This window comes from Doryrhamphus excisus, chromosome 2 (genome assembly GCF_030265055.1).
Source record: "Doryrhamphus excisus isolate RoL2022-K1 chromosome 2, RoL_Dexc_1.0, whole genome shotgun sequence".
In the NCBI taxonomy this organism is placed as follows: domain Eukaryota; kingdom Metazoa; phylum Chordata; class Actinopteri; order Syngnathiformes; family Syngnathidae; genus Doryrhamphus; species Doryrhamphus excisus.
The window spans coordinates 13,959,931-14,104,109 of record NC_080467.1 but is presented as its reverse complement, the minus strand read 5'-3'; the positions used below and the strand labels follow the sequence as shown (position 1 = coordinate 14,104,109).

Sequence of the window (144,179 nt, the reverse complement as noted above, 5' to 3'; positions counted from 1 at the left end):
TGTATTGTACAGGGGAACGGAAAGGCTATCTAAGGAAAGGCCAATACAGCCAAATGTGTGAACTCTGAACTCCGGTCCATCACGTTTTAGACGTCCGTGTCAAACCCAAACAACAATAACAATTCCTATTGTGAGAAAAAGATAAGATAAGATATGCCTGTACTGTGTAAGCTGTGTACAAGAAGTGTCTTTAATGTCTCTTCTCAGCTCTAGTTGCACTGTGTGATGAAGCAATAAAAAAGATGGCTACTCACAGATGGAAACTCACGCAAGTTCTGCAGTCTTTAATACACATTATTTTACAACACCAAAAAAAAAAACAAAAAAAAAACACCACAATCTACGACACCGCAGCTGTGCAGGAAAATATGGCTATTGTTTACAAGAACTTCCTGTATACAAGGCTAGTTATCGTGTGAACATCTGCTCTTGCGAGCGCAGTGCCTACCCCAGCCAGGAGGAGTGGCACTTTGTGGTAAGATGGATTGGATAAGGACCGCTGCCGCGATGGATCCAATGTGATCCCGGGGTAAGTCACCCACACAGAACAATACATGAATGAACTGAACCAAGAAAAACTCCTTGCTTCTAGCTCTGTGGTTGGCTTGCACACAGAAAGGGGTGTTGCAAAGGAGAGAGAGACAGGCTGATTGGGAGGAATTTTCACTACACTACTCAATTATCAATTTCATAGGAGCAGATCCTTTCTCATTCAAAGACACCATCTTTATCGCTGATGATGGTTGCAATGTTTTGTGGTTTGGACCAGGCGTGCAGTCAGTGTTGGTCAGCATTTCTCCCCTTTCCAAGCATTTTTTGATGTTTAATTTCACACCAGCTTAGTCTTTCACTTTGTGACGCATTTGACGCAATGAGAAGAGTCTGCCTCACAGTTAATGATGTAACGATAAAGCGACTTTGTCCTTCCTCAGTGTAGTGCCGCTCAACTACGTATTATTCTGCCTATACAGTAAAGTCTTGTTATATCGATATCGGTTATAACGAATTACTGCTTATTACGATACTATTTTCATTTCCCGGCAAATTTCTAGTCTTTTATGATATAATTAGTTCCGTTAGTACGATACCCGGTTATTATGATAATCCGGTTACTACGATGCCCTTTTCATCTCCCGCCAGCCAATTTGGTCTGCTTATATCGATACAAAAGCAGCTTAAATCAATCTTTGCTTAAGGATTTCAATACCAAAAAAGAACACGGCGAACGGCTTCTTCCAGTCAACTTTATTTTTCACACTTCCACCACCAGAGCGCAGCACACACACCGATTCCCGCACTTCCTGGTTCACAGGTCATGCTCAACCCGCCCCACATAGCTGGCCAAACACATGCCTGCAACAGAAGAACCAACTATCATAGCATACATACCTATTCCAACGAAGACACAAGCGTACAAATACATGTATTTAATTGTGTTGTATTCAGATATCTTTTTATCGCTTGCAATAATCACTGTTTTTCATATGTACATGCTGGCGTTCGTGGTTTCTCTCGTGTGTATAGATTCTATACACACACGAGAGAAACTGTTGCAGGCTGCATTATTGCCCACTTTTAATGCAGTTCGGCGCAGGATCGGATATATCGACAGTCCGGTTATATCGATATTTTTTCTGTCTCCCGACAATATCGATATAACGAGACTTTACTGTATATTCTTCCACCATGTGTGCATAACCAGTTATCTTTTTGTTTTAATACACAATTAATAATTTATGAGAATGCTAACGTAACACAAAACTTTGTACCATGAGAACTGCCTTTTCTGTCATAAAAAAAAAATGTTTGAAAGAGTGAGACATATGTACATGCACATGAAGCATGGTTGAAAGTGGGGAGGCAGCTGTAATATATAATAAGGCCCGGCTATATAAATCTACTTTTACGCAGTCTAGAAGACTCACTGACATGCCATGTCCACTTCTGCTCTATTAGATTTACTCTGTTAATTTGGGGAAATGCAGGAACAGTAAATTTACAATCCAATGATGCAACCTCCATTCAAGAAATGAGGCTTTGGTAGCCTTTTTCTCAGTTTTATTGTGTATTTCACAAATGCACAGCAGAGTAATAGGCTTTTTGCCCAGGCTGCGGCATCTTCTTTATTACTGCAGCGGAAATCTGATGCAGTATGAAAGGAGAGAGATGAAATAGCTTTTGTCGTTGTGTTTCTGGTGTTTCAACTATTTAATATGAATCATGACTCTTGATTGCCGAAGCTGAACAAAAAAGTAAAAGTTGCATCCCATAAGTTCACCAGTGAGTTTAAGTTTGTTTTAGGTTACGTGAAGAATCAATTTTAATTATAATGGTTTTGCTAAAAATACTTTCAGGTAGAAACAGAACAGCTCAGAACTCTCTATTAGGCCCAATTTTCCCAGTTATTTATTGATATTCATGTCGTTCCAGTCCTATGAATACCTTGAAATGATACAAAGAGGGAAGTGGTGAAGTGCCAGATATTTAAAAACAAGGTAAGGTTACCCAAAACTGAAAAGTAATGTGTATTTCAGGATTATACAAAAAGACTTGTTTCAGAATTGATCAAGCTTTGGCAGTTGGTAAAACTAATTCCTACCCGAAGTCCTGGAGTACTTCAACATCAGTTGGAGCATTAGCAGCATTAACACTGTGCTGGAGAAAGCAGTTTGCTACAAAATAGCAAGAAAAAATGAAACAATGGAGGAGAGACCAACCATCTTAAAAATGTAGGTTTTTCAGAGAAATTGGAGTGTTCTAAAACTTTTGATCGGTAGTGTATGTTAATCTTTTACTCCATAGTAATTAAAATACTTATCAAAGTCATCAGTTTTGCATACGAAAGGTCACTTTATTCACTTGGGTCATTTTTTTTCCCTACCGCTTTATACTTTTGCTATATACTATCAGACTATCTGTCAAATTTTGCCTCGGTTTGGGTACAATCACACATAGTGTGAGTCCAACGGTGTTGTGAATGTATTTCTTATCACCAAACAGCAAAGCAGCTGACTTATGACATTTGCAAAATAACCCTCGATGGCGCAAAAGGAAGTTCCATATTTGATACAGAAGCTGTGAATCACTATTGAGTTCAAGAATGGCGTCTTCCTTTTCCCTTTTCTTTTGTCATTTATTTGCATTTACATGCATTGTAAAGTGTTTTCTCCATGTAAAACAATAAAAAACAATCTTTTAACATTTTTGGCTTTCTGGAATTGTATTATTTATTATTTTATTATATTAACTGATTGGATTTATACTATTTTCTTGCATGGGAAAATTTGATTTAGTTAATGTCGGACCTTCTGGAGCAGATTAATGACACCTACCAAAGTTCCCGATGTACAGTACATGTAAACTATTTATACTACTGTTTGCTTGCTCACAAACGAAATTGTTTCTCATGTTTGCTGACTTGAAAGCCAAAGGATGTTATGTCTTAATTTAAAAAAATACCTAGACCCAGTATGTAGCTTTGCTGATATTGCATACTGTATGCAATAAATACAATGTTGACTTCAATTCATACTACAGTCATATTCACATTAGAGGCTGAACACATGGTCCATTGCAGCTGCATTTAACAGATAAGGCACTTAAGGAACAAACCTGATGGCAGCATTGAGACCAAAGACCAGTAAAATAGATTGACTGTATAAATCCCATGTGGAGCTTTCCATATCTTAATAGACCAGGCAGAGGGCAATGATTTACTGCACAACCATCCATGTGTATGCGTGTGTTTGGCAAGCTCAGAATGTTCTTGCACAGGACATAATTTTACATGTCCTGAATTAGGAAAACAGCTACCGCACAGCACTTCTGCGTAGAGCTGTGCAAGGTGAGAATCCAAATACTTAGTAGGCTATAGTTAATAAATGTCATCTCCACAGACAAAAACAATACGCTGGTGATGCTGGTTGACTTCCAAGTTGTTCCAATTGAAAAGTATTTTGTGGACAAGTCTGCAGTGTGCTCTGTCTCACTCTCTGAAGCGGAATTTGAAAAAATAAATGAATGAATGAAATCTTGAACACCACAGGTAATGCTTTAGGTAATATTTGTTCTTGGCTGTCAAGCAAACCAAGAGAAGTCAATGTATAGTAAAAATTAAATAAAAGTCAAATAAAGTAAAACCTTTTGACGATGCCTGACAGACATGTACTCGTGCAAAGTGTATATTAAGCAATCGTCAAACATACGCATAGTTACAGCATTTTCAATGTATGTGTTATACTGTCCACCCATTTGGCTTCACAACAGGAAGATTTAGATATAGGTTTATTTGTTTAGTCGATACTCGAGTAAATGGATTTCTATCGAAAGACTATATTTTCTTGACAGAAAGCGTTGAAACTAATATATACCAGGATATCATGCGTTAACCCATGAGAGGCAAGATAAAAATATGACATTTTATATTATTCAAGTGGCCGTTGCCCAGCACCATGCCCTTCCTTCTGAGACCTTTTGATATAGGATTACACAGGGACTGCTGGGGAGAGAATGTTTACCCTGTGAGAGTTTGTGGTGGTGCACTCTGCACAGAAAAAGGTCAAATTAAAGAGTAGAAAAAAATTGCTGAAATAAAGAATTTCAGTTGTTGGTATTTAAAATGCTTCACATCAATTATATATAATGTCATTTATGATTAGCAGTTGTAATTATTCCATGAAGTCACCATAAAACAGGCGTGCTGCCTACGCTATAAGAATTTTGTTAACTTTCAGTTAACAGTACACAGACATTGGCAACGGTAACTTGCATTGAATGGCCACAACATTAGGTATACTTGCACAGTAGCACAAGAGCAGCATCAATCATCCTGCATGTATGGCTGGCATAAGTGTGCTAAAATATTATACCCCTCTCAATACGTTGCAGTATGAGCCTTGCAATCTTGAATGTGTTTTGTAAAGTACATTGTGCATTTCACAAGAAAGCGGGCACGATCATGCATCAGTCACTGACAGTGTTTTTTTTTGGGGGGTGATATAAAGTCAGTTGGAAAACTGCTTGTAGTACTAAACGTGGAACTTTTGAGAAAACAAAGTTGACAGATTATTTGCTATGTTAGGGTTAGGGTTAGGGAATCAGCCACTTCACACAGATCATTAAAAATAAAGATTAAAGTCTCAGTTATCACACACACATACACACACAGCTGAATAATAACCAATACATATAGCAACTTCTGATAAATCATGCCAATTTCAGACTAAAATAATGTGCAGATTTAAAGACCGCCCATTTTTGGTTTGTGTCCCGCCCACTCTGAGTACGGATACAGATAATTTAGATGGGTGAATAGATACAGAGAGTGGTGTACTCATTCATCCTTATCTATTATAATGAATAATATATTGTGTATATGTAATATATTGTGTTGTGTGAAGATGACTATAGTGATCTTATTTCAGGTCTCTAGTAATCCAATAATAAAACAAAAGTATATTTAGAAGAAGACATTTGCTATGCATAAAGTACAGACATTTTCTATTCATAGATAAAGAGCCTACCTCGCGGAAATTCACTTATCACAGTCGGGTGTGGAACCAATTAACTGTGATAAATAAGGGATTACTGGATTCTCAAAACGTAGCCACTTTTTGATCCAGTACTTCTCAAATAGTGGGGCAGGTCTCATTGGGAGCGCATTATAGGCGGGGGGGTATACTCTGAAAATGTCCTGAAGGTTGGCATGTCCGTGAGTGTCTTTATTCATTCTTGATCGATGCTCGTGCCGGCAACAGTCGTTTGTACAGATGAATAATTAATTTTACAGGTTCTCATTAGTAGTTCAAATTGGGGGGTGAAAAAAATGTCTGTGCCCTATGGGGGATGACAGAAAATAGAGAACCACTGTATAAGGAAAATGGAGCAAGTTAGTGGCACAGTTTAATCTATTTTCAAAATAGCATGTATGTGCAGCATGTTCCAGCAGGACCTATAGTGTTTGTGCATTCACACAAGGGTTTTTTAAATCTGTATTGTAGAGTCAAAATAACCCACATAAAACACCACTTGACGCTAATACAGTAATTGTCCTCTAGCTTTAACTGTGGCCTGACAGCCCACTCCACCAAATAAGTTACCACTTCCCCCAAACAGTACTCGTGACACTTCGCTTGCCTCGGGTCTGGACTCAGATGTGTGACGCCTGCTGGGATCACCTTATGTCACCACATTAAATACCCTCCGTGACATAGATGTCTTCTAAAGCTTCTCCTATTTCTTTTCAATTAGCTTAAAATGAACTTAGAGTTCATGTGGCTTTGGCTAAGTGTTCCTTTCCTCTTCCTTTTCTCTATTTCCTCATCAAAAAGCTTTGAATCAATTTCATGCCCTACAAATGCTGTTTACCCTCTTGGGTGTGAAACAGCTGCTGCTTGCCTCTGACTGGCTTCTTGAGTGTTCCTTGCTCTCTCTCTCTTTCTCTCTCTCGCTGGCATTTTTGTATAAAAAAAGAAAGAAATTCATAAAGCCTAGTTACACTTCAGCTCCAGCGTTGAAATGCGCCGTTGCCCATAAAAGACATTCAGTGGGCAGATGCAGTGTTCCCGTTCATGACCATAACTTTCAAAGACAACCTAATGTCACTAAAATGTTCATCAGAAGAGATCAAGCTGGACAAGTTTAAAATGCATCACATTAAAACGTGAACCTCCAGTTATTATCACTAGAATGGCTATGACAAGTCTTTCATTTTTCTCTTGATAAATCTTCTGGCGCAAGCGGCTGTCGGATTTGTAGTGATTTTAAACAGCCCATAATAGCTGATACGCCCTATCGTTTCAATGTAATACCACACGTCTGACTCGGAAGCAAATGCTCGGACTGGAGTTTAATCTGAGGCACTGGATTTTCTCATCTATAAGGGCTGGTTTTAATGTCCCGTAATCTTCACTGAAATAGGCTTGTACAATTGTGTCAAAAATGTTATTTTTTAATGGAAAAAAAACAATCCAAATCTGAACTGTATCTGCCCTGCATGTTGTCAATCAGACAAAGCATAGCGTAGCATTGGTATGTTCATCGAAAGTTGAACTCATTGGAACAAGTCAGTGACACAAAGACTTCCATCAATGCCAAATATGAATTGCAGATAGTGGCAGATATATATACTGTAGGTGGTTGATATCTGCTTATCCTACTGACCCGTAACATCTCCTTGCACTGTGCAGATGCAAAACAAGTGGGTGTGGAAACTATATGAGGAATGCCCACTGGTAGACTACACCTGGAGTTGAACTATACACTTGAGATGTTGAAAATACTTTCCAGTACTGTGACTGAAATGCCATCCTCCTTTCACTCTGACCTTTTCTGAGTTATTTTCTTTATCACAGCTGGACATGCCAAAGGCTTCAAAATGTTTGATCAAATACTGAAAGCAACAACTCAGTCTGGTATTAGAGTTATTGGTATTGGTTCAGTGTTTTAGAGGTGAGAACTTTGTGTTCCATTATGTTCTTCTACATCTATGCAACAAATGTGACCTAGGATGCAGATTCAGATTTTTTTTGCAGTACGTTGAATTGTTTAATTCACGTTTTTTTGTTTAGTTGTACTTTGTTTCGTTCTGCTTGGGCATCTCTGTGTACATGCGTGGGTTTTCTCCAGGTACTCCGGTTTCCTTCTTCTTCTTCTTTCTCTTTCGGCCTATCCCTTCAGGGGTCGGCACAGCAAATCAATCGCTTCCATCCAACCCTGTCATCTGCATCTGTCTCTCTCACACCAACTACCCTCATGTCCTCCTTCACTGCATCCATAAACCTCCTCTTTGGTCTTCTCTACTACGCCTCCTACCTGGCAGCTCTAAACTCAGCATCCTTCTACCAATATATTCACTATCTCGTCTCTCTGACTTTATCTCCAAGGCCTCTAACATGTAATGTCCCTCTGATGTACTCATTCCTGATCCTATCCATCCTGGTCACTCCCAACGAGAACCTCAGCATTCTCATCTCTGCTACCTCCAGTTCTGTTTCTTGTCTTTTCCTCAGTGTCACTGTCTCTAGACCAAACAACATCGCTGGTCCCACCATAGGTACTCCGGTTTCCTGCCACATTCCAAAAACATGCATGTTAGGTTAAATGGGTAGACTCTAAATGGGTCATGGGAATGAATGTGAGTGATTGTTTGTATATACGTGCCCTGCAATTGGCTGGTGACCAGTCCAAGGTGTACCTTGCCTCTCACCTGAAGTCAGCTGGGATAGGCTCTATATATCTATGATTCTTCTCTACAAAATGTATTTTCTATATTTTGTCTGGAAACGATACTTGCATTATTTCCTGTGAGTAAAAATGCTTTGGTTTTCGGCTGTTTCATTTTTTTATCTGACTTTTGGAACAGATGAATAACAAAAATCGAGGTACCACTGTACTATAAAAGTGCTTTAGCTGTGGTGGCTCGTTGAGTCATTTTAAAACTGCCAGTTGTCTGTGTGCTGCACGCGAGGAGAGGCTAGGACAGCACAAAAAGTAAATATTGAGTCACTATTGGACAGACCGGCACCCACCACCGATGACCTGCTTCAATGAGTCCCTTGATGGCTGACTCAGAAGAATCCTTGGTTTTTATCTTGCAAGCATTTTTAATAGCTTAAAAAATTATATCCTCACCTACCACCCGCAGAATGGATTCAAAATCATTCACAAGTACCTAATTTCAGGATTGTGTTGGTCAATGCTTCCCAAACACAACCTGAAGCTATGTACACCCAACTCCTGCACATTTAAAAACACATTTTTTTTGTTAATGAACTTGAAATATTGAACATAATTCAGTTGAGAATTTGCATTTTGCATGGTTACGTTTTGATAATTCCAGCACACCTGAGCTGGATTGGAGGTGTCCTACTTATACTGACGGGCTGCAGCTGGGAGATGCTGGTTTATTCCCATTTGCTCAACCACGCAGACGTTTGCCTGCTTGCCAGCACCTTTAGTTTGGAGTTGAGTCCAGTTGCCTTCCCAGTCTTCCAGCTCGGCCTATTCCTGTGTTGCTCCACGCACCACAACCTTTTGTTACCTGAACAAACTATAAAAACTCATTGTCTCAGCATGTGGGGGTCCAGTCCTTTTACAAAACATCACAATTACTTGAGCAACTTGGCTATTTCACATTAGCACTGTTAACACACACACACACATCCTACAGCCAAACCCTCCAAAATTATGTACAAATTATTCTGCAAAACACTCAGTGTACGAGTTAATACGTACATGATCACAGAATGGATATCAAACAATGCAACGTTGTTCGAGGTTTTATAAAGTGCAGTTCCCCTTTAAGAGCTCTGCTGAATGCTGGGGTTCACAGTCTGACCTTGTCGCTCAATGGTCTAAGTGCTTGTCTTCCAGACCAAAGATTTTGTTCAAGTCCCAGTGTGTGTACTGTGACGCAGACAGCTTAGATGAGTGCACTTGTTACGTACTTTAAAGTATAGTTTTGCAAACTTTAAAAGTATACTTCGGTTGTTTTATAAACTTACAGAAAATAAGTTTGAAGGAAGTTGTTTTACTCGCATAAGTAGCAGTTAGTGTCATGTTCCACATGACAGGTTAAATTTTAGTTTAGTTTTTCATGTTGTGCTCTTATTTTGGCTTTCTGTTTCCTTTTTGGCACAAAGTGTCGCTGTTTTGGAGTCTCTAGAAAGTGCATTACGTAGCAATCACGTTCTTAGTCAGCCATATTGACCTAGCAGGCTTTATTTTCTCTGTGCAGAACGTCATGACCGATATCACTACAGGCAAAAAAAAACTAAACCGTTTGATCCAATGTGTCATAATTTATGCCAATAAATTCAGACATTGGAATGTTATACATTCCATTTATGCAGCCATTATTTTGACACTCTAATTTTGATAGGCTGATTGATGCAAAAGAAGAGGCCCGTTGCATTGTGTGTCACAAGTGTTGTGCTGTTACATCTAAGGTGGGCTGTTTCTGTTAACCCTTACCTGTGCCATAAACGGGTCACCACACAGGGGAGGTGATTATTCTCTAGCCTGGTTAATGGTCCTTACTGACAGCACTTAATGAAAATTAATGACCAGCTTTAAGATGGCGTACTTGCAAATAGGGCAGCGAGTGTATTTCCCCTGCATTAAGAACCCACATGAAGGAACCAACCACAGTTAGGTCTTTTGCCCTGACACATTGTGTCTTGCTTCAAAAATAAATGAAATCCCCCAAAATGTACTTGTTGAAATAAAATCTGGGATGCATTTCTGCCTAATAATAACAGAGTCACTTAATTCTAAGCCAAGCCTTTTAAGAGCTGCCTTGGGAGTATTCTTCCTTCATAATCGACACATTGGCCAGCCCAGCTGACTGCCAAGAGTAAGCAACACTAACTAGAAGAGCTCAGCCTCTGCCTTAAGCCTGTCAGAATCCAATTAATAAGAATTAATGGGTGACTTGCAAACTTGTGATCCCCACAACATGGATTGGCTCTGCATCCTCTTAACCCTACTTAGTCTCAAAGACTAGGTCTTCTTGAATGTCCAGGGAGTTTACATTTTGTGTGAAACCTTTTTGAACTGACATTTCAGAAACCAAAAAGTAGAAAGCTAAGTAGACCAGGTAAATAATTACTGACTGATAGCAAATAAATAAAAATGAAATAAAAATAATATAATACATATTTGCAAGATGTTAATTTGTGTATTGCATGCCCATACTATAATCAACATTTTGTACTTCTACGTGTGCAACATCATTCATTCATTTATTTATTCACTTTCTACCGCTTATCTCCTCAGGAGGGTCACGGGTGTGCTGGGGCCTATCCCAGCTGTCTTCGGTCGATAGGCGGGGTACACCCTGGACCGGTCGCCAGCCAATCACAGGGCACATATAGACAAACAACCATTCACACTCACATTCATACCTATGGACAATTTGGAGTCTCCAATTAACCTAGCATGTTTTTGGAATGTGGGAGGAAACCGGAGTACCCGGAGAAAACCCACGCATGCACGGGGAGAACATGTAAAGTCCACACAGAGATCGGGGTCGGGGTGGAATCGAACTCGGGTCTCCTAGCTGTGTGGCCTGCGCGCTAACCACTCGTAAACCGTACAGCCTTAGTAAAAATTTAAACAGAAAAAAAAACACACTCAACAACATTGTTTATCTTGTTGAAGGTGCTGCTAAGGCGCAAGTGCATTTTGTTTGCATGAACACTCACTGAATTGTACATATGGATTGAAAAATTAGCATACATGTGTGTATTGAAATGTATTTATGTAGATGTGTGTGCTGTGTATACACACACATGTCTTACTGTGGAATTACAATGTCGTTCCGAGTTAACAGATTGTTCTCCGGCTGCTTTATGAGAGCCCGGCCAATATATTAGCAGTCAATACTTGCGCCAGGCTTCTGAAACCATTGTAATTTATAGGCCTTGTTTCTGCTGATGCAGCCTGGCTGTCAAAATCATCAGCATGTGCACACAAACACTGGTCTTTCTGGGAGGCACAGAATCGCATACAGAGCAGACACACTGCACTAGAAAGGGGAACGCAGAATTGAATCTTTCTCAGTCAGACAATTCCTTTCTCGCTTTCGCATTTTCACCGACTGTTTATTCTTTCCTTTTTCTCACCTACCATTCAGTACCCCATGCCATTCCCTCTTTCTCACCTGCCATTCAATACCCTATACCATTCAGTGATTATCTTGTTGTCCTTTTTTCCTCAATTTTACTTGAGACAAACCTAACAAGCTCGGATTTATGCAGGAAGCTGTTGATCAGAACCTCTACTCCACCTTTTTGTTTTAACTCATCAATCATTGTTGCCTCTATCTGTCAGCAGTGAGTGTTGTGTCCACATTATAAAGTTTAATTGCTTTTGTGTTGCATAATTAAGGATTTGTGTACTGTACATACAGTACCCAGTTTTCTCCCAGATATCGACAAACCGTGACATCACACACTGATAAGTCAAAGTGATAAAGTCCATCGTGGCCTCCAATCTACCATACCTGTTTGTATCAAGCTACACTGTCAATAAAATGCAGAGATGTGATCTTTGCCCCTGGGTGCTGTGATAATTACACTGTGAGAGCATCAATGGGGATTTACTGGTCTTTGCTGCACACTGCACAAAAGAGCCTGCTTTTAATCTTTTCTGTGGAGTAAGAGCCTTCGACTTGTTGGAAACCTGTGAAAACCCCATCGTCTTTTTATCCTTGACTAACCATCAGTGGAAATTAGCATGAATACAGATGGTGTGAGTGTTAGATAGTATAAAAGAGAACACTGCTTGAAAGGTAGATGGCCCATCCAAAACAAAATGTGTTGCACATAACTTGCAGAGTCCAAGGACAAGGCAGTCAACTGGGTTTCCTATTGACTAATGCAAACTCATTAGCTTTACCTAATTAGCTGGATATTTGAAATGTGTGCTCTACATTACAGTTAATTACATTCAGATGTTTGGGAACACATTTGTTTGGATTAGACACTGGACTGAAAACTCAAAAGTGTAACTTGCTCTGTCTCACGTTGACTTTTCCTGACCTTTTTTTATTTTTGCAGCCTCATTGTAAATGCATCATTTTGTATTGATCTGTGGATGGGAGAACTGGGCAGCATTCTACATGATTCTTCACCCCAATGTTTGGGGTGAAAATGGAACTGAATTCAGACCAGAAAAACAAAGCAAACATTATTCGATATGTGATTGGCATATACACAGTGAGTGTTTGGTGTTCTCATGTGTGAAAAACATACATTTGGCATCAATTAATAATAATGTGTACATAGAGTATCATTCAACGATTGATGTAACTTGAGAGTGTATTTGTGTGAACCTTCAAATCGGGGTAGCCACAGCATAGCGCACTTGGCTGTAGCTTTTAGACTCCGAGTTCTTTAGAAGGTGACTCTCACACTGTGTAATTAAACAGCAAACTGCCTCACTAAACATGGACATGGCCCTACTGAGCACCTCGTTGCTCTAGCATCTGTGCTCGACGCCAAAACAGCTTCTGTGTCACATTTTTCAGATTCCATGCAGTCATGGAAGTAAAGTTAAGTAAATCCAGCCACAGGAAAAAGACGATGCACCATCAGCCCGACAGGTTATAATTCAAGTATTTCAGGAAAAGTTGTGAAAAAAAAGTCAGTTTCACCTGAAGTAACACATCACCAAGTACCTCATTATGCCGTATCTCCTGGAACACTGTGATGCCTGTTTGACTGATGGGAAGACTGCACTTTGAAGATGAATTTTCTTTAGGAATAAAAAGTCAAAAAAGACCTCAAAAGTCAAAGAAAGCATTTGGAAGTGGAATGGTATTCACTCAAGAATTTTGGCTCTTTTATCCCAAAGCAGCTAAACTAATATATAGTTTAAGTCAAGAAAAGAAGGAAAGGAAACAAAAAAGAAAGAGTTTTGCCACACACAAGGACTGTTGTTTTGTATTAATATACTGTATATTGTCCTCTGCAGTAACAGGATTATTATATTATTGCAGTTAACTTGTTCCAGACCTGACTAGTAAGTGAATTTCCGCAAAGCAGGACTCAATAGTAATAAATGAATTGCAGTATTTTCATAGTTGGTGCATACAAAAATGTGTTCATGACTTCCTATTTACAATCCTTACCATTGTTGGAACCCTGTAGACATGAAGTAACACCACTATAGTCATTTACCCACTCCTATCATTCTGTGTTGATATTGCTCAGCTGTAATACATAGCCTAGGAGATCACGCAAGATAACTAATTAGCCTCCATTGAATTTACTGTATTCTAAAGGTAAGAAAAAGACCACTTCCACACTATCATGTCAGACATGCCATGGCTGACAACAAGCAGTGTGAAGTTAACTTAATCTGTTAACTTAATGTTGTCATAATTTCTATTTATGGCTTTTTTGTAGAGAACTGATTGTTTGATGTTCTACAAAAAAAAATTTCTAAGCCTTTGAGGCTCTTTTGTGATTAGGGGATATATAAATTTACTTGATTGAAGAAAGGTGAGAGGCTAAACTTTCTTTTCTATATATACCCAAGAACATAATATACTGTGTGCCTTGGAAATCAGTCAAAATCATCAAAAATGGCCGGGATTGAACTACTTAAAAAAAACAGTCCGCCTGGAAATAATATTTAAGTGACATGGGCCAGCATCCTGAAGGCTCTGGGCAGATTACATTGACATGGCAACACACAGAGCTATAAATCTGATTGGACAAAATAGTATAACACACACATACACTCCTGGAAGCTTGTAGCCAAGAGACATGCTAAGAAATGAAAATTGACTGTTGGGAATAAATTAATAGAATTTCATGAAAGCAAGCATATATGTTGTAAATGTAGGGCAATGCTTGTGATAGTATTTAGGCCAGCAGAGAAGGCCTTGCTGTCCCTGACTGCACACCACTGGTTGTGCTTTGGCAGCTTATTTTTCTGTAAAGCAATATATTTTGGGGGCATTTAGGAAAAAGAAGGTAATATCCCAAACTGATCACAAGTTAATTAATCTGAAGTCAGAGGTGCTGCATGTGTCACATAGTAGAAGCATGGCCATTTGAATACGACAGCAAAAAAAAAAGAAATGCCCTCTGCATGAGGTACAAGTAATGCAATCCTATATTTGTGTGGCTTTCCAATGATTCTGTGCATTGGTGTTTAGCCACGGTCACCCGTATGAAATAGCCTGCGACCATCTGCGATTTATGATTCGCTCCCAGCCTCTGGCAAGCCAGGCTGAATAATTTACATTGTGCTGAGGCCTACGTGCCCAGAATGTGGGATTCCAAAAATAGAGGAACGAAAGAGTCACATCGGAAGGGACATCGTCAACAGAGCAACTGTTACAGTTGAAAAGTGGTGGCATCAAGAGAGAGTGAGAGAGTAACATGCTGAGTAATTGGCTGAACAAGCTGAGTCACATGAGAGGTTGCCTCAAGAGTCTTGCTAATCTTGGTGTCTCTGGTGGGTCACCATTACACTAAAAAGATATGTGCTGGAGCTTCAGTACACTCAGTTGTCATGAAAATGTTTGTTTCCAATTATTACTCTATATAGTGCGGGACTGGCTTATCTCGGATTGCCTGACTTAAGTCGGTTGTCAACCTAGCCAAAAAAAAAACTAACCATTGCTTGCACATTTACTTGCGACTTTTGCCAGAGACAGAAAGAGAAAGGATTTTATTTCAGTTGTGTATACATGGATTCTTATGGTTGTATGTGATACTATAGCAATGGGAGGTATTCACACTGTCACAATCTCTTGATGGCAAAAGCAAAAAAGCTTTGGACGCGTTTGCGCCATTGCTGCTGAGGCTGGACGCAGTAAGACAGTCATTTTAAACCTCTTCAAAGACACTGGGGTTTATGGAACAAAAACTTAAAGTGGACCCAAAATAATTTCACCAGCCCTGGGCCGGAGGAACCCATTGGCCGTCCATCAAGACAAAGGGTGGTTCTTGGCCAAAATGAAGGGTTGTTTCTCGTGCCGAGTGCAATCCCATAACCATCAGACGGCATCTGCGAGAGGAGGGTTTTAAGAACATAAAATGTCTTCAAAGGCCGCGTCTCCTTCAGCGCCACAAAATTGCCCATTTGGAATTTGCACAAGAGCACCAAACATTGGACATTGAAAGCTGGAAGAAAGTTTTATTCTCTGATGAGAAAATATGTAACCTTGACAGTGCTGATGGCTTCCAACGTAATTTGCATGATGAGATCCCACTTGAGATGTTTTCCACATGGCACAGTGGAGTGTGCGCCAACGTGATCTGGGGTAGAATAGCGCTTCAGGTTGTGCAGGGGCGTCCAACGGCAGCTGGCTATGTTGAGGTGTTGCAGGGGACATCCCCCATCACTAAAGGCTGTGACTGAGTTTTTCAACAGGACAATGTTGTAGTTCACAACCTCACTGTTTTGGACCATCTTGCTAGTTGTTCTGATCTAAATACAGTTGAGAACATTTGGGGATGCCACAGCAGCCATGAACCTTACCGCACGTCACTGAAGCAAATGGTGAATAAAGTAACTGAAATTAACAGTCAATGAGTCGATGTCATTGCACATATATCTAGTACATTTATTAATTTGATTATCATGGTTTCACTGGAGCCTGTGGAATAGCACTGTCTCATAGTGGAACAAGCACAAAAGCAACCAACAATGGAAGACAACACGGAAGAGGTAATTACAAAAGCAATACATAACGGTCTACGATAATTAGTATGTATGAAATTTTCACATCATAAGAGTACTTCAGCAATGCACAGTCACTTGTGCATCTCAGTAGGGTTGCTTAGCTTGTACGACAGGTAGTAATGATGGTGACCTTTTGGCTTTTGAATGACACCTCCAGTTTATAAGTGAGCCATAATACCATTGACTACGAGGCAATTATGGATTATGGACATTAAGACATCTCCTAGATGGCAACAATTTAAATGCTATTTTGTCTTGTCAAACATTGTAGTGTGAAAAAATGCACAGGCATAAGAATAACCAGTGGAATTATTTACAAAAAGGGGGGAAGTATATGTGTTTATTGTGTGTCACAGGGTTTGCATATGTAACATTTTAGCGAAACTTGCTGCACAAGTATTGTATGATTTATCATGATTTTACACACATTAATACATTGTGTGCGTGTATATATGTATGTAAATTCCCATTTGGGTATAGGGTTGAGGTCAGGGTTAGGGTAGTTGCGATTATGAGTGTAATAAATCCAGGGTTAGTGGATAAATCAATATATAGTCCAAAAAGTGACATGACTGTGTGTGTGTGTGTGTGTGTGTGCATGTCGTCTTCCCTTACGCCTCCTGGCTACAACCTTGGATGCCTCTTACTCTTTCACAGGTGAATGCTCTTTAAAAAAGCTACAAGCCTCCAGCTACCACTCGTCCCAAAGGCCCTCCACTAATGCAAGAGGGATGCAACAAAAAAAAGTACTATGTTTTTACCGATATACACTCATTCATTGTAGAAAGGTCAGAAGAGCAGGAGCCATTAACATTAAGGAAAATAACGAGATAAGAGAGACAAAGGGTGGCAGCAAAACGATACCGCAGTCCCTGAAACACTGTGAAGTACTCTCGATGCGAAATGTCCTTGAGGATGCTTTTCTTGTCTATTTGAACACAAAGCAAGCAGGCAACCAGTGATTGCATTCGGTGATAATCTACAACCCGTATCAATCAGCCATCCGAATCACATTTGAGATTTAATAAAATTGGAAGACCACAGGCAGCACAAAGTTAGAGTGAAGCAGATAAGAAACTCCAGCGGCCTGTAATGTGACCTCATTGATCTGATGCTTTTATAGAGCCTTATCATATCACATTATGTAAATGTCTCTCAAAGAGCTGCAGCCCGAGAGACTTTGCTTGTGTCTTCACATTTCACTCATGTTTTTTTTTTTTTTCAAGGTTCTCTGTTTCAATAAAATTGCTGCAATGCAACAGAAAATGTAGGACTTATTTTTGTAGCACCAACCTGATCACAGCATCTTCGTCTTTGATCAATATTGTTGATGAAATCTTACGTCGACCTCAGGTACTTGAGTGAGAAACGACTTGATGGTTTTAGAGCCTTTTATGTCTGTTCTGTCCTGTGTTCTATTGGTTCAGCCTTTTTATTTTTACGCTGAATCAGATGAAAGACAGAAGTAATTTGTGTTAAATATTCTCTGACCTAAACTAGAGACTATGCCTCCCCATGTTCTACCCATGTGAGCTTATGTCAATGGAGGCCCCATGGGCAGTTGACAGATGGCAAGGCACTGCCATACACAGATGCCCATCTCTTATCTTTCAGGTCTTTGCCAGGACACAACGCATCAAGCAGACATTTCAAGCAATCGTAGAAACAGAATCTAGTTGAAAAGAAGCATGTAAGCTGTATGCTAGAAATGTTAATAAGTAAATGTTACTTAAAATGCCTTACAGCTTCATTTCAAAGAAGAAATTGTAGTCATCAAAAAAAAAAAAAAAAAAAAAAAAACAACAAAACTGAGCACTGGGAATTCATCCAGAAATGGGTTAAAGATTTTGTTCTGCGCTAAGCATAAGTAAACTGTCACAGACAACAGTCTGATGTGCTTGGAAATAAGCAAATGAGTATAATTGAGAAAATGATGTTAGGACTATCCACCCTCGGCCATCTCTGTGTGGAGTTTGCATGTTCTCCCTGTGCGTGGGTGGGTTTTCTCTGGGTACTCCGGTTTCCTCCCACATTCCAAAAAAACATGCTAGGTTAATTGGCCACTCCAAATTGTCCATAGGTATGAATGTGAGTGTGAATGGTTGTTTGTCTATATGTGCCCTGTGATTGGCTGGCGACCAGTCCAGGGTGTACCCCGCCTTACGCCCGAAGACAGCTGGGATAGGCTCCAGCACCCCCCGCGACCCTCGTGAGGAAAAAGCGGTAGAAAATGAATGAATGAATGAATGTTAGGACTATCCACCCTCGGCCATCTCTGTGTGGAGTTTGCATGTTCTCCCTGTGCGTGGGTGGGTTTTCTCTGGGTACTCCGGTTTCCTCCCACATTCCAAAAACATGCTAGGTTAATTAGCGACTCCAAATTGTCCATAGGTATGAATGTGAGTATGAATGGTTGTTTGTCTATATGTGCCCTGTGATTGGCTGGCCACCAGTCCAGGGTGTACCCCGCCTCTCGCCTGAATACAGCCTATCCTCATTCTTCACCCCCGACATACCCCTCTCATTCAACTCAGCTTTGCATTATCTGCCATGTCCCCCTCAAGTTTAGGGATTACATCATGAATTTCACAGATTTCAAGCAAGACCCCTTCTTCTTGTACACAGTTGTAGCTCGGTTTTCGTTTGATTTGATTGATTTGTTCCGAAAGGTCAGATGGAAACTGAATCATGTTAAAAATGAAGCAATATGCTCCCATAAGAAATCATTTAAATCAAATTAATCAGTTTCAATTTGTGTTTTCTGTTTCGCAACATTAGCTTTCTTGATTTCTTCTTTCTTTGCCAGGATGCAGCTGATTTGCTCTACTTTTCGTACATCAGGTGAGATGGCTCACTAGGATGCCGTCTGAGTTATTTCTTGAATTCAATGGTGTTTCTCACTTAATTTATAGATACACTTGCAGCATTCATAGGCCCTGTAGTCATTGTCAGCAATGCGTGGGATGCTCTGTTTGTCCAACTGATTCTGCACAATAATGTATAGCGCAAAGTGACTATGTCATGGACAATGTTGTACAATAACCGAGAAAGTTAGAAAACCAGAACAAAACTTGATTTAGCGAAAACAATATCACATGAAAACTGGGGCATTTGAAAAGTGAGGTTTTTACTGTGTTTTTTTTTTTTTTTTTGGCAATTGGATGTTGAAGATAATATGCTGCTATTATGTATGGCATTGACCTCATTTGTGTGTGCATTACACTCACAGGGTGTTCATAGTTTTGATATTGTTCTGTCTAGACTTCCAATTATATTAAGTTGACAGTAAGAATTTCAGGTTTTGTTGATGTCCTTGTAGCCACCATTGTGACTGCTTATTTGTGCTCAGAATTGTTTTGTGTAGGAGAGGCTTGTGTTTCCCAGCAACTGCTCACAGCTACATGTGCAAGGGGCTTGGTCCTTAGCAGGACTAACCGTGCCAGGCATGTCAGAAACCTTATCGCAATCCTTCTGGAAGATTAGACATGGTTTTTTTTTTTTTGTATTTATATTCATCGATACTGATTTACCTCAGCAGGTATATCCATGGTCCATCCATCAATCCATCTTCTATGCCGCTTGTCTTCACTGGGGTTGTGGTGGTAAATGATAAAAACACCTTTGAGGCTCTGTTCTACTAACAATTGCTTGCTTACTGACACAGCTACACATTTTTTTTGTCTTGCTTGGGTTCCATTTCAGTTGTTTACATCGTCTACCAACAGTTTTTCCAGTTCTTTGAGGCCATTAGGCCCATAATGAAACCTACAATGGCAATAGCACATCTCTGCCCCGTCTGTGGAAGCACTAAATGTCATTATTGCATGAGCGAACATTGCCAGCCAATGTTAGACAACATACAGAGCTGGGATACCAAGAAACAGCAGTTCATCTGTTGACACTGCTGGTCTAAAATCTCTCTTCATTGCAGTAATACGGCATCAACCAGTCGAGAGCGCGCTGCTTCTGGCCTCAGCAACAGTTTGGCGGATATTTCACGTTATTCTTCTTCTTCATGTTCACAAAAACAGTGCCGTGTGAAATATTGTTGCCAGGTGAAAGTATTTTTGCTGTGAATCACCAACTGTAATACATTCTGCCTGAGCTTGTTTCGTAAACAGCAAAGCAGAGCTTGGGGTAGCACGGGGCAATCAGAGCATGAGGAAGCCCGCTCCTCTGTGACATCACAAAGGAACAGTTTTGCAACGCCCTCTGAAATCAAGTGCTTTGAGCTATCCCAAACTTCTGTCATGGCTCACTTCCGAATGAGCAAACGTCATCATCTTAAGGTTTTGTCATCAATAATACAAGAATACAACATTCGAATAACATTTATTGGCTAGAAAAGTGAAAAAACATAATAGGTCCCCTTTAAGAATTAATGGTAATAACTACTTTTATAATGGACTAATGGACTCGCCAGCTGTGCTGATGAACATGTTTCAGACGCAATCGCGCTTGTCAGTAAAGTACCCAGAGTACTTTTTTTTTAAAAACAAACTTGTAAAATGACACATTCATTAATAAAAAGTAGTATTTTCATCTTATCCGTCTGTTTAAAGAGTAATTACAATGTAGAAGAGCAAGTGGAATGTGTGGCTTTGTGCTGTTTCAAAGCTAAAATGTGTGAGCTGGATGGAATATTAGATGAACAAAATGTTCCTCAAGATAATAACAGAGCCTTCATCCTGCTGTGAGCAGGTGTGGATGCCATAAGATGCACACGCACTTGGCACTAGAACTGCAGTGTGCTACTGGATTGTCATTACCACACAGGCTGCACTCATTCATCTGTCCCTCCCTCGTGGCACACAACAAATCACTAAGATTTCCAACGAGCACGGCAGGAGAACAGCCTCAGTGCAAGTTCATGGTGCATCTGTAGCAAGACGACTTTTGGTAGCCATGCCAAAGTAAGGAAGGACTTGACATGATCACTGAAATGGGACAAGATGAAAAGAGTACAAATAAACTGACTTGACAGCAGTTTTAGGCTCCTTTATGTTCATATGATGTTTCCGAAAGTGTGCAATAATTATTTAAACACGAGTCGGCAGGTGCCTAAATTTGGGCACCCCAACAGAAAAATGACATCAATATTTAGTAGATCCTCTTTTTGCAGAAATAAACGCTTCCTAAACCCCAACTCTTATTTATTTTCCCATAATGTGTTGCATCTGAGCAAAACATTCACTGATGCCTGTTGGACGCTGCAATGGTGTCAGCCTCCCTCTGGGCTCCTCTGGTTCTCTCTGGTGGACAGAGGTAGCATTGCAGAACCATGAAATGTTTTGCTCACACGTAATTCATGATGAAAAAACTTTTTTTTGTATTTTTTCTCGTTTTTTTTTTCATTCATTTATTCATTTTCAACCGCTCACAAGGGTCGCAGGCATGCTATAGCCTACCCCATCTGTCTTCGGGCGAGAGGCGAGGTACACCCTGGACTGGTCGCCAGCCAATCACAGGACACATATAGACAAACAACCATTCACACTCACATTCATACCTATGGACAATTTGGAGTCACCAATTAACCTAGAATGTTTTTGGAATGTGGGAGGAAACCGGAGTACTCAACCTCTATTTTATTTTCATTTTTAATTCTTATTGGTGCATGTTTGTACATTTCTTAGGTGTACCTTTTGTTAAGTGTTAAGTTGCTGTGTGATTAGGTTAGTGTTGTGTAGTTTAGTTACTTTGTAAGATGATACCGTGAGTCAGACTGTTGTATTCCTGCGACATATAGTCTGGTGTGGCTGAAGAATTTATGGTACTATATATCACATCTGTCCATCAATTTCCGATGCCACTTTTCTTCTTTATTTCACATTTGCCTGCAATTTTTTGGATACATAATTCTACAAATGTAACAGATGTTGATCATCAGGATAATTCTGTGAAGTGTACTTCATTTTATGATCAAGGTATTCACACAGAACTCTCCTTGAAATAATCCTGTGTGTGTGTGGCTAATTGTCCTTGTCTTGCAGGCATATACAGGCATATACTGTACATTATAACAAAGGAAATTATGTGGGCGAAGCAGCTCAGTCAAACATGGTATCTTTATCATCACAGTTAGAGGTCCGGTCTTGTCCAAAAATGTCATCGCTGATGGGACCGCCAGAGTAGTATTGGAGAGTGAATTCAAAGCCCAAAATGGCGCCTTTGCTCATCAATGTAAAGCAAACGTAAGGGTATCTTACTCTTAAATATGTGAAAAGGCCTATCGGTGTGTTTAAAACCAGCTATGTTATGTTCATTATTGCAAAATGGAAATGACCATGCGTAATTATGTCATCTGATGGCAACAAGCCAAAAATCTGTTTTCCCCATCCATAATCATACACTGAGGCTGGAGTTTTAAGGGCATAAACCTTCGTTTATATGTGGATGAAAGGCCAAAAGGCATGGGAAAATATGGCTTTTCAAATAATGTATGTTTGTGTGAACATAGTGGACGTTTACCCTTACTTAATATAATTAAATGAGTTATGTACTGATTGGATTACAGTTTGTAATGCAATTATCTCTTATTTTTTTATCAGCTGAGCTGTCGCAAACACCTTTTGTCAATAAACCTCTTTTTTTAATTAATAGGAATTGTTTTGCTGCATGCACATATATGCTGCAACTTCTGTTGGCAATATGGACTTAACTACTATATATTCCAAATTTATAACGAGCCCAGTGAAAAAAACCTTAAATGTATTGACATATGAGCATTCTTTGTAGCAAATACTGCATATGTTTTATGGGGGGGAAAGCTGATCTGGGCAAAAGTTGTGTTTTCAGCCCACAAGTGGTCCCTTAATATTTTGCGCAATGATTCACATTCATAGGTGAACTTGAAAAGCTCAGTGTCAGGAAATTGCCCGAGAATGAAAATAGCCTCAAGGCAGGTTAAGATTATACTGCCAGGCTTAAAGATGAGAGGAAATGAAAAAGGAAAAGAACACAATATTGAACAAGTCCTAGTCTAAAGGAAACACAGAAAGGACATAACGGAGCTGTCACTCACACTAAAGAGTCTGAAAATGTCTTCCTAAGGGCTGGGTGTTTTTTGAGAGTTAGGTTACTATGCCATTCACATCCATATCAACCACATGTACGTATATATATATATATTTTTTTCCAGTCTGATTTATAAAAGTATAGAAATTATTGCCTCAACTGGTATCTGGCTCGCACAATGGGTGATCACAGCTTATATTGGTCCTTGTCCTTGTCCTCCCATAGGTGTTTGATGGGTGTGAAGTCAGGGATCTCACGTTCCAAAACAAACTCATCCAACCATGCTGGAACAAAACATGGCCTCCGTCAAACTGTCATCGCAAACTAATAAGTCTAAGTAAACTGAATATTAAATAGGAAGAAGGTAGGGGAGTAATGGTACATGTGTTTGTATTCTGATTTTTTATGGTATGAAGCCTCTGGTTTGGTACAGAGTCATAACAAAAATGTTGGACTTTCCAAGTGACATAATTTAATCATGAGTTTCTAAAGTGCAGCCTAAGAGACCGTAAAATAAAATGAGCAACAATGAATTAATAAAGCAAAAAGGCAACATGCAACATGAAGAACTGAAATGTTGACACTAATGATAATAATTAGTAAAAATCTGACTACTGGGGCATGGAACATCACTCTGGAGGGGATGAAGGAGCCGAAGCTTGTGTGAGAGGTTGCAAAGGTCAAACTACCCAGCCTTCTTGTAGTGTATCAGAGGGCTACTTGAGAACACCCTTGCTGGTGACTCCATAGTTCTTGTATGCAATGGCAATGTGACCTATCAGAGGGTTCCAACTGCATGGTGATGACTGTTATGTTGTGTAAGTTGTGTTTGTTTGGACCATTGTGGTTGCTGGTTTCTGTTCATTCATTGTTTTTTTCTTTATGCCCAGACCACCTGAGTGCTGAATAGGGGCGTGGCAAGGAGACACTTTTTTTTGCTTTTTGGAGTCTTCCATGTCTCCTTTGGCCTATTGCAATTTTTTTATGCTAGTATCCTGTTATGTATTTCAAGCCTTTTGCTTTGCCCTTAGTTTAGCCATACTTTTTTTTACTAACTACGCCTATCTTACAGTCGATCTGTCAATGTCAATCACTGACACTGCCAGTCACACAAACTAGCTGTTGTTGCTGTTTTCTTGTGTCTTGTGTCATGAGCATTTTAAATTAAACCCTGAATTTTGATATAGCATTTTTTTAAAATTATTCTCAAATTGTATTTAATGGTTAAGTAGTTACCATATAGTATGTATAGATTTTTTTTACCATTAGTGTACCAAAAATGAACTGAACTGTGACCTCAAAATTAAGGTATGTGCCGCACTGTGACGATGCTGTGCTGTTAAACCCCATAGAAGAAGGGGTGAGAGTAGAAAACTCTCGGGTCAAGCCTCATATGTCCCATGTTACTCAATGTCACATACTCAGAAAGAGAGAAACCCAAGGCTGTTCTTCAGGGGGAGTGAAGAAAGGATGGTGAAAGATACAGTTATCATTTTTAGAAAAAAAAAAAAAAAAGATGTTGCCTGTGGTCTGGCACTGGCTGTATCACCATGACTTCACAGGATATTAATTGTTTCAGTGCTGTCAGCAGATTGGCCTCTGCTTGTTGAACCGTATCCAGAAGTACAGTCATCAGCCAAATTGCATGAGCAGATTCTGAGGCTGAGCGACACTGCAAGATGTTTAGTTTTACAAGAGCAATGACGACGATGGTGGTGTTTGGTTCCGTTTTATAAGGTTCTCTGAGCACCAGACACCCAGCACCCAGAGTTGATTAGTGGGTGGCACATGACATTAAATGCTTATTTATTTGGATGGGATGACAAGAAAGCTGATGGAATAACCAAATAAGCAGCAAACACTGAGTTTATGTTAAAGATGAGTGCTGATTGGTGTAAAGCATGAAATTATTTAAACATTATCACAAGCAGAAACACAGCATAAAGCATGTTGTTCTATTCTGAATAAATTAATACATACAATTATAGTTTAGTCAACTAAACCAGACCTGGAATCCTGCCCGTTTTGTGTGCATACTGTATATTCTGACCTGATAAGCAAATACGTAAGTGCTGAGCACAAATAAATATCAATCTTTTTCCCCCTCATCCCTGCGGCAACCACAAGAGAATTCCGCCCTGGGCAATTGTGGCCCAAAGCAAGAAATGCCACTGATCCTGTTACCACACAGAAATCCTCCCTTTATGAATAAATGGTTCTGAAACCGTGAGTGACCTTGATGTTGTCATGACAACACAGAAAGAGAAGCTTCTCAAGTTTGAGTCCATCTGTATGAACTTGGGCGGCACGGCGGTCTAGTGGTTAGCGCACAGACCTCACAGCTAGGAGACCAGGGTTCAATTCCACCCTCGGCCATCTCTGTGTGGAGTTTGCATGTTCTCCCTGTGCATGCGTGGGTTTTCTCCGGGTACTCCGGTTTCCTCCCACTTTCCAAAAACATGCTAGGTTAATTGGCGACTCCAAATTGTCCATAGGTATGAATGTGAGTGTGAATGGTTGCTTGTCTATATGTGCCCTGTGATTGGCTGGCGACCAGTCCAGGGTGTACCCAGCCTCTTGCCCGAAGACAGCTGGGATAGGCTCCAGCACCCCCGCGACCCTTGTGAGGAAAAAGCGGTAGAAAATGAATGAATGTATGAACTTGACGAGGAAGCAGATTCTTTTTTTTTTTTTATTGATTATCTTAATTCTATGCCACATAAGGCAGCTGAACTTTATCAGTGATTCTCAACTGGTGGGTCATGACCCAAAAACCTTGAGAGATTCCGTTTCCGATTCCTTTTTGATTCCGGTTCCGAATGATTCTTGATTCAGATTATTTTCAGGCGAACAGTTAAAATGTTTGCATCATTTAAATGAGCGCACTAACCAAAGTTGTTGGATGAAATGTCTGTCTCTGTGATTTTATATGAATATTTACTTAATTACTGTATTGTGAATTTCTCACAGATCTATGTTGCATGATTCAAACCGTTGAACTTGAACATACATGTTTTCAAGACGCTATTCACAGGAGTACATGTTCAGAAATGGTTTTATTTTTGAAAACCTCATGGAAAAAACATGTCCTGTTGTTTATGTTGTAGAGTGTCTTATGATTAGACAAAGTGTAACTTTGTCAAATCTGCACAGTGGACGAGTGGTTAGTGCAGGTTTATTAGCGACTCCAAATTGTCCATAGGTATGAATGTGAGTGTGAATGGTTGTTTGTCTATATGTGCCCTGTGATTGGCTGGCAACCAGTCCAGGGTGTCCTCTCGCCCGAAGACAGCTGGGATAAGCTCCAGCATGCCCGTGGCCCACGTGAGGATAAGCAGTATAGAAAATGGATGGATGGATGGAAATTGGATATTTGAGTTGGCCACGCCATAGGATCAACATAATGAAATGTTTTACTTTAATTGACTGGTTGGAGAAGTCTGGTGTTCCACATTAAAAAAAAGGCACTCTGCACACCGTGAATCTGTAGGTGTTTAATCATCTTAGTGGTGCACCCTCCTTTGTATGATATGATGCCGTTACAAATGTTGCACTGTGGCATTTGTAAATTTTTCAGCCGAACTTTCTATCGCTGTCGCACACTGTCCATGGTTGAAAATTGATGAACACAAATGATTCCTGAAGCTTCTTCTTTGTTGGTGTTATGCAGCCATTTGTTTCCGGTCAGCGGAATGGTCGATCATAGAAAGTAGGAATCAACATTTAAAAAATGTAACAATCCCAGGAGAATCGCAATGTTAGTCCCGGTTCCCATTGCTGTAGTAGTGACCTTATGGCCATGAATGCACCTCATGTTGTCCTGTGCTAGTCACTTGCTACACTGCCACGAGGTATGTGCCTAGACAGTCACGTCACCATTGAAAACAGTTTGCTGCAAATCTGATCTACATAGTATGTGGGTATACACTACCTGGCCAAAAAAAGAGGGCGAGTCGCCTTTGGCTTTGATTATGGTGTGCATTTCTTGTGGCCACAATGTCATAATATTTATTTCTGTCCTGAGTTGCATTCATTTTTCACCAAGCTCTTTGGACAGTTTCAATTTTAAGCAGTTTCAACAGTCTCGGGAGATGTTTTCTCATGCCTAATGCATGCCAAATAATTTGACCTTAGGGTTTAATAACTTGTTGCAAGCCGAAACAGTCACCCATGCAGTAATTATCCAATGGGAGTCTCTTCCCCATTTCCTTAGCTAAATTCAGATGGTGACCTTTTTGATGCAAAAATGAAGCAAACAGAGAAAAGAACACCATACCTGCTGTGAGAAGACTAAGTTACGAAGCTTGCTTTACTGCATCCAACACAGAGTGTCTGTGAGTAACTGAACATGCATAGAAATGTCAATATTTGACACATGCATTTGCGAGCTTGATGTTCTTCTCAGATCAACATTTCGTCAATATGCCTCAAGTTTAAGTATAACGTGTATAGGTACCCACCACTAATGAATAATAGTACAAGATGATGGATTAACTTGGAATTGTAGTTATGTTGCAGAAGTTACATATAAATTTAACTTTTACATTGTAGAGCTACAGTATTATGGTGCTTTCAAGGACGGCCCAGCAAAGTGTGAAACCTCAATGCTTGACGATAAATCATTACAGTACAGCATAAAGACAAAATCATATAATATAATAAACAGTTGTACATGTATGGTGTTCATTTTAATGTACGTATATGTACTATAATGTATTATTATTGACTGAGGGTGAATGAGATGTTGCAGATGCAGAAAAGGGGCCTATTTTCAGAAAAAAATCCAAATATATATTTTGATCAGAAATCTGCTGATTTGCAAGGCCGTAAATGCTAAATAGCGGGGATTGTGGGGATCCTCTGTATTCTAAATTGGTCTACTACGAGCCTTGGTTTAAATCCAATTGAACATCTGTGGAAAGAGCTGAAACATGCAATCTGGAGAAGGCACTCATCAAACATGAAAGTTGGTGCAGTTTGCTCATGAGGAGTGGACAGATATACCTGTGGACACGGGCAGGAGTCTCACTGAGAGATACAGGAAGCGCTTAGCAGTACAGACATCCCACGCCACTTTGCAGTTCCAATCTTTGCTGCTTCATTCTATCAAAATAAATAAATTACTGTTGTTTCATGGTTGACTACAGCCTATTACTAGTCAATAAATAAGCATATACATTTTATGTACCGGTATCCTATTTTTGAGCATCTTCAAGCAAAGTAGAAACAATTAAAATACAAATACAAGGCATTCAAAAGACTAATTTAGGGCATGATATGGGGTATTTTACACTAGTCACTAAGTGTCAATAATGTTACAGTGGTGAGACAATAACCGACGCAAGTGCACTGACAAGGGCAATAAAAAAAACAACAACAAGGAACTCTCCAAATGCCAATTTTCTGGTATTACGTCTACTATTCTGGGAAATACGAGTGTAAAGGTAACTATATGGGTGTGGCTCTAATTATGTTAAAACCCATAAATATAATGTTCTTAACATGTTTTCTATGCTCAAACTACAGTAATATTTGCTTACCACAGTCTGGAATCAATAAACTGCAAAGAATTACTGTAATTGCTCCAAAAGGTTGTGCAACAAAATATTGGGTTCATTCATTTTCTACCGTTTATCCTCACGAGGGTTTCAGGGGGTGCTAGAGTCTATCCCAGTTTTCTTTGGGCGAGAGGCGGGGTACAACCTGGACTGGTCGCCAGCCAATCACAGGACACATTTTGACAAACAACCATTCACACTCACATTCATACCTATGGACAATTTGGAGTCACCAATTGCCCTAGCGGGTTTTTGGAATGTGGGAGGAAACCGGAGTCCCCGAAGAAAACCCACATGCAAACTCCACACAGAGATGGCAGAGGTGGAATCAAACTCGGGTCTCCTAGCTGTGTGGCCTGCATGCTAAAATCATGCATATGTTGTGAAATTGACTTCCATAATGGCATAATTATTATTCCATAATTGCCTGCTTTTGCCTGTATTTTGTGTGGGTTTAGCCCATGTGGGATTAAGGGTTCAACAATGAACAGGTAGAAGAGGGTCCATGAGTTTTGGCAGCAAGCTGCAGCATTAATAGTTAGCTTAATGCTAAATATAAAGCAAAAGTAGATGAGATATTATCACAGAACACGCCTGATACTGAACTGCCTAAATGAGCACAGACTGAGCGATGCGCACACGCGTCGCGTGAAAAAGGAAGCAACCATGTGTTTAATCGGTTTGCAATGCCCTGGTGTTGCATTCTGATCTGAATGCCACTGCATGAATTCGCCGTGCATTCATGTCTTGATCATCTTTCCCGTTTCAAGCCACTTTCCACGGACGTGCTCGCGGGTCGCGGAGCCGCCAGAAGAGGGCATTCGGATTCTGCGTGGTTAAAGTTGCTCTGGCATGCAGACGCACTCATTAATAACAGCGTCACGCGGATTGAAACTGCGTGGATGAGGGCGCCAAATATACGAGAAAAGGTGGATATTTGGATATTGGACTATTTTCTGAGTTTTGATGTTGACTTGTGAAGAAAGCAGCGTTACTTTGCTCTGTGCGCCATGCGCGGTCCAGACTGAGCATCCTCTTCTTGACGACAGCGGGCTTGTAGCTGCTTGGGGGAGGAATCTAGGGCTCCTTTCTGTGTGGAAAATCGCATCACATCACGGTAACGGTGAAGTTCTTTGACGGGCTTTGTGTTGGATCTTTATATGCATTTAGAGACTGCCATGGTCCACTTGGATGGGACTGCGCTTGCTGCAGCGGGCATTTCTTTTTGGCTCCAACTTGGACACGGTGGCTCTTTTTGCGGCAAAAACATGGACGGGGAGTTTTAAAATTGCTGTAGAAAACACCAATCTATTCACCGTAAAGTGGAGCTACGTGTGCTGTGGTGCTCGGTTAAACGTGCACATTTAAACCGGACTACACACCCAGGTCCAGGAGAGGAAAGCGGAGCAGGTGCGCTCAGCCTGGGTTTGTGGATTAGGACAGTACCTGTTAGTGGAAATGCCTACCAGAATCCATTAAAACCTGTCGTTGGACTGTACAGATACGCGGATATGGGTAAGTTTTAAAAATGTTTTTATTTTGAACATATTTTTATCATCTAGCCAGATGCATGGCAGTTTCCCTACTAAATCACATTTATTCTCAGGAGAAAACTGTCTTGAATTTTGCACCAATACATTGTCATATTGTGGAAATGTGTCTTTTAGTAGCAGAGGAATGAGTCTGCTGAAGCTTTAATATCCAGTAACAGTGGTGCAATCTGTTTTCGCTCCTCTACATGTCTTGGCTGTAAGGTTTAGTAGAGATTTCATTTGTGATTTCCCAGCTTGTGCACTCAATGATGTTAGGTGTGCAGTGCAAATTAGAGAGGATCCTTTTTTTCCTCTTGACCAATTTGAGTGGCTGGCACACTGGTATGGACAGGAATGCTAATCACATCAACGTTGGAAGCCAGTCAATGTTCTAAAAGCGTACCCCCCCTCTGCATAATCTATTGGGTGTCCTTAATCTGAATGGAGCAAAATCCAACCACCCAGTTGGAGCACATTCATGAGGTAAAACTTTAGTGATTTGTAGGCACTGTTCTGAATTCAAACACTTATGCAAATGCTATCAAGGGACTCTCTCTATAAAGTGTTTCATCAATTGAAAAAAGTATGTGTGTAGTCATAGTGCATCCATAAATGTATAATTTTGTGTTTTTTTAATTTAATAGTGACAAAACAGATTTATTGAATTAATTGTATTGGTTTCCTTGTGTGCAAACAAATCCCACTTTTTCAGCACTCCCTTCCTTTGCTTCCTCTGTACATTCTGTTAACACACACACACACACACACAGCACTATTTCAATATATAGAACTATATTTTCTTATCAGTCTTCGGCCTACTGTGGTAGCCCCATCGCCCAAACCATTGGAAGCTGGTCGCCTGTACAGATGATCAAGTTCACTGGTATTGCTATACCATTAATTGTAAGGCAGCATGATATATTGACCCACAGCGGGTTTCTGCACCACATCAATATAAGCAAGAGCAGTGCATGAAGCTGCACCATACAACTGTAGGTGCTCGGTTGCAATTTATGTGCAAAGAAAAGCAACCCTGTCGGGTGAATCATGGAAGCCTGGCTTTTTGTTTCCCAGTTTAATAGCATGTCAGTACGCTCTCGGTGGTGCAGTGAAGTTTACAACAGCTTATGCAGGTAGTTTACACTCGCAGCTAAGAACATAGTGGCGTCCAGGTGCATTAACCCACCAAGAATCCTCCCCCGCAAAAAATTCAATCTCACGTGGGTTTTATGAGGTTTCCCACAATTATTTGATAATTACATGGTGCAGTTATTCTCCGGTGTAGCTGACTGTGATGTTCTTCATTAACAGCATGCAACGCACTTATGTTTCATGGACCATGTCATCAGAGATCTGCTTTGCCAGAAGAGAGGTGGCACTGAAGGCATTGTGGAAAAAAGTACAGAGTGACCTAAATCACATCCCACACATATTTCACCTGATTAAAATTCTTATCTTACTTATGTAAAAATACATAAAAGAAACTTGTTGAAAATGTTAAATGCTTACCAAACCTTCGCCGTGTCTTACAAGCAAGGTCACATTAGTCCAACTGTAGACAATAGTTGACCTTCTGCTCGCCCCCCAGCATCCAAAAAGACAGCATTCTTGAAATGTCAGATGAAACAGGAAGGGTGGCATTGGCTTCCTTGAGACTATGCATCCATGTTCCACTTCATACCGTTTGCCCTCATTACGATGGTGGGTAACCTAGAGCCTATGCTAGGAGTGGGATACCCAGAGCTGGTCACCAGCCAATCGCAGGGCCCATAGACAAACGTAGACTCACGTTCACAACTATGGGCAATTTAGAGTTTCCAGAAACCTAATATGCATGTTTTTGGGATGTGGGAGAAAAGCTGGAATGCCCACGCAGAGTCCACACAGAGATGGCCAACATATTAAACCCTCGACAGCAATGCAGTAGTATTGGAATTTAATATTACTATATTTTATCATTCCTGTGGATATTGTCATTCATTCAGGTCATTGTATTCTCAAAGCTTTCAATCGATTTCAACTGGACTGTTTATTTTTGGGCTGCACGGTGGAGAGTGGTGAGCGCACAGGCCACACAGCTAGGAGAACCAGGTTCGATTCCCTGCTCTGGAATCTCTGCATGTTCTACCCGTGCATGCGTGGGTTTTCTCCAGTTTCCTCCCACATTCCAAAAACATGCTAGGTTAATTGGTGACTCCAAAAATGTCTATATGTGTCCTGTGATTGGCTGGCCAATCATGGACAGCTGGGATAGGCTCCAGCATGCCCGCGACCCTTGTGAGGACAAGCGGTATAGAAAATGAATGACCAGCATTATTGACAGCAAAAGCAAAGGAATATGTCCTTTCAGAATTAAACTTTCTTATGACGTTTTTATTTTTAGGGATGGACTCATTGTTATTGATAGCTTACTGTGTGGGTAGTAAACTCACCCAGATGTGTTTTGAGTGTCTCACTGCCCACACTGGCTCCGCTTCTTCCCCGTCTTCCTGCTGCTCATCCTATCAGCAGTGAGATGCATTTACGGACTTGCAGTGAGTTGCATACTTCAAACGGTTCGGTGTTTAAAAAAAAAAAATCACATTGCTCAGCATGGGAGCCGCAGCAAGGAGGCTGAAGAGCCGCATGCAGCTCTGGAGCCACGGTTAGCTGACCCCTGCTCTAGGTACTTCCTCCCACATACCAAACCCATGCATGTTAGGCTAGTTGGGGATTCTAAGTTGACTATAGGTGTAAATGTGACTGGCGACCAGTCGATGGTGTACCCTGCCTCTTGCCTGCAGCTTGGTGGGGGAGGCTGCAGCTCACCTGTGACCGTATTGAGAACAAGCGGTATGAATGAATTAATGAATAAAACCTGTCTGGGTACCTAGATTAAAGATTCTGTCTAGCCATTAGAGCAAATTACTCACTTCTCCTTCAACAACTAATATAGATCATCCTCCACCGTCTATCCAAGTGACACAAAATACTGTAGCCTGCCGGATTCACTACAAGGATCAAGAGGCATGGGAAGCCTCAACCTGGTGCCTGCCTCTATATACTGGCTGCCTCTCAAATATAGAATTGATTTTCATCATTATTACAATAACCTTTAAAGCTTTTAACAGATGCTCTTAGACAAAAACTGCATATTAGATCTTATCATATGTCTTGTCCTGCCTGCTGTGGTCTAGGTTTGAGGTAGTCTGGTCAATTCCAAGTCACACTCTAAGAAAAGTGTGAGTGTAAGTATGGGCATGGACTTCCGTATTGTTTATTGATTGTTTTCAACCCGAATGCTTGATTCCAAAAACAGGTGGCAGAAGAGCATCTGTGAAAAAGCATGGGTGGGTGGGGGGGTGCCACGTACGTAAATGTAGGTATGTCATGTAAAACAAACATTTTTTTGTTTGTCTTCTCTAGTTGTTCAGATAGTTTGGCTAAATATTCATTCATTCATTCATTCATTCATTTTCTACTGCTTATCCTCACGAGGGTCGGGGGCGTGTTGGAGCCTATCCCAGCTGTCTTCGGCGAGGGGTGTGGTCGCCAGCCAATCACAGGGCATATATAGCAACCATTCACACTCATATTTATATCTAAGGACAATTTGGAATCTCTAATTAACCTAGTATGCTAGCATGTTTTTGGAATGTGGGAGGAAGCGGGAGTACCCAGAGAAAACCCACACATGCAAAGGCATCCCGGGTCTCCTAGCTGTGTGGCCTGCACGCACACTCTGACGCAAATTTGGTATGACTGACTATTTTAGCATTTTTGAACCTTGACATACCTTGAAACTGGCAAGCTGCCCATGCCTAATCCCGTGCAAGCTGAACTGGGTTTTCTAATAAATTGTTTTGGATTAAATCATCATCATTAAATGTTTTGCATCTCTTAATACTACAGAACGAGTAGCTTAATGAGAGACATGGCAGTGACATGACGCTTCATGTCAGGCCAACTCAGTGTAGTTGAGTTAAATAGAATAGGTTTGACATCAAAAGTACTATAATCATCAAACATCAACTTTAAGCCATCCTCACATCAATGACATTTGCTTGGAACCAGTTGTTTTGACATGAATGTCAAACATAATAACCTCCAGACAGGTAATGGCCATGAAGAATGCTTTGTCCTTTGTGGTCCCATTTCTTTACGCCAACTTCTTCTTGACAAGCTCAAAATAGGCTCAAAAGTACGTGTGATTGACAACCCATCATGGTGTTTACCAGCATGCAGAATGGCTGTGTGCATGTAATCAGGGAAAGCTCAAACAGTGGTGTTTTCAAATAAATTAGGAAAATGCCATTGGGACAGTACAATATAATTTACAGAATCAGTGATGGTTTTCAATGTAGTGAGACCCTGGGATCCAGATGTTTACAGTTACATTTGGCAGACAATCAACAAAGGAAAAAAAATATATGTTTAATGTACAGAATATTATATAATATTATCTATTATAATATACAGAAATGTTAATTTTGAAAAATGAAATATGACTTGAATGTTGTCTTTGTGACATGAATACAAATATAATATGGCCAGGGTTCCACTGCATACCTCTTCTTCTTCTGTCCAATTTAGTATAGTTCAACTGTAACTTACTCGGAGAGAATGTAGTATTCATTCATTCATTCATTTTCTACCGCTTTTTCCTCACGAGGGTCGCGGGGGGTGCTGGAGCCTATCCCAGCTGTCTTCGGGCGAGAGGCGGGGTACACCCTGGACTGGTCGCCAGCCAATCACAGGGCACATATAGACAAACAACCATTCACACTCGCATTCATCCCTATGGACAATTTGGAGTGGCCAATTAACCTAGCATGTTTTTGGAATGTGGGAGGAAACCGGAGTACCCGGAGAAAACCCACGCATGCACGGGGAGAACATGCAAACTCCACACAGAGATGGCCGAGGGCGGGGACCGCCGTGCCGCCTGAATGTAGTATTCGTTTCTTCCTAATCTTTATGAAGCTGACATTTATATCAGGACTGGTGCATTATCATTCCATTGATTTATCAAGGTATGTTAAATAGACTGACTTGAATATAGATATTATTATTAACCTCGACAACTAGCACACACAGTTACACAAAACCTGATAAGAGTTGTGTGAAAACAGTCCTGACTCTCAGAATTTTGCAGGATAGTGAAAAGCGTGAGCTGGTTATTATTGTTATTCTATATTACTTCACTTGCATGGAGCTGTTACTATCAAGGGAAATCAGACAGCATAGAAAAACAAAACACACAATGAGGATAGTCTTGCAGAACTTTTGTAGTATTAGAACAAGTGGCACATATTCAAGGACATGGCAGGGTGTTGTTTTGGAGCAACTGTTGAAATGCCTGAAACTTGGCAGAACTTGACATCATCGCAAAGATAATTGGAGACTAATAGGCTCAGGCTGGTGCAGGGTTTCTCTCCTTTATGGGTTTTACTATTTCTCATAGTTTTCTCATTGGCAGCGATGAGCTGGTTGCTTGTCCACATAGTCAGTTGCTAACTTGATAACCAAATTAATTTTAGTTAAAGTCAACAGGAAAGTGCACTCAGGTCTTCGACTGAGAGGCTGAAGTCGTCGTGTCATGTGGAGAACATTTATTGGTATGCCTTTAAACACATCAAGGTTTAAAACTTTGACTGTATTCGATTGTTTTAGCACATTTGTATATCAAGTAACAATAAAAACACAACAAGGTAGTAGAAGTGGATTTGACCTCATTTGTAAAAGTAGGGCGGGTCAAGGACACGTTGCATGAATTCAGTAAGATTATAGAATGAAACAAAGATAGATGAAGGAGGAGAACAGAAGCAATGGCAAGAGGTACATTATGTAAAAGGTAATAGAGACAAACTGCATGAGTGACATCTAAGAGGATGACTTGTGCCCCTTTGTGAATACCATTAGAGGAGGCATTAGTGCATGGAGCGCTCATTAAACCACATAGGGTTTCAGTTAGGCGGGGAGAGGTGTCTTGTGAGGCAGCTTCAGACTGAATGAGAAGGCAGTCACATCTAATAAAACAGACCTATTATACGCGGGAGGAATAAAAGCAACAGAGGGCCGTCTGTGTCCTCCACACATTGTGCCTCAGTCCAGCTTGTGTATCGCTAATATGTTACACCCATTCCCACCAGACTATTGTATTCTTCAATTTCTTCAAAAGCAAATAACGTGATTGATGAGGTATCAGCAAGTCGGTACAAATCATTTGCATACTTTCACAGTGCCCTCCATTTGTAAAGCATGATGAAAGACTTTTCTTTCAAAAAAACAAAAAACAAAGATGTTTCACTCTATCGCTCTTTGACACACACACAAACACACATCCAATACACATATGGGATCCGCAGATGCTTGGCAAGAAGGGAAATGGCTATGTTAGAAAGCATATGTTCGATCATGCCTCTCAGCTATTCTATTTCAGGGAATTATCACTAACAAATCCTGCAGAGATTACACTGAAACTTAAACCACAAAGCCCACTAAAACTACACTGCAAGTATCTGTAAAGATCACAGCATCAAGTAAGTTCACACAACCCAATCATTTAAGTAAGTTGCCATGTCCAGCATGGTGCCTGCCTTCATGTAGTCTGTGAACTAATTAAAAGCATGTAGAACTTATATCCAGGCATGCAGTATCTCACCTTGATAATGGTATTAACGGCTGTACTTGATGCTGCCGTGAGGAGCACACATAAGTAATGAATACCCCCCCCCCCCCCCACCACCTTCTCAAGGGGAAATCAATATATTTTAATGACAGATCATTAGTGACTCTGTAAAGAGGAACGATTTTAATGGAAATGACTCTGTCCCCTTTTTTAACACAACGCAACCACTGACCAATTTTCTGCACTTTTATTTAGCTATTGTAAAGCAAGTGTGTACACTCCAAAATGTGTCTGTTTTTTACCTAAAACTGTAAAATACGAACTGCCTTCTGTTATTTGAATAGAATTGAGTGAAATTAGGGTAATTCTGGCACACTGTGTCTTATATACACCCATCAAGGGTAAAAAAAAAAAAGTTTTTCTGCTGAGCCATTAGGCTCATGTTGGAAGGTATGACTGCTTGTGCTTGCCCTGTCGGTCGAAATATCGATAAGATTGATCCCTATGTAGGCTTTGTTTATTTAAGAAGAGAAAACAGAAACATGTGCAATGTTCTGAAGTGATTTTGTGTTGTTTCTGAATAAAAACATTTATTGTGCAAATAATGTATTTGATATTTACCTGTAAACTCTGCTCAAAATATTTCCTGAATTTTAACTGATTAATAATCTACAAGGCAAATCACAAAAAGGGTCATGAAAATTCATTCAAATTAAGATTTATTCAAATTGATGATGCCATCAATATCGGTGATACTGGGGTTGTAAATATAGTGGTATCACACGCCACTTATGTACAGTGGTGTGAAAAAGTGTTTGCCTGCTTCCTGATTTATTTATTTATTTATTTTTGCATGTTTGTCACACTTAAATGTTTCATATCACATATACATTTAAATATGAGTCTAATATTTTCATCAGCTACAAAGATGTGGACTTGCTGGTGTGTTTTGGATCGTTGTCCTGCTGAAGAACCCAAGCTTAAGGTTACAAAGATTTGGCCAGACATTCTGCTTTAGGATTTTTTGGTAGACAGTCATGGTTCTATTTATCACACTACCACCACCATGTTTTTCTGTTAGTATGATGTCCTTTTTTCTAAAATCGAGCATGACTTTTACGTCAGATGTAATGGGACACACACCTTCCAAATAGTTTTGTCTTGTCAGACCACAGAGTATTTTCCCAAAGGCATTTGGAATCATCGGTATGATTTCTGTTGATTTCAAGATGGAAGAACCGGACATGATGTACCAAAGAAAGCCGACCAATCACAGCTATATCATCTGCATTGCCGTTGACGCGAGGTACATTTTTTGGGGAGGTGCACGTCAAGCTCCGCCGGAGGGTTTGAAAGGTGCCAGCTGGCGCCTCTTGCACTGGAGCATAATCTGCCTTAATATTAGCTTAACCAGTTGTTGTGCTTCATCTTGATGTTGCAGGATTAAACTCCACAGTCTCAACTTTTTTGCAATGGTCCATTTTCTTTCTGCTTTTGGGTTCTACTTGGAAAAAACAGCCACAAGCCAGTAAATACATAAGGCCCCAGTTCTCCTTCAGTGTTGTTTGTTACCATTCCTCATTCTGAGTGATGAGTTCAAATGCAGTGGGTAAAGTCGGTGAGTAGAATCGACTCAATCCGTAACTATGTTGTGTAACAGCGACATAACTCTTGCAAAAGACCTCTGTGTACTACAATACCCACTGTCTTTCCTAAAGAGAAAACATTGCTCCTGAGTTTGAGGCTATAAGGGTTAGTTCAGCAGAAAAAAAAAAGAAAGAAAAGATAACTTGTCCATATATAGGAAACCAGGTCAAACCATGTGATTCCCCATTGGGATCTATAGGTAGTGGTAAATTGTGGGATTAGGATTGAGAGAGTAGTGCTACAGAAAATGCGATAAAGTAATCAAAACAGAGTGGATTAACTGAAGGAAGGATTTCCCACAAGCAGTCAATGCCAGCCACACTGACATGTTCACAGGTAGCTGACTCAGGCCGAGAGGTGGTAAGGGCCAGAGGATTTATTGCAGCCTATAATTTGAATTGTGGCGATGATGTGTGCTTGACATTTGTTCTGTAAACCAAAGCTACTGCAGTGGAGGCCTAATGTGGTAATGTTAGATGTCTAAAGACATAAAGGAGAAATAAATTAGGTGTGTCCCTGTTATTGCGGATATCAGCCCAAAAAATATTATAGCTGCATGCATCTAAAATCTCTGATACAAACAGTCCACTCCAGACTCTGCTCTAGCACTTTTATCACAACAAGAGTGTGTTCGTCAAGGAGCAGGAGTGATGTCGGCTGTGTGACAGTTTTCCTTGTTAGTCCATTGTACATCAGCCATTTAACAAAAAAAAAAACAACATAACTACTCGAGGAGGCCTGGATGTGATCTGCATATGTACTTTGCAATGGACATTGCATATTATATGCTCTCTGTTATGTTTCATGTTGTATCTGACCTGCTTAACATTTTTTTCTCACTCTCTTCTTCTTCCATGCAGGCTGTGCTCTGCAACGTCGTTGGCTAGTCGTCCAACTCCTGATGCAGGTGTGGCTTGCAGCAAGCCCTGCTCTAACAGAGCGCCCATGCCCAAAGAGCTGTCGCTGTGATGGAAAAATTGTGTACTGTGAGTCAAGTGCATTTCGTGATGTACCCAAGAACCTCTCAGGAGGATGTGAAGGACTGTCGTTAAGGTACAACAGCCTCATGAACCTTCGGGCAGGTCAGTTTGTTGGCCTTAACCACCTCATCTGGCTTTATTTGGACCACAATTACATCACATCTGTAGATGCGATGGCCTTCCAGGGAGTTCGCAGACTCAAAGAACTCATCTTGAGCTCCAACAAGATCACATCTCTTCATAACACCACATTCCATCCTGTACCCAACCTACGTAATCTGGACTTGTCATACAACAAACTGGAAGCTTTACAATCAGGGCAGTTTCAAGGCCTACGGAAGCTTCTCAGCCTCCACATACGCTCCAATTCACTAAAAATCCTGCCATTACGTCTTTTCCAAGATTGCAGAAATCTCGAGTTCCTGGATCTGGGTTACAACCGTTTGCGCAGTATTACTCGGAATGCACTTTCAGGTTTAGTTAAACTCACAGAGCTGCATCTGGAACACAACCAGTTCTCAAAGATAAATTTTTCCCATTTTCCTCGCCTCTACAATCTTCGGGCACTCTACCTTCAGTGGAATCGCATTCGCTCAATGAGTCAAGGCCTAACCTGGATTTGGGGATCCATCCAAAAGCTTGATTTGTCTGGGAATGATCTGTCTGAGCTAGATGCTGTGGTTTACCAGTATTTGCCCAACCTGCAAACCCTCAATTTGGACTCCAACAAGTTGACCAATGTGTCCCAGGAGGTGGTTGATGCCTGGATCTCTGTAACTACAATTAGTTTGGCGGGAAATGTGTGGGACTGTGGCCCAGCCATTTGTCCTCTTGTCTCTTGGCTGAGGAAATTCAGGGGTGCAAAGGAGACTACCATGATTTGTGCCTCTCCAAAGAGAGCCCAAGGTGAAAAAGTGATGGATGCTGTTGAAGCTTTTGGTGTTTGTCAATCAAACCCAGTGACGATGCTCACCGCAAACATTCCCCCAACTCCGTATAGTGTCTCTGAGCAGCCTGGACATCACCCAGCTATTTTGCTATCACCCACTGGTTCTGGAAAGAGAGCAGACGGCTCTATAAGGAGCCCAACTTCATCAGCTGTTACCCAAACAGTGGCACTTCCCCCAGATCAAGACATGGAACCCGTGTCCTTCCACAAGATAGTTGCTGGAAGTGTTGCCCTTTTTCTCTCTGTTGCAATGATCCTGTTAGTAATCTACGTGTCATGGAAGCGCTATCCTAGTAGTGTCAAGCAACTGCAGGAGAATTCATCGGCGGCCCGCAAGCGGCGCAAGAAGTCAAGGGAAACGGAACGCACCTTGAGCTCTCCCTTGCAGGAGTACTATGTGGACTATAAACCCAACAATTCCGAGGCCATGGATGTGCTTGTCAACGGAACCGGAACCTGCACTTACACCATCTCAGGCTCCCGAGAATGTGAGGTATGACCGCCGCCTCTTCTCCTAAACAAAACTCAGTCCACAGCAAGAACAAATGAGGTAATTATTTACTCTGCTTCGGTAGAAGTATTTACTTCAAAAAGTCAGTCACAGGTCAGAGTTGTATTATAATTACCCTGAATTTTTTTGGAATCAAGGGTGTTGATCACTTATTTCTAAGATAATTTGTTGATAACAGGGCCATTCGTAGGTGTAAACAGTTGGTTGTGAAACCTTATCTCTGCAGAGATCCATTTTTTTTGCTTCATCACATTAAATTAGACTCATTTCATGTTTACTTTACCACTTGATATCCCCCGCAAAAACAGTTGGGTTCGGGATTTGGATTTTGGCTTTCTGTGTGCAGTTGATATGCTAGTCGTGTAACCGTGTGGATGCTTCCTTTCACTGTCCGAAGACCTGTGTGTTAATTGAATACTCCAAATTTGTAAATATGAATGGCTGTCAGACCTGTGAGTGAGCCTCTCAACATATGTTAACTAGGAATCACACCACTGAACATGGACAAAGAGGACGTTAATGAATGATATACATTAGCTCTTTGTAGTGTTCTGCTGATGTTTCGATTTTATAGTATTAAATGTGAAAGTGTGAATACTTGGACGCTGGGTGTGAATACTTGGCATGGTATCTCTTGCTTAAATCACATTTTCCTGCAGACGGCGACTTTAAAGAGACGGAACTTAAAATCAAGATAGCAGTAAAAATGGCTGACAGTTCATCATTTGTTTTAGTTTTACGACTTTGCTCCGCGGACAGTTGCTCTTACGCATTTTGGCAAACACACAGTCTTAGAAATTGATGTCCAAGCAGAAACTGGAGTAATTTTATGTGATCAAAGTTACTTGCGATTTGTCATATGAAAACACAATTGAGCATTTGACTTCTAACAAAATGTCAACAAATTCACTACTTCCTGGCACACCACTCTTAACATAAATGCATGTGAAATAGACGGCGTAATTGAGACTGCACCTTATAATCCAGTGCGCCCTATGATGCGGAAAATATGGTAATTGGAATATTTTTTAAGAAACATGATAGAGTGAAGCTGTAAAATTCGAAGTGTGAAGTGGTGAGGACCATTTGTATTAATATTCCTATCCCTGATTCAGCTCGTATCTTATTTCTGGGTGTTTAGCCTTATTGGTCCCTCTGAATCATCGGCATGTAGTAGAATGCAGACAGCAACGATCAGTCAGCAGTCCACAAAGTCCAGAGTTCATCCCAGAATGTGCTGTGATCTACAATGTGTTTCTACATTTAGTTGCTCCTGCACAGAAATAAATCACACTGCAGCATGCGGCTTTATCTGCTGCTGCGTTCACTCACCTTGCAGCCTCAGTGATTCTGCACAGTTATGTGGTAGTCGAGGCTCAGATCTGTTCATCTTAACTGAGTGGATATCGCTTATTTGGGCTGTCTTCAGTCCATTCTCTCACTTGGATTTGGTGCCTGTGCTAATACCTAATGCATCCTCAGTTTCCTCTTGAAATAATTTGGCTATATCAGAAGTTGAGTCAAAACGATGATATGACTTATATCTTTTGGTACCTTTTGAACTTCTTGTCTAGTCTTTCTCGTAGCACTTCCCTTTCTGTAAAATGTTCTCCTTATTGACACTTTCCTGCTAACCTGCAGTTCTTTAATCACAAATGTTCCTCCTGATTGTTCCAGTAACAAATATCCGTGTTTGTAATCCTCTATTATTAATGTAATGAACTGCAGTATGTAGATACACAATGTTTTTTTTTTATATTTGCTGCATAAATTATTCCAACATCATGCAATGCTGCGTAACATTGATGTAACAACAATGGTATTGATTTTCAAGGAAAACTTTCAAAAAATGCAAATGTATTGTTGGTCAAAGGCTTTGTACATATTATATCAACACTGTACTGCAGCCACTTTCCGAGGCATCAATGTCTCTCACTCTTTCGCAAGTCCAAGGTCATAGTGTCGATTGTTAATTGCTGAGAAAAAAAGAGTCAACACAAACAGTGGGAGGCTAGCCAAGGGCAAGAAAGCTATCTATAGTTCCTCGGGGAGGATGCACTTCTCAATGTTGGAATTGTCAGTCGACAATTAGCCATGTGGGAGACTTCAAACATGCTCTGTGCTTGAGAGAACATCTCTCTCATCCGCTAATCCTGTAGGTTTCACACTCTGGTTCCATGCCACTGCTTCTTGCACCTCACTTTGATCCATGCTTAATGAGGATGTTAGATCTCCAATATAGCAATTAAACTACCTGGAAAAAGATGGTCGTTTTTTTTTCTTTTCCTTGAGTTTCCTACAATGAAAACGAAAACCGAGTGCATCACTGCTCCTGAAGTTGCAAATGCACTAAATTTGTTCTCTTCCTTCTTCTTGATGCAACCTGATGGGATAAATCCGCATGTCTATGGATGTCTGTTACTAGATGTGCCTCAGTTATTTCACATATGTCTCTTGTCGAGTCTACTGACTCCAACACGCTTCACTTCTTGCTGTTCTTCACATCTTGTTAAAACTCCTTCTTGGACAAATTGCAATGGTTATATGGACATTGGGATGTCGAAGACAAGCTGGAAGGATAGTCTAGAAAATGTAAAAAGTCTATGTTGTTATTTAAAATAGTTGTTACCTTTGCTCAGCATGGATCTGCCACCTCAAAATCTTTGTAATTCTTAAAATTAGTAGTTCAACCAAGCAAAGAACTAATAGGGGACATGTTTTAAGTGGCATTTTTAAGTGCCTGGGCAAAAATGTCATATCAAAATAACTAACAATAATTTTCTCTGTCAATGAATCTGAAGCTTGCTGATTAAACAGTTAGTGGTTAGGTCTGGAGCATATCAGAAAAGATCAAAGCTGATGTGTATGAATATTTTTTTTACCTAATAATTGGCCTAGGTTCATGGATGACTGATTTATTGTGACTGTCATTTATTTTTCTGTTAATAAGATATAAAACAAATGGTGATTAATCATGATTAATTAATTTGAAAACTGAGATCAATTTGATTAATCACTTCACGTTCTGTACTGTTACCAGGATGTGATGATAGTTAAGATCATATGTTGTGTGTGTATTTTTGCATCATTATGTATAAACAGATGGAAAGTAAATAAAAAAGGGTAAAAAAAATGTTGAATACTCAAAATAACCACCCAAAATAAAATTAGAAGTCATTCATCCTCAAAATTAACATGAGCTAAAGAATGGAAACAATGCAATAAATGGTGAATAAAACACGTTTAATGTCTTCTGCTCAGTTTGGTGTTAGTTTGCAAAAAACATATTAACAGAAAAATGAGAGGCAAAATTGAGTTTGGTGGGAAAAAACCTGACTGCCCGAACCATAACCCCGAAAAACACATTTTTAGGATGAACGAGAACAGATATTGTGAGACATCTTTTGGGTTGGTGATATATGACCTCACAAATGTTCTAGACGGAGGAAGCCCTTTTAGCAAAAAGGGAGAAGACTTTTTATTATGTTTCTCCTTAGATACTGCTTTTCCCATTTTAAAACCAAAGAAAATAAACAAAATACTAGCTTAGTGTTACTGACAGCATTGAGAATCAGTTAGCTGCTCAGTGAATTTAACAGGCAGAGAAGACATGCGGTCACACAAGGTTAAAGTGTGACAGGTAGGCAAGTGATTGTGGCCCAGACGAGAGTGGGAAGCCCTTTCAGTGGGATAGAGCAGTCGACAGGCGGACAAGAGGGGCCGACAGGAAGGCAGAGAAATGAAGCGGCCAGCCAGACTTGACAGCCAGACTGGCAGGCGTCAGTTCACAGGCCACTACCCATTGACAGCTGTTCATACTCTGATCAGCAAAAGAGCAATGCTTTTATTTTATTTTCTCTAAGGATGATGAGTTAGAAACTACGATATCTCTCGCTGGGGTCAAACAATAAACCTAACTGTGGAAAATTAATGGCTTTCTGCAATGTTACAACGCTAGATTATGCTCTCAACCTTAATGGCAAACTCTCAGTAGTAAATTGTCTTTTTCAATCAAACAGTGTTTGATTATGATTGCGTAATTACAGCATATAATAAATGTGAATTAGTGCAAATTATATAGTAGAGTCCTTACTGAAAATGGCAAAACATTTAAATGCAAATACTAATCTTGGCAAAAGACAAACATATACTGAAAAAATATTTACAAACTTCTGAGTAATCATACAGAACATAACAGGGGTCTCAAACACAGTTTACGTGGAAAGTACAATATGGGCAAATATCAAATACTACAAAAAAAGGGTTTGTAGTATTCAAAAATATATATAAAACAGAGGTATAAAAATATAATACATTGTGGGGTGCTTCTGGCTTCTCAGCATTCTTTATGACACTTGTTTTATGACGAGTTGCCTTATTGTTGTTAACGTACTTGTTTGTTGTTACCTGAAAAATTGTCAGTTTCCTGAAGTTAATATATTGTTGTTAAATAGTCAAAAAACACATACTTTGTATTAGATTGATTGAAAAAAAAAGATGGTATAAAATCAAATAAGATACTGCATTGCAGAGGTTTCTTGAATGGCATATGCATGGTGTTTGAAAAAGGCCATGTTAGCAAGTAAATCTGGATTAACACTTTAACCTGTGGAGGATAGCAAAAGTAATGAAGGTTGAACTAGATGTGTAAAATAATCACTCAGTTTAAAGAGTGGGTGGGGATTTAATCTGTTGGGATTATAATGTATTTAAAAGTGTCAAATTCACACACACGGATTTTGCATCTCTCAGGTTTAGAATCCGTTCACAAACAAAATGCAGCAGCAGCAGCAGCAGCAATCAAACATCAAATTGCCAGAAGTGCTGAAATGTGCTGCCAGGCTTTTATACTGCACACATAAAGAAGTCACATGAAGGGTTGTCGGTGAGGGAAAAATATTGATGTTGTAAATCTAATGAAATTTCCAGTGCCTTTTAAGTTTGATCTTCCTCTGGCGTGTAGGTGTTGGGTCAGGCTGGCTGCATGTGCAACATCCACTCATGGCGGTATCCAAAGTAACCTTCATCTCCCATGTTTGGCTATTCTCAGAGGCATCATTTTAATGCCTCTTTTTGAAGCTCACTGCAGTGTCAAGATAATGTTATTTTTTACTGTCAACATTCAGTGTGGTACTATGCCATCTTATCGATAGACTGTTTACGCACTCACTTTAGTAATCATATGTTCAATCTGGTTGAAATACCTGTACAACAAGGCGACATATTTTTAATTTCTTTCCTCAGAAAAAGGCTACTATTTCCAAAGAAATCGCATACCATTTATTCAACAGGTAACACAGGTAAAAATATAGCAATTTTTACATGTTTATCTTAGCAGGTGTTAAGATTCCGCAATTGGTTTGTTGATCCTTAAACTCACCATCACCAAAAAGAAAATATACATGAGCATTCATTAGTGGTGAGTATCTGTACATTTTATCATTTTAAATTATTAATATTAAATTATTTGGATATGTGTGAAGCTGTACGGTAGCTGCACGGAGTGGTTTGTTGCTCGCAGGCTTCACAGCTACGTGCGTCAGTCTGGTTTCTTTTTGCATTCCAAAAACATGTTAGTTGGTTAATTGGTGACTCAAGTGAGTGACAGTCAGTCTAAAAGCAGACAAATATGCAAGTCATTGAAGCAGAAAGTATATGTATTAAAAAAAAAAAAACAGCCCCCGTTTGTCAGTCTGTGTCGGTGATATGCAAAGAAGTCTCAGACCTGCTCGATTCCCGCAGTTACGGTGCTCACTGGGTCCCCCACTCCCTGGCCGTGATCACTTGTTTTTTAAATACTTGGTCTCTGTAAACGGGCAAAGATGAGTGGATAAGATGAACGCAGTGTTCTGCCATTGTTGAGTAGAAATGAGAACGGTGTTTCACGGTGCTTAAATATGAAATAATCATCACCCTTCTCACGGCTTATTCGAAAAATGAGTTTTTTAAAGAACTTGATAATGAAATATATTAGATATTAGCTACGTGTGTGTGTTTTTCCCTCTCGTTTGTCGAGTGGGGACACACCTGTAAGATGCAACCCAGGTGTGGGTGATTAGCAATCAAGTGGACCTGGCATAAAAGAGACAAACAGCAAGCAGTTTACTCTCTGACCTGTTCTCGCAACCATTGCTGTGTGTGTGTGTGTGTGTGTGTGTGTGTGTGTGTGTGTGTGTGTGTGTGTGTGTGTGTGTGTGTGTGTGTGTGTGTGTGTGTGTGTGTGTGTGTGTGTGTGTGTGCGCGCGCGCGCGCGTGCGTGTGTGGCTGAAGGAAGTGCGCGCTGTTGTTTATGCTGTTTGGTGTGTGCTCAGCGCTCAGCCATTTTGTGTATAAATGTGTGTTGATTGCTTAGTGTGGCCTGTTTAGTTCCATAGAGAGGTGTACTCACACTGGGATTTTATTTTTCAGCTTCACTAGTTGATTTATGTCTTCATTTTGGAGGATTGTTCTCTTCCCCCTTTGAAAATAAATAGTGATATTTAAATAGAATAGTATTATTACTTCATGCCAATCAAAAATCACACAGTCATGCAGTAGACAGTTATACACAGTGAAAGGCTTCATAACCAATCAGGATTGCTGCTAAAATTACATATATGGCTGTCCAATTATTTCATGAGCAATGGACAATCACAGTACAATCACACAGTTGTGTAAAGCAGGACCTAAACAATTGTAGAGTACCAACAGGCATACATGCACACATGAATATTCACTTTGTACACATGCAACACGTGTTCCTTGAATGCCATTCTAAGATCCATGAGGAAAGGGCAAGTTTATGTTCCTACTTTCTAGCCAATACACTTCAGTGATTGTGCAACATGCTCCACACATCATTGCATATATTTGGAGGCTTTTCTTTTTTTTTTTTTTTTACTGTATAATCCTTATTGATTGAATGAGCATCATAATGAAAGTTTTTATTACACACCAGACAATGCATATGTGGGGGATTGATTATACCAGAGTACCCTTTTTGAAGCAACTTCGAGACCCTTCTCTGTATTCATTAACTGTCTCCCGAAACCTGAAAAATATCACACATAATCAGCCCTATAAAATGACAGAATGGGGAGCAAAAGCCACTTGAGCCTGCAATAAAGCATGATATCTATTGCCGAACGTTTCAAAATCCTGAAATGGAAATATAATCTTATAAATATATTATGAATCAGAAATCCATTTTTTTCCCCTCCTATGGAATAACTCCAGACTATTTGATGGGACCTACAGAATGTCATACTTGGTGCTGTGGCAGCACATTTCTACAATTGTTGCAATTATGTTAAAAAGGACCAAGGTGTCAATTTAGACAACATGCTCTGTCGCAAGAATAATGCATCAATCAACATTAGGCTAACAAGCTTTGGGCTAGTGAATTGACGTTTGGGACCTATGACCATTACAGTTGATGAAGGCGGAATAATCTCCTCAATACATGTATGCTTGAGTGCTATTAAATTGGTGGGTGTTAATCTGGTTCTCTTTTCGACTGTGAATTAATTCACCTTGGAGGACATTATATAATACATTGGAATAGATAAGGGCAGGGAAATGTGCAAGTGGACCTGGAGTGAAGTCACAACCAAACGTGGAAAGGAATTTATGTTTTGAAGGAAGAGCACATACTGTACTATCTGACCGGAGAGGCTCAGTGTGTTTGATTTATTGCCTATCATTTTTTTCTTTAAATGTCTGTGCAGCACATAATTTATTTGGATTATGTTAAACTTGTTCTGTGAGAAGAGAACTTGTGGCTCTCTCTCAAAATGAATTACTTGCTGGAGGCTGGACCGTCCATCAGGCCACAAATGGTGAAACCATCCTTCTCCGCTTTGCCTCTTTTTGCCTCCAACCTTTCTATTCAGTTCATCAAAGTCACGACCGAGAATAAATAATTTATTCATTATTTTCTACACCAGACAGGGCCAAGGATTTAGGTGAAGGACAGTTACAGGGAAGTTGAAAATGTATTCTTCATCGGAAGGACCGAGTGTGACATGAACAGCATATTATTGCATGTCAAGTAAAACAAGATGATGCAATTAGATTTATTATATTTAGTGTTATAAGGAGTGAGATTGAGTATTATTTGGCCAATCAATCACCGTGATTTGATCATTTAAGCAGCGGAAAAAGCAAAGCTGACACAAAGAATTGTTAGATGGCCAGCCACTTTCTTTGACTTTTGTAATGTAATATAATTGTACAACTTTGGGCTCTCCACTGTGTAATAGCTTACTGTCGTTATTGTATTCCAATAATCCATCCATCCATTTTCTATACCACTTATCCTCACGAGGGTTTGCTGGAGCCTATCCCAGCTGTCTTCGGGCGAGAGGCGGGGGCCAGCCAATCACAGGGCACATATAGACAAACAACCATTCACACTCACATTCATACCTATGGACAATTTGGAGTCGCCAATTAACCTAGCATGTTTTTGGAATGTGGGAGGAAATCTGAGTACCTGGAGAAAACCCATGCAAACTCCACACAGAGATACCTGAGAGGGGAATCAAACCCGGCTCTCCCAGCTGTGTGGCCTGCGTGCTAACCACTTGACTACCGTGCAGCCCATATTCCAATATGTTATCTAATTACTCTTAAACTTACTTAAATGTTACACCGCTGTTAATGATATGAAATGTGGTGCTTTACTATATCTATATCATTGTTCACTACTATTAAACAGGAAGCTAAATAGCTAGTCAACATTTGTACTTGGTCGCTCTCAGGGAAACACTGCCTCTGAGGGCCTTGGTAGACAATTGCAAGTCAGGCTCAATGGTATTTTCAATAATAAGCCTGTATGTCACTCCTTGCAACCACCGAGATGTGTTCTTTGTCAAGTGTGCGTGACTTCGGATTTAATTGAGGTGTAATTTAGGGAGAAGATCCCATTTACACCAACAACTTACATCATTGGAACGGAACTCATGTGTAACCGAGAATCACCTGGAATTACTTTTTCAAAGTAATTTGCGCAACACTCCTCATTACATTATAGTGTTTCCCTTTGCATTACAGTGTTGGTTGTCTGTTAATTGTTAAAATAAATTAAAAGGAAGTAAACCGCTTCTTTGTGTTAGTTGGAGTTATTCCATTAAAACTGTATTTAACAATGATATATATTATTGCATGCCACATCATGAACTGAAGACGACTTAAAACAGCCGTGGTTGTTAATGTGAAAGTCATTTGAGCAATTACGGCACAGCCCGGTCATGACTTGCACTGATAGTAAAAACACGTTCCAGTGAATGAATTCCAATGAATGAACTGGAAAAATGTGGACAATAATTAGGGAGTTGCTTTTAGTTTGACACTGGCATGGACCACTGTGGGAGTATGGCAGGCAGTAAGACTAGAAACCTATTTAACAGCAACCTCCCTTAATTAGTTACTCTCCCATGAATGACACACATCCCTGTTTATTTCTCTTCTTTTAAATCCTCCCTTGCCTGCTCTGTCATTTTCATTTTTTCCTATCTTGCTCAGTCTGTTTTGCCATCTTTCTGGGTTAGACCAAATGGTGACAATATGTTCCGTGGTGATAAGCAAGCGCATGTTGCTACAGGGGTGTGCAGCTGAGCTTGTCTTTGCCGTTTCCTGCACTGCCACTAGAGGACCAGACAAAAGTCCAGCTGCAGGCAACAGAGATTGCCTGAACCACATTGTCTGTAGAGATGTACCCGGCATGCCTCACAATATAGGTGATCATTGGCCAGCTTGGAGGGCATGGTGCCCTAAGCGCAGCACCTCCTGTTTTCAGATTAAGTCCGTAATCTGCCAACACAGGTGTACCAAAAGACTGTCTGCATCCCTTTCGTGTGTCTGGATAACAGGATGTGGCAGTTGTTGGGAGCACAGTCCAACCAGCTACGCTCAAAATGGACTTTGCTGACACTGAGCCCCAACCCACTCACTCTGCACCCGACATAATGAGGCAGGATCTCCACCGGCAACCATGGCCATGCAGAATGACTGCACTGTGAATACTGATCAAGAATAAGATTGTCAGGCACAATGAGTAGCAATCACACCCTCAGGGTTTTACCTGTAGTATCTGTATGTTCTGCAGTTCAAAATGGGGAGTAGTGGCTCAACATGTTTTAAACCTGATGGACTCAATTGGTAATGCACAAGATTGATGTTACATATTTACATTGTCTGGTCAATTTTCACAAAGGATTGTTTAAGTAAGTAATGCAGTCACATGATCACTGCTGCAACGTTTGGTAAATTCAATGGTGAACTAGTAAACCTAGTTATCTGGTTGTAGTGTGTCCTTGTTACTTCAGTTGCATTTTTCTCTTTGAGCATGGCAGTGCACAAGCATCGGATCAAGTCCACCCAAATGTGGTGGTGGTGTTGCATATCACTGTTCATGTGCATATACACATAATGCAAATGTCAGTGTGCCAAGGAATACAGACCTTGGAGATCTTACTGCCGGCTACAGCCATAACATACATGCACTTTCATAGGCGGAAGGGAGGAGGAGGAGCACAAAGTGAGCATCGGGGAAAAGCAGGAAAGCAAAACGGTAAGAATAGTGGAGCAAGGATGATGCTATCAAAGCGCACCATGCAAGTCTAATATTATGCGTTAATAAATCATAAGTTATACTAGCGCCACTACCACTAACTTTTTAGTTTATTTGAGCCCGGAGCATCAACCCCCTTGCAATACTCACACTAATTGACTGTTTACACATGCACAATTTAATGATCCATTGGAAGAGATGTTCTTTTTACAATGATAGAACTACTTTCCTCAGCACCAAAATCTGACCAGAAATCTACTCTGGACAGGATGTGGGGCGTGAGTCGCTGTTGACGGACTTAACTGCTTATGGGGGTGTCATAGAACTTCATGTCAACAAATCTGAACTATCCCCTTTTATAGGTGGAATAAGTGTGTCCCATACCTGTCTTCTTGGCTGCATGTTTTTAGCTGTTTTTATATCTTTAGAACACACTCAATATGTTAATAACATATATGTTCATGTCTCACAGGGTTGTGGATCATAGGCAACGTTTTAAAGTGCTGTTTTATTTTTAAATCTCTGTACTTTCTCAATTGGAAAAAATAAATAAATAAAAGTGACACACCCAGTAAGCCAATTGCAAGATACTGTATGTAGTATATGGCGGGTTAATGGCATGAATGCTAATGCAATTTAATGGTCGACATGACTCTGAAGACTCAGCACCACCCTGCCTTCCCTCTCCTCTTTTGTGTATATAAAGTCATGATTGTCTAATCAGTTCTGCTTTTATTTGGATATACAGTACCTGCTAATTAGCCAGCATAATTAATTGTTTCATCTTTTCATCGTTTTTTTCAAACTGAACTTGATGAGATTATTTTTCTTTATATACAGTATCGCGGTCATCTTACGTTCATTAATATTTCCATCTGGAACGATCTCTGTGTGTGTGTCTTCCCCTCACCACCCACCTTTTTCCTTATCTGCAGTGCACTCCCTTGCCAATTTATTAGGTGTGCCAAGATAAAAACTAATGCAATGCAACTGCCCTTCAATAAATTCTCCCTTCATGAGTGTTATGTTCAGTTCTTTTTCATCTGTTGAATTGATTTGCTGATTCAATTCATTTTGAAAGTTATGTAACATGCTAATATTTTGTCAAGACAAGCTGCTGAATGTGTAAACCAATATAGTGACTTACTGTATTAATAATAGTTTAACCTAGGGATGCTCCGATTGATAATAGTGAATACTCCCTTTTTAAAATGAGGCATATTTGGGGCTTAAACCTGTATTGTGTAGATCACTTTTATTGCAAATGTTGATCCAACATTGGTGCTAGCAGAAGGGTTAATGGGTGGAGGAGCGAGCTGTGTGTAAAATAGACATTATTATGGGCATATTATCCATCCACTTTCTATGCCGCTTAGCCTCACTAAGGTTGCAAGGGTATGCTGGAGCCTATTCCAGCTGTCTCGGGCGAGAGGCGGGATACACCCTGGACTTCCCTGCCAGTCAATCACAGGGCACATATAGACAAACAACCATTCACACTCACATTCATACCATACATACATACAATTTGGAGTCGCCAATTAACCTAGCATGTTTTTGGAATGTGGGAGGAAACCGGAGTACCCGGAGAAAACCCACACATGCTTGGGGAGAACATGCAAACTCCACACAGAGATGGCCAAGGGTGGAATCGAACTTGGGTCTCCTAGCTGTGCTAACCACTCGTCGACGTCCAGCCCCCTCTGCATTTAGAGCCCAATATATTTTGTAGTAGCCACAACTTCAATGAATGATCAATCCATCCATTCATTTTCTATACTGCTTATACTCACTGGGGTCGCTATCCATTTCAAACCATACAGTGTGGAAAGCAAGTGTTGCATTCATTTTATGACTGCAAACATCACATACTGTAGAACAGGCAGTAAACATTGTGATTGATTGTCTCTCAATCTATTCTTTACAGCTATCATAATTGAACTTATGATAGCATCTCTGGATGTATCGTATGTGTTGTTTTCTTTTTATTATTTTTTTTAAACTCTCCCTCATTTTCTTTTTTCCAGCGCTTGCTTGGTATGATTTGCATGGCCTACTTTTTGTAGACACTTGAGCAGTAAGCACGCTACTTCACCAAATGCAGAATACCTACGATGCCATCCTGATCTCATACATCCCTTAAGGATATTCATTAGGTTAGCACACTATTTTTGCATATATTTAAAAATTTGACCTAAATCACTTGGAATATACATGCACCACCTTGAGTCCTGTGATATATATTACAGAGGGAAAGTGATGGTGTTTAGGGTCTATCCAAAATAATTGATTCTATAGCTAGTTTAGCTGGCCTCTCTTTGGATGCTTGGATGTATCTTTAAAATGTTATCCAAAGCCTTTATGAAAGTTTGAATGCATAACTTAGTAGCCATCGATCAGCACCATTCACATATTTGCATGTTTTTTCTTCTTCTTCTTCCCAAACAAGCACGGAGAAACATGTTAGACCGCTAATCTCCCACTGTGTTTGGCTTTCTGGGACAGCAGAAACCCCAAGAGGAAGCTGAGTACTATAAGCATCTTCTCACAGTTTGTGTTGGGATTTCTGTGAGAGAAAAGGGATCGAAATGGAGGTTTGTCTTCCAGAGTTGGCAGTAACAAGCAGAAAAATGTGCTATTGAGATGGGAAAGCTGGGTTCATATAATAGCTGACACATACAGAATGAGAATTGACCGTTTTTCATGCCACCTATAAAAGTAGGCCCAGTCACAGGGAGGCCAATGTCATCAGGGTGAATTGTTTCCATGGCAACTGGGGATTTCCCCACTTTCTGATTTGTGTCTGATTTGCATAGGACAAATATGATTATGGGAAAGATATTCTTCATTCCTTCTTTTTTAAGTGCATATGAGTGCATACCAAACATGTTTGCCTTTGTTTTGGCAGTGACTAAATGGCACAATGCAATCATGGCTTATTTAACCCCTTCTTAGTCTGGGATTCTTTGGCTAAGATGCCTAGAAAAGGAATATCTAAATTAAATGTAAGTATTTAAAGATTTATAGATACATGGCTTTGGGCTCTTCAGTTAAAACCATATGATTGTTGGGTAGCAGTTTTGCAGTGACTACTGAATATTTTCACGTGGTGCAGTCATTCTGAAAACTGCAGTAAACCTGGGGTATACTGTACACAACACGTGGATGAACACAGGTGTAAGGTTAAGAGAAGTTATTACCAGTGAATAAAACTTGAGTGGCTCCCTGCTGCTTTCATTTGGTCAAACATGGAGGATGCCTGCCTTTCAAGCACATTGGTAGTAGGTAGTTTCGAGGTTGAAATACAGTGTCATACGGCAAAAGACATGGATTACCCATCATCAGAATGTGTATCTACTGAACAAGGGCAGACGAAACAACAAACGATGTGTTAAGATTAAGATGCCATGTTTCTTTTTCAATTTGGGTGAATCAGCATTTAAAGTGGAGTCAGCATTTGTCTGAGTCTTCTCTATTAAGAGAAAGCTTTAAGGGATGGCACTGATTCAGACAACATCGTCCATAAAATACGGTACAAAGAGGTGCTACGGTTTGTATTGTCGATGTATTGTTGGCTTTCATACAGTCAGACATGACTCAGAAGGGAGCGGGGAGGAATCAGAGGCCAATTTTTCATTGACACTCAGCTGGAAAGTGATGAGGCCAATCAGTTCCTTGTGGTGAGAGAAAGTCCCCCTGAAGACTTTCTGATTTTCAGTGAGAACAGTTATTTTATGTTCAACAATCTTTCACTTTGGGTGCTTCAGGTGAGCTGTATTTCTGAGAACAGAACACTTAACTACCTCATCCCCCCCAGCATTGAGTCAACCAGCTTATTAACTGCTCCACTATGGTTTTAGAATGAATGCTTTCATATAAACTGTTGCCTAAATCATTGTCAAAGTCAGTGAAGCAGCAAAAACCGATGGAATAGATTATGCACATCTAGCAACAGAATGCAGTTGCAAAAAAATACAATGTTAACCTCAGAACTTCAATAAAAAAAGAAATATATACAAATATTTGTAATCTTCCATAGCTTTTGCCTGGAAATAAAATTAAAACGACAAAAAAAAACAAAGAACAAAAAAACAACTAGCACTTCACGGACATTTATGTATTGTGGTTGTGTCTGGAACAAATTAACCACAATAAATGAGGGAAGACTGTATTGGTTATCGGTGTTTAATCGGTGATAATTATTAGCTCAAAGGTAATTATGTAAACTGAATTAATTTGTTCAAGGGTTGAACTATTGTCTTCATGAATTCTAAAATATTTAACCATTATTTTTTATCATTCACAAGCCTTATTCAAGTATAAGATAAGTTAAATAAAACTAAAGAAGTAAAACTACTCATCCTTTGAAGAAGCCTGGCAGATACACAATGGAGAGCGGCATTGCCATCTGGTGGCATTTTATAGGTATTGCTACCACCAGAGGCAACAGATGGCTCTCAATCCTGCAGAATGAAAATAAACTGGAAGTGTGCATTGATTTTTTCCATCATGTCAAAAGTATTCAGCTGCGCCAAAATCTTTTTCCCAGTCTCTCCCAATTAGCTTTTAGCCTGGAGAACACTGTCGATCCCCATCTGCCCATATGTCTGTCAGTGACTTTATCCCTCTGAAGGAGAGCAATGGGAAGCAGGAAGTCAGAGGAAGTTGGAGCGAGAGGGTGAGCATCCAAGCAAATAGATGATTCTGTATTTGCCGGCTATGGGCGAGGCTTGGCAGATCTGTCCAAAGCCTGTAGGGGTCGTTTGGAAGCAAAAGTCCTCCCTGAGAGAGATATGTTGTCTGGATGATAAAGTGAGGCACAGTGCCTACTCAGCCACTTATCAATGACAACATACTACTTCTCCACTCACCTTCTGCCAAGAAATGATGCAGATTCTCATTTCTCAGTTTCTATCTATCTTTCCATCTCCCCTTGGAATGGTGCTATCATTGTACTGCTCCATAGGTCAGGGAATCTGGTGCAGATAATAGCCTGTCTGAGAGGACCGCAATGTAGTCTTTCACTTTCCCCAAAGCCCATGACGGTTGAATTTGTCAGTGCCAGATTGACATTGTCTATGATTGCTGCATCATTCTTCTGTCTTCTTCCGCTTTTACCCACCAAAACAGAAGATTGTTCCTTTCTGAACTGAAATGAGCAATATTGATCAGTAAAGTCCTTCTGCCTGCTGCAGAGTTGTCAGGCTGAGATGTAGCCAAGTCTTTGGAGAGCAAATGAGGCAAAGGGATTTGTGCTGTCAAATTTAATTTGTTGATTCCAGGTAGCGATTGTTGCCCAGCCAACCACCCAGAGCTGACTGATGTATGATTTAACATGGTGGTAGTTATTCACAGGTTTCAATCTTTTGGAAATTGGCATAGTATCGTCCTCACTCATGAAAAAAAAAAATGTGTGAGCTGTAAGAGCATTTGTACACACATTCTCTCCACTAATTTGCATTCATCCTCATTCTTTGTCCTGATAGGTGGTGTAATTACTAAAACTACAGGGAGGTTGCCAGACTTTATAGTTTGTGGGATCCCGCTGGGATATGCCCACCAGTGGGGAGAGAGTGAAATACGCACCATGCTTCTGAAAAATTCATTACTACGGCTGACAACCCCACCCTCTTCCCAAAATGATGACAAAAAAAGATGTTGAACCCTTTATTGACCCCGCGCCCCCCAAAAAACAAACAAACAAACAAAAAAAAAAACACTCATTTAGATGCGTGCTCACACTTCAGGTGATGTAGACACATTGTGGAAAAGGTAGCTGCTCACCCCTGCATACACAAAGATAAAGTCACCATTGGCCCAGACTTCGGGGGGGATAAATCACCACATTTCTTTATAGGCTGTGCTTTTTCTTTAGCTGGGATTTTATCAGGATTTTATCCAGAGCCAGGGACAGCCACAACTTTGCCTTTGGTGCATTGGTTCTCACTTGAGGAATGGGTTTTTTGATGAAACAACCCAGCTTAGGACTGATGAAACACAACTATGAGTTTACCCATAGTGATGTAATTCACAGTTGAGCCCACCAGAGACAGGCTTTTATACTCACAAGAGTGCAGAAAGACAGATATAGATTGAATAGAAGTGATTTGGTGTATAAGGGATAGGATTCAACCAGAATGAAAAACATATAGTCTGCAGGAAGAAATGGCATGAGAGGATCCTCCATTAGATAATCCATATTTGTCATGTGTATGTGAGTTTGTGTGAGTGTGTGTATCTCACCCATCTCGCTGGAAGATAAACAACGCCTTGCATGACTGCAGGCATACTGGTGGGTCAGTATGTTGTGCTTGTGCGGGGAGAGAATAAACATCAATAACGACAGCCACAGTAAGCAACAGCAGCAACAATGTTGGCGGCATTCGTGTTGTAGATAAACCCACATCTCTAGCCCCGAAGGAGTCGAGGCATTCAGGAGAGTGCCCATGACTCACCGGTGGACTATAATGACCACACATGGCCATTAATGAGGTGCGAGGTGAACACAGTGTAGACCTCAGCCCCCGAACACCGCGGAGGTGAATGCTGCTTGTTTATGACAGGCTTAAAACTGATGTGTGTCTAACGAGCCCCTTGGTAAATTGTGCTTCAGAGCATCGGCCCTCTTCACCTGTCTAAGGAAATTCCATTGTCTGGAGGCAGATTGCTGTTGAACTTCTGAAGGACACGAATCAATCAATGTTGGAGCAACTAGAAAATTAACAAATGTATACTAGCAACCATGATAGCATTTGGTGTAATCTCCTGTCAATCACACCTTGCAGGATTTCGCAATGTTGCCAATTTATGCAAATTCAACCAATCCCAGCAAATTATACGTGACCTTAAAACTTCACCTAAATGCGACCACTTCCTTGGGCATTTTGGCCAATCATTCATTCATTCATCTACCGTTTATCATCACGAGGGTCGCGGGCGTGCTGGGGCCTATCCCAGCTCTCTTTAGGCGAGAGGTGAGAGGCGGGGTACACCCTGGACTGGTCGCCAGCCAATCACAGGGCACATATAGAGCATTCACACTCACATTCATACTCATGGACAATTTGGAGTCAATTTTGGTCAATCAAAATGTGTTAATCAAAATGAGAGAGCGACGTTCGAACCGTGATGTAGCGAGGTTTCGACCTTACTGTCAGAAAACAAAATTAATAATAATAATGTGTAGACCTGTCCTTTATGAAAGTTATCCTTAAAATACGTAAGGGATATGTTGCTATATAAAAAATAAAACATAAAAATTCAGGGTGCGCCAATAGATTAGCAACCAATCAGTATCGACTGATTTCCGTGAAGTGCGGTATCATATCTCGATACTTGCTATTAAACACCGATCTCCTTTGCTGATCAGCACTTTCCCTTCACATAGCGAAAGCAAGCATGTCTGAATTTAGATATTGTGTAATTGTGTTTGCAGCAGTGAAATTAATTATGTTATTAGTTAAGTTATGTAATTAATTATGTATCAGTTATGATGTACATGCCCACACAAGTGAATAAACAATTTTCCATAATGTGGAAAATAAGTTACCCCATTCAAATCCAGTTGGACAACCCTTGGACAGGAAAGGCTCCAAAGACATAAATTATAATGTATGGATTAAGTTCTAAATATGGATCAAATTTTTATTTTAGTCAGCCTCACAATGTAAAATATGACCTGTTGGATTGCACATGCTTTCAAGCCTTGTTTGCTTTGAATCCCTCTCTCGTATCGTCTGATGTGCAAGCAGCGTCAGCATCCTGTCATTGGAGATCTGAATCCCAAGGTAGCTTTTGTGAAGAACCTCTCCCCGTGTTGCTGTACTTCTTTCTAAGCTTCTATGAGCTTGTTAGCAACCCCTGTCACGTTCCATCTTGGCTAAGCTCCCAAAACAGGGCTAAGGAAATGCAGGCTTCAATTCTTTCAAAGTAGTTGTTGAGGAAATGATTTATTGTGGGATCCAAGGGAACATGAACATTAAATCATATTGAGACATCTCAGCATACCGTCATGCTAAAAGCATTAAAATCAAGAAAAAAAATGACCAAATCAGCATGTTTTGACTACCAAAAGTCTCAGGGTGGGACATGAAGCAAAGAAGTGTCTGGCACTGCACAAATGCAAAATGGAGCAAATTTGGGACAATATGCACATTTACTTTGACCAATTTAGAGAATAATTATTTACCTCTTTTAATTTTTATATTTCTGTGTTTCATGCAGTACACGTTACTTCCATTCCATTTTTATTTCTCCACCTTTTCTTTGCTTCACCTGCGCTTCAATTAGTCCATCAGCACCCCGTGTTGTTCCCTGCTGATAAAATCTTGCCGCCTTGTTTTTGTTGCACTATTTGATTGTTTTCAGTGCCTCCAGGATTTCATGGGCCTGTTTTGTGATTATTTGGCTTAAAGTGCCTGATTTCACAGCAGCTTTTTCACAAAGTTGCTCCAAAAGTTGCCATGTTTTTAGGCATGCTTTTCAATAACATAACATGGGCTTTTGATTTTGTGAATTTATCTGTTTTAAGTGTTAATTTGTAACCACAACCCCAAAAAGTACAGCACTTTGCATTTTGCACTTGCATAAAAATTCAACTCAAGTACAGAACACATGTTGGAACATTGGCATTCATTTACCCAACCTTGTCAGGAGAAAAATAGGGAACCTTTTATGGGCGGGATGTTCCGAGAGATCGGTGACCAATTGGATTCCTGGAAAAAAAAGAGGTGATCATCTTATGGCGATAAATTCATTTCAAAGCTGATCACCTATTTGCCAGGGGCGCTTGGAATTGTCTAACGGCACTCTTGACCAATATCAGTCCTCATGAATGAATTTGAAAAAATGTACAGTTAATCCATGTGATTGGTGTTGGCTGGTCTGATATCACCCTGATCGGAGCATCACTAGTTTACTTTATTTACTTTGTTACCATATGGTTCCTGAAACTTGTTTGGTGTACCTCATCACTTTTCCCAGACATTGAAAAAAAAAAGTAACCCCAACATACAAAACTGCACTTTCTGTCATCCAAATTGCATTTGTTAGTTCTAAACAGGAGCTGCCACAGACGTTGGGTGTCCTTTGTAGTCCTTTATGGTGTATCAGGCTGCTGATGATGCAGCTTTGCTCAACTCAGCAGGTATCTTTCTCCAAATCCTGCTCAGTGAGAGAGCTGAACATGAGGTAGACAGAATCACTGAGGCCTGTGGCAGGACTGGATAAGATGGATCACATGAAAACAACACAAGCGGACTGTAAATGAGGATGGGAGCAGACAACTGAGAGTGCAGTGAGGACAGGTTGGTGCCTGGGCAAGGCCGGGATTCAGCAGGGCCTCGGCTTAGACATTCTGATTTAACGACTCCAATTGTTCACTATGCCCTGATCCACCATGAGAATATTATGAGATTCCTCTTAATGGAGTCTTAATATGACTGGCAGCATTGATTAACATTGCTGAAGAAGAGGCAGGGCCAGATTCATTGACTGCCCTGACCATGGCTTTATTTTTCTACATGACTCCTCCTCCATGAATGCTTTCGAGACTTACACAAGCTTGATAGAATTGTAATTTTCCTTTACCTCAAGGCAATTGTCGCTATTAGTCTTTTACTACCACTCATTTCATTTGAATGATATACATACAAAGAGGAGTACGTCTGTCATTGTCGTTGTGACCCTGGATCACCTTCTTGAGTGTTGTTTAATGATAGAATGCCGACCTCGACACCTCACATGTCAGTGATTGGTATTGAGTGCTACAGCGAGTTGTGCAGTGCTTGTACAAACACAGTATTCATTTAAAGATTAGAATGGTGAGTTTTTTTTTCATGTTTAGCATGTTAATTGATTACTTTGTCTCCTCTAGTATCGCTTCTTTAGTTATGCACCACAATACATAACACATGTTTTCTAATGTACAGACAGTCCATGAGAAAATAAAATGAATGATAACCAGACGCCTGCGGGCATAGTGTAGGATTCCCACCGGACATATCTGTCCTTTAAGGAATTTGACCTCCATTAGGAGGCTATATTTGTCCCTTTTGGACTTTGCACAAGCTGCTTTGAATGGGCCCTCGTAACGCACACGGGATGTGGAGCCCGCAGGCTTCTAGTCCACCAGCCTTTCGGTCTTGTAATGTCAAGTGAGAGATGGAGTAGTCCTGGGTATATAAATATATGGTCATATCTGCACTTTGCGTGAAGCTATACAGCAGAACTTTGTTTGTGAGATTAAAAAATAAGCCATTATAACAATTAAAATACAGATAGTGAGGCATTTTGTGTGTGAGCACTGGTCTTCATCATACTCGTCACAGTTAACTGATTTATTGAAGTCTAACTTGTGGACCCTTTTATAAAGTCATCAAAGTGGGATCCCACACAGCCCATATCTGCAATTTATCATTGGCCATCCGTCTGGTATCCATGTTCTGTGAACCTTCATAGCTTGCTTTCTGTTTTGCTTTGTTTTGTTTTCGAACATAGGTTATGTTGACATTTTTGTTAATCCTGACATGGATGTCTCCACCAGATTTCACATTGAACCATGAAACTGGTGGCAGGTAAATAGCCAAATGTTTTAGTGGTCCATGTTTGGGACTATCCTGACTCGCCTCAAAGTGTTTGTGCATGTCTAGTACCTCAAATTTGCGAGGAATGGTCGACAATAATCTACACAACAGATACAGAAGGACTTCTGCACCCTCTGTGCTCGGGCCCTAATTCTTTATATTCATCTGTACATGATTGCAACCTCACCGCCATCAGGAGTACTCCCTAGTTCCCTAGGGTCTACTAAATATACAATTTCATCAGTTGAAGAAGGACCTGACTGTCTTGCAAAATCACTGGTGTTAAATTTATCTGAGCATTTTTATGCTACTCAATATTTAATATGACGTATAGAACATAGGCATGCACTAAATTTCAATCAAGCAGGCTGATTGCACCTCATTTAAATTGTTTAACCTCAGCCACACAATTAAGCAACGCAGTCAGAAATTAATCATCTTTCATAATATTTTTTTTTCTGATTGAGATTATCACAAGCAAAGTGTTGATAATTTCCCTATTAAGCATAATTACCTTATCGTCAATCAATGACACACCATCATTATAGATAATTTGTTTTCCAAATGTGCTGTCAATGTCTCGAAGCAGAAATCTAAAACAAACTTCCATAGCCATGCTGGTGTAAAAGCAGCAGCGCCATTCCAATAAATGTTAAATATTCTCTTGAGTAAGACGGATAAACAACATCTGATCCAAAGCTAATATCCATTTTAATTTGCAGCATATACACAATGTCTGCACTGAGGTCATCCTATTGATTTAATGTAAGCTGCCTCAGTGCGAGAAATGGCTTTCATTGACATAGCACAGCGTTGCATTTTAAATTGATTTTGCAGGAGGACAGTCCTTGTAATCTTTCTCTGCAATTTGTATACAGCGAGCAATTCTTTAACACAAATTAGTGCATTCGTTTCAACTATGACTGCGGGTGATGAATCGCTAAGGTGAAGGCTTGATGAACCATAAAAGTGTCCTAGTCAAGTCTTGTGCAAGCCACTTGTCATTGTAACCACCTCCGGAATTGAGGAGCAGGAAGGTCTTCCCATGCAAAGCAACGCTAGTTTGCAAAAAGGGAAAGTAGCCAGCGATGTACTTGGATGGGGCATCCAATTTTCTGCTTCAGCAGATGTGTGTGGGTGTGTAAGCTAATGTACGGGGCCCCTTGATTTACACATCTGCAGGTCTCTGGTTAGACTTGGTGCTATAAGTACAGTGGATGCACAGATAGACAAACGGATGGGCCATCGGAGGGATGGATGGATGGATAGATATAAGGGATAGGGATGGATGGGTGATATGTGTGAGTGTTATTCTGCCCAGCTCCGGCTCAGGCCCCCGCATCGACAAGCTGTCCATAGCTCACTGTAATTTAGAGACCTTACACCAGAGAGCAAGTCTGAGTTATGACATTTCTCTCTCCCTTCTTCCTCTCTTCTTACCCTTGCCGCCTTTATTTCGATTGATTTAATCACCCTTGCGCTATTTGCTAAGAAGCAATTTTGTTTCCTTTAACTTTGAATGTTGCATTCCAAAAAATATTTTCTATTCACAAAGCTAAATTATTTATATTTGGCCCATGTTCTGAGGGTGTTGTTACAAAACAGATTTTTTTTTTCCCTCAAGGCCCCACATTATTTGTTTTATAGACAGTTTTGACGAGCTATTTTTCAACATGCCAAATTATACACTACATATCCTCAGATTGTAAACAAACCCTTGGAAATACACATCCAAAGGAAAACAAAACCTACTCATATGTCAGTGTTAGACTTATCCCAATGTATTGCTTTTCATATGCTGTGCAGCTAATGTATAACTTCTTCACAACAAGCTCATAGCTGCATAGCAGTGGCCCTTAAACTGCTTCTCTGCAGTAAGTCACTATCACATTAAATTGCAAAACAGGCTGGAACTGGCTTAGTCAGGCACAAATCGGAGTGTTTGGCTTACATTTTGTAAAGTAGGCCTGTCACGATAACACATTTTGCTGGTTAATTGTGCTAATAACTACCGACCGATATTCGATAATTTCAATTATCAAGATTACCATTCAAAAATGTGTCGTGTCACATTTGAGCCACTGGATGGTACTCAAGTGTAGGGTACCTGTGTGAGACATATTAGTTAACAGACAATACACAACCAACGTATAATGCTGAATATTAGACAACTACTATGTGAGCCTTTTTTTGTTTTTTTTTTACAAAAAAATTGTACAGCAAAGCACTCTGGGAAACGGGAAGTACTCCCAGAGATGCTGCATTAGAAAAATTGAAAAACATTTCAATGTAACCTTCATACACACACAGTTATATTGGAGCCTTGTAAGAAATAATGGCTATAGCAGACTGCACAATTTGTGTGAGTTTAGATGGTAACCATACAGTTTGTGCTTGAATACAACACTGCACATCACCACTTCTTGTACATTACAGGCTGGACCACAGCATGCAACACTGTGATTATGCACCATTTTGCGCTGTTTACTCTGCCGATCAAAAGCCTCAGTAAGTGTTGACTGTCAGGAGGAAGGCTGTGCTGCGTAGCCACACTGGAACTGTGGCATTTGGCTTACACACTATCGCCTTTGTGCCTTCATTCATATTTGTGTCTGCATGCTGACTGTTAGCACTCGTGTAGTCCCGCGACTGGCACAAAGAGGCTTAATAGCTTAGTGCAGTGGTTAGCAAACTTTTTACAGTCACGTAACCCTTCAGACATTTGACCCGAAGTACCCCTTACCCCTGCACACTTAAAAAAAAAACTATACATATTATATAAATTAACTTGAAACATTGAACATAATTCAATGTTTTATTCGTTTTATATTGATTCCAGGTGAAACGTGTATTTTGCATGGTGACAGATAAATAATAATAAGTTATAGATAAGTTATTAACCTGCATATATTTGATTGCACTCTGAAGGAACATCCAGTAGTGGTGAGTTGCATAATGACCTCTTTTAGCCTCAATGTTCTGTGTTGTTTTACTGGACAGTGTCCTTGCTGCCGTGGTTGTTATCTCACCAATGTACTGTAATGATGACTGAATGAAAGGACACTAAATCTTACAGACAGATACTTAAAACACAGTATGAGCAGCTCAAGTTCTCGTCTTCTACAGACATATGTCCTAAAACCTAGCCCTAAAGCAATATGCACAATGTCACTGCCTTCTGTAGCCCACACTCAAAACAGCAGCTCAGAACTACACAATACATATTTCAGGTCACTACAGTGACATAAATTACACCTTTTAAATTAGTGTTCTGAATGCCCTAGAATGTGCTTAAATATGCATTAATAATAGGCCGTATTCAACCCACAAACTGATCTGCAAAGTGGCAAACTGTAATTCCTTCTAAACACCCCAAAATATTAACAATTTGATTCTTGTGGGGGGGAACAGTTCAATCACACCATGCACAAAGGTGGGATTTAAACAAGATTGGAGAACTAGGCTGGAAAAGCTGCAGAGGAATACACTTTAGCTGAGAAATTTGGACATGCGATCACCCTGGCTTGTTTGTCATCGTATTTCAGAAGGCCCTCAGCACAGGCAAAGTGACCAGTCAGAATGCCCCTAGGGGACATATTTGCAATATAACATTACATTATTTTGTAATGCACATTAACAAGTGGCCTTTATGACTTTTGAAAAATTTGAAATTATCTTCGCAAAAGGTATTTCTCTGAGTTGATTCTTTCTTTCCCTCAAAAATGCATTGCTTGAGGCCTTTAATCAGGCTTAAGAGCTGTCAGGATTGATGTTCCAATTACTTGCATATATATATTTTTTTTTACCCACAAAGGGAACACAAATATAAATATTCCATGGTGTTTTTAAAACACAGTACATAATACAATGAAACAGATGCCAGTAATTACTTCAGATAAATGTGAAACAGAAAAAAAGTAATACAGAGTTGTCATATGCCTCATCATTGTTGACAATCTCATCTGAGAGCCACAAATTAAGACCTGCCTCGTAAAATGCTAATTTAACATCTTAGAACACAATTTGCCTTTCTGGAAGGTGCATTATTCCTGCCGTAAAGCTGTCTATGTCACAAATACATTCAGGAACATTATTTGTGTTCCTCACAAGCCGAGCCACACACCAGTCGTCCTCCCCCAGCGGAGAGGAACGACAACCTTTATTAGATGTGGTTTTAATCAGTTAATCCGTTCTTTAAAACAGAAGTAAACATACAAAAACACAAGTAAGTAAATGAACTGTTGGAGTCATTTTATAATAGCATGTAAATCTTTCAGAGTTTGCAATGAGCTTTGTTTTTCCTGTGGGCTTGGCAGTAAGAAATCAGCACTTCTTTCTCACCCACACTCATTGTACACACAAATGGGAGACGCATGCAAGCAGCTTGTGTTTCGAAATGCGTGCCATTGAGAGAATTGGGGGGGTATGTTAATCCACATGAGCAAATGACAAAACAGTTTGGGTGCAACATGAAACTGGTGCAGAAATACAGCCTCATCACAGTGGATCAGATGCTTTTTTGGAATCCTTTCCATAAGAAATGCTGTTTCTGTACTGTCTGGATGAGGGGCTTCACAGCCTGGAAGATGCTCATGGAGCTCAAGATCACATGTTGCACAGTTTGAATTACATGCGTGTTTCAATTTAAGCATCAGCTACCCAACCGAGGGAAGAATTGAGCACCCTCTTTTCCTGTATCTAGGCAACAAGAACACCATGTAACTCTTTTCTATTTTCTCTTTTGCTCTAGGGAACACCCCATCTTACGTACTTTTGAAAATAAAATATCTTCCTTTCAATACCCTCAGCTTTAAACTGGCACAGATTTCTTCAGACTTTAAACACGTACAATTGTTCTGGTGGAGTCTTGGTGCATCATGCAGAGAGTAACGACTGCTTTATGGCTCTCCTTGAGGAATGATGGAATGTTTACCAGTGGAATGACAGGTAGCTGTGTGATGTGTGGGAGGGCTCGCTCACTCCAATGGAAGTGATGGGGAGGGGGGAGGAGTAGGAGGATGAGCTGTAGGTGGAGTTTCATGACACCCAGGTTCAACCCTCTCCGGGATAAATCAAACACGGTGCAAAGTTTGCCAGAACCGTGTGTTTTACCTTGAGCGTGGGGCTACATTTATCCAACGTCATGGGCTGCACTTTGTGTTTGTTCTTTTTCATTGGACTGCAATTTCTCCAGCTTCTTTTCACTGACCAGCCTTCAATTTGCAGTCATTTCCGGACATCAGGCTTATGTAACCTTGTCTTATTTTATGATGCTTGGCATTCAGTGCTGATGGAAATGAGTTGCCACAGAAACAGGGCTGCATTTTTTTTTTGGAAAGACATGCATTATTGAAAAATAATAGTTTAAAGGCACACCAGTGTGTTATTGTATCACAATTGAGAGGGATACAAGTTCATGTACACCAGACAGGTTGCAGTTCAATTTGAAAATTCTCGCCTTTTAGTTTGTGATGGTACTTCACGCTGTATCTCCTACACCGTTTGTCATACTGTGGAGCTGGATTGATTTGATGACGAGCTTAATTTGATTGTACATTTTATTAAGGCTGTCAAATAATTACAATCTTTAATCAGATTAATCCATTTTCAAATTAATTAATCATCATTTACAAGTGCCTGAAAGATGGCCATCATTTTCCCTGTATTTTATTAACAGAAAGATAAATGGCAGAACACGATTGTATGTACAGTCGTCACCCATTTGCGTTTAATCGGTTCCAAATCCGACCACGATCAGTGAATTTCCGCAAAGTATGCTTTAATATTAATAGATGAAATATTTTCATATAGCATGGAAAATTTAATGATTTTCTATATATATACAATTTTTAACATAGAGCCCTGTAGACATAAAATAACAACCCTATAGTCGCCTTTACAGTTGTATTATTTGTTTACACCACATTATGCAGGCAAGGGTACTGCAGAGAGATAAGAGACAGACGGTGCCTTGTCGTCATAACGGAGAGGTGTGGCTTGCCATGATGCACATGCATTACTTGCGCTATCTGTGTCAACCTGCTTTTTTTACATTTTAGGTCCACGAGGTACGAAATGAGTTCCATTACTATTACAAGTCGGAACTCATAAAATTATTATTACTCATAAATGAACACTAACTCACACTGTGCACATAAAATATATAATTAAGACACTAAATACAAGAATTAAATGAAACGAAAAAAAAAGAATGAATACTTTTCAGTTATTACTGTCTCTTTAATAGGCACAGATCCTATGAACACAGAACCAATTTAAAGGATGCCCAATGGGATGCAATGCAAACTGTTATTATTGACAGTAGTGTCTTATTACACTGCTGTATTTAACATTAACTGACACTCTTTTAAAGCACGTAGAATATCCTTTTCACATGGATTCTCCTGTTCACAAGACAGAGATGTTGTCCAGTAATAGATTGGGCAAGGGTTACTGAACTCCGTGTGGAAGTGTCCTTGAGCGGGAAACAGAGTACCTAATTGCTTCTGATGAGGAGGCTGGAACTGTGCATGGAACCACCATCTGTTTATCAATGTCTGAGGGAAGGAGGCAACATAGTGTAGTGTTACTGGTTTGGAAAGCTTTTTCACACACTCACTCTTTACATATGTTTTATTACTTATATATTTGTTTGAGTAGTTTTTTTTTTTATCATCATGAAGCATTTCATGGTAAAAAGGGAAAGAAAAAGCAACATGCACTGTGCAGATTGGTTGAAAAACAAAAATCCTTGCCCTGATATGACAAGAAATAATGTGTTTATATGATATTAATTTACTGAACAGTACATCCTAATCCTGTACTCTATGCAAAAAATTTGAACCCATGCATGATGGAGGAGCATGGCTGTTGGGTGGAGGGGTTGAAGTATTTGCTAGGTCAGTTGCTAATTATAATGGTGCTTACACGGCACAAGCACATACAGTACAATGCACAGATGTAGTTTAAATGCAGTTGCGTATACACGTGAATGTCCTAGTTATATACTCAAATATGCAATATAATACTCACAAAGCAACCTCCAGAGACTCTGATTACTTTTATAACACATTGCCTTTCTTCAAGGTAAAATGTATGAAAGGAAACATTCCCTGACTTAAATCTTTGCAGCAAATAAAACATGCAAGTAAAGAAAACAAAATACCAGTACCTTGTTGTTTACCTTCTTGTCGTTGTTTTGTGTCACTCTCTGGCCAAGTGAGTTTTATTGGAGGTGCATGAGAGAAACCGAGTAAGAAGATAAGCTTAGACACCCCTTTAAGTACCTCTACATCCATTAAGGTGGAGATTATAGCTTCAAAGCTAATTCTTTTTTGTCATTCTTTTCATGGAGATTGTGGTGAAAATCACAAAGTGTGTCCCCTTTCGTTTCAATTTCCCCCTTAATAAATTCACCAGCTTTCATCCCTTGTCTCAATATAATGGCAAATTAAAATTCATTGAGTTTCAGCGTGTTCATTAGGCTCTGAAGGTGAGCTCTCTGTGAGAGGATGTGGCGCTTTAGTAGCACTTGTCTTCCTCTGCCTAAATGAATGAGAAATCAAGTGTCAGGAATGAATGCAGATCAGATGGGAATTTTTTCTTTGGGTGTCACCTCAAGCAACATTTCTTTAGAAGGGTGAAATAAACATTTAAAATGGTATAGTTTATGGTTTCATTTGGGGATGCTCTGATCAAGGTTTAAGCTTACGATATTTGACACAAACCTGAATTTAATTTGATGCATGTTAAGTAGTAAGACAAATACTGTTCATGAGAAATTAACTGTTCAATATATCTATATATATATATATATATATATATTTGAGAAACACTGTTTATGTTCATTAAACAACCACACATAAATCGTGTCTGTATCGATGCTTGTTTTTGATATTGTGCTTAAAAGAAATATCAATATTTTTAAAATATCAATTATATTGCCCAGCCCTAGCTTTTTGTGATCAGCTTTGACAGGCATTTATTGGCATATGGTGATCATGGAAATCGGCCGATATTGATCATGTTCAAATGATCACAGCTTCCTGAATTCCATTGTTTTTTTTTGGACATTTTTCATTTCACTGACTGACAAATCCAGTATTTATACCATTCTACTGCCTCAGTTAAAAATATGGTTCCTTACTTGAAAAACTGTATGGAACCCATCCTGTATGTGCATCCTTTTTTTGCATAGGTATGTCTGTGAATACACTCATTTACAGTATCCAGGTCATTGTATTCCCAGGGCATTGAAGACATTTAGTCTCTCATCCAAGCAGGCTTCATTATTTCATGCTCAAAGACTAGATAGGACAGCTCTACTCTGAGGGGATGGCTACCTGCCACAGTCATTTGTGTTGAATCACCTTTGTTTCTTTCATTGTTGCAGCAATGATCATGAATGCACTTGAAAAAAATGTGGGTTTGGATGTTTATTTGTGGATGTTTATTTGTTAGAGTCATTTTTCTTTTGCTATTTTATGAAGGGATTGAAAAGACAATATTGTATGTAGGAGATAGCTGATGTCTCAGCCCCTCCTCTCTGTTCCGAGATGTTTTTTCAACCTTGATGAACATGAGCAAAGATAATAAAAGATAATAAACTATCTTAGCATTCAACCTTGCACTGTATGTGCTGAAATGGCCTCCTATTTTAATATAATGACAGTTGTTCCTACTCAACATGAATACAATGAAATAAGTCAAGGGTATTGTGAACGTGCTCATTGAAAGCCACACTTGGAAGGATTAATCTTGAATGAAATTAAGTATGTAGGAATTCTAGTAGAGGTTCACATGTATAATGTATCAAAGGCTCATTACTAATCCCCCCACAAGGCCTCACCATCTTGTACTGAAGAGGGAGATTGACAAAGAGAGCAAGAGCTGCAGACAAAGAAAACAACGAAGTTCATCAGGTCTTGCCCCACTGCAAAGTGAGACTCGGTCGATCAGCGTGTGTGTAATTGAATGGTGGGTGCATAGGAACTTGTGTGTGTTTTAGGGTTGGAATGTGATGAGAAAAATCAAGGACAGCCGCCCGTGTGCCTTCTCTAACTCTGTTCAGGTCAGACTGGCATTTTAATAAGGGCTGGTGAATACCACTGTTTCATCCCCCCCAGGGAAGCCAAACACACACACACACACACACACTCTCTCTCTCTCACTCTCTCTGTCTGTCTCTCCTTTTGAGAACATGCCAACAAACAGAGGTGCAGGTAGAAATCATGTGAATGGGTGTAATGGAATATATGATGTTGTATTGCACTTTTACCTGAAATCATGTGTGAATGCTGCAATGTGAGGCCGTACACTCCCATTGCCAAATGAAGAACTGAATGGTCATGTTCATGTTATCAAAGCCCACATCAAAACACATAGATAACAGGACCGGCATGACTTGTTGGTATAAATGTGAGGCTTTGGATGATGGGCAAAATTCCCACAAAAAGTGCAGTTTTCCTTTAATCCCTTTGCAATGTCTACTCTAACATTTTGGAAGTACTCTGAATAAAAAAATATAAAAGCCTATTCATTGTGAATATGCAATACATTTTGAAAGAGGCAGGGATATAGAGAGTTGCTGTCACTGTGTTGTGGGAACTGATACTGCATTCAGGACTGCTGAGAATCAGGAAATATCCTATACATGAAGGAACTTGAGGCAAACCTGGTTCGAAAAGTGACTTTATCCTTAATAAATACAAATTTACAAAATATCTATATAATATAATATCCCATGTTGCATACAGCTGCAGTTATAATATAGTTAAAAAAACAACAAACATTTAACTGTCCAATGGTCCCAGCAATATCACCTTGTACTTCGGTACGAGGTGCATTATTAAAAAAAAAACCTTAAACTGTATTATGGAAAGCAGGAAGTGAACAAATGTAACAGTTACGGATTGTAAAAGTACCAGAAGGAGGGGTAGGATTTAATAAGCTTTGCTTCTTCCTACTCCTTTTGGACATGTGGAACTGTGAACTGATTATGTGATGCACTCAATTGTAATCTGATGCATGTTCAAATGAAATAAAACCATTACCATTACCATTAATGGTGTGTGATAGTGATGGTATGATTTTACCAGAGTGTATATGGGAGTGTGAAGCCGAGTGGTCCTGACCGACTTCATCAACAAATTGTGGAGACGACTCAGATCTGGCGGATTTCTTTAGCTATGTGCCCAAGCTGCTGTACACCTATTTTTGTAAATGGACAAAGAGTGCATAAAAGCAGCATGCTTCCATTATTGAGGAGATAAGAATGCTGCATGCTGTAACTATTAACCCTGTAATTCAGGGTTCAAGGACACTCATAACAATACAATAAAATAATCATCACCCTCAGAACCTGACCGAAACTGTAGCCCTAATACAGAGATGGAACCTACCATGTGTTACCTGTACTGTTGCACCCTTCATGTAAGATGTCATAGTTGGCAAATAAGAACTCTTGACTTTGAGTTACTTGTCGGGGAGGGGTTCAAAAATGTCTGACTTCTGCTGTGATACATAACAGGGGTTGGTACACACCAATCTCACAATCTGATTGGACTTGCGTATTTGTCTTAAATTGTGTCATGGCATCATTGATTTTCTCGGATTTGATTTTGGCTTAGATGTTCTTGCAGAAAAAAAGTCCAACATTTCAGAATTCTTGTGTTTAGGCTGAGATACATGTTCTTTTTTTTTTTTTTTATTAATGCGTGTAGAAATTAGGCATGATTAAAAACGTACCAATGGGGTTGAATCCCAGCATTGACACAATTACATCACATTAATGGTTAAATAGAGAGACTGGCGGAGAATCCATAGGGGAAAACCATTGTCAAGGAATGTCTGGCTGCACAAAAGCAGCAAGGGTGGTACATGTGAGTTGAATAAAGCCTCCGCATGCTTACATGTTAAGCTCATGCTGACTATAACGACTATGTGGGAGTAGTGCGACTGTAGGGACGGTGAAACATTCTGGTGGCGCGCTGTCAGCAAAGAAAAGACAACAATCGAGGCTAGATGAATGGTTGCCTCATACTGACCACTTGTGATGAAAGCAGAGTCATACATAATGCTCACACACTCGGGCACGTAACGCCTGCTGCTGTCATCGATCTGATGTGTTGGAAGCAGTCAAGACGCTCCCGTGCTGAGGTGCATTCATTTGATTGCGACTGTCGCACTCCTCACAACATCCTCCTCTCAGGATTGTCAAAACTTATGTACAACGCAGTTTTATGGCACCTTTTTCCGTCCCCCTTTACGACTCATCAAGGAAACAAAATAAGCAGCATATTGTAAGTCCTGTTGGCATATACAATGCATGTATATAAATACATATGATGATTGCTTTACTGGAATAGCTTGCGAGTTTGGAACAAACTGATATGATGACCTTTTAAGATGACAAGTGTGTAATATGATTGCATCCACAGGGCCCCCTCTATTTTCTTGAAATGTGTTTTTGCAAAGCATGCAGCGCAACTTGTGAGAGGGATCAGATTGGTTGTGATACCACTCGGCTTTTTAAGCAAGGAGGAGATGAAACAGTGCAATGTACTGATGGAAGATAAATCCTCTCTGATTAGCTTTGCTGCACTCCTTATGTTGTTGTTGCTTCCCCCTCTCCCCAGTTTTCATTCCAACTGCAATTAGAATCTGTCACAACGTACGGATAGACCTGCATAATTGGCTCTGCAAAGCTGGTTTCGAGATGCCCGTGTTTGTAGCACTTTATCTGAAGATTTGTCTTGTTCACGTAGAGTACACAATTAGATCTTAATTCCAACGCCTGGATGAAACCTTAAGATATATTAGCATATTAGTGATATATTAGCATATAGTGGAGGAATTAATTATTTGATCCCCTGTGGACGTTTAGAAAGACATGAACAGACAGCCGCAATATATAATAAAACTATAAAAAAGAATAAATGATGGTTGTAAATTTGTTTGCGTCAAATTCAGGGAAATAGGTAAATGCTGCCCAAGCAGGGTGTGACTTAGTGGCATTGAGTTGTGTAATAATGTCTACTATATTGGGTAATATGTGTATAAAGGTGACTATAGGGGTGTTATTTAATGTCTCTTATAATGTTAAATACCACATTTAGAATGTCAAACTGGGTTGGAACCAATTAATCGCAATCAGCAATAAGCTTTCTTATTGTGCTTCAAGGGCTGCCCGGTGTGCGGGTGGTTAGCGTGCAGGCCACACACCTAGGAGACCTGAGTTTAATTCCACCGTCGGGCATCTCTGTGTGGAGTTTGCATGTTCTCCCCGTGCATGCGTGGGTTTCCTCCCACATTCCAAAAACATGCTAGGTTAATTGGCAACTCCAAATTGTCCATAGGTATGAATGTGAGTGTGAATGGTTGTTTGTCTATATGTGCCCTGTGATTGGCTGGCGACCAGTCCAGGGTGTAGCCCGCCTCTCGCCCGAAGACAGCTGAGATAGGCTCCAGCACCCCCGCGACCCTCATGAGGATAAGCGGTAGAACATGAATGAATGAATTGTGCTTCCACAGCACACCTATGCTTAACATGGATAAGCATGCAGTCATTACTTTGCATTATTGAAATTGCCCAATGGTCATTGACAGTGGGGTTTAATGAATTAAAGTAGACAAAGCTGACTCAATTCAATCGATAACCACCCCCTCCGCGGAGCCCTTTTGCGCCGTGCGCCAGAAACACAGTTGTGGCTATAGGAAAACGGACATATAGTACAAAAGAGAACAACACAAAGGAAAGGTAAGGCAGATGACAGCAGTCATAAGAGGAAGAGAGGACGGGCTTGTGAGAGAGAAAGACCTCATCTGAGGTCCGTTGTAATGAAGAGGGAGCATTGGGTAGTGATCAAAAGGACAAAATTGCAGATACAAGTGGAGGAAGTGAGTTTTCTTCATAAGGTGGCTGGGTTCTTCCTTAGAGATAAAGTGAGAAGTACTGTGATCCGGGAGGAACTCTGAGTAGAACCGCTGCTCCTCCGGATTGAAAGGATCCAGATGAGGTAGCTTGGGCATCTGGTCATAACGCCTCCTGGACACCTCCTTTGGGAGTGGTCCAGGGCATGTCCGACCAGTAGGATGCCAGTAGACACATTGAAGACATTAAGTCTCTCAAATCGAACACCTTGGGATCCGCCGGGAGGAGCCAGATGATGGCCAGGGAGACGCACGTTTGGGCTTCCCTGTCTAGGTTGCGAACCAACATCGGATAAGTGATAGTGTGAATGGATGACCACCATTGGATTAGTTTTAGCATCTTTAATGCCCATTTCTATGCAACTGTATCCCCTTTTAAATTTGTAGGTATGCATCCCTGCCTTGGAGGCTCCACTGTTGAAGAAATTAAACGTGTCAAAGTTTGAATTCTCTCTCTTACGGTCAACAGACTGGCTCTTGGAAATCCAACACCAGCAATATATCAGTCCTACATGTTGTGTTAAATTGATTTAGACTTTAAATATTCAACTGGTGTGTGACTATCTGAGTCATTGCTGCTTTCCAAAGAAATTGCAGCATTTGTCATTTACCCACCCATTGAAACAAGCAATATGTGCTCTTTATGGGCTTTTCAGACAGAACACAAGGCAAAGTTTTGCTTGAGCAGATTTTGCAAATCCACAGGTGAAAGCTGTTGTGAAAACATTTCCCCGTCTTCATGCTTCTCTGTGGGCTTCATGAATACTATAATATACATGAAATGGTTATACGAGACGTTTCAATTTTTACTTTGCAGGACTTGGGTGAGCAACCAGTCCAGGGTGTATTCCGCCTCTTGCCCTAAGACAGCTGGGATAGGCTCCAGCATACCTGCAACCCTAGTGAGGATAAGCGGCATAGAAAATTGATGGATGAATGGGCTTTTGTGATATTTTGGATATTGTGCCACAATTTTAAACCTGCTTTTACAGGCATTGGGCAAAATGACGACAGTTTTCCGATAATCAGAGTACATTTATTAAATCCATGTGTGAACAGGCTGGATATAGTCAATGTGGTTTTTGGAACATATCCCATTTTCTTAGTAGAGGCTAGAGCAATACGTTTACTTTCTTAAACTTTCCCCTTTTTGAATGGAAGTTAAGGCTCCCTTTTCCCCAAATATGCCAATCAGCATTCATGCTGTTTTTAATATTTTTTTTAAACTTCTCCTGCCAGAAATTCCATTATTTTTTCTTTGTTTACCCCTGGCCAGTTCTCTATTGTGTATTTTTCTGTCTTGACAGGAAACGGTTTTGCCTGTCGTGTCATACTTGTGACAGGCTGCATGATGGATTGTATTCTGGTTAGAGCGCTGCTTGGGTTGAGGCACACAGCTGGGAAGCACCCTGCCGCCTCCCAATCTACCTGTCACACAGCGTATCCTGCTCAAGTCACCTCGTATTACTTGAATTTTTAATACTTCCAGTCCTTTTTGAGCCAACTTTGCAACAACTGCCAGTGTTTTTGTCAGCTTTTCACTCTGAGGTGATTTTCAGTCCAGATGCTATCAGCTGCATGCATTCAAGCTGTTTTTGCACTGTGGTCCTCCGCAGATAAGCTGTCATTTTGGGGAAGGCTGTCATTTATAATCACTGACTCTTCTGGGGAACCTGAAGGAAAGTCCCCTGTCTATTTAACATGTATTTGTCCTGACTAACCCCATAAACCTGCTCGGGCTGCACAAAAATGTGAATCACAATTTTCTTTCCCAGAATTGAGATTTTGGGTTTTTTTTAAGTGCACACACACATGCACACCATTTCAGGGCTATATACAGTACTTTTGCTTCACACAATTCAGAAACGTCCAGTGGTCTCCAACTTTCTTAATGGGAAAAACATTTGACCAAACATTTGAAATCAAGCAGACATGCAAGTCAAAATAAGTCAATTAATGTGATTGCTTCCATTGCTTTGGGGCCATGAGTAAAATTTGTTTGATGCTGCTCATCATACACATTTTTTTTCTATAGGTTTGCATCAATCAAAATGGTTTTCGTTACATTTTTTGTGCAGCCCTAAAACTTGTTCACACTATGGCAGTGTATAGCAGACTGCAAGGATGATTTTTTTTTTCTCGTTTCCTATTCTCTCTTATTCCAATTCTGCCATATTCCATCCCAGTAGCCTGTCTCACTAATCGACCTGTGTGCAGTTGGACAGGGTGTTAAAATTTAGATATGCTAAAATGCAGGCCTTTACAGGCTCTGCTGCAGTAATAGGTTGCTCGCTGATTGACAGGCCCATTCTCTTTTCCTCATGAGTGACAAGTCTGCAGTCGCCACTGCAATGCAGGAAATTATAGTGGAATTACAATAGCAACCATGTCACCTCCTCAGGGAGGGGACAACTGAAAACACAATCATGACTCTCTTTCACACGCATACCCAACACACACGCTTAATTTGTGGAGATGGAGTCACTGGTTTGTGGTTTATTCTATGCCTTTCCAGAGAATACTTTGGTAAATTCGTCTTGCTTAACTTCATTTCTTTTGAGTCTTTTTTTCACGATGAGCCTCATGCGAGCAACTTTTAAAAAAATCTTTTTACCTAAGCACAGGATGATTGTTATTGTCCTGTGGGAGGGTTGGATATGTCGAAGCCTTTCCTAGAAAGGACGATGAAAGCTTTAATATTTTATTGTAAGTAACGTAAGAAAAAATAAATAAAAAATGGGGGTGGATTTGGGCCTCAAAATGTAGGAAGACAGCAGGTCTTTTTTTTTTAATATGTTTTTTTGCATAGGGGAAAGAAACACTTCCATCCAGGAGAACTCAGGCATGTTAACTTTGGGCACACTCACACTGCAATCCAGTTCCTTCCTGCCATGCTTTGGAGCACCAACTGTGTGTGCTCTGATACACTATTCTTTTTCAAATTGTGGCACAGTAAGCCTCCCTTCTGATAACATAATACAGCTGGGGCCTCCCCCATTCCTCCAAAAAACGATTTTCTGTTGCATATAGTGTGGCGTCTTCTGCTCACCCCTTAGTCTCTCAACATAGGAAGTAAAATATTGCCTTCAAACATAAACGAAGTTAACTCGGAAGGCTCAAAAAATATGCTTTTCTTTAAGTTGCTCAAGCTGATCTACCTCCCCTTTAGTACTTTTAAGTACTAAAGCTGTTCAGTCAAGTTTCCAGGTATTCCAAAAGGTTAATTTGTGACTCCAAATTGTCCATAGGTATGCATGTGAGTGTGAATTGTTGTTGGCTGGTGACTAGTCCAGGGTGTACATGGCCTCTCGCCCAAAGATACATACCCAGATGGATGGGTGTGTTTTTGATAGTAGGGAGCATGGGTTTTTTGATGACTGTTGGTCATTATTTTATAATCACTTTTGCTGTGACAAAATATCGAAAACAAATATGGCACTTTTTCTATAATTTACTGTGAATATTGCAGTATTTCTGCAACCCCGCCTTTCGCCCAAAGACAGCTGGGATAAACTCTAGCATGCCCGCGACCCTAGAGAGGATAAGCGGCATAGAAAATGGATGGATGGATATTGCAGTATTTGTCTAATTGTATTGTTTAGTTTGAGAGAAGAGGTTCTACCTACACTATATTGGTATTGATTTATACCGCTATTACGAATGAAATGCTGGACACTATCGGCATATCGGATATCTAAGCCTGTCACGAGACAACTTTAGATAATTTTAGCAACAAAATTGTATTTCTAACATTGTAATTGGAATGGCAAGAACATTTAAATAAATTAATGTAATAAAAGAAACCACAAAGATACAGAAAACCTTACTTACTTTGCCGACCTAACTACTCTGTAAGCGTTGGTCATATCGGCCTTCTACTTCGTCACTACTTTCGAACAAATGTAACATACGGGTTGTCGGTGTTCAAGCAATCAAACGAAATATATAGAGCCCGGCAAAATTATCTACTTTGTTTTTATTTTTTAATCGTTCCATTAATCAATTATTGTGACAGGCCTACAGATATCAATAAGAAAACCGGGATTGAGCATCTCCAGTGGGAAGCATAGAATTGTCTCTTAAGGTGCACCCACATTGGACCAGTTTTCCCATACCATGCCAGCACTCAGTCGAGTTAAATCTAATATTAATCATTTTGAGCACTTAAATTATATGAATAAAGAATGAGTCTCTGATTCACTAGCAGTTGAGTTTTAATATTATGCTTGTGAAGATTTACGTTAAACTTAAGACATGCAAACACCTCACTTGCAATGAGTCAGTTTGAGCTGCATTTAGTGTCACTCTACTTTTACTGCCTGTGGTGAGGAGAGCTGGTGTGTTTATGGGTTTTAGAAAGGCTTGTGACACCTCATCACGCCTTTATAAATTCTGACAAGAAAACTCATCCCACACACCCTTCTGTCTCGCTCCCCATCGTCAATCCTAATCATCCAAGCAGACTCATTTAACCATGTTAAACCCTGGAAAGCAGACCACTCAAGGGCTGTTACATGCCACAGTAATCTTTAACAGGGGATGCATTTCCGTTGCCATTACATGGGAAATCAGTTCACATCTCACAGCATTCAATTTACAGACAGCAAGCTCAAGATCTTTAGATTGGGAGAAAGTGCTATTGTTGTGATGCTATTTGAAACCGTTGGGAGTGAAACTGAGACAAGAGACAGTTAGTGCCCAGACACCGTCCCACAGTCTTTTTTTGGCAAAACAAGGTGAAGAGTTGAGGGCCACAAGACAGGTCCATCTCTTGGGTGTTAAGTAGCAGCTGGACGAGTGCATGCCAGCCATAATGAACCCCATTGAAGGTGAGCAGGAGCCAGGTGGCCCGCCTTTCACAAGTGGACAAAAGACAATCAGCCTTGTGCCCCCATTGTTTGTGTGTGGATATCTGTTTGTGTGTGTGTGTGTGTGATGCACACAGTCCCATACAAGTGAAAATGGAGGATCAGTGAAAGCTTGAAATGGCATCGAGAATTGATTTCAGGGGAGCTGAAGTGTGTTGTTGTTGATGGACTTGCCTCATAGCCTCAGTAAACCTCTGTTGAAATCCCCTCAGAATAGTAGTTTCTAAGAAGTCTATATAATAATAATCTGCTTAAAATTGATAGTTTGAGATGCACATCTCCTCACAGAATCATAGGCTTCCGAAATTGTTTTTCATTGAGCTATAAGTTTCCAACCCCGATGTTAATGACACTAACATTTTATTCTTCCGGCTTGCAACGATCTGTTCACTTGAGTCCAGAACACGGCTCATGAGTACACCTCTTCAAATGAGTAATGCCCAGTTGCTATATTGCCCTCAAGGAGTGTCATATTGGTCAGGAAAAATGGTGATTGTTTTCTTCCTGCAGATGGCTTCCACACTAGTAGCACAACACTTCATAGATAAACTGGTGGGTGTTTCAGTGCATGTGTATTTGGTCATGAATCTCCTTAACTGCAAGTCAACTCTGGAATGACACAAGTATATACACGTACTATATGGTCAAATCACTGTTTGTGACAGCAAACTACATTTTTGCTCTCCTAACAACCACCACTAATGCGCTTCCCTTTTTCATCTCCGCCCCTCAGTTCCATTTTTAATTCATTTTTTCTCCACAATGTTTGGCCCTTATAGGCGTGCCTCCAAGGACTTGCTGTGGTTGGTCACATTTGCGAGTACTTATAAGGATAATAGGTGCCCTTTAAGACTGGAATTTTGGTGTTGATGGTAGAAACGTGATGCACTTGTCACTCACCCACATCAAACCACGCTATTATCGTGTTCTCTCTTGAAAGCAAACTCCATGTTTGCACCAATTCAGTATGCATTTTGTGGGTTTTGTGCACTATTTTAATTCAATGTTTTATCTCCCCATCCCAACCCCCTACCAGGGCTCTAGGCTCTAAAAAGCTGGAGAACACTGTCGGAAACCAACTGCACAGTATCATACTGAGCGGTTTTGTTGTTGCCGTTGTGATTTCCAACAAGGCTAACTAAGGCTGAGCATATGTATAGTCCCTGTGTTCTGTTAATCAATCATTGATGTGTTTAGTTCTTTCACTAATACAAACCGAGTAAACAAATAAGGTACATTTGATGCCTTGAGAATTGCCCATTAGGTTGATTCTCTGCATTAGTCTTGAAGGACCTGCTCACAATCAGGGTTTGTAACCACTTTCACCACTAGCTGATTCCTGTTGTTCCACTCCTGAATTACTCAACCAAACCTGCTAAAGTGAGCATTTTGAAGCTACACTACGGAAGAGTGCTTGGCCTTACCATGGTGCTACAATGCAAACCAAAGCAAAGACTACTGAGGTTTAAAGACTACTAAAGACTAAACCTCAGTTTAAAGACTACTTAACTGAGGTTTAAATAAGACAAGAGTCATGTTGTCTTCCATCCCTAAGAACAGCTATAGACATCACACTAGTCACTACGTTTACATGCGCTAAATTAGTCAGATTCCCCAAATTAATGTCTCCTCCATTTTCACACATTACTTGATGTAAAGTCCTGTATGTTGGTTTCCAATTGCATAGTCTAGGTATGTTAATTTAATCCTTAATCTAATTAGTCACCCTGACCCAATTTGCTCTGCTGAAAAAAAAGCTGATATTCAGGTCAAAATCAGGTGTTTCCGTGAAAACAACAATGTTCAACTGGTGATTTAAGACTAAAAACAAACCTTTTTTTCTGATGAAAGAATATATTCTAAACTTTCTTTACATAGTTCACATGTTTATGTAGTCCAAAAACTCAATGTTCTGTGGGTCTTGAAAGCTCAGCAAAAAGGCCCAAACCTCTGGCAGTATGGAGCTATCTTCTCTGAAAATGGCTGGAAGTCGATGAGTTAAGATTTCCAAATTGGTGTTTTCAGTATTAACCACAACAAACTGTATTGCTTAGGTGATGGGTGTCCACATTTTCCACAGAGAGCTATGTACTGCAAAATTGTAGAATGCAAGGACCACTTTGATATTTTGAAAATCAACTCAATTAGATGTGCTGCTTTTTTTTCATTTTAATTGTACAAATATTTCAACTTTCTACTTACATAATCTTTGTATGTGATTCTCACAATATTCTGATTTTATTATATTTTGACTTTTTTTTTAATTAGATTTTTAAAATGTGACTTGTCTTAGGTGTTTCTAAATATGCCCTCATTCAAACTATATTTTTCCATTTTGTTATTTTCTCAGTTTTCCCACCCTGCCTCAATGGTTTCATTCTTTAGCCCTTTATTTAGGTCTTATAGGCTTTTCAATCCATCTATCTACGCTGACGTTTGCTCCTATTTAATGGCTAAAAGGCAGCATTCCGAGTCCTATTGTATCACACATTGATGTGCATTGCTGAACTAATGGCTTTTAAGGTTTCAAAGGAAAATGCAGTGCATAGAAAAAGAAATTCCCTGACCTTATGTGGGTTTTTAGTGGTTCTGGAAGTTTTTTTTTTTTTTTGGACCGCAACCACCATTCGTTCTGCAATAGACCTCTCAAAGAATGCAGGCAGCGGTGAAAATTCAAGTAGTTGCAAATTAAGCCCTTTAACGTCCACACTGCCTCTCGAACCTTAAAAGCATGTCGAGCAAAAGTCACCCACGTAACTGGTGGACTGTTTTTAAGCATATGGTGTGTAAAGGTGAGCAGGTGAAAGGCGAGGACTCTCACATCTGCCACTGCAGAGACCATCATCCCCAATGCAATGCTTCTTTGCCCTGGCAAGCCAACAAATAAGGGGTTGAGTGAGTTTTATCAGTACTGCAATGCTCCCTCTGAAGGCCTGTTCTCAGGAAATGGAGGAGGAAGTGAGGGGTTGTGCACCGCCGGTTATCAGATACACAGTAGTTGCTCTGGGATATTACCTGCTGATAAATTCCAAATAAGACATCTGGCAAAAAATACCTGGAGAGTCACTTGCCGCACTTCAGGGCAAAGAAGACACCATTTGATTGATTCCAAGATTGCAATTTGAAGAAGTTGCTATTTAGGGAGTTGTCACCGTACACAGTTAACACAGTAAAATTGCATGCAGCTGTTCCCACACTTACGGGGGAAAAAAATAACCAATTACCAAGCCATTTGGTTGAAGAGCCTATGTAACCAACAGAGGACGCTGTCTCTGCAACACTTGCTGTGAAACATAATGACAGGTGTTAACTTGAGACATAAGGGCCTCTAAAAGACAGACATGCAAGCTTTGAGCGGAGACGCCACCCATTCTGAAGAGACAACACAGAGAAACTGTTATGTTAGGCAAGAATCCCAACTGTATCCCTCTGTACCGTATGTCTTTTTGGATATGACAGTCTGTAATTATTTTCAGGGGGGCCTGAATGATGGCAATGTGGTCTTTTCCTCGTGAACGTTATCTGAATATGAATTCTGTTCACCATATTTCCAAGCCCAGCATATTCTCAGCGAGAGTTATGATTCTCTGGCTTCTGTTTAATTACCATTATCATTAGTGTAGAAGGTAATTGTATTACCACCGTTGATATAGTTGTAATTGGCTTTATCATGTGCTTCAATGGCTTTTTTTTTCTCCAAACAATATCCTTCAGTGGACAGTATGCTAATGGGATTATTTTTAAATATCAACCTGCTGGCTTTGAAGCCTCCCTCCATAGTGTACTATTTGTTTATTTGCCTTGTACATTGGTGAAACCTCTTTAGAAGCACCCCTCCTTCCCATGTTCCCCAGACATTGCCACTGTAAATAGATTTACCTTTCCCCAAGCAAAATCCACTCTTCATAGGTTTTCTCTACCTCCTTTTCATCACTGACTGGCTTTCCTAACATGAAACTAAACTGAAGGGACAGTTTAAATGTGTTGACAGGGGATCATGTTAATAACAGCCCCCCACTGGCATGACATTGTTTCTATTTAGCATATGCCCATGTTTTTCAGGGTTTTTTTTTTCTTTTGCTTTTGTTTTGTGCATCTGTTATGCACCAGCACCAGCAAGTGTACACATTGTATAAAATGCATATGTTGTAAAAAAAATTTAGATTTAAGAAAAGTGCAATCAAAATATATTGTGATCTACGAATGAAATTTCTACTATGTTACACTCTTCTGCACTCTATGTGTATGCTAGTGGCGCTGCCTCCACCCACAATGTAAAGAGATTGTTCCGTTCATGCCATTGCTCTATTGAACGAACGTGCCAAAGTGCTGGAACCAATGCACAAAATGTTTGGAGGCGGGCGGCAAGGAAAACACACACACATTCACATGGCAAAATACTGAGGACGACAATTAAATTTTCATTTATTGTGTCATTTGTGACTTTACGTATTATTATCCCATGTCTGGTGTCCATGAGGGATTTTTTTTTTTTTTGATTTTTTATTTATGAAAAAAAAAAAAGTAGTTTTGTGCTGTGACTGCCTACAGTGGGACTCTGATTTCATCTGTCCATCTATCATCTTACATTATCATTCATCAGCCATGCATACCATTACATTTTATACTTTGAAGGTGTTTAATAAGTATGTGAGGCATTTTTACAAATTAAACCCGGCCATTTCAGAGTGATGACACTTCCCAGACAAACTTGGAATGGCCTCCAATATCCACTGTTATCCATATTTTCAGTGATTACTTTTCAGACCAGGTCCTAATTGCTTGTGACAGCCGACATGGAACACTGAGACAGATGTCATGAGTTATTGTCGCTGGCAGTCAAGCGGCATTATGCAACTTTAATGATGACTTTCGTCAAGATTCACAAAGCTCTGCTGACTCCAATCGAGGATGATGTGTCGTTCTTGCATGATTTGTCTCAGGTCTAAATTCGACTGACCGTGAGCTGCAACTGAAAGAGGCATTGTAAACAAAAGATGTTTAGCTACCATGGACAACGCCACTGCTTCTTAGGTCAACCCAATGGATGTCGTCAGTTTGCAGCATTGGATGGGTCTGGAAGCATGTTCACTTCCTCTGGTTTGGTTCTCAGAGCAATTTACAGTGACAGCAGCAGAAGCCAACAGATTGCAACGCCTACTTGCATCCCTCAGTTAATTATTATTCAGAGAGTATATCTCTACTTCAGCCCCCCCATCGCCACCGCCACTGATGTTTGCCTAACTTTTTATGTTGTGCTTATTTCAACCCCGTTTACTGAAATCGTCACCATAGGAATTACACGGCCGACTGTGTCATACTATTTTACAGGACTCATCCGCATGCTAATAATGGTTGTCTGCCAAGACATCCTCAAGAAAGGGTAATAAAAGGGCAGTGTGCTCGGCAGATCTGGCTAGTCAAGAGAGACGAAAAGCAAAATCTTTTTAATAATGATCTGCCTTCTGAACTTCTTGAAAAAACTGTCACTTGCTAAAAATATCCTAACTGTAATGTGAAAGTCTAAAGACTGAATTTTAAACCAACAGCTGAACCACACAAACACGGTCTGTCTGAATAATTCCATTAGAAAACAGTCAATGTTCATTTGGTCCATAATTAGGAGCACTCTCCTAGAGACATGCTGGTCTGATTGATAGTCAAATTGCACGAGATTGTGTTTACGTTCGTCGTCCTATCTTGTTAAGAATTTGGGCAACGTCTCAGGTCTCATGTTCGTATCCCTTCTAAAGCTCCTCCATCTACCTCATGAATAGAGCAGTCGCATGACCAGATGTTGATTCTTTGAACAGGACACACACTTATTGTAAACTTGAGGTACAACTCTTGACATTGAGCGGAAACAAGAGTGCATTTTATTATCATTAAATATATGGATGATGTCCATGTTCTTTCTTAGAATCACATTCATAAATATATTCATGTGAATGCAATGCTGGCTCTAAAGGATGCATGTGAATACATTCTTGAATATATTCAGGTGTGAAACACCACATCTCCAGGTTTCAGTGTTAAAATGTATCACCTTCTGTTGTGTTTTCCTGACAAGTGTTTTCTTTATCTTGGCTGCATGGATGCTTTATCTACAAAAACTAGAGGCAGGGCATCAGGGTCTTATCATGATCCTTGAAATCTTTTGTGCCTCAAGGCCTCATGGCCGTGTTATTTTGCACAAAGGAGGCAGAGAGAGGGTGCTCCTCCAGTGCATTGTACAGTGACACTGTATTGCTTGACAGAGTCACATTGCTTTCTCATGTTTGCACTAGTGGGTGGGATTGGGTTTGCTGCAGTTAGATGGCGTGTGTTGTATACTGCATGCCTGTAAGTTTGTGTTTGTAAGGGGAGTTATCACCTGCAGAAATTGACTGATAAAAAGCATCTATCTATTTGGTTTAATTTTTCAAATGTGTTCCATTTCACAAAGATTAATACAGTCAATAATGCAGCCAATTAGCGTGAAAGCATAACGCTAACATGTGAGCAATCCAAATGCACTGCAACCCGTATGGTAATGACTTAATATCAGTCCTCCCACAGCAGAGCAGCGTGGGTGTGCAGATTGTCCCCTGTCACTTGGCACAGCACATCATTCTCCATTAGATAACCCAGCATGAGGGCATTAATACACTCTGCAAACATTATTTCTTCAGTATGCCCATAACAATATGTATAGTTAAGCCCTAAATTATACAGTTACGGTGAGTTCAGATCCATTTCTATTTGGTGTCTATATTTTGCCTGGAAAGCAGGAACAGACTGCAAGACATTGTGTTGGGAACAGTAATGAAGATATTAATCATTTTTGGGCCGCATGGTGGGCTAGTGGTTAGCATATTGACCGCACAGTCAGGAGATCTGGGTTTGTATCTCCTTTGGAGTTTTCATGTTTTCCCCGTGCATGTGTGGGTTTTTTCTCGGTACTACGGCTTCCTCCCACATTGCAAAAATATGCATATTAATTGGAGACTCAAAGTTGTCCGTAGGTGTGAATGTGAATGGTTGTTTTGTCTGTATGAGCAGCCCCGTGATTGGCTGACTATCAGTCCATGGTGTAGCCAGCCTTTCGCCCAGTTTCAGCTGGGATATGAGTTTCATGAGGAGAAGCAATATAGAAAATTGATAGACATTAACATTTTTTTAAATATGCAGTATATATAATAAGGCTTAAATCTACATTTGTATAATGTAAAATTATTCCAAATTCAAATTGTGTGATTCAGTTGAAATGTTTATTACAGTATTCATATATTTGTGATCAATTTCTGATATACTTTAATGAATGTATTTATTAATATTTTATCAATATGAATTAATGTCTCCATTATTCTAACTAGCAATTATTTAAAATGTATTTCTATTTAATCACTTTTATATTTAAATCCTATCATTTTAATTGATCATATTTTACTCCTATTTTTCTTTCTTTTTTCAAATTTGTATTTCCTTAACACTCAACAGGTTATATGTCATTATCTTTGCTTCTTGAAATATGCATTTTTTTATTACCTTCATTTTTCACACAGAAGTGAACAAAATATAAGCAAACAAAATATTGCATGTCAACATTTAAAGTATGAACATTGTCATCAACAATAAGCTCTACTTCTTCCTACTCCTTTTCAGCCATTCTAAATTGTAAAATGTCAAAGGTCAAATGTAATCATGTAATGTGCCTTAATGTAACTCGTTAAACATGTCTGAAACACTTAAACCACATCCCATAAAATGCATCAAAAGCTTTCTAATATTGTTACACTTTTGTTGTAGCATTATTTCTCCCAAGCTAGTTCTTACATTAGATATGAACATGAAGTTGTCCAAAAAGATATTTCCAATATGCCACATTGTGTTTACTTACTTTAATCTGTCTGTCATTTTCCCTTTCTGTCTCACTCCCGCCCACTCACACTTTTGCATGCCCCCATAACAACATGATCTTGCACAAACACAGCAGGGTAGAGCAAAGGGGGATGGTGATGCATCATGATGGTTGTGTGTTTAGCTTTGAATCCCGGCTAATGCTGCCCCAGCTGCCTCAACAAGGCAGACAGAGCCAGCTGCTATCATGGCCGTGCATGCCCCACGCTGTCAGCAGGACATGGTGCCTCATCTCCTATATATGACGTTTTACGTTCACAAACATATTTGTGTTTGTAGTTTCTTCTGTTTGTTGGTTTGTCAGCAAGCAATTTAAAGCAAACGTGTCTTGACTGTTTGACTTGATGTTTGCTACATTAGTACTGTATTTTCCACACCATAAAGTGCACCACCGTGTTAGCCGTCTTTTTTCCATCTCTCTCACGCTGCTTGCAACATCACTTTGAACGCCCTGTTTACACTAATGTCCAGGAGTTGGAGTTCTTTTGTTAATCCTCCTGGAATTTGCTTCACTTGTTTTTTCATGGTAGCAGAGAGATAGGTGCAATGTTGTTTTGCAGCCCCGGAGGCGTGGTGGCCGTTAACCATACATACTGTACGTATTACGTTATGTTCTCTGATTGGGTTATCGCTGCCAGCGTACGTATTACGTCCCTGTGTCGGCGGGTAAATGGTCCGACAGGCATGAAGTGGAGTGCTTACAAAATTAGCACTTTTACAGATTTTGGACGCACCAGATTTTAATTTGCATCAACGTTTTTTGAGAAACTTTAAAGGCTTTTAAGTGTGCCTTATAGTGCAGAAAATACAGTATTTACCTTTTATTTGTGCAGTGTTAAAAATATCATTTAATTCCAATGTTGGAACATCTTTTCCCACTACATTTACTAGTATAACCCAATATATTTCATATTAAATGTATGAAAACATATGTTGAATGCCTTGACAAGAGCAATCCCCCATATGGTTATAGTTTACCAGATGCACAAGTCCTCCAGCAATGGTACAGAGTATTTGTTGGAGTCGCTACAGGTTTTTTTGTACAGTGTATTTTATGTAGTCAGTCCAAATGTGTGCTGTGTTACATTGAGTTCTGAGCTATGCTTGGACTGGGTCAGCGGAATTCAGAGACACTCGAGACATGAAATTTTGAGGCATCGAGAGACTTCTTTGAGTATCACTTTAACTTCTACCCTCCCGGGGTTTGCTTTAATGCAACCAACAAGCATGTCTTGTCCAATCCTGTCAATAGTTGAGACAGTCTGTGGACTGAGATGACCCTCCTGACTCATCATGCTAATTTTCCTTTGTGTAACTACACCACTGAGGGATCTGTGAGAACCCATGGGACGCCAAACACAGGCATTGCCTAGTTAACAGGCCCTCGTATAAAAACACTTGTCTGGTCTAATGGACTTGTTCCCATTCAGAGCAGCTCTGCCACAGTTGTGAAGCTTAAGACGCTTGTATGAGTCAAGTAGGACATCTTCCCCTCTGAGACTTTACTTTTACAACAACACTATTGTCAGAGAGGATTTGTTATATTTTGGAAAGGGATTTGGTGGAAGTGTCATTTTACTATAATCTCCCATTTTATGGATTAGGGGTGTACCCTGTCATCTGGCCTTTATGACATCTTCATGAGAGCCTGAGGTTCCAATATACAGTATTCTGATGTCACACAATGTTGCTGTATGATGTAGCTATAAACTACTTTTAAATATTCACATTTATACTCTCAACATTGTAGAAGGTTAAGGCTGGATGCTGCAGAAGTATTACCATATACCTTCATCATTTGTCATAATGCACATTCTCAACTGACATTAAGCATTTGGGTTGGGTGTCCCACGGGATTGTGTAGTGGAATGATATTGAATTAATAACTTGGAATAGACAGCTGTGAGCCTTGGCCTTTAAGTGGATACCATTGCTTTTTGACAGATTTTATAAGCAGAAAGAAAGAATGAGATAGGGATACAAGTGCAAGGTAGACAGCGAATGGGGCATGAGAATAGCTCCCACAACTGACGCCCTCTAACAATAGTCCTGTCATTTCCCTCTAAAAAGCATATACCCAGGTTCTTGGTGGCATCTTGAGAGAGAATGTCAGGGGCGAAATAAATCTCTAGGCCAATTTAGCTGAGGAACGTGAACTTTCCACTGTAAAGGTAGAACGTGAGAATCCTTGACATCTGTGAGTGGAGATTTTCCTTTAGTCTTTTTTCGTTGGCGTGACATTTTATTCATTACAAATGTGCATTCTTGTGAAACACAGGGGAGAGTAACAAGGAGTAAAAACATGGTGTGTAAAATTCAAGTATGAGGGAGCACCGTGTAAATTGGAACAGCTTGAACTCTGCTCAGTCATGACTTTTTTATTAATGCAAGATCTCATTATATAGTAACAGCAAACAATCACTGTTGCCAACTTTTTAGTAAGAAAAGTAGCTATTGGCTATGTGCGGGACAGTCACCGGGTTTGGACTACTGGAAGTCTGAATAGAGCTTCACCAAAGTACTCTCACACCCAAAGTCTCCTTAAAGGGATAGTTCTGAGTTGTATGATGAGCTGCACGGTGGACAGGTGGTTAGCATGCAGGCCACACAGTCGAGAACAGGAAGACCTGGGTTTGAATTTGCGGTGTGCTTATTTTCACCCACATGAATATCGAACCATTGTCCTATCCAATATGGCTGCTCCCACAGTACTTTTACTGATTCTATAAGGATTCAATTTTTAGTGTGTACCTGTACCTCCCTAGATGGTGGACTGAAGATATTGTGACAAGTCACTACATGACTATGTAGATGTAGAAGGAATTTTAATGAGAAATGTGCCGCCTCATCTCCCTAGGTGATTACCCTGGCAGTCAAAGTGACAATGAATAATGCAGCAGGAAACCTGATGGGTATACTTACGACATCAGCCCCAATATTTAACGGCTTCCTTAAGTGATGGTAGGAGCTCAGTTTGTAAAGACTTTGGCTATGGTACTGGAAGTTTGCTTCAAATCCTGCTGTGGATGCAAGTTTGCTTCCTAACTATTCTTGAGGTACCCTTGCACAAGGAGCTGGGGATTGCAACACTGTTTGTTTACGACATCACTTTGACATTTCTTTTTGCCTGTAGCCATGAACGCACTGTATTATATGACCTATAAGTTGCACTGCACTATAAATTGCATTCACCGAATTCAACACGAAGAACCGGCATTTAATCAAGAAAGTTATTCCACTACACCATAGCACACAGGCCGAATAGGTGCGCGGTATATTAACATAAAAGATTAACAGTTATTCAGCTCCATAATGGCATAAAGAACATACCTGGGAGGCTGAATACGCTAAATTAACATAACAAGCTAGAGTCCAACAAGCAATTTTCCGGTAAGCAAGTTCGCCAAGTTCCCGATCTCATTACACATCACTGAATCCATTGAATTCTCCATTAATTTAAATATATATATATATATATATATATATATATATATATATATATATATATATATATATATATCCTATGTATAGTTGTATGTATAAGTATGTCACACCTAGTCGCAGGTGGTCTGGTTCTCTGTGTGTGTGTATATGAAACAAAGTACAATTAAGTTATCCTTATTGGGAAATTATATACCTAATAAGTGAAGTCTTGTGTGGGGATTTTCAAGACTTAGAGAGGACTTTAAATCCACTTCCATGTGTTGTATTTCAGGCCATCTTCAACTCACTAGAGTGTCAGCAAAAGCCGCAAGGAAGGATATGTCAGAATGTAACAGAAGACACCACCAGAGCGGTCACCTCTCTTGGATTTTAATGAGACAGGACCATGAGCAGATACAATGCATCCGCTGTACTGTCTTGGCATAATCTCATGACGTGTTCGATGGTTCCCAACTCAATATATTTACTTAAAATATATAAGAAGCAACTTGTTGTTCCATTTTCTCCTGCTAAATTTATTATTCATATAGAGTTGGTTTGGGGCTTATGTTTCAGGATCCGACATTATAGTAGTAGATTCCTGTGTGTGGCTCTGACCGAATGCTTCCACAAGACGTGATCACTTTCATATGCACACCCGCTTTCGTCTTTCATATGGACACAGTACTAAAAACTTAAATTGTGGTGTTGTAAAAAAAGAAGCGAGATATTGGAGAAACATTTCTGTTTCAAGAACATTGGTTTAATTATCACAACTGACTGCAAAGAAACTTTGATGATGGCTGTAATTAAGTTAAGAAGAAATTTTAGTACCTTTTGGGCGAATATATCTTTTTTCCACTCTGAAATTGAACTAAATCGAAATACCCACATGAACAACTGCGACACCATGGAGCGATGTCTCTCAATACATCACCTTATTCTACCTTACTTCTCCGCTCTCTCTGCTGCACACTTGACATGCAATGTCCAATGAAGAATGAATGACTGGTCCATATATCACATATTTGACAACGCTAATATTTCATTTCCTGTGCTTTCCTGTACTTTTTATTGAAACATCCCCTTTGACAAAATGCTACAGCTTTAATTGCATTTTAAACTCTGTTATTCAAATTACACAACATATGCACTGTACATGCCAAAGGTTGTTTGTTAGGATGCACTACTTCTAGGGGCCATACTACTGAGATACAGGTGGAGTTGGAATATTTTCATAAATTTACTCACTGTACACACAACAAAAGAAACACTTTAACCCCTGTGGTTGACTTGCAGACCTATCTACTTTCTTAAATCTCCTTAGAGCTCATTGTAGCAGCACACAGAATCCATGACCCCACTCACATTCAATAATTCAATAATCTGTATTCTCACAATGGTTGTGACAGGTTGAGACAAAAAGTGTGGCCAATATCTTGAGTTTTTTATGATGTTCATTTTCACTTCCATGGTGATGGCTTTCCTTTTCTTTGGCGCACTACTGCTTGAGGAACATAATGAAGTAACTAGTTAACTAATAAGCAATGGCATTCTTCTACGGTGTGCCTGAGCAGGCACATGTTCTAAATTAAGTTATTTTCAGACTCAGTTTTTGAGTTTTAGTTGAACTTTCAACATCCACAGAATGTTGAGTTTTGGGACCACATCAACATTGAAACTGTGTAAAGAAATTTAGACTCTCTTCTTTCATCATAAAACCTTCTAACCTTTTTATGTCTTCATAAATTGGTAGTAGAAAATAGGGTAGTTTCAGCAGAAACAACTGATGTTGACCAAAAAACAGAGAAAATTATCTTTTTCTGCAGAGAAGCAATTCAAAAAGAACGGTGACTGACGTCCATATTTTTTGTTTTAGTGACACCTCAAACATCTGAAGAGTTGTTTTCGTCTATGTGTTTCATAGACAACAAAAACACAGGAGAAAATCTTTGGATGACAAAATAACTACATTTAGAACATAACACAAAACACAACACAAAATAATAATCTATTGACAGATGTTTGCATGTGTAAACTATAGACGTGTGTGTGTGCAGACTATTTATAGAAAAACACCAACAACGGCATCACCCAATGTCACCCCTATCCTCCGTGATCGCGACAGATCCACAGCCAGAATCACTGTGCCAGTGTATGCTGCCTGTATTTTTGTATTTGCTGGATTTGTTGCCATTTCCCTTCTATCTTCTTTGTATCCAAGCTGTTATTGCCGATCTGAGGAAAATAAAACTTTTGCCCCCTACTGGGACAGAAATACATTGCGTCCAAATATGAAATAATTTACACACAGACTTTGATCTGTAGCTCCCACAAAAAAAGGCGAAGATGTCAGTGAATGAGTTAATTTATGGGAGCTCGGTCGTAACCCCAAAAACAGAGGGCAACTTTTGTTTTTTTTGGGGGGGGGCAGCTGTTAACTCTATTCTACCAAATCAATAGAGTGTGACACTATGCTATACACTGCCGTTCCCATGTGTCTCCCACCTTATAGCTTACCCATAATAGGTTTGTTGTTGTTTTTTTTTGTTTTTTGTTTTTTTCCAGCACAACTCTGGGGAAAAAATGTAGCTTAAAGCCATATAATTAAAAATGAACTCGGACACGAACAGCTTATATTGTATATATTATATTATATTAAATGTCTTTATATTATGCAACAATCAGCACAGGGATTCCTCCCACCCCTTCAGGCTTGAATTCAAACGCAGACTCGGGTTCTGGCTTCAACGACTGTGTTCTAATTTAATGGAATAAACACACAAGCCCCTGCTAAAACACTATTATAGTTGTTAGTTATTATAGTTGTAATCATGGTCATGTAGTCTGAATGCATTTGTTGCTTCTATTGTCAACACTTACACAGGATAGTGTCACGATTGGGCTTCCCCCCTCGTGACAGCTCTCTTAGTTTCCCTCTTTTCCTCTGTTCCTGCGTCTATGCCCGTATTTTGCCACTACTTCCTTTGTTCCCCTTCTAGCTTAGTTTCCCCTTGTATGCTCTTAGTTTGGTACTCATTTCCTGTCTTGCCTCGTTTCTGTTTCCTACCTTCCACACCTGTTTCCTATTTTTCCCTCTCTTATTTAGTTCAGGTGTGTGCTCCTTCTGTTTGCTGGTTCATTACATACTTTTGGTTCGATTTGAGAAGTTGCAGTTTTTTCGCTGCTGCAAAGCCATCATCAATAAAGAAAATATCTTTTTAGCAAGAGACAAGCCATAGAACCCTTCACATTCTAATCAGCATAATGTTTTAATGTACTTCCTTGGAAAATTAATGCAGAACAAACCAGAGCAGTTTACCAAATTGTTCCTGACAATGAAGGGGTTTAAGGGTTGTTCTTTATACTGTATATAGGAGTTCATTTTGTTGTCCCCTTTAATATGCAGTAACTGTAAAAACACAAGGCACCTGATTTCTTTCAAAGATGTGAATTTTATATGCATTAGGTGAAGAAATTGCCATAGAAATAGGTGTCTTCCCAGACATGACCACGCAATCAGACCTTTTAGCAAGTAAGACAGGAGAAGGTTTGGTTCCTTCTCTTCTCTGTAATTCAGTTACTGCCATGCTGTCATTTAGCTCAGGGAGACTGACAGGGCTTTGAAAGTAAAGTAGAAAGAGCAATTACCTTGGGAGAGATTCAGTCAAAAGGATAGAGCCCACAGCCTGCTTTCGTATCTACAATAACACGCAGGAAGTGAAGGATTGGCGTATTACGCATCAGAGAGGAGGAAGAAAACGTCCTCAATCTTTTGATTTCTCTCTCTCTCTTTCTGGCGACATGTCACTTCTTTATGCTTTTATTTGTGATAAGACCCATGTGACATCACAGGACTGCGTATCATGTGTATTGTTGGGATACACTCTCCACACGGAAATGTGGTATGTCGTCTTAATGTAATCTGATACATTCTATCAAATGGATGGTGTATCTCGGGGCAGATTTTCCTTGGGAGATTTCACATCACGCATGACTGTAGAAATTATTTGATGAGTGCATATTGAGTGTATAGTGAGTCACTTTTTATTTTATTTATTTATTTTTAAATTGTTTTTTATACTTCTTAAAAATTTACTGTAAAATGTTTCATCCACCTATCCACCTTCTTTAAAATGTTTTTTGTCCCACTTCTGTGGGACTTTTTTTTTTTTTCATTTTGAAGCTCCTTCAAATCCAACAATGTCAATTATTATTATTATAAATTATTGCAATTTTCTTGCAAACTGATCTTACAATTTTGATTCATTATGTATGTCCATGAACACTCAAATTATTTTTATGCAGTTGGTCCTCGGGATACAAGAATTAATTGAAACTAATAAAACAGAGCAAAAATCCACTACCCTACTTAGTTATTACTTTCACTTTCATAGGAGTAGACTATTGATCATGGTCACAGATACTATAGCGACCTGGCAGATATGTGTAGTGTTCAAGACTGAATTGACTCAAATCACGTTCACAGTGACATAAGCCTAGAGGACAAAGACCTTTTGGTGGAACAATAATATGAATATGCTTTTTTAGGATATTTGAAAAATAGGAATAATTGTAATAGTCTGATTCCAAATTCCTTACTTTTAAGATGGACAAGCCTGGACACGCTTTCGTGTACACAAAGTAAAATATGACATCAGCAATGTGACAGGGGTCTACATTCGTGATATTTTTTTTTGTTGCACATCGCCATTGCAAGTGCAAGAAAGAATTCATCAACTTGTTGATTTCCTTTACAACCTTGTTTTGCGGTACCTTTGGTCATAATTGATTCAATCTACCCAACACCCAGAAATGTAAGAGTCATGGTAGCATTACGAAAGGATGTCTGAGTTTCTAAGCCGTAGGTTATGGTTTCATAGTTCAGTCGCATCTATGTTGTCTCAATTTTTCACGAGGATTTACACAGCACAACAATGTGGGGATTTGTGATTTGGCTCATTTTGTAGTATCTGTCACCGGTAAATGTGTATTTCATGTCCATGCCAAGACATAAATTAAGCTTCCCCATGTGTTTGTTTTTCTATTAGTAGAAATCCTTCTTATCTCTCAGGTGATGATTTAAAAGGATTACAGAGCATATCACAAGGTCACATTTGGACCTATACACTGCTTTTTTATTGCGGTATTGGCCTTAATTAATGAATATAATGAATATTTAATATTTTTTATCAGGTTATCAATATTAGTTAAATCACATTTCATTCATCATATTTTATTACCATATGTCGTAGCTGCTCAACAGTTGTTGGAGGACCCTGCTTCATTGTCCGTGACGTCCAGTCTGGTGACTGCTCTGAGGTTTATCTAAAAGTATTTCAGATTACACATCAAATGGTAACAGAGGGTACACCAAAGTAAAGAAGTGTTAAAAGGTTATCCTCAGCTGCATTTCAGACTGACACATGAGCATTTTACATGAAATCTTTGTGTTGTAATAGCAAGAAATATCTCAGTTCAAATGCTTCAGGAGACCTGTGTAAGATTGGGAAAAGTCAGGGACTTATCACAAATGTCATGCGTGTCGTTGCTGCAAGCCTTTATGTAAAATGAAAGTACATACCTCTGTCAATTACGTGCAAAAAAATTCTGCAAAAATCAGAGCAGGATGTGCAGTTGTGTAATGGGCACCCTAGATATACTCATAGACTCATAGACAGACTCATCATTGGATTGCAGTGCATGGCGCTCCCACTGACAAAGTGAGTCTCACATACCTGGAAAAGTCTCCACTTGGTGATTCTAGTGTAGTGTTCAATTTCTTAGTAGATTCTCAGAAAGTGCATTGCATCAGTGCACATTGCTCAGGTAAAGGAGTTGTAAGGAGTTGCAATAGTAAGCGAGGCAAAGCAACCGCTGCACTTGTGTTTAAATCTTCCGCCTGCATAGGTATTGGTATCGTCAAAGAGGGTCTTTTAGACTGAAGAAACTCTGCCAACCTGCCATGCCACAATGTAGACTCTCTGATAGAATGCATGACTTGTCCAGTATCAACAGATTGTTCAGCAGGGATCTAAAAAAATTGTATTTTCCAACAATATTATAGTATTTACCAACTAATCTACAGTTGGACTGAACATCCATTCATTCATTTTCAAGACCGCTTGTATAGGGTCGCGGGTTTGCTGGAGCCTATCCCAGCTGTCTTCGGGCGAGAGGCATGGTACACCCTGGACTGGTTGCCAGCCAATCACAGGGCACATATAGACAAACAACCATTCACACTCACATTCATACTTATGGACAATTTGGAGTCGCAGATAAATGTTTTTGAAATGTGGGAGAAAACCCACACATGCACGGAGACAACAATCAAACTCCACACAGAGATGGCCGAGGGTGGAATCGAACTCAGGTATCCTAGCTGTGTGGCCTGCGCACTAACCACTCATGCCATACAGCGTTGAAGGGAACGAATGCTGACTGCCTGAACTCGACACCGTTATTGGAGTGTTGGACAATTTTGGTGCTTTCACTGACCACGAAACTTGACTATGATTATAAGGTTGCTTGGCATTGCGTGTGGTAGTGATTTGTTGAAGATAAATGAATCATAGCTGCTAGCCAGGCCACCTGACAACAAGCTAAGCAAAGCAATTGCCTAGCAACAGAATGCCTAGCAAGAAAAGATAATCTCCCAGCCCACAGGAATGCTTCAGGGACAACAAGTGCCAGGAAGCAGGAATAGCTTATTTTTTTAGGATTAGTTTGGATGAACCAGCTATTTGAATAGTATACAGAGAGAAACCGAGAATAAAAATGGCAATTATGTTATATCCTGTTCACAAAACACATAATTTTTAGTGTGCTCCAGCAATCATCACGTCTTGTAAACCATTTTGCATACAAGGGAGGGGTAGGTTTTCAGACACACAGGTTGACAATTTTCTTCCTGAAGGCCTTAACGATTTCACCATGGTGATAACGCTCATTTCAAAAATAAAGAGCAAAGCAAACATCTAAATAATCCTCCTACAACTGAACTAGAACAATGTTCCAATGCTCATTGGATGGATGAATGGGTTTCCTTAGTCCTCATGGGCCTTTAAGACACTCTCTGTCACCCTCTCCAACATTTTGGACTGGGATTGCGGAACGAACATCATAGACCTGAGGATGCTTACAAATGCTGTATGTTTTAGTGATTGTGTGGAAGAGAGAACTATATGTGGGTGGATCATAAACAAGGAATTGGTGCTGATTGGGGTGCTGAAGTAATTTCACCGAAGGCAATTTGAATATTGTCACTCCATTATAACAGCAATCATCAAGAGACACCTGATGAAATATTTATCAGGGATTTGAGGATTCAGGCAGTTTTAATTAACATTTGCTAAACGGGCATCAAACCAGATTTATTCTGCTGCTATTGGTCCTACATTACAGTGTTTTCTTGTTTTTTTTTTTTTTTTTTTGGCGCACAGCAACATTTCTGTTGCTTTCAATGCACATTTAGAGAAGAATATATGTTTGTTTTTGTCACACTTCAGATGCAAAATCCTGTTGTGTTCTTGCAGATAAAATGTTAGGATTGATTAAAGTTGGTGCATTAATACCAGCGTCCATGTCGGTTGACGTATGATGTACAGTAAACCTCGGATATATCGGATTCAATTGTTCCCACTGGTTTTGTCCGATATAAGCGAAATCCGTTATATGCGTATTCCGGAAAATGTCAGTTTTACGCATATATCGGATTTATATCCGGTATATGCGTAAATCGGATTTTATCCGTTATAAAAAGGCACTTCCTTGACTATGTTTCCAATGTACCTGGACGCGCAGGCAACGCTGCAAATGGTGTAGCTGGGAAAAGCACAAGCTTAACGATGTTATAGCAATCGGAGGGAATCTGAGTAACCTGACTTTATGTGTCAATTATTAATGAGGTGAACAGATGAGTTGTTTACTTCAAAGAATTTCAGTGTCGTACATTATTGGGTATAATTTAGTTCTCTTTTCTCGTTCTCCTTATTGAAATTCACAAAGATATTCAAGCCTCTAAGGAACTGTGTGGGTCAGAGTTTATTAGTGGAAGGGTCACTCGTTAGGGATTTGCTGTATGAGGAGAAAAAAAAAAGTCTTCTCTGGGGACTGCCTGTAACGACTTGGATTTTCCTGTGATTACTAAAACCCAATGGCTAATTACCTTTTTTGGATGAAAACATACCTTCCTTCTCATTAATTCACATTCAACAAGCCATCATAGTTGCTGCCAGATAAGTTCTTTTCATAACTAGAGTTAAAATAATTGGTTATGCTGTAGAAACATTTTCTTCTTTCTTTTTTATTATGCAGAGTAAATTAGTCCACCTAAAGACACCACACACTCGAATTATACCATGTTCATTACGGTTACACACAGTAATGGTCAATAGTGATTTGGAAACACGATGATGACAGATGAAGTACTTGCAATCAATGATAAATTAACTTACAATCACATACACAAGTAGATGACAAAGGTGTTCGTCGGTTTACTACAGTCTGTGTTATGATGTTTCGTGGTTGGGAACGTGGCCCCCATACATTCATTAAAAACGGGAAAATACGCCAGCACAACAGTTTACTGTGTGCCTTGTGCTTGGTGGAAGAATTGTTTATGGTTCCTGCAAGTCCAATTGCGCCAAAGAAAAGGAAAGCCATCACCATGGAAGTGATAATGAACATTGAGCCACTACGCGGCAATCACATAATCTTTGGCGCGAACTGGCGCTGGCCCAGTAGACTCCTTGCATCATTGCCGCAATTTGGTTTGCGCCATTACCTTCCAGTGGATTCCAATAGGCGGATTGTTTGTGACATTTGGTTCCACTTGGTGGAGACTTCGTGCCAATTACTTGATACAAGTGGCTCGACGAAGATTTTAAACATTTTGAAATTTTCTTTCTGCCAAATTCAATTTTTTCCACCACGAGCCAGTTAGGAGGCAGTTTGAGCCACTGCACGCCACTTGGCACCTTATTGGCGACACTAGGCACCACAGCAAATTGCATTGGCGCAAACTGGCGCCAGCCACACCTATAATATATGTTATATGTTATAATATATGTTATCAGAATCTTTCATAATTAAAACTTGTCATAGTTATGCTGGACAAATGCTCCATCTTTGTACTAGCACAATGGAAGTTGAGTATAGCTACAGATACTTTGTCTGCCCATATTCGCTGTTACGGACTGGTCCTTCCATCCAGCCAATGAGAGCCAAACAGCCCCATTTAAATAATCGAGTTTTCAAGGGCTTTCCCGTCTCATGCAAATGAGCTACTTCTCACTCCGCCCACCTTTAGTGCAGTAGCAGACCTTTGAAGAGGTGAACAAGGAGTGAGTGAGGGATTGATACAGAAAGAAGATGTATTTGTGAGAGCAGCTTGGTGCGTGTTTCAGCCAGAAAACGACAGCCTAAATCTGAACACTTTTATTTCCACACCGGCGGGAAAGGAAGGGATAAGCCCTAAAGTCAAGACATTGCAGTCATGAAGCAGCAGATGGAGCTCCTTTGCATTCCCAGCCAAGGACTGGATTCCCAACAGAAACTAATTTTAATGACTGTTTGCGATACATTGTGTATTCAATATAATATAGTCTCACTCCCATTTCTTCTCTTTGCATTTTGAAGCTCTACTTTGAACCTCCTTGAAGGACCAAGAGAGCAAAAGCTACTTTTTCAACTGGTCTTAAAATTGTAAAACTTTTTTATAATATGACCAATTTAAAATTAAATGTGACGAGAACCAATTAGAATCAAACAGAAATTTGAGCTAATGACTGGATTTAATGAATTACTTTGCATTCCTTTTGGTAGGTTGTTTCTCCAGGCGCTGCTGTAAGACCAGCTGTGTTGTTGAGTCAGGGCATGGACGTAACGTAACGTAGATAAGGGAAAGGGTCTGCATATCCTTGCTGACGCCTTCCGAGTTTTAACATGTCTTCTGAGTAAGGTATTTAAAAGCATCTGCTTGCCTTTCTCGGCAGACTCCCCCACGAATAGTCCTGATTTAGTGCAGAATTGATAATCTCGGTGTTGAACAGCAGTTGATAGATGATGGTGCTCATTACTCACACACATACTTGAGCTATGTTTGGATGCAGTACCTTTTAAGTATGGCTTTGCCACCAGAATATCTGGGAAATGTGGATAATGATCAAATCAGATGGCCTTCTTTATGGTGTGTAATGGAAAAGACAAGATTAAAGTGAATACGTAGGCAGTTATAAATACATATACATACGTATTCACCATCAGGCACTGATGCTTGCAGGTCATATATAGGAAAATATGTTTCATCAAATATATTTATTTATATGCGTCAACACTCATGCAGACCTCATCAAGTAAACTCACCAAACTGTGCAAAAACCATAACAAATGTTCCCATAGGAAATAATAGAAATCCAATTAATCAGTTCCAGACAAAATACAGTTTACAGAATACTTATAGTTTTCAAGATTCAGAGTGCCACAGGATAAAATATTGGAAGATTGTACGAGAACTAATGTAACATTTTTAGCGAAAACTGGGCCGTTTGAGATCCCAGGTTTGACCTCACGTCTGTTTAGCAGATATTCTTAAAGCCCCTTAATCCACACTGACCAGTTGAGACAACGCATCGTTATAAAACATGTGCATAATTTCACATATCCTCTTCTTCGTTGCTAATGTGTGTGTGTATGTGTGAGAGAGAGCGAAAGCAGGCCAGGGAAGGCATCAAGCTTTGCGTAACATTTCATGGCTCATTTGCTGCATCCCTCATCTATAGTGTATGTATCAGAGTGGGCCCTCACTGGTGCATGGAGCTGGGCGAGGGCCTCGATTCTGCTCTTTTTTTCTTTTGTCTTTTTCCACCCGTCCGTCTTCTATGCCGCTTATCCTCACTAGGCTCACGGGTATGTTGGAGCCTGTCCCAGCTGACTTTGGGCAAGAGGCATGGTACACCCTGGTCACTTTGTCCCCTCGTGTCGAAACCTTGCTTTGCAAGTGGAATTTTGTGGGTTTTGTTGTGTATTTGTGCCATCAGATTGTGTTAAACGGGCTCTATTATGCTCATTTTTGCCTCTTTCTATTGAGTTGTGACCACATTTGGAGCAGCTATTATACGATAACCCACATGGAAAGCTTTCTAGATCTTCCAGCACCCATTACAGTTGTATTTCCAAAACGGTCTGTTTTGAATTTATTCCACACACGGCATGCCCACTCAGGTCACACTCAGCTTGTACTCAGGCACGCACACATAAGGACGTCTGGCTCACTGTGATGTCACAGGGAGCCAATATAAAAAAAAAAAATAATTAAAAAAAGCCATGCCAAACTTCTTTCAGGGCTCACCTCCCAATGTGCAAACCTCATTATTCGATACTTTGGCATTAACAACATTTATAGGTCGGAAAAGTGGAAAAAGCATAATAACCTTGTCTTTAAGACTTTAATCAGCAATCACACTTTAATCAACTTGAGTCAGCATACACAAAAGGCCACTGTGTCGTTATAGGATTAGTGGAAGGTTAGCTACTTGTTTTGGAGAACTAGCGTGAACATGGACATTAACAGCTTGCTTTTATCCACAGCACAATGAGCAAGGTGTTGCACATTTTATGTAACCTTACTACTATACTCCGAACCTTCTAACTTATCTTTTAGTATTATTAAAGCCTGACGAATAGAGATGAGCCACATATTCCACACTAGTCCGTTACAAACTTAACTTGAAAGTATGAACGTTAGACCTGTGTGCTTGCTTGTCAAGCAGCATGAACAATCGTCATTACACACAATGGCCTAGATTTCTATGATGTGTTTTTCTTACGCCGTCTCCCTGCTACCTACCTGTTACCTAAGAACCTTTGTCAAAGTTCGGCACTTGTAACCTTTGATGGTGTTGGCACTGTATTATTTTTGTAGCCATATTGAATGAAAAAAGCACAGATTTTGTGACTCTCGGGAATATGAAATGCTCTTGAATGCCTCATAAGCATCACCAAGGCGTGGATGCTTTATCCTGGTCTGTTAAGCAACAAGAATCTTCTGCTGTCAAGTAACAGTCAAATTATTACATTTTTCTTTTCAGCCCCTAGTCTTGGACTGTTTTCACTGTAAACTATGTAAACCAAGGAGGTGCATCTCAATAACTTATCAATGCAAAAGTTGTTTGATTTCAGGAGTTCAATTCAGACTAAAGAATCAATTAAAGCTCAGTAAGTGATGATCTACTGAATGTTTTTTTAGCTGTAAATTATGTAAATTGTTATAATTAATTGATTACTTAATTAAGAAATTTCACGAAAATATATGAATAAAATTAAATAGTATTCATCATTTATATATTGATATATATTCATTTTCAATAATTTTATTGTAAAACTATACTTGTAAACATATAAAATACAAAGTTGTAGTTGACACTGAGACTCTGGTCATGTTGACATTTATCGGCAGAGAATGAAAAACAAGTAAAATAGACTCAATATTTTTTTCAGATGTATTTTACCTTTTTTACAACACAGTAGACCGACACACAGAAAACAAACACACATTACAAATGCAGCTGGGAAAATCTCCTCATGGGAAAACAAAGTGAAAACAAAGTGATGGTGTTCAGCTCAAATCCTCAGTCACATACAGTATGTGCACACTTTGCAAAAAAAAAAAAAAAAAAAACACCTAACATCTGTGCTGACTACAGCCAGTGTGTGTGTGAGAGAGAGAGAGCAGCTTTGCATTTTTAATGTAACAACAGACAGTGTGAAGAGGCATGCAGTGTCTCAACCCCGCAAGTTGCATTTTTTAAGTAGACCTGAACATGTTGGAAAAGTAATCAATCGCCGGTACTGGGGGACAATGTCTCCCAAAAATAACTTGTGTGTCTATATGATATTATATTTATGTCTTATGTCTCATTTTCTTGCATGTATATTCAGTTATATGAGTGTAAAGGTGACTATAGGGGTGCTATTTCAAGTCTAGAAGGCTCTAATGATAAAAAAAAACATATTTCAAAGGTTGTAAGCAGGTTTTCTATGCTGTACAGTAACTATGAAAATATTTCTCACACTTATTACAGTTGGGTTTGGAACCAATTAACTTTGACAAACGGGGGATGACCATACCGTAAAATGGTACTGTTCCTCTTTGGCATGCATCACATGAACACCGCGTTATCGCTTGAGTTCCAATTACAAAAAGGTGTTTCATTATACCGCAATTAGCGTGAATGAAATTAATTATTCAACCCTATTCAGTGTCCTATTCACGGCAATACAGGCTAGATGATCATCATCAAATTTGCATAATTCGCCATGATGCATAAATACTTGTCCTATGAATTTATTTGTGGCTAGCTGCCATATTTAAATGACTATATGGAAAATGCTGCTATTTTAAGTAGCATTTTGGTACAGTTAATTATAATAATATATCCTAGGTCAAAACATAATTGTCTGAATATGCAAATGTACTATGTTGTTTAATCTACAGATTATTCTGTTCTGGAATCAGTGTTCACACTGTTTTTTGTTTGTTTTTTGTTTTGTTTTTGTTTTTTTGTTAACAGAGGCAGATGTGTTACATATTGTCTTTAAATGGTACAGATACAGTATGACTGTATTACAGTATACACTGAAATTGTAAATATAAAAGTGTGGTTAATTTAAGGCAGCAGTGACAAAGACATGATTTGTATGCTCCTTCTGATTGTGTCACAAAATATGGTGAAATGTTGCTCCAGACGCCATTTGGAGGTCGTTTGCCTGTGGCACAGTTGTGCTACTCACATTGCTTCTCGTGAATGTGTGACTGTAAGAAATATAACTAGATCTGTGAGGCACTAGAAATTTCAGCACACTTTTTTTATTCATATCTGTGTGAGTGAACCAGCAACCACATTACAAGAGTGAATTTCCCTGATGCAATTTGGCTAAGTGTTTGTGTGATGGTGATCTTTCAGACAAGTTGATGCACACACAAAAGAGACGACAATAATTTGGCTGCCTGATGCTTCTTGGAGCAACTGTTTCAAAGCTCTGGGACTGAAGGTCACCTAAGTGACTCAAGTGCATTCAGGCATACAGCGACAGGATCCAGGAAGAGGCGGGGTGCCAGTCATTGTTAGCCGGATCTCAGATACTGGTGGCAGACATCCAAAAGAACCAAGAATGCATCCAGCAGTGCAGCATGTGCGGCACAGTTATTGTTTTGTCGCTTTATGTAAATGTATTCCAACAGAAAGCAACTGCAGTGCAGCAAGCAGTAAGATACAGTACCAAATAATTCTCTCATACATATTGCACACACTTTTTTTTCTTGCGTTACTGCAATACTATGCACAATACTTAAACTTTTACCTTTTTAAACATGCCACCCGCTGAGTTGTCTGACTCAGAAATTATACATCCAATCTAAATATAATAGCATTTCCATTCACGATGAGAATAAATCCTGCTTTTTTACTTAACTGAAATGGAGTGTTTCAGTTCTATTCAATTATACTACAATAGCTATTCATCACCTGACCAGCCTATTATTTTTAGTAGCATGCCAAGTTGTCCCTACACTGTATTGTATTGAACATCCAAAGTTGAAAATAATATATTCTTTGTGTTTTATTAATTGTATTCCTTCTATTATAGTGAGCAACCAGATGTTTTCACAAGTTTCGTTTATGATTTTTTGCCATCACTGGTACCCGTTTGTAGTTTGTGTGTCATCTGCCCCAGGAGACAGAAATGTATTTTTTTCTTCAAACCACAGTATGACTTGCTAGCACCAACATGATTCAAGCATGAATAAAGACTCCCACAGCTCCCTGCCAACCGTGACAAAATTATGAGTATGGTCCCCCTGCCTAACGTACATGCTACAATGTAAATTTGTCTTCCATTGAGTTGTGACCTTTCAAGTGAAACTGAATTGACTAACAAACATTATTTGCTTTAAGTTATGATCAAGCAACAGCGACATTTATGGTTTTATTAGTATTGAATTTATTTTTTATGTATGCCTACATATTGATAATCTGCACATGATGTGTTTTTAAACTGAAACTCTACTCTCACTTTTGCACATTGTTCAATAACCCTTTGCTTGTTCATACCAAAACCTTGCTTTGAAACATCTAACCAGATGTTCTCCATTTACACATTAAACTGAATGACATGCCAGTGAATATCAATCATACGTTACACCATACTGCTGCACTGAAAAATAGATTTGTTTTTTTGTAGGCCATCATTTTTTACTTTAAGTGTCCTCCCAGAGAAGTGGTAGTCACACAAATTCTGCACGAGAGCAGATTAATGCCCTGGCACTTTGATAAGATCCACCGAGACGCTTTGGAGTTAATATCAGTTAATTAATTCAATGCACTGGGCAGGGAGCCGTGAGCGGAGCTGAGGTGGGCCGCGGTGTGTGTGTGTGTGACAGCAGCCAAGGTGGTTGTGTGGTGGCCAAGGCCGGGTTGGTGAAGGGTTTAACTGAGAGGGAAATGATGGGAGTAATCCACTGAGTGCCTATAATGTAATGAGTCAGTCGCACTTAATGGAGACCATTTGAGGAAGGAGGAGGTTCAGGAAGGAAGAAAGGTGGTGGTTATGGAGGTGCCTGCTTGACAGCAAGGCTGGATGGGGGGGGAGAAAGGGAATAGGTCTGCTATCCATCTTAACACTGGACCAGACATGTAAACTCAGTGGCTGTTTTATAAGAATATATGACTGCAGCGTTGCACAACTGCTGAATTATTGTGCTGCACGACTCGATATAATCGTGTTACTCTGTAGCTTTAGGCTTTAAATAACCTGAAAAAAAACAAACAGACTTGGCATTGTCGATGCTTTCTGAAAGGCTTTAGCAAAGATCCATGGTTCAGTGTAATTCCTTAACTACCTGTTAGCTTAGACTGTTTTCATTTGACTTTTAGATTTGTGCACAAACCTCTTCAGCCCAGATGCATTTGCATGTCACATGTTCTGCTTGCTTAGATTATTTTCAGCCCTAATCAGCATACATAAAGTGATTTTTTTTTTTTTTTTCAGTTGTAGTTTCGTGCTTTGACTTGCATCCGGGGGTAACAAAACACTGTCCATAGATGTGTCACGGTGCACTCTTCGGATGAGTCCGCCTATGTGGTTTATGGGGACCACACCTTTAGGGATACAGCATCTCCAAAAGCCAAGTCAAACATTCTTTAAATGGGGCTTGGTGGGGCCACCCACTTTTAAGGTGAAAGCCCACAAAAGCGTATTCGTTTAACATTCCGAAATATGCAGTGTGCTTAAATGCCTCATGAACACGGGGTGCATAGTACTTTCCATGTGGAACAAAAGAGACCGATACAAAGTTGTTCTATGAACAAATAAACCACACATAAGAGGATTAAAGGATCCCCTGGCTGGACTCTGTCTATAGTGTCCCAACTCTAAAAGAACCACTATTCATTATTCACAGAGACTCAGTCACTTGTTTGTTAGGCGCATTGTTTAGCCATATGATAACCGAGACGGTGTACAAACAATAAGACATTATTGGTGATCATTTTTGTTGAAAACACTAGCATACAAAAACTGAGGTACGGCTATAGTTGCATTTGAGTATAGTAACCTTTACGGCACTTTTCATAAAGCTACTTGGATTTTTTGCAATTTTTGCATTTCTAATGTGCGGCAAGTACAGCTATAAGTTCCATTCATTCTCATCTGCCGCCCTTATCCTTTTCTGTGTGTTTGCATGGGCTGATTCTGGTATACTCCCACAGTCCAATCCAATATGTCAAATATGTTGTGCAATTGTTTTAATACTATATCCTGATAAGAACAAAGGCAAATGATTTGTCGCCAGCCCTTTGCCGATGCTGAGTTGAGGCTCGTAAATTCTGTTGAGAATTTTTGTGACACATCTGGTGATCCTGCTGTTGTACTGAGTTGTGCACTTGCACATATCTGAGGATTTGTAGCTCTGCCAAGCATTGCTGTGTGCTTAATTCAGGTCAGCTGCCATCTTCTGTCAATATTGTCACTTTAAGATATTTTTAGGACAGCGTTAAAAGAATAATCGCCCTCGATTGAATTTTAAAAAGTCTCATGTGTTTGTTGGCACGATGTGAAATTTGGGGAGGGAGGGGGCCACAGAATTAACACATGGCCAGATGTGACATGTGCTGCTGGCTGTAACACAAGTGGCATGACACAAGAAGGAAAGTAAAGGCTTATTTACTACAGCATGTGTATGAAAGGTCGTCTGTACATTGATTTGTGCTGAAAAAACAATCCACAAGTGTCAATCACAAATCCTTTATAGGCAGGGCAGTATGATTTTTTTATATAGAATACATAACATTTGGAGGCAAATGCCTCCGGGCACATTTTGGATGTTTTGGGTTTTTTTTTCTGTCAATGGAGGCGCAGGTGGTCACCATGTGAGGATGATAATGGAGGGCGAGGGATGAGCTGCCAATTGGGCTGAAGGATGGAGGCACAAATGCATATTAAAGTGCTGTGCAAAATGTTGTCAACATTGGGGGAAAATGGCAAACTGATAGTAGGCAATGTGGGTCTTTGAAGAAATGTCTTTCTGTTTGGCTTCACAGTAGATGCCTGGAGCCATTGTATCAAAATTGACTGGTCGTAAGTCTGTCCACCTTGATCAAAGCTAACTGACCAAAGAGAAACATGCTTTGATCTGCTTTCGATAGATAGATACTTTATTCATCTCCAAAATAAATTCACATCCCCAGCAGCTTTGCAAACATGTCATAATGAATATAATTACCTAATCGCTAAAAAACAAGCAAGAAAAATAAGAAAATAGAATAAGAATACATAAATAAAGACATATGGAACAGATCACGTCAAATCAGTCTTCTTTCTTATTCGGCTTTTCCCTTCAGGGGTTGCCACAGCAAATTAACCCCCTCCTTCACTACATCCGTAAACCTCATCTTTGGTCTTCCTCTATTATTTTCATTTCACGCTTTTGACTTCTACTATGGTGTATTGTTGTACACGTTATAGACCCCCACGCTGACTCTAAATGCTGTCATTTCCACACGGCACGCACTATGCAATGAGCATAACCCAAGCTTGAGTCTCATCCAGAGTTTGATGATTATTTGACTTGTTTTTATTTTAACCAAAGCTTTGCATTGTGTTTAACTAAAAATAATCACTTTGGCTACTCACTAATATGATTGTCAATTGGATCTGCGTGGGCAGAGCCTATGAGACTAATTAGATTAAATATAGTGTAATTTCTTACAATAAGACACAGCACAAAAATACCAGGGGGGTAATAATTCAATCTTGAAACTGGTACATTAAATGTATTGTCCCAAAGGCGCCCTTTTGGAACTTTACTGCAGAAACATTTTCACAGCTCAATGAGCTTGTGGGAGAAGTTTAGTTTGTATTGCAAACTTACACAAGCAGCAAATGTCAACTTTAAAGGCCTGTTTGAACATGAATAATTCAATTTGTTATGTCTCCTGGTGTATATGTTTTTGTTTTTTCAAACCTGTTTGGCTAATTTCATTTTTCTCCCTCTCCTCTCTTGTCCCCACTCTCAATCCTCATATTCAATTCCCTCCTTTGCAACTATCACTCTTCCTGTTACCTGTGTCTTTGTCTTTCTCTTTCACCATCCTTTCCTAAAACAGGTTCCCCATCAGATGGGTGCATTGACCTTCTACCGATACGAGCAGCCAATCGTAGACTACTGCCAAGCCCATCAACCCTTGCGGTTAAACATGGGCTACGAAGGACCCCCTCAGGGCCTTGAAGGCCTGGAGGACCTAGGGCCATGTGAGAGGGGTACTATACAGACAGTGGCACTACCAGCTGTGCCCACCGCTACCACCATAGGACCCTCTGTGCCAGGGCCTCGCTCTCCCCCAGCCCTCAGACCACCCACTGAAGCTCCCAGTGGAAGTCTTCCCACTGAGCGCACTGGCACACTTAAATTTGGACGCTAGCAAGCTGGATATGGGCCACCGATAAATCATGACTTGAAAATGATGGGGCAGCTGAGCTGGTTATTCAGTTGGGCCTTCTGTTCGTAACATGAGAGCATGAACAAGAGATCAAAATTTAGAAATTACTGTCAGGATTTTGCAGATTTTGCTGTCTAATCTCAATGCATCATCACTGATCATTTGATGGATTCTTTTCCAGAGGACCTAATAGATCAATAGATAGCCTTGAATAGGTTAAAGAGAAGCTTGTTTTTGAATTTGGTCTTGTCGTAACATTATGAATGTGCACTTGCTCTGCCTCGGCGATGAGAGAAAAGAGCTAGACTCCATGTGAAGGGTGGCGTGTCTGTAACTGTGATTACTATTGTAATTTATGTTCAGCAGTTTTCCTCAGATGCAAATTTTTATCATTATTTCATAAAGATGAGTCGCCACTCTCAAAATGTTTAATTACACTCAGTTTGTCTTTGTTTCCCGTTTGACTTTTTTAATGTGAGTTACAGTCATTAATTACTTTAATGTACATATCAAGCCAAAGAGGGTTTTTTTTTTCTTTTTGATGCAAATGCACATAAGCCGAGGGAATTATTTAAAGTCAAATAACATTTTCAATTCTCAAACCAAATGAGTTTTTGAACAGATTGGCAAAGTAATCCGACAGTTATGAATTGGCATTCGTCACATTGTTATTGTATACATGCTTGTTGAAGAGGAACAACTACAGACGTAGGCATTCTCTGTATTTAAACATTCAAGGGCAGGGATTTGAGAAAGGTACGAGCTAACATGATTGCCACGTATTGTACATATTCTTCAAAAGGTCCGCTTTTACCAACCACTCACTGCCCCATTTGGAATCTTATTTAACTTACACCACAAGCAAAACATTTAGGATGGAACTATCGCTGGCCATGTTGAAGCATCGCGTTGACACAGGATGGACCTGCGGATTAACCCATGGGACTGTACTGGGAAATGCCGCCTATCTTCCAGCGTGGGACTTAATTGTTCTGTGTAAACTTTTGTGAAACATGCCAGGCATTGCTGTTCACTGACTTACAGAGCAGGAAAGACTCAAAGCAAGCATGTTTTGGTTTGTTTTTCTACATGCAAGCGATGATACAAGCTGGAATTATTGGAACTCTTCCTGGTTCAGCTGAAGGAACTGTGACAGGCCAGTATTTTCCCACATGAACAGGTTGTATCATCAAGACAAAAGGGGAAGTATTTATCTTTTGTTTTCTGTTTTTGTCAAGAAACAAAAGATCAATTTTTTCGAGGTGTGCAAAGATGATGTCAAGACTATAGACGTATCAAAAGTCAAAATCAAATAGAACTTATTTATCGTGTAAATAGAAAATCTTTAAAGATGGGGCGGGGGGATATGACTTTCTGCTAATCCATCTTGTGAAGAGAAGAGGAGCCTTATTCATTTTCCAGCTGGGAGGGGGGTCTACGCATTATAAAGTAAAGGTTCATACTGTACTGCTCCTGTTTCAATGATAAATATTTTTCTATTTGCTACCATAACTATTATGTCATCCACACTTTTAACACCACGCCATGTCTTCAATCCAATCATCAACAAAACGACATTGTGGAAGGACGTTTGAAAGCTATTTTTGTGACGTGTGCATAATTTGGCTTCACAGCTTTCAACAGCTGTGTGAAAGGTTATGTCATCCCAATGCATACCTCTTGTTGGAATTTATACCAATATTTATTTCATGTGCCATTATACTGCATCACAGTTAAATGTTTGCACAAACAGCAAATCTTTACGAGGTCTTCACAATTACATGAAAAAAGAAGGGTTCAGCCCCCCACCCCCCTTGGTGTACAGTACATTGCGTAAAAAAAAACAAAAAAAACAGTTGGTCAGCTTAGTACGGTTGCTTCATAGTGCTGGTCGAGTTTCCTTTTGTAAAAGCAGCTGTACCAATATCTTTATAATAGGAGGTCTCTCAATTACTGTCTGCCTTGCTCTATAGCACTCCTGCTAACTCTTTGGCCCCAATTTATGTCTGCCTCTTGTTGACCTGGGTGTACCTGTTTAATGATTTCTCCCTGCATGCTTGGGGCTCTATATCTTGTTAGGGAAAAATCTAACAACTACAGGAGATACTTCCTGTTGGTGAACTAGAGGAAAGTGTCAGCGACTTTAGGGGGACCCGTTTCTGCTGCCGCAACGCCTTTAGTAGAAGTCGCCTGCTTGTCCTTGAGAGTTTTGTTGGGTCATGGTAAAATGCACATCATTATTTCGCCGTCAAACTAGCTGCAACATTTGTCTTTGTTTTGAGCAAAAGGCTGCATTGACAAGACGAAAAGATATTTATAAAAACTGATTTTTCAGTGCATTTTGACCTTTTGTCCACACACAGTGTTTTATGTTCTTTAAAAATGAAGCTTTTAGAAAAACTCGGGTCAGTTTGACACATTCACATGTAGATGGAATAACATTTCAACCTTCTCCTTTTGTGCCATAAAAGATGTGCATGCAACTTTAAAGGTCCACTATTATGCAAAACTGACTTTTAATGACGTTATAACAATGTTTCCCTCCAGCCTGTTTAAGACCACCAAACATGAGAAAAATCTAAATATCTCCCTCACTTGTTTAGTTATTAGCCGTGGAGCTCACATACCTCTGCTAAATCTGCGAAGGCAGCCACAAGGCGATGGCCCCAGAGCCTCATTTGCCGACCCGTGGTTTAATGTCTTCTCCCAATCTTTAATGTTACATTAAATCTGATATATGGCATGTATTCCATTGGACAACCAGAGTTATAGTGTATAAGTAAAAAGTGTGAAAGTGTGCAATAATACCTCTTGGAGTCACACACTGTTGGAGACAGGATTGGTCAAAAACAGCTAATTAGCATTAAAGCTTCAAACATGCAAAACAGTGAGTCCCAGTAGGGCTTAGTAAAACTGCTTTTCTAAATTCCAGCATCAAGGCTCCATTCTGGGCAACACTTTTAATACACTATTGTGGGACCTCAGAGAGTTATTTAAAATGGCCGAAAAATAATATGGGACCTTTAAAGTGCACGGGCCCTGAAAAATACCCATCCATGTTTTCTCTTGGGCTCAATTTCAGGTGCTATTTTTTTTTATTATTATCTGTTATGTTGTGTGTGGACATTGTTTTTAATTTTAATGTTTATCTGAGAATTCCAAGATACAAAATCCCTGTCAGGATTTAGCCTGAGTTGGTATCATGAAGAATTGGCTTATAAGCCAAGGGAAAAGCTTGTGTTGTGTGGGAGGGTACTCACTCATGGAAATATCTCCTGCTAAATCCCAGCAGACTTTTACCAACACCAAAATAACAAAAGAAAATTCACAGACTGGTGTATGCGTGTAGGTTTTTGGTGCACAGATGATGGTTTGTGATTTTACGGATGGAAGCATAGTGCTATTTTGATGCTAAAGGTAGTAATCACAATAAATCACAGGTACAAAATCAGTATATCCAGATAACAATTGTCTTGCTTCAATATCAGATTGCGCCTGGCAGAAATAAAAACAACCTGAGTTTAAATAGTCCAAACCCACCAAGTATTGATAAATTCAGATTTTGCCATGACTGAGAGCAATGGTGATGAGCAAACAAGTGCTGCTTGCTATTATTTTGCTTCGTAGTCCAGTCTCCATTAGGGAGTTGAGTACAAACCGCACACTTAATGATGCATGTTTGAGCTGAAGTTCACGGCTCCTCCACCGTGCCAACAGGTTTTATTTTTTTGTCTCTTTAGCCTTTTGTTTGTTTAGGATTTTATACACAGCCAGCACCACCGCATCTCTTTAACTATTCAAATTTAGGTTCATGTTACAACTGGGAGAACTGTTTTCTGATGTTCCTGTTCTTTTTTCGCTTCTGGTTGGGTGATGAAAGGGTCCGGAGGATTGCAGTGAAAACGCTCGTATTACCGTTCTTTACGCTCCGAGGAAGAGCTAAAGGAAAATCTCAAAGGAGGGAAAGGGAAAGCAGCACAGATGAGCAGGGGAACCAGGGATACAGTATTATACAGTTGGGAGCACACATAGGGTGAGTGCAAGTGCAATTATTCTGTCACAATGAAAGCTTTGTTATGTTCCTGAACATCTCAGGAAGTCTTATCTCAAATGTACAGAAAATGATTCACAAAGAAAAAACCCTCAGATGCATTCAAGAATTCTGTGCCAGTGTACAAAAACACATGAGAAGCTAGAAGCATTCTTAAATTGTCTAAACGAGGGGTGTCCAAAGTGGAATATTGAAAATAAATAGCCAAAACTGTACATGTAATGAGAAATTCCACAATTTCAAAACCAAAAGAAAAACTAAAGCGTTTTGTGAATGCCATTAATTCATTCCAATCACCCAGAAAGCACTCAGTACATTCGGAAGTACCCAGTACGCTTGAACACCTCATCAGCACAGGACACATGGTGCTTATTCGGGAAATAAGGCGATAGAAACAGAGTTGTTTATTGTTCTGTATGCTTTCTGTGAACAAATAACCCAACTTTTTTTCATTAAATTAAAGCATTCCTCTGTCGATATGTCCAAACTGGAGAGGAACCACTGTCCATTCTTCACAATGAGTGAAAAATGAGTCACCTACAAGAACTTTGTTTGGTCACTATTTGGCTATACGATAGCCAAGACCCGAGACACTACTGTACTGATAATAATATGCTTATTATCGCTTTGACATTTGCAAATAGTTTTTTTTTTTCTTCAATTATATAACGACTTAGTCTGGACACCTCTGGTCTAAACTGTTCGTTACATGCACACTCACATGCATAGTAATGCATAACCCCCCCCCACCTGATTAAATACTTCGGAATTTGTCAGCCTCTAACAACAGGAACCATAAAACACAAATGCTATAAATTAGATGCTACCATCCATTAAAATTTGCCTTAAGCAATCTGTGATGGTTCAGTAATTTTTAATCCATTACCTAATTTGAGATTTGAGAAATTCATTACAAACCAAAAGCAGATTTGCAGTGTTTCTAACCCATATACTCATATAGTTCACTGAAGCATTTCTCATAAGAATTAAGTAGGATTCTGTAAAAAAAAAAAACTCTAATTATATAGATAACCTTAGTTTCCCTGAATAATAAATCATTTGCAGCTCACCACAGTCAGCATGCTTCTTTCAAGACGTAACAAGCAATCAGCACACAGTCAAACTAAGGTCAACAATAAGACAGCAGATAAATCAGGAATAATTAAATATCATAAAAAATGGTCGCTGCCTGGGTTTAAAAGCCCCGCAACTGTAACCACTCAGAGTGCATTCATTATTTTAGTCAGGTTGGTCATTATCAAGGCTTGTCAGTGCTGGAGTTGTAATTTGTTTAAAAAAAAATATATGCAAAGACAACCACTTTTTTTTTTTATGCTTACCAGCTGCTGTGTGTCACCAGCAACACAACAGGCTAGCATATGTTACCAACAGTGGTTTCAATGAAGAAACTGGGGCAAAAAATATAGATTTTTTTCACAATTTTAAATAAAAATTCATAAATCTTAGTTGCAAATTTTAATTTGGCCGAAAATCCTAGAGAAGCGATGAACAATTTTCAGTCATTCTGTTGTTAAGATGCAATGATACAGTAGTTGACGATACTAGCTAAAATTTGTCAAATCACTATGATTAGCTGATAGCTATATTAGGCGTACCTTATGTACTCAAAGCAGGAAGAGGACAGGATAAAATGTTTGCAGCGACATACAGCAGCTTTTACTTTGTGTTGTTTTTTTTCACTAAATTCTTGAGGAAAAAGTCATCTTACACTAAAGACAGGGGGGAAAAAAACCTTAACAAAAAGAAAAGCAAAATCCCATCTCATTTGCTAGGTTTCACAATGCTCCTGTCTCTCTGTGCAGACCATGAATGTGAAAAAGGGTTATGATTGAATAATTGTCATGTCAAAGGCCTATAAGAGAGTGCAGGGCTGTGTTAATAATGACATAGCGATCTGTGTGTGTGTGTGTGTGTGTGTATGTGTGTGTGTGCGCCCGTCCACAACCTCACCTCCTCCTCCACCTCCCTTTCGCCAACGTCACTATTACTGATGTTCACGCCGCTTGGTCCTCATTGATTGTTATTGTCCACTGCTGTTTCACGTTAACAGATGCTTTTTAACCTGTGACCTGTATTGTCCCGACTCTGTTTTTCTGCCATTGTTCATGTCAGAGAGCATATAGGATAGCAAGGCGCAATCATTAACCTCTGTCAGGGAAACACACTTTTTCATTTGCCTGACAAAGCCCGTTTACGTCCCTAATTGTACTTAATAAGTGGATGGAAGAAGGGGAGGTTTGGAATTCAATAAGCAACATTTTATCCCTGCAGTTCATATGCTGTGGCAGCAAGAGAGGAAACAGAGGGGGAGCTGACAGAAAGCAATATCAGAATAAATCTTTGTTTCCATGCAGGCCCAAAGCACTACCCCTTTATTTCCCAGCCCCTGACTGTAAATGTGTTGCAAAAACAACTGGATCCCCGCTGTCTCCTTCCCATTCATTTTCTGCAGAGAGCATTGATTTCTGTAGGGTGTAAATATGTGCTGCATTGTTTTCTTTGGTAGTTGGTTTGTTGTAGTTTTTTTTTTTCTCTCTCATTCTTTTAATTGACCTAAAACATTTTTGTGGAGACCTGGTCCAAGCGCAAACATACGGCTCTTCTTTGAGTAAATTATTGTCAGAAAATGTTTTGTAAAGATTTTGATGATGATTAAAAAAAAATAAACATCTAAAGATGGGAGCTGTGGTATTTCATTTAAGTCAATATTGTAGTCAATTTGTTCCACGCTCGAACCAACAGAAAACATTTATTCCATCTGATGTATGCAAAGCCTTAAGTAACTTTGAACACCCTATATACTCTGAGATGGAACAAGGGTTTTATGGGTTGGTACAGGAGTAGTCAACATAGGAACATACAGTGGAACCTCAGTCACCATTTACCTTGGTTAACAGACAAAATTTACACTACAATTTTCCCTCAGTTTGCATGCATTCGCCGGATAGCATATAATATGGCTTCTTGTTGTGTAATTAATACACTGCATGAGTCCAACTGTATTCTTAATGTATACAGAAAATGTCCTTCCTTGTTAGCATCTTATGAGATAGCAAACAAAGTTATTGCATAAAAAATTCTAAATGTGTATAAATTACAAATGAATTTTCAAGGATATTTAAGGAGTACTGCTCCCAAAGACACAATCCAGATGCCATCTTATTTCTGTAATTATTAGAATTTATAGTGTTTCTCATCGTCTTTATCAAAAATGGTTTCTTTGGTTTTGTTGTGGGTTACGGTATTAAGGTGTGAAACACTAATGAACTCAAGACACAACTTATGGCAAAACAGGAAGGTGGCGGTGGTTGATCTTGTTGCCACATCGTCGTCGTCAATAAAGTACCATTACATGTTTGTATTTCCCCATTTCAGTCAACATTTACATTTAATTATGTACATTTGGAATTGTTTTCTGCATGTTAAGCTGTAATTGTAAAACTATAAAACTGTGTTTTGCGTTAAAATATTTGGCTTTCTGAAATAAATTCATTAGATTTACATGATTTCTTATGGGGAAAAATGTATTTGGTTAGCATCTGTTTCGGTTAGAGTCAGACTTTATGGAATGAATTGACACTAACCAAGGTTCTACTGTATTTTTATCACAAAACGTCGTTTTTAGCTTGCCACTACTAAGTCAAATTTCACCCATCTATGATGTCATTAAATTAAAAACCTTAAATGTTCATTTCACCCTTTCATTCTTTATTTAAATGTATTTATATGCATTTACAATTGTTTTCTGCAGGTAAACTATAATTTTGTAATACTTTTTTTGTGTTGTGTCCAAATTGATTAGTTTTACATTATCTCTTGTGAAAAATTGATGTTTGGGTTCGTGTTGGATATTCTAGAATGGATTAAGTCAATATTCCACTGTATCTGTTATTTTTGAATCCCAAATTGTAATTCCCCAGCACGAAGAGGAGTCACTGTATGTTCCAGGGGGCAGTCTATGACGAATCATATTGATTCTTCTGTTTTTTTCACAAGCAGACAGCAGTTTGTTTTTCCGTTTTTTGGGGGGGAAATCTTACTCTTTGTCAGTGTCTGCTGCATTTCATGCTTTAATTTTACTTATCTCCATGACAAATTGTGCCACGGTAGTGTTTTGCTACATGCTGAGAAATTGCTCCGGGCTCATCAACACTGTCCATGAAAACACCATCAGAGCTATAGGTGTATGTGCTGCTTCGGAAGGACACAAAAGCTGTTTGTCTGCAGTGATGATGTACATACACGCATGCATCCACTTATCTTCCTATTGAGAAAAAGCCTGAAAATGCATTCGTTTAGTTTCTACCACTTATCCTTTTCAGGGTCATGAGTGAGCTGGAAACTCTCCCATCTGACTTTCTGCAGGACAAGGCATCTATGCAAGAAACAAAATGCCACCAACAGTGTCATGCAGGCATGAACTAAAATGTTACGTTTTTGGATTAAGCCTGTTGATGTTAAGCTAGTTACAGTATCCATGGACGGTAATGCTCGGCATGTTGTTTTACATGAAAATGAAATTTTAAAAAATAAATACACCATGAAATACAGTTTTCACATTTGCAACTGAACTGTGTGTGTGCACGCATTTGCGCACGTGTGCATGCCTTAAAATTTCCTTTCAATGCGTAACATCCTTCACGCAACATGACAAAATGTCTTTTCACTTCCTGGTTGCTGCGTGCATGTATTTCAATGGGAAAGATGCATGCAGAGCTCTTATAAAATGCACTTCTGCCAGCTTGGGGCCATTTTTTCGGCTTTAAACTACTTCAAACATGATCTATTCTATTGTGGGGTTGCATCATCAACTCTTTGTGCCTCTCACAAAAAGCATAAAAAATATAAATATGTCTTTGAGAGGGAATGAGTTAATCAACAATACGTTTAAGGGATCAACAAAAACAGTGTTTTGAAAAGAGTGTGGTGTTTTGTTTTTTTTTGTAGTTTCACAAATATCTTTGCTGCTAACGTTTAGCCTTGGCAGCACTCACTACTTTGCATTGATGTGGTAAGCTAAACCTGATGGAATATCACTCCTTTCTCAATGGTGCCATAGTGGTGTTTATAAAATGTGCATTTTCCATTCATTGTACTGACCACTATCATAAACAACTCACAGCTCCTCACCCTGTCCTCCCAACTGCATCAGCTTATATTGAACCATCCCAATAATAAGTACTGTCAATCAATTTCCATCTCAGGGTATGACTTACCACTCCTAATAACTCCAACCTTGTTCCTGATGTTTATTCCACAATGGTGACACACTGCTTTCTTTTTATCCACTTGTCATTTTATCCAAGAAAGCGACTCTGGCTTCCGCTTGACATTATGGCTAGCTATAACTCCCACTAGCAAAAGGCCGATCTACACTTTATTTGTTTAGGGACCAAAACTGTACACCACTTAACCACTAAACACCGTTTAGTATTGGCGGTGTAGTCAGAATTGAATAATTGCACTTCCAATATTTTTTATGTGAGAAACTAACTGTGATACAAATGGAACAAAGAGGAAAAACTTTCAGGATGCAACCGGATACACCACATTTTAGGAATACTGTGAGATGTATCTGTCATCCCATGTGTAAATATACCTTAATAGAAGCCGCTGACTCCCTGTGAGGGAGCCCTCAGCGAAGAAATACGGTGTCACTGTCAGACGCAGGAGATGTGGGTGCTACAGCCTGCTGTCACTTCATGTGCACACATCATGCCATCACTGCCTCGGAGGAACATGACAGTCCAGCTCACAGTGGTTTTCAGGACATGAAGTCTAGCTGTCCTTTCATTTTCTTCTCCAAGAATCAAACTCCTCCTGTAGCAATATGTACCAGAACCATGATGACCTCTGACCCACGTGCCTGAATAATTAAAGACTAATTTGACATCTTAAACATGCTCTGACTAGCGGTGTTTTTCTCTATCCCCTCCAATTCATTCAATTGACAATGACCTGAAAATCACAAACACGCTGCATGATGCATGGGTCCGTGTGGGATCTGGTACTGCCACAGCCCCAAAACATTCATTCATTCATTCATTTTCTACCACTTTTTCCTCACGAGGGTTGCGGGGGTGCTGGAGCCTATCCCAGCTGTCTTCGGGCGAGAGGCGGGGTACACCCTGGACTGGTCGCCAGCCAATCACAGGGCACATATAGACAAACAACCATTCACACTCACATTCATACCTATGGACAATTTGGAGTCACCAATTAACCTACCATGTTTTTGGAATGTGGGAGGAAACCGGAGCACCCGGAGAAAACCCACGCATCCACAGGGAGAACATGTAAACTCCACACAGACATAGCCGAGGGTGCAATCGAACCCTTGTCCTCCTAGCTGTGAGGTCTGCGCGCTAACCACTCGATCGCCGTGCCGCCCGCCCCAAAACATGAAACTCTAAATTGTTTTTGTGTAACATTTAAATTGTGTAAATGTTTGTCTATGTTTCCACTCGTTTTGCTGTTTTTTGGGCAACTTCTGGGCAGAAAGGTATCTTGCCCTACACATCCAAAGCACAGTCAAGATGAGACAAGATTCTACACATTAATTAAACGAGTGCTTTACGGATTATGCTTGTTTGCCAGACACGAGTATGAAACAAGTACATTTCATTTCATTATCTGTATTCATGTCTAAAGAAAATGTTCATTATGTATTCACTCTTCACGCTCCGTGATTGGCCAATCACACACAGCTACCGCCTCCGCTTCAACTTTCGTTGCTCGCATATTTCGTGAGTAACTTGTTCTGCTTGGCTTTCTCCAGCAGCTCCCTTTACAATAATTATGGGCGACTGGTGCGGTTGTAATCAATGCCAAGCCAAAATGTATGTCTTAAATGTCTTAATTTGTCTTTTATTCTTTTGCCATATGTCTACTATAATGGTATGATGTGTATTAGATTATTAGATGTCAAAATGTCCTTTTGTGGGTGCAACTGCAAGTCAAATGCCTTCAAGATATTTTATTAAACACACACAGACTTTCCAACTTTTTATACTTTGAAACCTCGAAAAGTAGAATATCTGACTTTGACTTAAGAAGTTACACTTCATGAAATTATGAGGTCAAACTGTGTACTGAATTTATGAAGAAGAGAAGTTCAAACTGTGGACAGGCGACGAGCCATGGCTCCATGCAAATGTGCTGAAATCTTTGCAGGAAAGTCAAAAGGTAAAGTCAGTTTAAAAAAAAAAAAACTGGGTAACTTCTCCAACAGGGTTAATGATACAGAACACAAGTTTTATAGGAGGTAAACTGTAGTAAGTATATTGAAAAAAGTAGCAATGCAGAGCATCATTTTTGTAAGAGCTCCATTTTTGTATTGGATCTTATTCGTGTGTGGGCTCAACCTTAGTACTTAAACTGTATGCTGAAACAGGAAAATGCACATGAAGAACACTGAAAAGAAGCCGGCATAAAAGCTTCATACACAAAGGCTAGTATATAGAGCAAATGCAAACTATTTTTAAATGTTGACTGCTCATTTCAGGTCAAAGTGGAGGCATGGTGCAGCATGTAAAAGGAAAGTGCCGTAGGAAAAGGCTCTATTTGTACTTCCATTCAGAGCAACAAATGGAGGAAATGTTCTTTTTATGCTGTATCCTTTCTGCAAAAGTATGCAGTTCAAAAGGCAGCACAAGTTCTCTCAGGACAAGACATTTTACATCCCAGAGGAGCTCTTTTACCTCCAGTATGCATGGGGTTGACATCATTGAAATGTGTATTCTTTTCAAAACACACAGAAGAAGTGAGAGAAGGAGAACACCGTTTGGGCATCTCAAACCATGCATTTTCCTGCCAACTTCCTGGAGACATTTCAGGCCAACATCACCATCACATTGCTGTAAAGGTCACTGGGAATCAGACACTGCATACTTACTAAGTCACCTGACCCAGCCAATCAACCACCAGCTGGGGGCTTTTTTCCATCTCCCAGGCTGAGATGAGGAGGCTTGTGTGCAGAGAGGTGAAATAGACTGACCCTTCAGCCATGTCAGATGTTTTGTAACCTTTCAGATAACGTATGCCTTTGCTGAGAGAACACAGATAGCTTTCCTGAGCCAAGCAATTTGCTGCACTTTTATATGATGACACTCACACTTAATGTTGCTGAGAAAAAAACGGCAACTGAACTGAGGAAACCTCTTAATACAAGCCACTGATGATTTTGTACAGCCCCGCAGATAGCAGATAGTTGAGCGCTGTTGCGGAGGAAAAGGTGTTTATCGTAGAGGGCAGGTTCCCAAAATATCCTCGCAATAAGTGAAATCCGCAAAGTAGCCGACTTTATTTATTTACAGTTATTATATATCATTTAAAACTGCCCCCCTACCCCCCACGACACGTTTTAAACACTCTCAAATTTCAAATTTCATTTGAATTTGAATGATCAATCTAATAGTTTGGACACAATAAATGATTAAGTGAGTCACGGGAAGTCATTTCCCATGCTTTGTCAACCAAATTAACAACTAATGTTATATTATGTTATAGTAATAATTACATAAATTATGTAAGGAATATGTCAGATTAATGCTATATTTCCTTTAATATGTAATCGTTCTGTTGTACTGTATTTGTGGGATTGTCATTCGTGACAAGCAATCCATACTGTCTGTTAAACATATGCAGCATTTCTTGATTTTTTTTTTCATGAAGTAGTAAAGTACACTTTCTGGATTTCTGTTACAGGCCTGGCCTGGCCCTTTAAGAATAATTGCTTCGTTGGAAGTTGAATGTTGTTATTGTAACGATGGTGTCTCTGTTTTCTCTGTTTTTCCGTCTGTACTGCCCGTTGAGACCATTGCCAATCTCTCGAGCTGCTTGCTTACCGCCAATACTGTAAACAGGACAAGACAACACAAGAAACAGAAGAAGCTCACCATGTGAGGAAAACACTGTGACAGGAGCAATATGAGGGACAAAAGTATGTACTGTAGCTTTGCTATAACTGTACAGTCTGACCTTGATTTTCAAGTAGGTTGTGCAGTGAGAAGTGAATATTTTAAAGCCACATGTCAGAGGTCCGTTTCAGAATGAGAGTTGGTTCATTATTCACACAGTCCATATGTATAAGTTATTAATTTATATTCAAATGTTCAAACATGGACACAAACCCCTGGCACTAGAGCTTATTTGTACTTTATTTCACCATATTAAATTTGATAACTTTTTTTTATATTTTTACATTTATTTATTTTATGCATCAGCTTTAGTATGTTGTTATATATAGGTCACACCTGGTTATAAGTCACATGAAACTATGAAAGGTGTGAGTTATACAGCAGAAAATATGGCACTGAAAGTACCTCCTTCCTCCCACGGCCTCCCAACTACGCCTCACTTTTTGAGAAGCACTGCATTGGTACTTATCCAATTTCAGATCACATTTTATGATTTTAATCACAACAAGGTATTAAGGCTAGTCAATGTCTGCTTCCTACCACCATCTAAAGTATGTTGATGAGTAGAGATGGACCAAATTAGATTTTTACTGAACCCTGACTCGTGGGTATTCATTTCTAACTCGTTCACTTACCCTTCTGCTGCCAGCTGTTGACATGTTGAATGTGGAAAGAGAGAAAGGGGAAGATGCCAAATTCATGTTCTCCGTGGAATTGTGCCAACCCACTTAGAGTGCAAACAAGGATCACTTTACACAGGTAAGATTGAAAAAAATATTCTGATTGTATTTGGTCATTTTACCAACATTTCCCAAACAGAATAAGTTGATTTTGTGGCATAATGGTGTGTATTCTCATGATTAAACCAGCCTCTGAAAACTTAGTAGAAGGGTGCTGCCACATCCAACTGTATTGCTGCAACAGGCCAACAATGCCAATGAGGTGTTTGCTGCTGCTTCTTTCTCTTTCGGCTTTTCCCTTCAGGGGTCGCCACACCAAATCAATCTCCTCCATCCAACCCTGTCTTCTGCATCTGTCTGTCTCACACCAACTACCCTCATGTCCTCCTTCAGTACATCCAGAAACCTCCTCTTTGGTCTTCCTCTACGCCTCCTACCTGGCAGCTCTAAACGCAGCATCCTTCGACCAATATATTCACTATCTCTCCTCTGGACATGTCCCAACCATCTCAGTCTGGCCTCTCTGACTTTATCTCCAAGGCCTCTAACATGTAATGCCCCTCTGATGTACTCGTTCCTGATCCTATCCATCCTGGTCACTCCCAATGTTAATTTCAGCATCTTCATCTCTGCCACCTCCAGTTCTGCTTCCTGTCTTTTTCTTGGTGACACTGTCTCAAGACTAAACAACATGGCTGGTCCCACCAGTTTTGTACACCTTTCCTTTCATTTGTCCTTTTCTTGTCATTTTACCATTTCCATTCATTCATGTTTGCTTAGTGTGTATATATAAAGTATCTACGTGAGTCTGTGTGTGATATTTTTACGGTGATATCTGTCTCAAATGAGTACTTGATTCACTTTAGTGGGTGACTCATAAAAACTGGAGTCAGTAAAAGAATCACGTTTCCTATTAATATTGAGGAGCATGGAAGTTACAAAATAAAATCACAAGGAAGGAGAAAACTTGTTTTCATGATTATTTTCCAGAAACAAGACGATAGACACAATTTAAACATGACCGGACCTCCAAACATTACTAAGTGTAAGATGGCGAACCTTTATTTCCAACACCGTGGATGATTCTGATCAAGAAAACATGTACAAACTGGAATCATTTTCCTCTTCACTTGTCAAATGTAACAAATTTGTTGCCTGACATGTGATCCTCAGGGTCAATCTAATTTACGGAGTTTTTCATTTGTAATCCTACAACTTCCTTGTTTGTGTGTGTGTGTTCAGATAAGACGCTTATAAAGTTGCATTTATGAACAGTAATACACTGACATATTGCTCTCAGCCAGCAGCCAAATAGCGCAATGCAGTAACAGGCAATAATTTATCTGTTTAATAAGCAAAATGCAGCATGGCGCACTGGGCTCTGCAGGGCAACAGTCGTTTCGGCAGGGGTCTAATGGGATGATGGGAGGAAGACCATGACCTGCTGATCCTACCGAAGCGCAGAAAAAAAACTATTTTATCTCTCTCTTTTTTTTATTTTATTTTTTTTAGTTTCCATTATGGAGGCTCACTTCTGTTTTATGGAAGCTCACTTCTGTTTAAGGACACTTTAGTAAAGCACTCTAGAGAGGTGGGAATTGCTGCATGCACACGTAATGTCATTAATAGTTTTAATATTTCTCTTTGACCAACAATTAAAAGTGTGTCACTAGACCTTTTTTGAAGTTGTTCAGTTCTACTTTACTCCCCACATGTGTTTTTAGGCCTATACTGCAAGCGAACTAGATCATGATTCATGATTTCATCGATGTGGAATTTCAACATACTCCTTGTGGAGTATCATCGCCGTCATCTACATGCTGATAAAAGTTTAATGATATACAGTCTATGTTAAAATGAATGACAACATAATGGAGTGCATGCACTCTCCAACCCATTTGTCGTCATTGATAACACAAAAACAAAAGTGTCATCAGTGCTCAGCAAGTCATTCTATTCTCATCTTACCAAAACAGCCCCAAAAAAGGTTTTCTACAAAAGCATGAGCTCAATGCAAGAAATAGATTTTAACATCCATTGAAAAAGTAAGTCTTTGAAAGTTTGCTGAATGTTATTTTTGGTAAAGTTCTTGTTTGCATCAAGGCTGCTAACTTCCAAAGAACTGAGTCATGCCTCTGGAGACTAACAAGAGTGAGATCCAGCTTTCATCACTTCATCATTTAAAAAGCTACAGACCCCAAACTGAACACCATTAACAAATGAGCGAAGTTTTTTGTTGAGCTGTGAAGGTGTGAGGTATAATGATCTGTATGGAAGATGAGCATGCATGTCAATGACAATGTATCGATAACTGTAAATATTATACAGCTTTCATTCTCTCAAGATGTGGCCAGTATTTATTTTTTTTTACTACATTTTACTGAGGAACTATGGTCTCTTGATGAGTAACGCCTGAATGAGCTCGCACAAAATAGCCAGATTTGTAGTGCTCTGTCCTCAATGCCCCATAAAAGATTTCTGCAATAAATCTTTGACTTTATTTCCATCTGTCTAATACACTCTTTTTGTATCTCATAAAGATCTAGAAAATGTATTGCTCTGTGATGAAAATCCTATAAAGTATATCCACCAGAACGCGTTCAATGAATACGTTAATTTTCCAGCGTATTTGTAAATAAATAAGTTGAATGTGAACTGGTTCGGATGTGAGACTCAGCACCACTGTTTAAGTCCAGTTATTACCTGACCAGAGATTTTTGCATGTTATTGTCACTGCCCACATTTGTCGCGGGCGGTGCGACTCATACAGTTCTCGACTTGTTTCGCACTGCATTATAACACCAAATATTCCACTGTAGAGTTTATTTTCTAATACACAATACACAAAATTTAATTTATATCAAGTAACAAGTGTATGTGAGTATAGTTAAAGCAGGTATTTCATTTTTTTTAATAGAATTTTTAAATTCACTATCGGTATGGACATCGACATGGACCCCCAGAAAAATTCATCAGTCGGGCCCCAGTTTATACCTAAATGTTGTAGCAAATGTGTTGTGACACGACAGACCAAAGGGTATAACTAGATAGCAGGTAATCAGTGGTGATGATGAACACCTGTGCAGACACGGCGGCGTGGAGGAAGTCCCCTGATGGATGTGTGACAGATGGCAGGCATAAAATAAACGAGTGTATCTCACCTTTGACCTTGATAAGCAAATCCACAACTTTCTGAGACTCCAAATCTACTGGAACAGGTAGACTCAACTCTCCATATAACCCCCAGACAGACGTGCTGGGAGTGACATTTTCATCACATTTTATGCTCCAGCTAAAGTGAAACATGAAGCATTAAGTTGTGGCCCTGCGGTAATCGCACAGGAAATTATTTAAAATAATCGACAGGGTGAAAATCAGCTCTGCACTTGGAGAGATGCTTCTTAAAAGTGAAAAGTGCAGCCCGTTCTTGTGAAGCTTGTTCTGGACACTGCATGGAAGACGGAAGAGAAGATAATACAGAAGGAGAACGAAGAGGATTAGTGAGTCTGACAAGACGGCGACAGACAAGCAGCTGAACAGATTGATCAGGGATGGTGGGCCGCCTAAAAGCTTTTAACTACCAGAGTAACTCAACCAAAATACATAATCCTTCCTTGACGCGGAGGAGGAAGATTTGTTTTGAAGGTTGATAACCTGTGCAAGGAGTCTTATTCCAGCATTATCAACTGAAGTACACCGAAAGGACATGTGAGGCGGGGAAATGAGGAGCGGGGAGGTGGTGGGATTGACGGGTGGGAAGGAAATTAAGCATTCAAAGCACAAGATACCTGCCGCTGCTTAATTACAGGATCAGTGTCTTAATTACTGCCTGTCATCAGCCAAGAGAATGACTGTCCTTTCACTCATTACCTGAAACATTACTGATAACAACAGACTTTAAACAGAATATTTCTTTGGAGACACACAGAACAAACACAGTCAGATTTCATTAGTTGGGTGAATATCAGCTCACGCTTTAAATTACACACGGTTATTTTTAGTTGATAAAATATATGGGTGATGTACAGTGGAAACTTAAAAGTCATACTTTCAAAAAAGTAATGTCACATCCTCTACCGCCCAATTCATTTTCCCAAAAACACATTCACGAAACAAGTCTTAATTATTTCTTAAATGGCTAATTTAATGTTTACAATATTGGGTTACACAAGTATAAAGGTGACTATAGGGGTGTTATTTCATGTCTAGAGGGCTCTAATGTTAAAAACTGGATTTAGATGGTCGCAAACAGTTTTTTTATGCTCTGTGAAAGTATTTCATTTAAAAATAAGATATCCTACTTTGCGGAAATTCATTATTATTATCACGGTTAGGTCTGGAACCAATTAACCGTGATAAATGAGGGATTACTGTATCATAATTTTGGGGCCGTCAAAAATAATGTTTTAATAATGTGCTAACTAGTGTTTTTAATTATGTTCAACATTTTTACTGCAATTAAAAGGATGTACATCATGGCAAGAACACTCGTCTCTGATATGATGGTAGATGGATGGAAGACAAAGGCACAGTGTAGGATCACCACAGTCTCATTCTTTTGTATACCTTTTATTCTGACCTGCAGACATCATGCCTCAATGCCTCTTGGCAAAAGAAATATTAAGATATAATTAAAAATGCATTAATACAATTTACTATAAACACACTATAAACATGTGAATTTCACTTACAATTATGTGGTTTTTGAATTTAATTTTCAGTTCATTGGGAGCTTGGGTAAGGGCAGAGATCTTATCTTACAGCAATGAGAGTTTACAGCAATGCCCATATAAGGAAGTGAGCTCCTCTGTGACATCACAAAGGGCCAGTTTTACCACGCCTTTTGAAACAGACCATTTTGAACCATCCCAAACTTTTTTCAGGGCTCACTTCCAAATGTGCAAACCTCATTATCTCAAACTGTGGCATAATTTAACTCGAAAATACAACATTCTAACTCCATGTATAGTTCAGAAAAATGGAAAAAGCTTTTGGTGGTTTAGTTGACCTTAGCGTCCTTTGTTTTTTAAATGAAGAGAACCCCTCTTTACAATGTCCAGATATGCTACTACATTCAAATATGATTTTTATCTTTAATGGTCAATTATGCCAGTGCATTTAGAATGACAAAATGACGTAACGTGAAATGCCACAGACCGAACACTACCTGTACCCAAAACATAAAACATAAACTTAAAGCAGTACCGCAAAGCAGTGAATATCCCCCCCAACAAACTTGAGTGTTCGCATGCTGTTCTCTGAGCGTAGAACATCTGTTCATCTATTTACTCAGACAAACAGATGAGGCTCGTGGGACATCACTGAGGTCCAACATCATGTCGTAAATTGTATGCAGTGTTTTTTACACAGTTTCTGAAATGTCAATGGATTTAACTAATTAGCACAAAACAGGTGTTAATTAGTTGAGGTGAGAGGGTATCGGTTTGTTTCCGATCCATACGAAGTCGTCACATGGCGCTCCAACTCTTTGATCTCCCCTGCAGGCCTGAACGCGCCACTAGGCTTGTCATTTCCAATCAGGATGTTAAACAGATTTTGCAAAGGTGTCCCTCTTGTTAAGCCTCCCTATCCTCAATGCACGTGGATGAATGGAACAAGAGAGAGGACAAATCGGTGGTGTGTTTCTTTTCTCTCTTTCTGTCAAAGTGCCTTCTTTTCAGCTGCCTGGTAGGAAGTTTTGTAGCTGTGAACGTGAAGCAACACCTGCTGAGTAGGACATGAGGGGAATATAAACAAAGCACCATTGTTTTCTGTCAGCTTGCAATCATTTCCTCTTGTTGCAGTTATCATTTCGGTGATAAAAGAGGCTGAATAGTGGGAATGATTTCGCTCAACCTGAACGTTTTACACAAATGCATTAGTGCTTGAGGGCCACTAAGTGCATTATCAAATCCAAACTGTGACCCCAAGAAGACTCCATAGTTAAACAAGCCTGTCAGTCATTATATCGGGTGTATTAGGAGACTATTTATTAGTGCAATACCTTCCATTTGCCTTCATGTGTGCCTAAATTAAATTTGGCCAAGACTGTCATTAAGAACCAACTGGCTATGGGATTTGAGATTCAGCTACCATCATATCCTTGCAATTAAGATAGTGAAAACCTAAAGAATGTACCTGACCACGATATGTGAATTCTATCTATCTAAATATGATTTTGTTGTCATTATTACAGCACTACAGCCATGAAATAACATCCATATAATCACCTTTAAACTCCTATTATTCTTTATTTAAAATGCATTCCTCAACTAAATGTGCAGTCTATGGGACGGCTGCCGCTTTCAGCTTGGCATGCTGCCGAGATGACTAATTTGTTTATTTTAAGCAAAAGAAACGGTGTCTTGTAAGAATATGAGTGTGAATGGTTGTTTGTCTATATGTGCCCTGTGATTGGCTGCCGACCAGTCCAGGGTGTACCCCGCCTCTCGCCCGAAGACAGCTGGGATAGGCTCCAGCACCCCCTACGATGCTCGTGAGGATGAGCTTAACAGAAAATGGATGGATGGATAAATAATAAATACATTGTGTATTGTGAAAAAGTTTAAAGACCTATTATGCTTTTTCCACTCTTCTGACCGATAAATGTATTTAGAATGTTTTCTCGTGTTAAACAATGCCAAACTTTCAGAAAATGAGTTTTGAGCATTTGGAAGTGAGCACTGGAAGAACTTTGAGATGGCTCAAAACACTCGGTTTCAAAAAGCGTGGTAAAACTGACACTTTATGATGTCACAGAGGGGCGGACTTTCTTATATGGGCGTGGCTGTAAGCCAGATAAGCTCTCTGCTCTCCTCCAAGCTCAAAAATAAAAAAATAAAAAATAAGTGAATTCCAAATTAACTTTAAATCAATAGCATTGACGGATTATTTGTATATGATTTGATTATTTGTATATGAGGTTCTAATTAAATAAATATATGAAAAAATATCAACAGTAATTTAAAATAAATCAGGGGTATGTTTTCCATCAAATATGTTATGTATATAATATAGTATAATCTAGGTGGATTTATCATGCAAATGTGAGCTCGGATTTGTCAGTTCCAATTACCAATATCATAATTGCTAACTTAACAGTAAAAAAGTAGCCAAGTTTTTTTGTTTATTTTCATGGGCTTTTTTTGCACTAAGGCAATCACATGAGCTTGCCAAGGCCTTATCATGTCTTGACATTTTATTCTGATTCATTAAAGGGATGGCACAGTGTGAATATGCATGGGAAATGGATTATTAGTGACACAATTTTCCTGCCATCTAATTTGCTTCCCTGCAGTGCTTAGAATATTTTGCAGCAGTTGCTGTACAGAATCATGTAAACACCTTTGTTTTGTGTGATGAAAGACGAGTGAGTGGGGTGTTAGGTGGTGGTGGCAAAGGGGTTTGAGGCATTTTCAGAACAGCATGCAAATACAGAAGAATAGAGGATTAGAATAAGCACATTTGCATTTGAAAAAGCTGTTCACTTATGGGGAATGCTTGATGCTTACATTCTACGGAGGCACCCACAAGATGAGTAATGTGTGTTGGGATTGGAGAACGTACAGAAAAAAAGCTCAAAGGTTTTCACAGCTGATGGGCTTACATAGAATTAGCCTGGCTTGGAATCTATAGAATCTGGCAATGCAGACACAAATCTCAGGTCATTTAACATGCTGTTGAAGTGTTTTGGCATACACTGGTGATTATTTCCGTGTGAGAATGAGTCAGAGCATTTGTGATTTTAACTGTGAAGCCAGGTGAACAGACCACCAAACCGAAATTGATGTTTCATTCAAAAAAAGAGGCAACACTTTTTGTTGCTTGTGGCATAATGGATGGGGCAGAATCACGGAGATCATATTTAACCTTCTGGGACTACACAAAGTCTGTCAGAAAAACTCCAGGAGTGCTGATGTTGATCACATTCTTCTTGCCAGTGCTAGACAAAGAAGTTTTGTGACTTCATTGTGGCTTCATTCAGTGCGCAAGAACAAGTTTTGGCAGGACAACGTATGGAGCATTTGACAGTTCCTGGTTGAGGACCCTGGCCGGATGACATCAAGATAGTCATGACAACAGAACTGCAAAGGATCCTGCAAGACCCTTTCCAGGAGTGCATGAAGGCATGACAGAGAATACTGGGAAAGGATGTTAGACTTTAAGGAGATTACTTTGAGGGGAAAACTTGTATTTGATTTAATTGTCCTTCGAACATCATGCCCTTACATAAAGTTATTTATTAATGATCATGGTTGAATATTGTCTATTTTTAGTTCTAAAAAATGCATAAAAATGGCTAAATTAACAAAAATTTTTTCCTTCGAACCAGTCATCAGTGTTATGATCAATGCAAAGGACATAACTCGAGGCAGGCGTCTATCTGTTTTCCATTCTCTGCACTTGCTATGTCCATGGCAGTCGTAACTCAGTCACTGTGAACATCCAGCAGCAGCACAACATTTTGGCATGATTACTCTTTTGATGAAAAATATATTGAACCAAATCGACGACCTACCTCAAGAAGTGTATGTATTATATTTTTCAGACAACAGCCTATAAATAAAAGGTACACATAAAGCCAGCAAAAAATTTAAGATATTGCAGAAAAGATTGTACTTTTTCTTGTGTTTATTCTGTCTGATTTTCAACCTGGTCTGAAAACCCTGGAGCCTCTTATCGGTCATTGTCGACATGGCAGCATATTTGAAGAAAAAGCACTTGCTCTTGTTGCTGAAAAACATAATAATCATGAATTGCATATGAGAGAGAAAAAAGCATCACACAGTTATGGGCGCCACACACAGGAGGCAACATCACCTTGACTCCATTCATTTTCAATGGAATCTGCAATGGGGCGATTATCACGTCACCATTCAGCCAAGTGACAAGCAAAATTTGTGTGCGTGAAAGTTTGTGTTTGTGCCCTTCTGTGCAATCTCAGAACATTGAAAGTTTCCATCTCTGTCGCCCAGACAAGGACAAATCGGCAGGAGTTTCATTGATCAACCAATGAGCAGAGAGGATGCTAATCAGTACGCTATACTTGCCGTTTCAGATTCCCCAGAGCTATTTGACATTTCTAAAAAAAAAAAAAAAAACAATATAGGATATAAAGAAAAAAACATCTGCATGGGAACTTGTCAGTGCCAGAGTAAACATTTTGAGTATGTTTGTCTTCAATACTAGCAAGATCCAGTAATAGCAAGAGTACACTGGCCATTTTTCCTCCTCTGAACTACTTTGATACCCACACATTCCCTACACATCTAACAGCCAAATTTGCTCTGGATGTGAACACGTCACTCACTGGCGTTGCTGGTCATGCTTCCTTTGTGCAAGGTTTGCTATGCATTGCCGATGAGTTTCACCAATCGCTGTGTGTGGCGGCCATTATGATCCAAAGACTGAAAAGAAGTCTCATTCAATCAAAGGCAGCCATTCTGGAGATTGTACCTTAGACCAGGCTACTCTCTCAGGTAATCTATACAGAAAACAGCTTTGTCATGTGATGCTCCAGTATTCCCAAGGCTATTGTTAAAAAAAGGGAACATAATTACACAAAAACAAACCGGAAGTTTGCATCATGGGGAGTGTCTCACCAACTCAATCTATCAGTTGTATATGATAGACTGACCCAAGGAAATAAATGACATGAATTCCTATCTATCATCCCGCCTCCTTTCCCCCTTCCCATTTTCCTCTTTTACGCTGCAAGAGATCAAAGACTGCTGAGCCAAGGGGAAAAAGATTCCATCAATCTTTGCTTGTCCCTAATAGTCACGTTTACCTGTCAAAGTTGCACAGCACTCACAGTGAAATGCGGTCCCTTCCTGCCAAAGCCTTGGCTTTTGCCCCTGAAATATTGTTTCTTTCTTTAGATCAAATTCTATTAACAGGATTCTGTAGTGTCTCAGCTTAACAAAGGCTTGGAGATGAAGGAATCTGTTCCATGACCTTCTTACCCATGTTTTTTTTTCTTTCTCTCTCTCCATTACAGCAAAATTTTCCTCAAACAGCTGTTTGTTTACAGCTAATGCTGTTTGCTTTGTTTTCGACACATACCATGCAAATGTGTAATTACTATTATGCCTCATGTCACTAATTTGTATCATGGCCTTTTTTTCCATTTGTATATTGTGTGCGTTTTATTCAAATTACTTAGTTTAGCTAGGAAACACATACTTACACATACATTTTTCTTAATCACTAAAGATCCCTTTTTGCAGTGGTTCTCAACTGACAAACAACAACCAAAATTGCAGAATTCTTCCAACTCAAATATCTTATATTTAATTGAAAGACACTGCTGTTTGAAAGAACAGTGTGCCAGCACAAAACAGGTTTAATGAACATTTTGGGAACAACATGTTTGTTATCCACAAACTCAAAAATATTTAATAAAAAGTGTTTGTATAGGTTTTATCATGCATTTCATTAAATCACATATCAGACTTACAGACCTGTGAAATAAGACAGCAAGTACGATGTTTAATGGAGCTGGCAATGTCAGACATGACCTCACACATGGTGCCCATCACCAGGTGTATTTGCTGGAGTTTGCCATTAATGTCACTGATGGTGTCCCTTTGTGTTTGAAGGACAGCGTCTGTCAGGACCCGGTCACTTCTTGGTGCACCAGGCGGTTGGGACGCACTGGTGCTCGGCCTTCAGCCTTGGTGCCAGGACATGCCCCGTCTCCTCGTCACCCACCGCTTCCGATTCCACAGCGACACAATAGAGATGCTCTAGAATCAGACCCTTTTGTCAAGCAAATCAAGTTAAATAGAAGATAACTTTTTTTTTAATGGGAATTTTATTATGGTTTGCTCCAGCGCTGGTTCAGTTTCAATAACGGCAGCCGGATGTGATTGTTTTATTGTTCATAGGCTCACACAATTGACAGACCACATGATTCTAAGGTAGGTTTTCACAATCATAAAAACTGAGTTTTTTTTTTTGGTGTACGTTCTACATGCAGATAACATTTTAAACACAATTCACATTCACATAAACATGCCTGGAGACCCCAACAATGTAGTGCCTAGATGCTATTATTTATTTAGTTCACTAGAAAATAAGCAAGTATAGAAAATGTATTCTGTAGAGCCACCACAATTGAAGGTTAAAATTACAATGTTGCAGACTGCTCATGACACATGAGGCTTTCTGAGAGTAAAAGCCTTAAAAAACCAAAACACATACCATGCCGACTTTCACTGTGATATGAATTGTGGAAAGGTATATATAACCGTCGCTGTTTAAACCACCAGTCCCTTTCTCAAAAAGGCAATTTTTAGACTCTTGGGCATTCTGATGGAGGCAAAACACCCACTCAGATATGATCTACTGTCAAGTTGAGCAAGTGGACAGGCAAACCTGAGGGCAGACTGAACAGAGATGTTGAAAGATAAGGACAGGCACTGTGACTTACTGTTTTGATAGCACGCTGCAGGGACTTTTATTTTAAAGGAAAAACTATTCGTAAATATACAGTACAGGCCAAAAGTTGGAACATACTGTGTTTTCTTTATTTTCATTGTAGATTCTCAATGAAGGCATCAAAACCATGAAGGAACACATGGAATTATCCATCCATCCATTTTCTATACTGTTCATCCTCATTAGGATCACGGGGTATGCTGAAGCCTATCCCAGCTGACTTCGAGCGAGAGTCACCAGCCAATCACAGGGCACATATAGACAAACAACCATTCACACTCACATTCATACCTATGGACAATTTGGAGTCACCAATTAACCTAGCATGTTTTTGGAATGTGGGAGGAATCTTTACTAAATTGAAAGGAAAGGTACACAAAACTGTGGTGAGACCAGCAATGTTGTTTGGTCGAGAGACAAAGACAGGAAGCAGAACTGGAGGTAGCAGAGATGAGGTTGCTGAGGTTGTCATTGGGAGTGACCAGGATGGATAGGATCAGGAGCGAGTACATCAGAGGGACATTACATGTTAGAGGTCTTGGGGATAAAGTCAGAGAGGCCAGACTGAGATGGTTGGGACATGAATGTATTGGTAGGAGGATGCTGCGTTTAGAGCTGCCAGGTAGGAAGCGTAAAGGAAGACCAAAGAGGAGGTTTATGGATGTAGTGAAGGAGGACATGAGGGTAGTTGGTGTGAGAGAGACAGATGCAGGAGACAGGGTTGGATGGAGGAAGTTGATTTGCTGTGGCAACCCCTGAAGGGAAAAGCCGAAAGAGAAAGAAGAGGAAGCATCTTTACTTAATATTTACTTATATCTCATAATTTGCTTTGGGGGCACAAATTAGTCATGTTCATTTTACTAACACACTTGTAAAGGATCGAGATCTTGCATGTGCAGGCCTGTTTCAAACTGTATGGTAGAATATTTGATGAAATTCCAAGAGGTCTCAGGCATGTGTTCTTACAGCATAATAGTGACCCAATACATACGACCAATTCAACAAAATGGTGTCTGACAAAAAAAAAAATTCCATTGAAAATCTGTGGAGAAAGCTGAAACTTTGAGTTGCCGGGCGACAGCACCCAAATCTATACGAGTTAGAGAGTATCTGTAAAGACCAACGGCAAAAAAGGGTTCCTCCACTTTACTTGGGATTCAAATGCTTATTTGACTTAAATTCATTTTTTAATTAAACCTACGATCCAAAATCTGGACTGTTGATGTCTTTGTAAGAGGATAAACTTGCAGGGGATGAAAATATTTTCCCACTGTATGTGCTAACAATCAGGACTTGTGTTGAGCAACGTAAGGTGCAGAATGATACATATATTAACACACATAGTATATAATAGTCTTATAGTGCATAAAGATGAAGTATATCTGTTCTTGTTTTGCTGAAATGATTTTGCCATAAGACAGATTGGACAGCAGATGCTCACTACTAAGCTCGAATAACCCCTAAAATCTTCTCTCAGCCTTATTTCTACATTTCTACGTTGGAAATATTATTGCATATATGCCTATGGTGATCTTTCTAATTATAGAAAGTTCTCTGAGTTTGGCTGTAAGCCTAGAGGATCAACATTAGCGTTGTGGGCCAAGATAAGAGCTGCCCAGAAGCTTGTCCCCAGAGGCTGCTAAATGAGAGGACAGACACAGAAAAGTAGAATTGAAGCACCTGAAAGCCAGCTGTTTCAGAGTACAGCAAAAAACAAAACAAAAACGCCTGTAGTCATCGTGCTGACATGACCACGGGTCTTCTCCAGACAATGTCATGACCTCACTCTACCTCCTGGCCACACAGCAACATCGTTTATCCAACACATTAGTCCTGCAGCCACAGTTAGAGTGACTTAACACAAGATGACTCCATAGCTCAGGCACAATTCCCGAGGTTACATGGTTCACCAGAGAGGATACCAGCCTCTGAGCATCGCGTTTATTGTGTTGTTAACATGACAAGACATATAGTCACCTCTGGAATTACGCTAAGACAAGTATATCAGGGCTGTATGGAGCATCATAATTCAACAGCATTATGAGTCAGTGAAATATTCGCCTGTCCGTAAGGCTGGTAGCTATTTGCAGCTAAGTGTTTGTGTGTTTACTGCAAGGAACATATGGGGTATTTAACCTTGATTCTATTACACTATACAGCAGCTGTCATGCATTTCAGTCATGACTCATGATTGAAAGCAAAACAAGGGGAGTAGCATTCTAATCACACACAGAATTGTAAGAATTAAAAAAAACATTGTTTGACGTTGTTTGGTGTATGTGTATTGTAGTTACTATGTGCTTTTCTCTGAAGTTGACCTGGTTTTGTTGTTCGTGACTTCTTGCGTCACCTGTGTGTATGTTTTCAGATTGATCCAAATATTGATAGCATTGATCCCAACATTGGTATCAATATTGTTTGATAAAAATGTAGATCAAAAAAAGAACTATTAAAAGGCAGTAAATTCCTTGGCAAAAATGTTACGCGAAACACAAAAAGGTCATTAATTTAGTAATTCTAAGTATGATTTACTGAGAAATTTATGGAAAAAACAAAATACAAATCTAGTTTTAGCACACAGCACAAAGCCACATATGTCTCAAGTTTTGAGAGCGTGAGCAATAAGCATTCTAACTGCAAGAATGTTGCCTGTAAATTGAGTGTTTAAATTGAGTGCATCTCCAAAGGCTCAGTGAGTGTAGGCCCCGGTTAGAGTGTTTTTCAGTTAACATAGAAAACGTATACCAAAGGTTTGCCTTGGTTTGCATACATTTTTTGGTTGGCGCCGTTTTATTAATGCACTGTGTACTATAAGGCCCACTCATTGACTTGCTGACTTGGATCAGAAAGCAGATTCATTTGGGACTATGTGGAACTATACGGAAACAGTCTACACTTGTCTACACTTGAGTTTGATTACTATCTTCACATCTAACCAAATAAATCATGGCAAGGAGGAAACTAGCGACAGTTTGATGAAAGCATACCGGATGATGGCCCTGTTGAAGCCCTCTTCGTCAATCTGCAGCTTCAAGTGTGCACCTCTTAGAGACAGTGGAGAATAAAAACGTTTAAAAAGCAGTGTGGTGCAGGACTAACCTTCAAGAGGCAGACCGTTCAGAAAGTTTGACAGCATTGGTCTCTCAGCTGGAAGAGCAAATAAACCATTCTAGCAGACACAAACACATGAACATGCCAAAATAAAGCCTCAAGCATCCAATCTGCCTGGCAGCTTGTTTTTCCTCCAAACTATCAGTCAATATTTGCTCAATTTGTTTAGAAGATAATCAAAATCTGAGCTGGAATATCCTGGTTTAACCTTGCTTCAAGAGGTCAGGGGAATTCGGGTGTCCATATTTTAATAGAAAGTATAGAAACATTGCCTCCCACACACAAGATCAGTTTGATTTTTAGCATATTTTTTGACAAATATTCCCCTTTTATGTTACAAGTTGCTCCCACATATTGATGCATGTGTCAACTACTTCCTGCCTTGCTTGGCTCAATTCTTCATCTCTCTCATTCTTACTTGGCCTTGGATTTCTTTGCAACTAATAAAAAATAAATTGACGACCTTTGAATTTGAAGTGAAATAAGCACACAAAGCTAGTAGCAAGACTTCACTACTATTCTGCAGAGGTGGAGTCAGTGTTTTGCAATTCTTGAGTAAGTCTAAAGTCTTTAATCCCAAGTCTCAAGCAAAGAGGTGAAATTCCAAGTCGTTTCAAGTCAAGACAAAGCAGGTTGAATGTTAAAGGGACCTATTATGCTCATTTTTCAACCCTTTGTATTGAGTTGTGGACTCCTATAGAGCAGCTACACACAATAACCATCACAGAAAGTGTTCTCGTTCTTCCAGAATCTGCACCTATTCAGCTGTTATCTTTAGATTTCATGGTTCCAGTGAAAACTGTCTGTTTTAATGTATTCCACCCATGGCCCACCTCCAGGCACGCCCACTCTGCTGTGGTTGGTCACACTGCCGAGTGGATTGAATTGAGTTCCGGTTTGTGCCACTAACTTTAGAAGAGTTGATCAAGGGTATGGGAGTTGATAATCAATCATATATCGGGATCAGATCATACTAGACAGCAAACTCAAAGCAAACCTTTTAAGACATATCAGTTGGCCCAAATGATGTCTTTCCCTAAACAAGCAGGAAGAAACAACGGGCTGGAAGCTTTAGCCAACATGTTTGCTGTTTGCAGTCATGCCCTTTATCACCAATGTCATTATTAATATTAATCACACAGGGGCAATTATGTGAGCAAAAGTCAGCACAGGTCGCAAACTGTGCTGCATAAAAGCATGAATTGCAGTGATGAAGGTCATATCAGGACTGACTTACCGGTGAAGCAAACTTATCCCAGATGTGATGTCCAGAACAATTTCCTGACCAGTCATTTGTGAAAAAGTGGATCATACAGAACTTGACCTGACTTAATCATTCTGCTCAACTTGGAAGAAGCAAATACAGTATTTCCAAGCCACTAAACACTCCTTGGAGTGCAGTTCAGTTCAGTCAATTATTGATAGACTGACAGAGTCAGGTATATACAGTACAACAGCTGTATATGCGCCTTAGGGTGGTATACGAGAGGTCTGAAACAGCAAAGTGTGAGTGTGGTTTGTTTTTCTTTTTCTTTTTTATTGGATATTGGACTGCATTGCTGTTTACTCAATCATGGTTTTTCAACTATATTAATAAAAAGAAATCAACACTGTTTCATGGTTGACTACGGACTATTAGTAAAAACAAATACTTGCACATTTATAAAAATACCATGTATTTCTGGCCTAAATTAAGTATTTGCAAGAATAGAGGCCTGTGTACACATATGTGTCAAGTAGCATCATCATCGAAGAAGTCGCAGTAATTTCACAGCATAGTCGTGGAATTACAATGTACATACACGCAGTAAATGTATCAAATGAAACAAACTGTAGGCTCAGGGTACATACTGTATGTAGTATTCTACATTGGTCACTAGATGCCAGTATTGACACCTAATAATGTGACTCCAATTTCTAACGTATGAGTCTATACTCTTGAATCCGAGATTCCGAGATTTCAGAGGCATCGCCCCCAAAGTCCATGTGATGCTGCACGTCATGTCAACCAAGACACCCACAGCATCCAGCGTCTTATGGAACTCCGGGCGGATCTCATCCACTCCTGGGGCTCTGCCACCAAGGAGCTTTTTGACAACCTCGGCAACCTCAGCCCCAGATATAAGAGAGCCCACTGTGGAGTCCCCAGGCAATGCTTCCTTATTGGAAGATGTGTTGGATTTGGATCTTCGAAGTATTCCTTCCACCGGTCCACAACATCTCAAGTCAAGGTCAACAGCACACCATCCCCACCATACACGATGTTGATTGTGCACTGCTTCCCCCTTCTGAGAAGGCGGATGGTGGTCCAGAATATCTTTAAAACTGTGTTGGAGTTGTTCTCCAAGGCTTGAGTTTTTGCCTCAGTGACACCCAGAGCTGCACACCATGTTGTCTGCCAGTACCTGTCAACTGCCTCCGGAGTTCCAGGGGCTAAAAAGTCCTGATAGGACTACTGCTTCAGTTTGACAGCATCCCTCACCACTGGTGTCCACCAACGGATCAGCCGCCTCGAGACTGGAGACACAGAGCATGGCCCAACAAACAAAACATGACACAACAAAATATTAATTAAAATCATCGTCTTTAGTGAAACACAAAGTGCCTCAACCGTTCATTTTCCTCACTTTTGCATCTTGCTTTTGTGTGTACCCCCTCCTGCCCCTTTCTGCATCGTGTCGACACACACAGCACCACACAATTTGACTGGCTTCAACAGAAAAACAGAAAACATGAAAGACTCATCGCTGCTGGTTGATCTCGTCATTTAAAGCGGATAACAGAGAAGCCTTTTCTCAATTTCAGCCTGATTCACAATGACCAACGTACTGTTCAAAACACTAGTGTGGTTGTGTTTAACACTGAAACTTGGTGTAAGCGCTTGTCATGACTCATACTTGCATTAATATTTTCAGTCACATTCCTGTATCAACACTGCACAGCACAGCAATCAAATTTGCCTGCAGTGTGAAGTCAATTTCACTGCTTTGCAGGTTGATTATCACTTCACTTTAAACATTTTAAATGTGTTTTTTACATGACGTAATCCATAATTGTAAAAAATAAAATGTAAATGTGAATGACCTGTACAATTGTTGCTGTTTCATACACACTGTGACACAAGGGTCCAAAAACTGGGAAATTATATAACAGTTCCTCCACACAGGAATACAGTTGAGATGACATACTGTAATAGTCCCCCCATGCAGCCCACTAATCCCTGATGATGGGATTAGAGACACCCTATCTAGCTTGTTTAAAATGGAATGATCCAGGGAAGATTGAGAGTCATTGTGCAGATGGATACAGATGAAAGACGATGGGGAAGCCTGTGATCCATTTCACATTTTGTTTCCATTCCCATACATCATTGGTGGTTTTGGATATGAATGAGCTGTGGATGCTTCAATCTGGGAATTGTTTTTTTTTTTTCTTCAAGATAAAGTACTTGCTTGAAGCTTGAATAAGGAACCTGCTTGTTTAAATTTGATGAACGCACTTGTACATGTGCATGTCTATGCATTTTCGACTAGATCCAACCCCAGCTGACTACTCCTACTCATGTCGCGAGTCAAAGGACATACAAGTAACCACTCACACTTGGAGTTGTTATGTGGGGCATTAACTGTCCAGTAGTAAACCGTGTGCTACCACATTACCAGTGATCTTCCTGAACACATTCTTAATTATTTTCAACACTCATGAATTTATGATTTATACACCATACACCCTATGAGAAAATGGCTTGATCACCACTGCTTAGTAAATTAATCTTCTCTCTACCTCTCTGTTCACAGTCTAATTACTGTCTGTTATTAAACCTCTCTCATGTGTTCTCCCCTGCAGTAGGTGTGCCTGCTTCTAGAGCTGCAGATACCGATGCAGCTGTTGCTGTTATATCTTATAGGAGCAGTAGTAATCAGTAATACAGTAGTCCTGATTATATCACATTTCAATGCCCTAAAATAATATCATGGTTACAGCTATAGATACAGCTACGTACATGTAGTGCTCTCTTATCGCCATCCATGTGGTAAGTTAATAACTCGTTTGTATTTGTCATATCCTGTGGTTGGCTCAAGAGGTGCAAAAAAGAGCCATTAAACATCCTATTATTATTTTAGTATTTATACAATTTAGTGGTATTGGTTAAAAACAGACCACCATTATTATCTCATCAAAGCACTATTACTATTATTGATACACACACCATCCATCATCCCTCCCACATTCCCTCTATCCTGTTTTCTCTCAGTGTACCCTCTATTCATCTACTGCAGCCCTGGGCAAAGTATGGCTTCCTTTTTTTAAGAAGTGCTATACAACCAGCAGCCAGCACTAGCTTTGTGATATCCAAAATCCCTAAAAAATGTAAGTAATTTGCATATCCACCTTTAATATTCAGCCTAACTTTGACAAAAAAGAACAAAGAAACACCAAGGTTGTTTGACTACAAGTTGATTTCATGCTGGTCTTTAAAAACGTAAAATTTCTGAACATTTACTCTGACCAGTCACATCTTCCGTTAAGCATTCACTTTCCAAGGAGCTTTTGGGCGCTCAGGTGTGATGGCACACTGACGTGAGTCGCTTCACTAACACGGATTTGAAAAATAATTTTCACGTATTATGAACTTTTGCCTATATCTGTGAGTACCTTTGCCCAACTCTCACACAGTAAAACACACCTTTGATGATGACGCCAAGGTCAGATGTACATGATTGTGGTTTTAGATCTGTCTCATTAGTTTGCAGATTAAACAATATTGTTGGAACTGACTGTTTCTGTGAAATGCTCTGACTGTTTTATCCACAACATCTACAGTACATACTCTGTTAGTTTATATAGTGTCTGATTTTAATATAAATGGTATCGGCAACAATGAACATCTATAAAGTGTCAATACCCATCTCTGATATTACTGCACTAACAAACATATATGGGGCAGTCTCCTGGAAGGTGTATTGGGTGTACCAAATTCTTAAAAAACTGAATAAATTGTTCAAATATTTTAACTCTCTGGCAGTGAAATTGGGTAATTTAAAATATTGCAAAAACCATTGTAATTGATAGTTTAAAAAATCAATTGACTGATGACAAAACTCTTTCCATGTGATTTTCTTTGGGAGGAGGTGGATGACTCAGTTCAGTCCACTTTGTCTGACTCTAAGTATTTTGTACTAATTCATGTCCCACGCCAGGTAAACTTCCCAGCTCATCCACAGTTTCAGTAAAGCAGCATGAAATGAGGAAACAAAAACGCTGCAGAAGGTTTTTCCTTTTGGCATGATAAACTGATCCTCCTGCAAGCTGACAGAGGAGAAGCTGGATGGAGAACAGTGGGGAATATCTCTTGGATAACTGGCAGCTGGGGAAGAGAAAAAGCAATTCTTCCTTGTAATTAACTTCTTTCGGGTTAGGACATCAGCAAGGATGGCAAATGCATGCATTTGATTTGGCTGGGTTTTGTTGGACATGAAAGTGGAATAGAAAGAAGCAAACTGAAGTGAACAAGATGGATAAAGTGAAAATATGCGTTTTCACCACACTCCATTCATGCTTTGTTCCAAAATACGGCATTGCTCTCACACAAAGATGCTTTCTGGGAGCTCAAATCTATTCAGCTGTCTGTGACATATTACAGAAGCATGCAAAATCAAAGATAAGGGCTTTTGAAGGTAAGGCCAGACTATATC

At 39.7% G+C, this 144,179-nt stretch overlaps 1 protein-coding gene across 2 annotated transcripts; it reads left to right on the top strand.

Annotated features, from left to right (window-relative positions):
* The first annotated feature begins 29,439 nt into the window (after window positions 1-29,439).
* On the top strand, window positions 29,440-117,012 carry LOC131104411 (leucine-rich repeat transmembrane neuronal protein 4). 2 transcript variants are annotated; one of them, XR_009119778.1, is made up of 3 exons: window positions 29,440-30,293; window positions 39,428-41,046; window positions 109,928-110,064. XR_009119778.1 is itself a non-coding variant. In XM_058051557.1 (3 exons), the coding sequence occupies exons 1-3, from the start codon at window positions 30,290-30,292 to the stop codon at window positions 110,240-110,242; spliced, it is 1,881 nt and encodes a 626-aa protein (XP_057907540.1). In that variant the 5' UTR covers window positions 29,441-30,289; the 3' UTR covers window positions 110,243-117,012. The 2 variants fall into 2 exon arrangements, 1 of the variants encoding a protein (XP_057907540.1); XM_058051557.1 differs by having other exon boundaries at window positions 29,441-30,293; window positions 39,428-40,989; window positions 109,928-117,012.
* The last annotated feature ends 27,167 nt before the right edge of the window (window positions 117,013-144,179 follow it).

Excerpts from the sequence above, each read along its gene's own strand:
- LOC131104411 (XM_058051557.1), top strand. Across the intron at positions 40,990-109,927 it reads CAGGCTCCCGAGAATGTGAG|GTTCCCCATCAGATGGGTGC; the intron begins GTATGACCGCCG and ends TTCCTAAAACAG.